This window comes from Indicator indicator, chromosome 24 (genome assembly GCF_027791375.1).
Source record: "Indicator indicator isolate 239-I01 chromosome 24, UM_Iind_1.1, whole genome shotgun sequence".
Classification (NCBI taxonomy): domain Eukaryota; kingdom Metazoa; phylum Chordata; class Aves; order Piciformes; family Indicatoridae; genus Indicator; species Indicator indicator.
In genome coordinates this window covers 14,759,509-14,898,426 of record NC_072033.1, presented here as the reverse complement: position 1 = coordinate 14,898,426, position 138,918 = coordinate 14,759,509, and the positions used below count along the sequence as shown (strand labels likewise).

At 55.3% G+C, this 138,918-nt stretch overlaps 4 protein-coding genes across 4 annotated transcripts in view; 2 read left to right on the top strand and 2 right to left on the bottom strand.

Annotated features, from left to right (window-relative positions):
- SLC12A5 (solute carrier family 12 member 5) overlaps positions 1 to 1,789 on the top strand; it is a 20,158-nt gene extending 18,369 nt beyond the window's left edge. The window contains exons 22-26 of the mRNA XM_054392078.1: positions 8 to 130; positions 210 to 397; positions 663 to 677; positions 1,198 to 1,331; positions 1,698 to 1,789. Of these exons, the coding sequence (XP_054248053.1) occupies positions 8 to 130; positions 210 to 397; positions 663 to 677; positions 1,198 to 1,331; positions 1,698 to 1,789 (552 nt within the window). The remainder of the gene's footprint in view (positions 1 to 7; positions 131 to 209; positions 398 to 662; positions 678 to 1,197; positions 1,332 to 1,697) is intronic.
- A 5,764-nt stretch (positions 1,790 to 7,553) lies between these two features.
- On the bottom strand, positions 7,554 to 20,247 carry NCOA5 (nuclear receptor coactivator 5). The gene is made up of 10 exons (XM_054391754.1): positions 20,177 to 20,247; positions 19,550 to 19,657; positions 15,782 to 15,848; positions 12,336 to 12,695; positions 11,991 to 12,124; positions 11,774 to 11,900; positions 10,735 to 10,934; positions 8,773 to 9,096; positions 8,105 to 8,394; positions 7,554 to 8,065 (listed from the first exon to the last, which is right to left on the bottom strand). Exons 1-10 carry the CDS (start codon positions 20,226 to 20,228, stop codon positions 7,739 to 7,741), a joined length of 1,989 nt encoding a protein of 662 aa, XP_054247729.1. The 5' UTR covers positions 20,229 to 20,247; the 3' UTR covers positions 7,554 to 7,738.
- A 4,784-nt stretch (positions 20,248 to 25,031) lies between these two features.
- CD40 (CD40 molecule) lies at positions 25,032 to 29,526 on the top strand. The gene is made up of 9 exons (XM_054392027.1): positions 25,032 to 25,079; positions 25,999 to 26,080; positions 26,675 to 26,800; positions 26,907 to 27,050; positions 27,293 to 27,392; positions 28,308 to 28,369; positions 28,596 to 28,694; positions 29,038 to 29,063; positions 29,362 to 29,526. The coding sequence occupies exons 1-9, from the start codon at positions 25,032 to 25,034 to the stop codon at positions 29,524 to 29,526; spliced, it is 852 nt and encodes a 283-aa protein (XP_054248002.1).
- Positions 29,527 to 63,958: 34,432 nt separating this feature from the next.
- Positions 63,959 to 107,194, bottom strand: CDH22 (cadherin 22). The gene is made up of 11 exons (XM_054391959.1): positions 106,970 to 107,194; positions 102,722 to 103,016; positions 95,313 to 95,432; positions 87,908 to 88,075; positions 86,835 to 87,022; positions 85,815 to 86,068; positions 78,407 to 78,543; positions 70,576 to 70,697; positions 70,142 to 70,259; positions 66,302 to 66,553; positions 63,959 to 64,497 (listed from the first exon to the last, which is right to left on the bottom strand). The coding sequence occupies exons 1-11, from the start codon at positions 107,192 to 107,194 to the stop codon at positions 63,959 to 63,961; spliced, it is 2,418 nt and encodes an 805-aa protein (XP_054247934.1).
- Positions 107,195 to 138,918: the final 31,724 nt, after the last annotated feature.

The window sequence follows — 138,918 nt, the reverse complement described above, 5'->3', positions numbered from 1 at the left end:
CATACAGATCCAGAGCATCACGGATGAGTCCCGCGGCTCCATCCGGCGCAAGAACCCGGCCAACACACGCCTGCGCCTGAATGTCCCTGAGGAGCAGGTGGGAGATGGCGAAGAGAAGCCGGAGGAGGAGGTGAGGAGCTGCACCAGGATCGGTCTGGGTGTGTGGCTGGCCCTGGCCCTTGCCCACTGCCTCCCTCTCCTCTCTGCAGGTCCAGCTGATCCACGACAAAAATGCCACCACCTTCTCCAGCAGCTCCCAGTCTCCTGGTGATGAGGTGGAGACAGCCCCTGAGAAGGTCCATCTCACCTGGACCAAGGAGAAGTCTGTTGCAGAGAAGAACAAGAGCAAGAGCCCTGTCAGCCCTGAGGGCATCAAGGACTTCTTCAACATGAAGCCGTATGGCCCTGCCTACTGCCACCCTTTCCCACCCATGCCCCATATCCCTGGCCACCCCTGCCTGCCCCAGCAGCACCAGCTCTGTCCCTGCTCCAAGGAGGAGTCTGGGTGTCCTGAGCTCAGCCCTGTGGAGGGGTGGGCGGGGTGGGAGTGGGGTGTGTCCCTGTGGCAGTATGTGCTGTGGGGGCTTGGGGTGTACAATCTGGCACTCACCTTTTCCCTCTCTCTCTCTCTCTTCCTCCCGGCCTCGCTGTGCTCCTGGCAGGGAATGGGAGAACCTGTAAGTCTGGGTTTGGCTGAGTTGGGGGTCCTGGCCGGGGAGTGGGTCACTGCTCATGGAGTGGCACAGCCAGGGCCAGTGGGGCTGCCCTCATGCATGAGGGTGGCTCAGTGGCTGCTGGCATTGGTGTGAGACAACTGACTGCGGGGGGGGGCATGTGGGGGTCATGGCTGCCAGCCCCTGTGCAGACTCGGTGCTGTGTAGTACCCATGCAGTGTGCCCTATGAGGTTGCTGGCAGCTTCCTGCAAACCTGGGCTTGGGCATACGTTGTGGTGGCACTGCTGGCTGTTCCTGCGCCCTCCCACACAGCTTGGCCCCAAGCAGCTGCAGTTTGACACTGCCTGTGGGCATAGTACAGGGCCCCACAGCTCATGGCCACCAGTGCAGACTCGTAGCACCAGCAGGTGTGCCCAGCAAAGCTTTCTGCACCTCAAGCTCATGCCACAGTCCCTCTGTTATGGTGTGGGGCCAGAGGCTGACAGTGCCCAGCCCTGTGCCCACACCTGCAATCACTCCCAGGAACCAGTCCAACGTGAGGAGGATGCACACGGCTGTGAAGCTCAATGAAGTGATTGTGAAGAAGTCCCAGGATGCCAAGCTGGTCCTGCTGAACATGCCAGGGCCTCCCCGCAACAGGAAAGGGGATGAGAACTGTATCCTTCCTGCAGGGCGACTGCCTTGGCGCTGGCACCAAGACACTTTGCTGCAGGGAGAGCTGCGGGGGCCGTGACTCCCACCACAGCTGGTGGATCTTGTGAGCGAGTGCCAAGGGGGAGAGGTCTAGCACCAGACCCCAGACTACCCCGCACCCCTCCTGCCCCTGGTGGGGTCTGACAGCTGTCATTGGCAGTAGTCTGCCTGTCAGGCAGAGCTGACACACATGGGGGTCACTAGAGACACTAGCTCTGGGGTGAGGTTTTTGGTTGGCTTGACTCCCCAGACATGGGGCTGGGCAGGGATGGTACCAGGGCTGTTCCCACACTCCGCTGTGGCGTTGGCCCTCCTTGACGGCCGTGCAGACATGGAGTTCCTGGAGGTGCTGACAGAGCACCTGGACCGAGTGCTCCTGGTGCGTGGTGGGGGCCGGGAGGTCATCACCATCTACTCCTGAAACTCGGCGTGCGAGAGAGGTTTGTGTGCACGCTGAGCGCCCCCACCCCTTGCACCGTGGCTGGAGGGAGGAGGGAATTGCCGGGCGGCAGCCGGTGCGCAGAAACTTCACCTGGCTTCGGCCGTGCCCCTGACCTCTCCATGCGAACTGCAGCACCAGATCTTCCGGGAGCATCCAGCACCAGAGCAGCTGTTCCTCATTGCAACATCACAGCACTGCTGTCCTTGTTTGTACATAAATACAGACAGAGTACCGCGGACTGCGCGCCAGCGCCGCCACCGCCGCCCGGCCCCAGCACCGCCGCCCGCGGGCCCTGGCCAGGCAGGATGTGGCTGTGCTGAGATGGGCACTGGGTCCTGCCGTGCCGCTGCCCCTGCACGGAGCTTGGCTGGACGTGCCCGTGCCCTGTGCCCGCCCACTGCCCGTGCCCTGCCTCCCCGCTGAGGCACAGGGAGAAGACAGAGGCCACCAGCACGACTTTCCTCGCCGGATGCTCCTCTCCCCACCTCTGGCAGTGCCCAGGGCTGCCACCCATGGCGCTGACCCCTGACTGCCCCTCCCCACGATGGACCTGGACATCCACACCATGCTGCTGACTCACTGCTGCCTGTCTCTGGAGGCCACAGGCCAAGCTGGCGGAGATGCAGAGTGCTGGTTTGGAGGGGGCAGAGGGTGGGGTGCAGCCACAGCGGAGATCCCGCGACAGCACGAGACCTGGCCTGGGGTGGGTGGGTGCTCCTTGTCCCTCTTCCCACTGACTCCAGGCTTGCTTTTTCCCTGGTGCTCTCCTGGTGCTTGTGCCATGGTTGTGGCCTGGAGCTGCAGTGCCAAGCAGAGGCCCCACTGTGGCCACATTGCGGCCAGTTGGAGTTGCCTGGGGGTCGCCGACCCTCTGAGGCATTGGTGCCTGCTCTTGGCCTGGGCACAGATGAGTTGTATGTCCCTCAGCGCCCCCTTCCCAAATCTGCAGTCAGGGACTGGGGGCCCTCAGGCCCCCAGCACTGGACAGCCAGGCTGGTCTCAGCACCCATGTGTGCATCTGGGTCCCCCCATGCCCTGCTGTGTTCCCTGCTGCTCCCCAGGGCTTCGCTGCTGACCTGGCCCCAGCTCTGTAGAAAAGTTTGGATTCGTGCATAATTTTTGAACATATGCAAAGTGTTTGCCTGGTCTGATAGGGCCAGACCCCACAGTGAGGAGTAACTGTAGGGGTCCTGCTGCTCCCCAGCCCCATGGCATCCCCTCACCCAGGCCTAGGCACTGGCCACACAGCCAATGTGTACTCATGGCAGCCCCATGTGTAGGTAGCAGGGCACACAGGACAGCTCCAACACCTCCTACCTTTGGCAGCAGCTGCAGGGTCACCCCACCCCACCTCATTGTTGCCTCCCTCCCCCCCCCCAGCATCTCTCACGCCAGAGAAACTGAGGAGCTTTTAACAAATGTGAACGGTTCCAGGAACCACGCAGGAGCGGTGCCGAGGGCAGCCAGGGCGCCCCCCGCCCCAGCCCCGGCCCTTGTACATAGTGTACATAATACAGTCTGTGTATTTTTAAAGTGATCATATTTATGTTAATAGAACCAGATGAAGTCTATAGATAGAGATCTATATCTATTCTGAGAGATGCAGGGCTCTGCTAGCACCAGGCTGGGGGACGGAGAGCAGTCACCGGCTGCTCCTGCGCAAGCGGGCACCTATCCACTGCCCACCAAAACGCTGCAGCCTTCCCCAGCCACCAGCACCCCTGGGAAAGGGCCAGGTCACAGGTTCATTCTCTTCTCAATTTAGCTTCTTAGGAGTTTTCAGGGAAAAGAAGTCACAGACTTTTCTGAACTTGTTTCACAGCAGATTTGAGCTTCCACTCAAGAGTGCAGCCTGCTAAGAGTTGCCCTCTCCTGGCAGCACTGGCTGCTTGGTGCCAGCCTGGCTGAAGCGGCAGTGCTTTGCCCCCAGCCAGAACTGAGCCCCTGCACTGAAGCACTCCCCTCTGTCCCCCAAATGCACCCACACCTCAGTGGGCACCACATGACCTGCAGCCTCCCCAGCTGGCACAGAGGGAGTGGTTGCTGCTGCAGTGTCCCCACGGGCAGCCCTGGCTCGTGCCAGTATCCAGCTCCTGCTCATCCCTCCTGACAGCCAAGCATGGCTCCCAAGAGCAGGGAAGTCTGTCTGTACTGGATGATTCCAGGTCCTGCTCCCTCCACTCCTCCAAGGCCAGGCCAAAGCTATGTGGGGCTGCTTGGATACAAAGCAGTGAGGTTTTGATGTTAGTTGTCTTTTGGTTTTGTTTTTTTTTTTTCTTTAAGATACTACTTGGACACATGCCCAGACCAAAACCAAGGCCCAGCTGCACATCTGTGCCTGCTCACACCTTGCTCCTACATTTCCATCCCTCCCAAAGTGCCTCCCTTCTCTCCAGCAGCAGCCCCAGCCCCAGCCAGACTTTCTGCTGTGATAGCTCAGCTATGTGTGTGGCTGCACCGATCTGTGCCACAGGCTCTGCTCTGGAAGCAAGTTCCAGGAGCACGGCGAGCTTGGCCTTTGCAGGGGTACACAGGTACAGGGAAGCAGGAGTGGCACTGCAGGGCAGTGGGGACACAGCCAGCCAGGGCACGCTTCTGTGCTGAGGGTTTTGCATCACTGCCTCCCCAGCATCCCCAGGGCATCCCGTTCCCCCTCAGCACCACTTTGACCCCTTCCCCAGTAAATCCCAGTCCCAGCTGCCCCGGGGAGCAGACGGGAACCCATCCCATCACTGCTGCCAAAAACAGGCGTCCCCTTTCCTCATCCTCCAGCAGGAGCAGGGGCACAGCTCTGGGCAGAGTCAGGGCTGCCTGCAGTCCCTGCCAGGTGGTTCAGCTGTGGCAGAAAGGTGCCAGCTCCAGAGTGAGCTCTCAGGCAGGGGGGCAGAGGGCCAGTTTTAGCAGACAGCACTGCATGTTAGTTTACAAACCCAGCCCTGCACGTTTGGCCTCTGCGAGTGTTCGGTTTCCCCTGGAGCACCCTTCTGCCGTTCCACCCTGGTGAAAGACAGCGTCCTCCTCCAGTAGACATGCAAGCTCCTCCCTGGCACATGCGCAGACAAGTTTTTTTGTTTTTGTTCCAGACAGGAAGGTCTTGACCCCCAGGTGGGTTTTGCAGGTAGTGCTGGTTGCCAGGGTGGTCGGCTGGCAGCCTGGCCTGCAGCAGGGCGGGGAGCACACAGACCCATGGCCGGACACTGCGTTGGCATCTCTGCTGTGGGAGCACCGAGCTGCCCACTCCCCACCAGCGCAGGTGCAGCATCTCAGGGCACTGTGGCCACCAGCAGCACAGGCCACAAGCCACCGGCCAGCACTCGCAGGAGGTGCCCAGCCCAGCCTGGTCCCCCTTGCAGGCCTGCGGCCGGATGGCAGGACAGATGAAGGTACTGCACAAAAATAGGAGTTGCACTAGAAGAGTCAAGACCCTCCTCTGTGTAGCAGGACTAAAAACCAGCAGAAAGACCAAAGGGTCTGCTGGTGCCACCACTTTTGTGCTCCATGTGCAATATTTGTTCTGAATGTTCCCACAGTCACCTCAGTCAATACTCTTGGAACCACCGTAGCTAGATGTTCTACGTACATTCAAGTGACTTTTATTCCAGTGCAATATTTCAATAGACAATGTAGTGACCTAGTAACGCTTTGTGTTTTAAAGAATCTGTGTGCAGAGCAATGCAATTAAGTTGAAAAACCTTGTAAATAAAAAAACAGGTTGTAAACCAAAAAAAAAAAAAAAAAAAAAAAAAAAAAAAAAAAAAAGAGGAAAACAAACAAACAAACAAACCAACCAACCACCTCCAGTATTAGGCTTGCATTTAATTTTCGTGGGTGTTTGAGTATCGTGTGTTAGGCCGCCCCAGTGCAGACCCGTGTTCTCTGTGCAGGTATCAATGGAGGAGTGGCTCCTCGGCTGTTGAATGCTCCCTGTTAATGCTTTACTGCTTTACCTGTATCCATTTTTCTAGACTCCTGTCTGCACAAAATGCAATAAATGATTTTATTACACCCTTCACTGCCGGCACGGGAGTTTTCGCTCGCTTCTAGGGGAATCCAGAACTGTTCTGCAACTTGGCTGCTGCCATTTCCCTAATTAAGGGGCAAGCCCTGGCAGGGAGCAGCAGTTTGGCAGAGTAACAGCTTCTCCCAAGGGCCACAGTTCAAGCTCATGCAAATTTCTGATCCCCCAGTAAAGACACTTCCCTTGGCTGCAGGGTTGTAAAGACACAGAAAGGGCTATAAGAGAAAAGAACCAAGGAGAGGGAAGATGGCAGACAGACTTGCATCCAGCACCAGGTTGTGCAGTAATGCCCCCATGAGAGCCAGGCCCAGCAACACACCCCCAAGCATCACCTAAACTTCACGCAGCAGCCACTGCACCACCAGAGCAGCTGCTCTGAACACACTCTCCAACCTTGCCTCTCCCCTTCTCCCACCAGCCCCACATCTCTCACACCTCCCCAGCATGTCCCCCACATCAGGCACACTGGCTGCCCAAGACCACCCAAAAGTACCAGAGGTGCCTCAAATCCAAAGTGTAACCTACAGGCTGTGAAGCACTCACAGCAGGTTACAGCCAGCACGGGGCCCCTGGTGGAACGGCGAAGCCAGCAGTGCCCGAGCTGCCACAGGTCAAAAATACACCAAAACCATTTTCCTGCCTTTTTATTAGAAAGTAATGTCCTCCTGTTAAACAGCACACAGAGGAAAAAAAAAAAATCAAACCGCTACAACACAAACCACCGGGGACAGGGAAGATCTCTGCTCTGAGCACGCTGCTCTCCTGCTGCCCATCAGTCCTGAGGGGAGCCCATGGACTCTGGTGTTGCTGTGACAGGGAGCAGAGCTCAGAGCTGCTCCAAGTGCTGGTATCAAAGAGTTTCTGGCTAAAAACAGTGAGGAATCACTGCCTGATTTCCCACTCAGCTGCCTGCTGTGGCTACCAAAATGTTGAAAAAAATATATACAAAATGGTGGTATTGCATTTTGGCACTGCCCCTGTACTTCAGAGACACAACCCCAACCGATAGCAAGGGGAGGGGCAGACGCTCACGGTGGGCACCTGGCTGCTGATGCTCCAAGGGAGTGGCAGCTCAGGAGCTGCTGGGCCCCAGTAACCAACCGTTCCACAGAGAGGTGGTGAGAAAGGAAATGAATGGGCTAAACTGAACTGAGTTATCTTAACACTGACTGCCCTGGGATAGGAAAACCGAGAGACCATCCGACATCTTGGGCCTGGCTGGAAGCTCTTTGAGTTTCAGCTCTGCCACAGTGCTTGGACCAAAGCTGCTGGTTTCCATCAGCTGGGTGAGGTGCAGAGGGGTTCTCTGCCTCACCCTGCCGGGACCTACATAAGGATCCAAGGCACGGTCCTGGGTTATCAAGAAGTGGTCAGGCATGAGCTCAGCTGCTAGCACTACCACTGCACCTTCCACATGCCATTGGAAAAAGACATAAAGAAACCCAAAGGAAAGCAGTGCCCATTCCAGGGTGGGTCTCCACGAAGGCCCCCTCAGTGGACCACTGTGCAGCCCTGACTTCCTCAAAACCTGACACCTTGCTAAGACCAGAGTACACTGTGACCTGAGGATGGCTACAGCTGCTGGGGGTGAGGAAATGCAGGGGGACTGTCACTGCAGCAGCTGCTGGCACTGTACAAAACAGCCCAAGAGCCAAAGCAGCTGCTAGCACATCATGCTGCTGAGAACAAAGCGCGCTCCTCTGAGCACCACTCAGCAGCCTGAGGAGAGGCAGCCTGAGGAGAGGCAGGGCAGCACTGGTAGCACTCAGCAGCACCAGGGGCACCCTCACCAAAGAGGAGAGGACATGCAAATCCAGGGGTATCTGTCCTGTGCCAGGGCTGGGAAACTTTTCAAACAGCTCTAAGTGTGGAATGGCCAAGGGGAGGGGAAAGGGCCTGGCTGCTCAGATTTAGTAATGCCGCTGGAAGGAGCCCATGGGTTGCTGGGCTGAAGGCCCTGCTCGCCCCTGGGCCACGGTCTGGCTCACAAGGTGGGAGAGCGCAGGACCACTCTGGATGAGGGTGTCCAAGGCTTTCTGTACACTGGGGTTGTCGAAATTGATACCAGAAGATACTGGCCTCTGAGCAGGTATGTTGCCAGGTGCTGGCAGGCGATTTTGGTGCTGACCATAGAGCGGCTGAGGTGGTGGGGGAGCTCCAGGCCGTGGACCTGCATTTCTTGAAGGGCCCTGGAGAGCAGGAAGCTGCGTGCTCGGAGTCTGCAACCTCTGCTGAGCCTGGTTTAAATTTCCAGCACCCATCTGTGGTGGCCGGGCCTGAGGGCCAGCCACGCCAGCAAAGTTCTGGTTGGGAGTGGCACCTGCCGTGCCTGCAGAGGCTGCAGGGCTGCTGTTGGCCACCGCAGCTGCTGCCGCTGCCGCTCCGCTGTTGAAGAGACTGAGGATTTTTGCTTGAAGCTCCTGCTGGGGAGTAGAAGAGGACACTGGCACAGATGGAGCAGAGGCCAGAGGCTGCGAACCCTGATGAGCCTGAGAGCTTGGAAGGCTGGACTGACCACCCAGAGATGATCCTGAAGGTGCCCCTAAAGACTGTCTTGACATGGGTGCTGGGAGAGAAAGGAAAGGGGATTAAATCTTTGCAAGTGCCCTTGAAGGGGCATCTGAAGAAATACAGTGAAACTGCTACCCAAGGCACGAGAACAGATGGATACCCACCCCTTGACCAGGAGAGCTGCACAGCTCTGAGAAACCCAAACACCTTGGCAGAACTGTTGCCCCTTCTGCAGCACCCAAACCAGTCAGGGCAGACCTGTGGTACCCTGAATGAATTCAGTGTAATGCAGAACAGTCCCAAATTGTCTCAAGTCTCCAGGGACGTGTCCATCCCAACTAAGGGAGGAGCTGTATGAGGAAGCCAGCACTGCTCTGTGCTCCCAGGGCTGCTTTCCTGCACCATCTTGGAGCACCACCGACCACTCGCTCACCCTGCAGAGGCTCCGAGCTGCCCCTCAGCAGCCGCTCCTTGCGCTCCCGCAGGTAGTTGATGACTTTGTCAGTCTCCTCGGCTGTGAGGTAGCGGTTATCCGCCAGCAGGTTCAGCAGCGTCTGGATGCCCGGTGGGTGCCCTCCTCTGACCCCCTCCTCCAAGGGGGGAGGGCGCTCCCGCTCCTGCAGCACAGCCTCGTCTGCCATCTTGGCAGCCTGCCGGGCGATCTCCTCCCGCTCCTTCTCCCGAGACTCTGTCTTGTAGCGCTCGTAGTTCCTCGCCACCAGCACCATGGCATCGGCCTGGGGCATGTTGCGGTGCTCTGCGGGAGAAGAGGATGTGCTCAGCACCATACCCTGCCTCACACACCCAGCACCCAGCAGTGCTCTGGGCCTTCCTGGGCACACAACACCAGTTCAGTGTCCTAGGTGAGCAGCAGGCTCAAGAATAGCACTTAGCAATGCCAACCTTCTCTACCACAGACAAGGTCTTTCCAAAGGTCTCCTACCAGCCCAAGAAACATCTTTCCTGCCTCGCATCCAATTAATAGTGAAAGCAGCTCCCTCTGCCTCTCACACTCTGCATGCTCCAAGAGGAGACAGTTCCAGCCACTCTACTGCTAAACCCTTGGATAGATCCAGGAGTGGGGAGGGGACAGATCCAAAACAGAGACAGGCACTGGCTCAGTATCACATTGCTGCTTATGGTGACTACGCTGGCACAACACACAGCAGTGGAGCTCTTCTATGATACAACAAATAATGGTCAATTCCAATGTTTGGGTGTTTTTTGCAGCTGCCTTTTAAAGTTTCTGAGGTAATTACTTCCACCACACAAAGCAGGAGATCAACAGAGCCTCTACCTCCCAAAAAACGCCAAAAACTCTGGGCCCTGCTCAATGCAGCACACCAAACCTGACACCCTCTTCTTCCTAGCAGGGATCTGAGGGTTATTTCAACACTTGTGGAAGAGTTCCCTGAAACTCAGGTGCACTTCAAGTGATCACATTTGATCTCCAGGAAGCCAGGGATGAGCTAATGATTTGGGTTACCAGATGTGACACACCACCAGGACCATGGGTGCCAAACCAAAGGAGTCAAGTGTGACACCAAGGGCAGTGGAAAGCCCAGGAGAAGAGCTGAGTGTATTTCGGCAGGAAGGGAGTGACCCTCCTATCACATCTGCAGCTGATGTTCGAAGAACCTGGCTTCAGTCAGTGAGCACACAAACCCCAGAGACTGCATTTGGAAGCTTGAGAACATGGTAAGGGAGAAAACCTCTGTAAGCTCAGCCTGCAGAACCACACCTTCTTGAACAGGCCCAGAGCAGAGCACCACAGCTGCCTTCTGAGATCAGCCTGATGCCTTCTCATCCCCACATGCTCACAGCCACCAAGTCACAGTCCGAGAGGGAGAATGGTGTGGCATCAGTGGAGCTAAGAAGGTGCAGCACAAACACCCAATCACTCTATAGCTGTTGTCTTATAACTCGTTCCCAGTTTCATGATCAGATCTCTGCCCCAGCCCCATGCACTGCCCTCAGTTTGTTTTTTTCAAATCATGTCTGGTTTCAGAATCCCTTCTGTAATTTGTCTCACTCCAAACACGCTCTCTGAGAACCACAAGTGATAGCTGAGGTAGGACTGAATCCACCATGGCAATGCAGTCATTTCTAGAGCTTGGGGTTCACAGCTGCCCTCACATGCAAAGGTTTGATAATGCCAGGTGCTAAGAACACCCCTTCAGCAGAAATGAGACAGTCCCTTTAGCAAGGGACAAATAAAGTACCACAGAGGCTTGCAAATAATTGTATTCCCATTTGTGATGTGGTGTCATTAGTAACTGCTGCTGCCACAACCAGGATGAACTCTGCCCTGTGTGATGCTACTTGAAAAGGCAATGTGCTTCAGCAGCACTTTGAGCAGCTCAGCATGACCACAAGCCCACCAAGACCTCAGTACCTTGTGGGGTGCCAAACATGATGTTAACTGTGCAAGAGCGGTGAACTTGATGCTGCTGGGTGATGACAATAGCAAAAGGAGATCCTCCTCTGCTCACATCGTCCAGAGCTTGTGTCAGGGACATCTCTGTATTGAGGAAGATGAGGTCCACCACCATGCCCAGGTCCCGCACCTTGCGCCCCACCGACTCTGCATACTCCCTGCCATGGAGCAAGGTCAAGTTAGTCACACTCAGAAAGAACAACCCTGGCACATCCAACCCCCTGTCACCTCAGACTGGCTCTTCTGATGGCTGCCAAAATTCCCATTGTTCATCAGGACAGTACTGGAGCAGCCTCATCAGAGCACCAGGAAGCCCCTGTCCTGGATCAGCTCTTTCAGTTTCACTGAAATAAATCACTAGTCAGGCCTGAGCTGAGCTGAGAGGCAGTGCCTGTGCCAAGGGTCTGACACCATCAGAAATTTGTTTACTTACAAATGTGTTTGAACTGACCTCATTAAGTGAGGTCATTTACACCTGCAGAGATCTGGGGGGCACACAGCAGAGCAGCCAGCCTGCAGCAGAGCAGCTTACACCAGCACAGCACCTGCAGATCCACTGTTCCTGCACCCCCCATCCTGCAGATCTCCATTCCCAGCACGAGTCACAGCTCACACGCTGTGCTGGGAGCTCTCAAGTCTTTAAGCTCACCACACTCAGGACTGAACTACCCTGCTGGCTGCATGAGCATCCTGAGGCTCTGAGCCTGCAAGCAGCCACACGGTCTGCAGAAGACTCAGCTCAATGTATTTGGATGCAAACATTGCAAAGAGGAGAAAGTACAGACAGAGATGATAAGAAGGCAACAAATGTAAATCCCAAGATCCGTTTCTCCATCTCATCACTGTACATTCCCACAACAGCACAAGGGGCTGTAGCTTTGCCTCTAAAGCCACCTTCCTCAAGAGCAGCCTGTAAGACAGCCCTGAGGCAGGACCAACTTTAATTCCATTTCCTTCTATCATGCCGTAACAAAATGTGTCACAAAGCTGCTCTTACTTTGTCTGTTTATTCACCACTATCACAGAACAGTCCACAGGCCTCTCCGCATCGAAGCGCCTCTTGATTTCCTCGTAGTACTGCCGGTAGAGCTCCTCCCGGCGCCGCTCCTCCCGCTTCAGACGGTCTGAGAACAAGTCAGAGAGACAGATCAGATCATGCTCTTTGGGCCTGCTCAGAGAACCACGCAACACAGTGACCTTGGCACTATGGGCACCTCCAAGGGGCATCTCACCTTCCGAGCCCCCCGGTGCCCTGTCGAAGGGCTCCTTGTAGCGCTCATAGCAGGACTCGTCCTTGCGCCTGTAGTAGTCATCCAGACGAAGGTAGCGGTCGTAAGATTCCTCTCGCCTGCGCATTCAGAGAAGCAGCAAAAGGTGTCCATGCTCCAGGCATTCATTCTGGCTGAGGCCTCACATGGATATTGCTAGAACCCACCCATTCACCACAGCGCACAAAGCAGGCACCCAGCCGTCCCCAGCCAGGGCAACTTCCTCATCTGAAACGCCCAACCCCACTCACACCATACAACCATCAGCCAGCGCCACCCTGCAGAGGTTACCTGTACAGAGGGTCCCGAGGGTCTCTCATATCCCATGGATCCCTCATGTCCCGTGGGTCCCTCACATCTCGTGGGTTCCTCATGTCCCGCGGGTCCCTGTATCGATCATAGAAGGGCTCACGAGGGTCCCGAATGTCTCTCATGTCACGAGGGTCTCGCAGGTCTCGCGGGTCCCTGACATCCCGTGGGTCTCGCAGGTCCCGGGGGTCTCTGTGGTCACGCATGTCTCTAGCTCGCATGTCTCGAGGGTCTCTGATGTCGCGCCCGTTCCGGCCGTCCCGGCCGTCCCTGTGCGGGCTGCCCCGCAGAGGGGAGCGGTCGCGCCTGGCATCTCGGCCATCCCCATAGGCAAACGGCTCCCTGAGAAGAACGCCAGGGAACCCCATTAGACCACTAAGGACACAGCCTAGCTCACCCCATCAGCTCTTACCTGAGGTGCCAAAGTGACCCTTCTCTCAGCAGCTGAATCCTCCCTCCTAGCCCACAACAGCAAGAATTACCCCCCCAAAAAAAAAAAGAAAAGTGTTTGTTGAAGCAACCTGGAGAAGCTTCTCAACCCTACCATTTGTCTATGTCAGACAAGACCCAGACAGCTCCTTGATGGAGCATCACTGAAAGTGCTGAGTGCCTGTGGAAGAGAACAGGCAGCTCAGAAACCACCATTTCAAGGCCTCCAGCCTCCAACGTCAGCCACTGCTCATCTGTCAAACGTGCTTTTTGTAAGCTCTTTGAGAGAATTCAGGGTGCTGGAGCCCAGTACCCACAGACATGCAACAGCAAGGAGCATTCAAGAGATCCAGTAAATTCACTGGTCAGTGACAGCAGGACACCTGACGTGGTGTGTTACCAGTGTGGCATTAAAAAGGAGCTCACTGTGATGAAGGACAGCGTAGGCTCCACATTGAGGCTGAGTTTTTGCTGCAGTCCGAACACAGTGAATCCAGTGTCCTGGATGTGAAGGGACAGTTTCCATAGAAATCCAGGTTGATGTTTAGGATGTTGAGGGTACCAAGCCCAGCCAGAACTGTGTCCTCCATAGCAACAGGCTTCACCATCAGCCCTGAGAGACCCAGATCCTTCAAGTTTTGTACCACGCTGTCCTCAGTGGCAAGGAAGAATAACATTCCAGTCTTCGCCTCTTCCCCAAACAGGGAGCTTTTCTCCAGGCCATTTTTCTTTTCTTTTTCTTTTTTTTTTTTTAGTTCCCCAGAAGGAAACACAGCTCCACTGGAGCCTGAGCTAAACAGAAAAGAAACTTGCAAAGAAGCTCCTGAGCTCCACATGTTTGGAGGTTTCCTGCCTGTCAGAAAAACCTGGCTTTTGGAATCTTTTTATTTCCACAACTTGCCAGACTCTGGAAGGCCTCTGTTGGTCCAGTCTGAGTTGTGAAGGACAAGCAGAACACAAGTCTGCTGTCACTACAGCTCAGGTAGCAGCTGCCCTGAGAGAGCTCTGGGAGCTCCAGGAGCAGTGAGCCAGCTGTGCCCAGCTCAGTGTTGGCAGAGCAGGCAGCAGATGTGCAGAGCCCATGTGTGGATGCTGCTGCTGGACACCGCAAGAGCCCTGGCACGCTCTGCTTTCGTATGAGACACCAAACACATCTTGGGACAAATCAAGAGCTGCCAGCAGAGGCAGATACAGCCTCCTCCTGGAAAAGAAGCTATGCACACAAGTGTGAACTACCTGGGCCTCCTGGGCACACAAATCTGCTTTGAGATCTGCATGGAAACCACCCCCCAGACAAACATCACTGCCCCCTTCCCCAGCCTGCAGTGAGTGATGGCAGAAGTTTGGGGGGAAAAGTCTGATTTTTAATAATGAACACTGAGGAACTGATCCTCAGAACGATCTGGGGTGAAGAAGGCACAGCTGCAATGGCAGCAGAGAGGTGCTGGGTCTCATGGAGGTGGCAGCACAAAGGCACAGCTGCTCCTGCTTCCATACTCCAGCTGCTGCTACTGCAGCATCAGCACCACTGCCCGTGGCTGCTGGGCACTCAGTACTGCAAGGCCAGCACTGCTGCCTGCAGTTCAGCATGGGACCTGCACCCAGCCTCGGGCGCCCACAGCGTCCATCCAGTCCATCATGGCTCGATGCCCACAGCCCCACTGCCACCTGTGTCCAGTCTGCAGTATCAGCTGGAACCCAGTGCCTGCTGCAGAAGTAGCCAGGGCAGCAGTCCAGCCCACAGGCCCTCCAGGGCTCCTCTGGCCCATGACCGGGGCATCTCCAGGATGACACAGGTCCCAATGCCTGTGGCATCAGTGCCTGCTCCTGGTCCCTCCACAACATGGTCCAAGAACCAGCGCTCACGGCATGAGTGCCAGCCTCTCATCCACAATGCTGTCTGGCACCTGTGGTGGCAACAGAGGCCACGCTGTGCCACCAGTGCCTGCTGGATTCCTGGAGTCCTGATGCCAGCACACCTGACCCTGCCCAGGCTCAAGGCTTGTATTGTGTGAAGCAGGACCCCTGCAGGTCTCTGCAAAGGCATTTGGCCCCAGGTAGGGTAAGTGCAGCATACACAAATGCCCCAGATGATGCCAAAAAACTGCAGCTACTCTTCTCTGGATTTCTGGTGGCAGATTTCATGCTAGTTGCACTTTTTCCTCATTTGTGGTAATTTAACAGGTGACGTCAGTACAGCACTCCAGACGCAGGAGAGCTTAATTACCTTTAGGTCCAACTAGACACTCCTTTGAGTGGAAAGCTTTAGAGAATAGGCATAGAAGTTGCACACCTGAGATCAAGTTAACCACAGCAGGTCCTTGTGTGCTCCCCAGTAACACCATGGAGGAAACAAGTTGTTTTGCTGTGACAGGACAGTCTGTGTCTTCTCCACTTGCACGTCCTCTGTGTGTGATGTGATGCACAGGAGCTGCTCCTGCTGAGCCTGCTGAGGTGCAGGGAGCCAGGAAAAGCTGGCAGCACACATCAGTGACTGCAGAAAGGGCACTGGCCCCAAGACCCAACCATGCAGCATATATGCAGATAGGATGGTGCAGCAGAAAGGTGGCTCAACCTTGTGCCCCTTCCCAGTCTCATTTCAGCACTGGAAGCTTTTGACATAAGGTGAGGTCCAGAGGTGCTCTGCGGTGTGGTGCAGGATAGGCTGCAGCCCCATGGTGCTCTCAGCTGCTCCAGTGCCTGAGGCAGAAGCAAGCACTAAGTGTCTTCTTCCTCACAAGTCTCTCTCAACCTGTGCTGCAAAACACAACCTTAGCTGTAGGAACAGCAGCAGGCACGAGGCTCTCCCCGTGCCTCCCGAGGCGCCAGAAGGGCTCTCAGAAGTTAAGGACCATATCCCAAGGGTCTCGCTCGAGCATCTCCGCTGGGCTGGGGAAGTGGCAGTGGGGAGGAGACACAGACACTTAGCACAGGCTGCTGAGCTCACGCCCCAACAGCCTGACCTTCCTACTACAACTCACTGCTTCCAGGTACTTTACCTTCGTGCCGGGCTGGACCTTGATGAAGCCTTACTCATATTTCTTCTTTCCACTGCTTGCTTAATATCTGTAAAGAATAATCAACCCATCTGTTCAATGCTATGGAACAAAAAACAGAGCGTCAGCACAATTCACATGAAAGCAACAAGCTCAACAACATCCAGATGGTGCAAGAAAATCCATTCAGCAGAGAGACATTGTCACTTTGACCATTTTTTTTATTAAGTTTAGGTAGTACAATATAATGAAATTCTCAGGGATTTCTGACTTCAAACTAGGGTGGCCAGCTTGGGTGAAGTTTTAACCCTTTACATTCAGGCTTACATCCAGACTCTTTATTCCATAAGAGAACCTCTTTCTTCTGCAGTCTATGAGCAAGCAGAAAGCGACTCATGGACTCTAGGAGAAAAAGCAGAGTCTGAAAACCTCCAAGAAACGAAGCTGATGGCCAGCACAGCCTTATGTTCACAGCCAGTCCTGCTCAGTGGAGCATGCTGCTACTCTCATGGAAAATAGCCCCACAGATCCCAAGTGGCACATGCAACTGCCTTCCAGGGACTGCCGCAGTGTTAGCTTCTACAGCCTCCACCAGGCAGGAGGCACACGCTCCTCAGGAAGTCAAGGTGGTGCACTTAGAACGCCACTGATAACAGGATGCAAACTGGTACAACAGATCAGAAATCTGGAAATTGGTTGGCTTCTGAGCACCTCCATGAGAAACACCGTGAAGTGAAACACAGAGAAGAAAGAGAGCAGAAGAAACAGTCTTGTCCTCAACCAGAAAAAGTGAAGCTGCCCAGAACTGGCAGGGACCCACCCTGCTCTACTGTGTAGACAGAGCCTCTGATGGAAGAGGAGATAATATACTGGAGGGGGGTAAGAACGAACAGAAATGACTTTGGGTCTTTGACTCTGAGAGCCTTTGAAGGAAACGAAGAAAACAAACCTTGGTCCTCCTCCCTGAGAATCTACTGACAGTTAAGATCTCATTAGTTGTTTGCATTAATGACTTCCCAAGCTCTTGCAAGAGAATAAACGCGCCAGAATGTCCTTAGGCAAGACTCACTTTTAACATCTTCTGTCACTTCCCAAACTAGCCTTCATTAATTTCAAGATTAAAATTAGAATTAAGGGATTAATTTTGATTTTTGCTCTTTTTTTGGGGGCAGAGGAGAGAAGCAAGTGTGATCTGAACATCCCCTACACACGCAGCGGCGCAGCACTGACGGGAGCATAGAGCAGCCCCTGCAGGGTCCACTGGCACAAGCCCAGCTGGAAGAACATTTATTCCCTACACAGTTTTACTCATTAAAGACATGGAAACACTTCTCTGTGTGTGTGTGAAAGATCAGAGCAATGCAACATGGAGTTAAATCTCCCAGAGCCCTGCACCTTCACATTGTTAGCAATTATATTTAACACTCACACTGAGTAATGAAGCAGTTGCTCTCCTCACATTTATTTTTTCAGCTGAGATTTTTTTTTCCCCTTAAAGTCAAGTGTTATCTTTAAGCAAGACACTATCTGCTTTCTTTGGTTTAAGAGTATTTTTATTTTCTCTTTTAAGATGCCATTGCAGAAACCTATTATGATTTTTTACACTCAGCATGATACATTTCTTTCAAATAAAAAAAAAAAAGTATTTCAATCTGAACAAAGTATTTTAGTAGAAGAAAAACACCTTTAACAGGGATCCTTCACTTGTGCAAAATGAACAGATTTAATAACATTTTATTTAATGCCAACAGCATTTACAGGTGAAGTAATTGACCACTGATAAAACTGAAGAAAAAGTCTTCTGTCCTGTGGGATTCTGAGCTGACAGAGGCACTGCAGCCAGAGTGGAACCTTCTGAACAAGCAGAGGTGACAGGAACCCCTATCTCCAGTGCAGCAGTGGCACTGAGCTACAGCTTATCTTTCACCAAAGCACCCAATTCCAATTTAAGTCTTCAGAGCAGAGACACAACCAAAGCTTCAATAAATTATTCCAGAAGAAAATTCCTCTGCTGTTAGAGAAACTACTTCCATTTAAGGGCTCGTCATAGCTACGCCTACAAGATTAACACTCCCTTCCCTGCAGCTCTGACACAAATCACATCCATGCTCTACCCTGAGGCTTCTGCTGGGGCTTGCTCCTGAGCTCTTTAAGCCTTCTTCAGGTTGTCCTAAGGCTTCTGCAATCCAGCATTACCCATTCTGAGCCAGGCACACCAGCACTGCACACAGTATTCCAGCAGCAACCCCCACAGGCACCAAATCTCCCTCATACAGGTCAGTGGTGGCAGCCCCCAGGGTGACAAATGCTCCCTCAGGTGCAGAGCTGGCCTTTGGCTTTGCTGACAGCTCAGCTCTGCTGCACCCCACGCAGGGAGAGCTCCAGGTCATTCTACCAGCAGAGACCAAATCATCAGTACCTCCCTCTTTTAAGAGCAAATCACTCATAAAAGCAGTGTACAGCCAGGAATCAGTTCTTCCAGAGCCCTACTCAAAGCACTGGGCAATCCCACCCATGTTACACTGGGATTCACCTGGAAGGGGTTTAACTCTTTGTTTTAATTGTTCTAGTTTCTAAATCAAATCAAACATCTTACGCAAATCTTCCACACCAACATTGCCACCTGCAGCCTCAAAGCTGGAGGTAAGTTTTACAGGATTGATTTTGATTTGCACTAATGAATCCCCTCCTCGCTAAGGGTCAGGTGAAAGACTCCCTCTGTTACCAGGGGCTGAAACAGGCTCATTCCCTTCCCACTGCACATCCCCAGTGCTCTGCTAACCCTGGAAACTCCCTGGTTTTCCAAGCCTTGTGGAAATCCAACACTAATAGCCTGGTCAGGCTCCATTTCACTGAGCCTTGCAGATGATGGATTTAATTCTTGAGAGATCTAGTTTTGGTAGTTGCTGCTTTGTTTTGCTGCCAAAATGGAAACCATATTAAACACACCTTTTGCCTCTTCAGAAGCAGACAGCACACGTTAACTGAGGACTAAGTGTCCTTTCCAGTTCAAGATGTGGTAATTTCCAGACAGTTACTCCTTGCCTTCTAAACCAGTATGGTTGTTCTTATTTAAGCTTCAAGACCTGAAAAATACTGGCCATGATTTCTCCTGGTACCCCTTTGCCCTTCTTGTCTATTTGTCTTCATTTCCATTGTCAGACTTGGATCTGTTCCTGAACACACACTCTCCCACAAGTTACTTATGGTTCTTTTCCTTCCTTCCTAAGTCAAACTGGTTTTCTTCTTACTTTTTTTGCCTGCATTATGAGATTACTCTCAGATTTCTAACCATTCATTTCTGTTCAAGTTTACTCCCAGCACAAGTAGCAGGATTTTCCCTCTAAAGCAGCTGATACTTGCAGCTCTACTCTTGATTTCAGATATGGTAAGATCTCTTAACGAACAGGTTGCTGAGTGCTGGGACCAGTCCCTCTAAACGTGCTGGGATCAAACCCAGCAATGGTTTAGGAATTTTAAATGTGCGTGATGTTTGTGGCCATGCTCCAGGACTGACACATGGAAGAGTTTCTTACGTGGGGTAGTTTCATCCACTGACACACACAACCCTCAGCTCAGAGGGAGGCCTGGGCAGCAGCTGGACCACATAGCACTTGAAGCAGGTTAACACCTACACAGTGAGGTGTTAGAGCTGTAGACCAGCACCAGGCACGTTTCACACACTGATCTCTCCAGAGAGCTCTAAAGAAGCAGCTCTCTGCACCGGAAGGCATGCTGGGGGAGGAGGAGAGCACAGAGCAGTTTCCTTACCTAATCTATACCCTTTATAAAGGCGGCCCTTCTCCCCTTCCAGAGCGGCCTGGACGTCCTCCAGGCGGTCATACTGCACGAACCCATAGCCATGGTACATGCTGAGGGCTGTAAAAGGCAACAGCAGGGCAAGACTGGTTACAAGCAGGCACAGCATGGACCCACGCACCAGCCACCACAAAGCCCATCAGGACAGCACAGAGAGGAACCCTGCCCAGAAACAGCTTTCCTGGGAAACAAAATCAAATCCATCAGGATGGAAATGTAGAACTTTGAGACTCTGGGATACACTTTACAGATCAATTCCCTTCTGAGAAGGAAGTGATCAAAATAAAGCCCATGAAGTGACCAAGATTGAATAGGGAAACTATGAAGTCACTTGAAACATATATATAACGTATAACATCCCAGTACAGCCCTAAAAGCAAAGTCATAGTTGATGTGTGTGTTATGGTTCAGCTTTGCTGAAGGAATCACTTTTTCAGTGAAAATTATCGTTAAAAGGTCATTTTTTAGGAACAACATTAGTCATTCCTCTCATCGTCATCAGACGGCATTTGACAAGCACAACAGTAGCATTTTTCACTGGATTCCCAGCCACAAAGAGGCACAAGATAAAATACTAACCCCTGATCTTGCCATATTTTGAAAAGATCTCTTCCATTTCTTCACGAGTCATGTTGTCTGTGGGCAAATTGCCGACAAAAAGTCTTCTCTCTAAGTCCTGAGGGTTGGTGCTGTTAGTGAAGTCGCTCTGTTTGATGCTATTGCTCTTGCGTCCTCGAGCCATTTTGCTTTCACTCCAAATCCAGCTCTTCGCAAAAAAGAGAAATGGCCAAGCTTATCATTGCAATCCACCACAGCAACATCACACTGGAACAAGTGCAAACTTACAGCTTTGTGGACTGGAGGCCAACTGGATCTGCTTCAGGCAAGCTTCACTCCAGAGGAACCTCAGCCCAGGGGCAGGGAGGGCTGGCAAAACGCAAGCGCAACACTCGCTGGGGCTTGGGGTAACGCTGGCAGGCAGCAAACCCAGGGACTTGGCAGGAAAGTTTTAGTAGTTTAACACCAAACTAAGATACCAATAAAACTGATTTTCCACTAAAACATCTTAAAGTTAAGTTTTTCAATGCATCCATTATTGTCTCCAGTCCTCTGGTGAGCAGAGTTGGGATTGATGCAGCATTTAACAAGCAGAAAGGAAACACCACAGCATCGCACAAGACCCAAAGGCTCCACAACAGGCTTGGAACAGGGCATCAGGAGATGCTGGCTGCATGCACTGCGGTGACCACACCTGGTGCACTTCCCTCAGTATGAAACAGCAGCTTGCCACACCAAAAAACACTGTTTCTTACTCCTATCTCCACTAAACCGTGTATCCCTCTTCCTGTTGAGTTGTCAGCTCCCACAGAAGACGGGTCCACAGCTGGGAATTTAACCCCACAGCCTCCCACTCCCAATGCTGTACTGAGGCCTCGCCTCTCCCAGCACGGTAAAAGACTTCTGTGCCAACCCCCTGCTGCAGACAGAGCCAGGGCAGCAGCAGCACCCCCTGTACAAACTCACTCCAAGAATGACATCAAAGCATCCAACAAACATCCAACACAACACACTGCAACCAGCTATGAAACCCCAAAGTTCACACAGGGTTTTACCTGCTGCTGTGAAAGTCACATCTTAGAGAAATGAAAACCAGCAAAACTTCTGAGATTAACTTGAGAGTTGGAAAATTCTTTAATAAAGTTGTCATACTCCTAAACATTCAGCTAGAGGAATATGGGAGGGAGGTTTCTGTTTGCACCAGGCAAGAAAGCTGATGAAATGGAGTGGAATCAAAACAAACTGTTACTGTTAGTCATGAGAAGTGACAACCAACTGCCAGTGACAGTGACCTGTACTCATTCACAGTAGTCTCCAAACAAGCAAGTCAAATGTAAAACTCTTTATGTAAAACCATTTTATACCTTTGGACAACACTCAGTTGGCATGTAAAACAAGATCTACTCCAGATCTGAGACGTAAAACTTGGGGGGATCACTTCACACTAGCATTGTTTTCTCCTCCTGTTCAGATCCCCTGCGTGGGTGGGAGGCAGAGAACCCCACCCAGTCTGACAGACTTTTAAAAACAAACCAGGCTGCCAAAACAGGCAAGAAAGAAAAAAACAACAGTCCATTCAAAATCAAGCAAAAAAGGCACCATTTCTTCTACCATATTAGCCTGTAAGTTTGTCCACACACGGTTTTACCTTTCCCATCAGAAGTCCCAAACCTCATCCTGTTCTTCTGCACGGAAACACTAGATTTTTCTTCTGTTCTATTGCTGCTCAAATTCTCATCACTGGAGGGGAAAGAAGCTATCTCCAGCCAGCTCCCAGCACTGCTCTGGCAGCATGACCCGTATGTGGCCTTGGAACATACCCTGTACACACAGCAACAACCCCACAACTGAATAAAAGCAGCAAGAAATTCCCTTTGCTTTTTCGTATAGGTGGGAACAGTGGGGGCAGTTGGGGGCAAGGGTGCAAAGAGCTTTCCACAGGGAGAAAAATCAGGAAATAATTTTTCTACTTGCAGATCACTTTCAAAACAAAGCAGTAAATCCCAAACACTTGGACAGGTTGAGTTACCACAGCATTTACTGCCTCTTACCATTTCTCATTTGGTAGATTACACAGTTAAGGGCCATTTAGCAATCACAAGACCAGATCAAATGACTGCTGTCCCAGCTTTAAGCAAGCTGCGCCAGGTTAATGGAGGCCAACCATGCGCTGGGCTTCAAGGTGCCAGTCCTCAGGCAGAAACTGATTGCCAGCCTAAATAGATACAGGACAGTTGGCTCATGTTCCAGTAAATCCTCTGGAAGTTAATTAAAACCACCTTCCCTTAAACCCCCTGTGTTTAAAACGAAATGTTAGATATTAATAGCATTATCACTTCAGATAATGTGAAAGATGAGGGAGGATACTACAACAGGGCACACAAGCCCGCCAGATGCTGCTGAGCAAGGCAGACAGCAATGCCAGCCACCACTGGAAGTAACACTGCTGAGGAGCAGCAGCTTCCCACCCTGCATCGGTTCCCAGCACCCCACACCTGTGCCACGCTCCCAAAAGTCAGAGAATTTACTGGAACGGGTGGCCGTTCTCGGGGAGCAGCATCAGCACCCGCTCGCCAATTCACCGCAACCAGCAGAGCGGGCAGAAGCAGAGCTGCCACAAGGGAAACGTGAAAGCGGAAAACGCCGGCGCCCTTCTTTCCCGGGACACTGCTGCTGCGGGAGAACGGCAGCCAGGCCTCACAGAGCGCGGCTGCCCGGGGCCTGCTCACCTGCTCGGCAGCATCCTCGAGCATCACTGAGGAAAAACCTACCCGCCTGACGCCTCACCAGCGGCTGCCGTTCGCACACTAGGCCGCAAGCGCTTCCGGGGGCTGTCGCGAAAACGACATCACCCGCTGCACACCCTGACTGGGCATCTGGCATTTTCCAGCCCCTTTAACCCTACCGACTGGCCGGTCCCCGGCCGCCACGAAGACACAAGAGGAGTTCCAGCGAGCCCACGCTCCATACTACCACATCCCGGCCGCGCGGGGCGGGGGGGCTGAGGCGCGGCCCGCTCGCAGGCCGCGGGGCACACCCGGCCCGGGGACTGACCCCACGGTATTCGCCTCGGTCCACCCTTCACTCTAGCGCGCCGGTAACGCCGCGGGGCCGCCGCAGACTCACCGCCGCACCGGATCCGCTCTGCCTCAGGCCGCCGCCCGCCAGGACAAAGGCGCCAACCACCGCTGCCGCACAGCACTACCGTAAAGCAGGGGGGAAAGCACCGCTGGGGCTACGACACCTGCACGCTTTGCGGCGCACGCTCTGACGTAAGCACCGGCCACCATGCTGGTCGAGGCGCACGGCACTGGACGACTTGCCCGGCTCCCAGTATGTTCTATGAGCCGCCGCCGCAAGGCACGCTGGGACTCGTAGTGCCACTGGAGGCTTCGGGGCGAAGCCGCTGGGTGGCGCCACAGACCTCACGCGAGGCGAGGCGGGGCAGGGCAGGGACGAGACGGGACCGGGGTCCTGTCGCGCCCTCGCCCGGCGCAGGGGTCAGGCTGCGTAGCGGTGGCGTTGCTGGGGCCCAGCTGCATTGGGCTGGGGCCCAGACCACTGTTCTTGGCTGTCCCAGCACGGGTCTGCCCCACTGTGCGGGTACTGGGACCGTGGCTGCTCGGGCCGGGGATTCCTGCCTGGGCGAGGAGCGGGGAGCACACAGCGCTTGCAAATGCAGCTTGTGCACGGCCGGTGCCCGGGGATGTGGGGACTTCCCAAGCAGGGCCCGCAGGGGCTTGGCCTAGAAATCCCCTTCCCGGCCTCAGCTCCCAGTCTCTGTCCTCGAGACTCCCCCGGGACCCTCTGTGCTCACTTTTGGGAAGTGCCACGGCCCGGGGAATCCAGAGCATGTGGTGCCTGCCCCGGGGATGCTTTGCTGTCCTCCTTTCTGAGCAGCAGTGGCCTGGCGAAGGCCACAGCCAGCAGCAGAAAGCCAGCAGCCTCTGAACCGCGCCTGAGGCTGTAGTGTGATGCTGTTGCCACGGCCATCATCGTGTGAAGAAACTGGGTGGCAGCACGCAGTGTGCCTGGGGCACTGAGGGATGCTGAGACAGCAGTGCTCCTGCCCAGCTGCGTGCTGTGATGGGGAGGGGAGTCCAGGGAAGGTCTTTGGAGCAGAGAAGCCTGGAACTTCCCTGGGGATTGAGCAGGGTCTTCCCTGACGGAACTGAGGCAGGGCAGTGGCTTTGAGGACTTCAGTTGTACCCTCAGCTCTTCTCATGTTCCCGTTTCAGGGCTGACGTATTTGTGGGGACACCGAGGCCAGGCCCTCTGGGCAGTGGCAGGGGACTCTCCAGGGCCATGGCTCTGGGTTACCGTTGGGGAAATGAAGTGAAACCTCTGAACTTCTGTCACAGGACTGAGCTGGCAAAGTTGGAACCTTCCCTGTCCTCACTATGGCCTGCAGCTGGCGACTGCCCCTGCCTGTACCTTGTCAAATGGGGATGGCACAGGCAGGACTGTGGCTCTATGGGGCTTGCAGGGAGCAGGCAGGAGCCACCTTCCCATCTCCAGCAGGACACTCATCCAGTGCCACCATACTGGGACCCCTAGCTCCAGCTGCTCCCCTAAGACCCCTGTGCCAGGCAGGGCTCGGGTGGCCCAGCACGGATGGCCCCATGGGACAGCAGCAGGAGGGCCCGGGGCAGGTACCCTTCCCGCGACCCCGGGCTGAGCCAGGCAGGCTGGGCTAGGGGCTCGCCGGTTTGGCCGGGAGCGTTACCCTTGCTCTCTACCCCGGGCCGAATTCTGGAGGGGCTCCCCGGGCGGGGAAGCCCCCGTGGGCCCGCGGCGGGCGGCCCAACGCCCCCTTCCTGGGCGGGAACTGGCCGAGGCGTTATAGGGCGGGCGGCTGCAGCGCCGGGACAGCGTCATGAACCGGCTCCGGCTGCTAGGGCTGCTGGGCGCGGTGCTGCTGGGGGTGAGTGCGACCGGGACGGGGTCTGGCGAATGGACGCAGGCTGGGATACGGGCAGCTCCCTTACTGCGGGCAGGGACCCGGGCCGTAGCCGTCGGGCTTGCCGGGAAGGGGCACGGTCCGCCCGTTATTGCCCATCCCTTCGGCGCGGCTCGTCCCTGGGTGGGAGTTATAGCCAGGGTCGGACCTGTGGCGGCGGCGGGGGGAGCTGAGCCAACACCGAGCCAGCCGGGTCCAATCGACCCGGAACCCTCCACCCGCGGGGAGGAGGCGGCGGCTAGGCAGGCGGGTCTCGGCCCGGGCCGGGCCCGCTTTCGGTTTTCTTCCAAGGAAGCGGAGTCCGCAGCCCTGGTCTGTGCCGGGACGGGGACGGGTCTGGGTCTCCGCAGCCAAGGACGGGGAGCGGTGAGGCCCCGGGGGTCCACTGTGCTGGGCACAGCCTGGGCCCGCAGCCAGGTTGTCCCCATCCCGGGGCGCAGGGACAGACGCGCTCGCGCCCCTTTCACTTCCCGTTCTGCTCATGTTAGACGTGTGACAGCGGGCCGCTTCCCCTCTGCCAGCTCCGGTGTCCCCATGTCAGACCTGGCAATGGCCCCTAGCCCCATCGCCGCCTCACTGAGCCAGGGTGGGTCGACTGCTCCCCCTGTCCGGGACCGCAGCCGTGCTGGCAGGGACACGGAGCAATGTGCGGTCACCATCTGGTAGGAAACGTGGAGCCACCGTGCCCGAGTCACTGCCACCCCACTTCAAAGAGAGCACCGGTGGCAGCAGGCAGCGCAGGCGTCTCAGCTGCGGTCTGTGGTTAGTGCAGGGCTGGGAAGAGTGGTGTGAGGGAACCCCCGCCTCGGGATGTGAGTTAGCACCCGGGTTGGCACACATGTGCTGGGGAGCAGCCTGAATCCACAGGTCTTCTTTCTTGCAGTGCTGTGAGACTGGTGATGCTGTAAGATGCTTTACAAAGCAGTATGAACACAAGGGCAGGTGCTGCAACCGCTGTCAGCCAGGTATGGAGACCCTTCCCTTCTCTTGGGGTTCCATGGGCTGGTTGTGCCAGGATCTGCTGCCTAGCCACAGTGGAGCATGCCCAGCTCAAGCCCTTTCTCCCCATTGCCAGCAGTGCTGACAGCTTTACCTCCCTGTATCACTTTGGTGCTAGAGGAACTGGGACCTTGTTGGTGCTCTGGGAGAACCCCCTGGACCTCCCTGAATCTACCGCAGCTTTCTTGGGATTGTCTGTGCTCCTGCAGCTGCAGGACCCAATGGTGCAGGGAGAGTGCTGCCACTGGCACTACCAAATGGTGATGGTACTTGCCAGCCTCTACTCTCACTGCAAGTTCATTTTCTAGTCCTTGGAGTGTTGGAGGCAGTGAACGGCCCCTGGTTCTCATGCCCTTGCACCAGCAGCCCCCTTCACCCACCTCTGTACAGCCACCAGGCAAGCTGGCCCTGTCCTCCAGAGTGGCATCAGGATACTGGATGGCATGCCACAGCCGTCCTGGCATCTACAGCTGCCAGTGGCCCTGTCCTGCTGGCACAGCTGCTGCTGGAGAGGGGTAAAGCCCTCTTGCCCCCTCCCTCTTCATCAGCCTCTGTTGCAGGGGAAAAGCTGATCTCCGAATGTGATGGCACAGAAGAGTCTGTCTGCACCCACTGTGAGAGTGGGCATTACCAGCAGAGCTGGACCAAGGAGAGACACTGTGCTCCCCACGACATCTGTGAAGGCAGTAAGTGTTCCCTGTTCCAGCCAGCCTTAGCCTTGGGGCGCTGAAGGGCTTAGTGCTTCTACAGGCTCACCCAATGTCTCACCTTGCCCACCCTCCTTTTGCCCAGATGCTGGCCTCGTTGTGAAGACAGAAGGAAATGCAACACACAACACGGTGTGCCAGTGCCGAGCTGGCATGCACTGCTCTGACTCCAGCTGCCAGACCTGTCTGGAGAACCAGCCCTGCCAGCGCGGCTTCGGCTTTGTGGCAGGTGGGTCTGGCCAGCTCCTCCCTCTCAGCAGGACTGGTGCCCTGGCAGCACTGATCACGGATCCTCCCGGGAAAGGGGGTTTCCACCAGCAAGATGCCCCTGGCAGGGCTTTGGGAGATCTGTGCTGTCCCTCTGCCTGGCATCATTGCCACAAGAAGTGCTGCTTGCCTGCCGTCCTCACCCGTGGTGAGGGACATCCCACAGGCTGTACTGATTCTCCTGTAACCTCTGCTCCACTTCAGCCAAGGCCGTGGCCCGGATGTCGTCTCCCTGTGAGCCCTGTGCAGAAGGCACCTTCTCCAACATCTCTTCTAAAACTGAGCCATGCCATCCTTGGACAAGGTATTGTCTGAATGCTGGCCACATCCTTTCCCCTGAGCATGTCCTCTGCTGCCTGGGCCTTGGGGACCAGGCAGCTGGGCTGGTCTCCAAGGGACACAGTGTCAGGCTGGTGTAGGGCAGGAGTGAGAAGAGCAGAGCTCTGAAGAGCGTGGTGAGGTTCAGAGTGATATGGCTGAGCTTGAAGCAGAATCCAGGAGCTCTGACCATCTCTCAGTGTGTGTGCAGAATGCTGTCCCCTCCAGGGATGTCTATGCTGCCATCCGCATTGGGGAGCAAGGGATTAGGGCCTATAGGCAACCACCATGCCCTGTCCAGACGTGCCTCCCAGCACGCTGCTTGGCTCAAGGCACCATTCCTCTCTGTGGGGAGTCTGGTTTTGAGGATGCCACCAGCTGGCAGGTTGTCCCTGTCTTTAGAAAGCTGCTCAAGGGTTAATTGCACTCCCTGGTAGAAATGTGAGCCTTATTTCCAGGTTGAATTAGTCTTGCTTCAGCTGCCAGCCATTGGATTTCACTTTGCTTTCATCTTTGCCCAGAAATTACCTCCCCATGGAGCCACTTGTAGCCTGTCACTGAGTCATCTCTGAGCTGTTCTGTAGTAACTGCTGCACCTGAATCCCAGGGTCTCCCTGACTGGGCAGGTCTCAAATATGTGCTCCTTTCTGTCCTTTGTCCCCCTCTTCAGCAGATTCAGCAGCTCCAGACCAGGACTCTGGGATGGGACCATTCCCTATCCCTGTCATGCAGCAGAGGGGTCAATGCTGGGGCCACTTGCCCCTCCAGAGCCCAGCAGGCTCAGCGCAGGACATTTTCTCACACAGTTCTGGTGGCCACCCAGCTCCAAGTGTTCCTCCTCAGAGACTTTCTGTGTGCCCAGGCTGCTGTGTTGGTTACATGGTCTTGTTCTTCCCTGCAGCTGCGAGGAGAAGGGGCTGGTGGTGAAGGTGAAAGGGACTAACACCTCAGATGCGATCTGTGGTAAGCATCTAGTGCCTTGTGCCGGGCGGGTGCAGAGCAGGGATCTCATGCTGCTCTGGGTGCTGCAGTACTGGGAGGAGATAGCCCATGGGTGCTTTGGGGAGTGAAAAGTCTGAACACACCATTGCTCCTCTCTGTCCCTGTGAGGGATCCCCACGGGACTAGGCCTGGTGGAACGGAGGCAGCTTGGGGCACTTGGTGCCTGCTGACCCCCTCTCCTCCACAGAGTCGGGCAGACGCTCCTCACTGTCGGTGCTGATCCCCATCACGGCTGCTGTCGTCACCTGCCTTGTGGGTATCTGCATCTACTGCCTGGTCCACACAGGTAAGGAAGGAGCCAGAACCTGGGAAGTCACACCTTGGCCAGAGTGGCACAGGAGGTGAGGAGCCAGGCAAAGGAGGCCAGCAGCTGCTGCGAAAAGAGCAGGGCAGCCCTTCTGGGAACACCACTGGCCATGCCCCCAGAGCCTGTTGCCCAGCTGGGGCAGTGAGGTGTCTCCTGCAGGTCCAGCCAGGCTTCCCTGCTGCAGACACCAACCCCAGTGTCAGCTGCAGGATCTCCAGTATAGCAGCACCAAGCCCCAGCTCTGAGCCCTGAATGCTTGCAGCAGTGCAGGGCAGGAGTGCTCCCCACTGACTGTTGCCTTCTCTGTCCCTTTTCCATGCAGATCCCAGGCGACAGGTGCAGAAGCAGGTGAGTCTGCCCAGAGCTCTCCTCCAGCAGTGGCTTGGGGTCCCTTCTGGGCACAGCCAGGGAGGTACAAGCATCAGGGAGCAACAGAGCAGGGCAGGAGGGGTGGGGGCTATCCTAGGGCTGCCCATCTGGGACAGGAGAAGGACTGGGCCAACCCTGAGATGCTGCTGCCAAATGCTGAGACAGGAGGGATGAGCACAGGATGAGGCCTTGCTCTGCATGAGAGCACAGCAAGGGAAGGTACGGGTGCAGGGGTTGGAGACATAGCTGCTTGCCCCTGACCCCTGCCCCTGTGCAGATAGAGGCTGGGAACATGGAGAACCTGGAGCGCAAGCAGGCTGTGGAGATGGCAGAGGAGGAGGAGGAAGACAGCTTACCTGGGCAGGAGACCCTGCTCAGACACCAGCCTGTGGCCCAGGAGGATGGCAAGGAGAGCCGCATGGCAGAGCAGGAGAGGCTGTGAGGACGCTGGATGCTGCCTGCACAGGAGCGCAGCTGGGACCAGCAGTGCTGTCTCCTCTGTCCCCTCTCTGGCTGAGGAGCAAACCTGGCCTGGCGGAAGAGACACAGCAGCAGACATGGCACAACCACCCCTGTGGCAATACCACAGCAGTGCCTGGCCTGGCAGGCCACCCAGGGCAGCCACGGCACAGCAAAGTCTAGCTGTCCAGAGGGGGATGCCGGGCAGAGCCCGGTGCCAGCGTCTGCCCAAGCTGCTATGGCAGAGCCCAGCAGCCTGCCTGCTGGTGATGCCAGGACTGAAGTGTGAGACCACCATGGTAGGATACAGCTTAGCCACTTCATGTAGCAGCCAGGGGTTCCGCCCAGGCTAGAGCTGGGCACAGCGGGTGCTGGCATTGTGGCACCCCGGGCACCCGGAGTTGGCCCTTTGTTGACGGGCTCTGTGGGGGACAAATAAAGGCAGGCCTGGCCGTCCCCGTCGCTCTCGTGTCTCGGCCGGGAGATGGTGCTGCGGGGCTTCGCCGCGGCGGGGCTGGGCTCGGCTCGGCTGGGCTCGGTTCTTCTCCCCCGCACCGCTGACAAAGCCGTTATTAAACTTTATTATCCTCCCCACGTGTACGAACCGCGCAGCCTGCAGCCCCCGGCAGTCCCTCCTCCGAGTCTCCCGGCTGCGCTGGTGCCACCGGTGGAGGGAGGGAGGAACGCTTGCAGCTCCGATCCTCCCGGGACAGAGAAGGGAAGGGGAGAGCTACCATCAGCTGTGGTTCATCGCTGCCCACATTGCCCCTCAGCCTCTAGGAAACCCTGAGCCCGGGCATGCTCCCCCCCTCTATCTGCAGGCAGCAGTCAGAGGCTCCAGGTATTGTGGCAGCTCTGACCCACTAGCCCTGGGTTGTGAGCACAGGGGCTCCACTCCAGACTGGCACATCCCCAGTGCTCATGCCCTGGGCTCAGCCTGCTGGGCCATCATGGGGCTTCTCACTGTAGGACAGGGCTGTGGGTTGGGGGTGGGCAACAGCAGGGCTGCCATGTGCCCTGGCTCCTGCAGTGGCACTGAGCCCAGAGCAGGCCCCATGAGCAGCTGCAGCCCATGACCCATCACCAACTGAGAGCACACAGCATAGCAGAGGAAAGGCCATAAATCCCAGAGCCAGGAGCAGCCAGAACTTGAGGCTACTTCTACTGTAAAGGCAGTGGCACATTATTCAAGGTTCCTCTTAAAACCTAATGTTAGGTTTAACAAAGAAGATAAAGCACATCACCAACTCTCCCTGCCAGGCAGTGCCAACAGGATGGTTCCAGGGCTGGGCAGCATCCCCTCAGCACCAGCCCAGTGAACACCCTGCCCTGGGAACTGATGTGACTCCGATTCCTGCTGGCCCTGCCCTGGGTGATATCATGGGAGCCACGGAGCCTTTGGCCTCCAAAGGGCCCCCAGAGGATTCTCCCCACAGCAGCAGGCAGGCCCCTCCAGCTCCCTGCCACCCCCAGTGCTGACCTGTCCCTGCCAGCACGCAGCATTGGGTGCCTGCTGCTGTGTGTCAGACCTGTGCCATCTCATTAGTGCCTCCGTCCCCCAAAGTGAGAAGGGAGAGCTTGTGAGACCTAATTGAATGTAACTAATTATTCACTCTGCAAATGCTCTGTTTAAATGGGATGGTGAGGGACAGAATTACTCATTCTGAAAAGGGGAGAGAGAGAAGACAGAGAAAACAAATAGAGGTGGGTGCTGGAGCTGCAGCTCCCTCACTCCCTGGAATACCAATTACTGGATGAAGTGATTGTGTAAATCTTTACCCAGGGAATGGACACTACCAGTCACTTACTCCTGTCCTCTGGTTACAATGGTGCAATGAAAAATCCTCCTGCGCTCCAGTCCAGTCCAGGGCTCCCCAGCTGCAGTCTTGGATGCTTGTCTCAGTGTTCTTCTGAGGGCTGAGGTCCTGCTGAGGAGGCTGAGTGCTTGGCAGGGATGTACTCCGCTCCTGCAGCCCTGAGGTCCTGCCCAAACAGAAGCTGGGCAATGCCATGCAGCACCCTAGGAACCAGGGAGACTTGGGTTGGTCAAGGATTGTGAAGAGCAAGCAGGTCAGCCAGGGCCCAGTGCAGTGGCACTCCAGGCCTTCTGCCTGCAGCTTTCCTGCCCTCCCCTTCAGTGGGCTCATCCCTCCAGCCTGTGGCTCTCACAGTGCTTGGACATCTCTCCAACAGCTCACCAAACAGGGAGAACATGGTGCTTCCCAGCCTCTTCCCACAGTGGAGTCAGTTTCTTACCCTGATCTCTGCTCCACAGGCTGGGAATGCACACTCGTTAGCAACAATTGCCATTGCTTGTCCCTGCCATGGGGTTTAATCCAAGACCCCTCACATATCATCCTCCAAACACCCATTTCTGTCCTCAAGAGCACTCTGGGGTGAGATGGGGTCCTGGCCATGTGGAGCCTGGAAAGCCCCCAGTTCCTTTCCTGAAGGTGGAGAGAACCTGCACCCTGGGGTCCTGCAGAATCTGCTGCAGACCCATCCATTCCCATGCTCCCTGCAAGCAGCACTGGTACCCCCTCACTGTGAGGCACTCAGCACCCCAGGGACTGGGTTACTAGGACAAAGATCACCCAGTCCCCAGGTCATGCTGCAGCCAGGAACAGAGGCAGCAGCTCCAGAGGAAGGGCTGCACTCCTTTGCAGGCACCATGACCCTGCAGCGCTGCAGGGGCTGCAGCTCCCCTGCTCCAGAAACAGCAGTAGGGTCACTGTGGCAGAAAACTAACAGCAAGGAGGGGGCAAAAACCCTCCAGCCTGTCCTGCCTTGTACTGGGTGGGGATGTGATTGCTGTCAGCAGCGAGTTTCCATGCAGTGGAGATGTGTGTGGGTGTGAGGAGGGAGAAATAACATCATCATCATCATCACTGCAAATGCAGCTGAGCAGCTCCATTCGGTACTTATTGGCTTGCTTCTGTTTATCTATAAATAATTGCAGGAACACAATAGACTTTTACAACTGCCAAAGAGTTTGTCTCCCTCCAGCAACTCTACTGCCACAGTGCTGCCACCTTATCTGCTCCTAGAAAGATGAGGGTGGGAAAAATATTTACTGTCAGGGATATTTGTCATCTGCAAATTACCTCTGCCTGCAAGCCACAGTGGGCACAGGACTGACAGCGCTGATCCGTGCTGCAGACACGTGAGCCAGGGGCTTCTCCCCACTGCCCCAGACCCACCAGAGCATCCTCCTGCCTGCACAACGGGCAGCACCGTGCTGGCAAGCCCACCATGTGTGCCAAGCCCTGCCATGGCCTGCAGTGGCAGCCCAAGGGATGAGGGAAGCAGCAGAGGATACTGAGCTAAGTGCCCAGGCAGTGGCCTGACACCGAGGAGCACTGTGACAGGACAGGTGGTGATTTATGCTCAGAGCTGGCAATGCTGGCAACACCTCTTAGGCACAGCCCCACACCCCTTTCTGCTCAGATGGGGCAGTGTGTCTCCCCCCAGCACAGCAGCCCCTGGCACCCACCAGCTCGAGAGCCCCAAGCCTTACTGCTCTCCCACAAAAGACAAATGCTCCTCGAGCTGTTGCTGTTCTCCCAGCACTCACCATCCCCCCAGCTCTGCTCTACCAGCACAGCCTCCCTGGGCACTGGGACTCCTCATATGCTGCAGCCCAGGGGCACTTGCACAGCACTCAGCAATGCAGCATCCAGGAGCCAGTCTAACTGATGCAACACCAATTACTGGAGTATCACTAAATGCAGAGTGAATGCATCTGTATGTATGAACCTCCAGACCCTGACCATGAAATTGCAACTCGGAAGAAGCCAGAGCAGGAGCAACAGCTCTTGGCTAAGCCCTCACCACTGCCACACTGGCCAGCCCCAATGGAACGTCCTCAACAGTTGCCTGAAGAGGTGGCACTGCATGGGACACATGAAGCATCCAGCTTGTGCCAGGGCCTGCAGCTGCCTGCTGATGGGGCTGCAGCCATGGTGGGTCCCACACAGCCATGCCAGTCCAGGCAGTGTTGACCTGGTAAGAGCTGGCAGGGCTGCCACAGCCACTGCCACAGCTGGCACAGGAAGCTGTGGGCTCTGTAGGGCAGTGGAGGAGCTGCTTCTGGGCTAAGCACAACCCACTGCAGACTGCAAAGCTCTTGCCTTGGAGCTGGACTGGTGCAATTTGAAATTGCACTGTGAAGCAAAGCTCTGCCTGGGCACGCGGAGCTGGGCTTGGAAAATTGCTTTCTACAATCAATTAAAGGGAAGCGATGGCTGGTGGCTGTTGAGGGGGGTGGTGGTCGTGGAGTGGTGCACAGAGTGGCTCTTTGAGCTGATGCCAGGTGCCTGCTGTGCAACCCAGAGGAGCAGCCTCAGCACAGGGAGACCATCGGTCTGGGGAGAGCCTGCACCTACCAAAAAGGCTGTGGGCTGCTGCCCTTCACCGTGTGCTCAGGGTGGGGGGAAGATGGCCCCTTTGGGGCTGCCACTGCAGCCATACCAATTACCTGGGTGAGGGGCTCTTACCCTCCTGCTGCTGGGTGTCCACTCCCTTTTGATGGCCACCTTTGGCTGTGGTCACTGCTGGGACCCCCAGCCTGGGATGCACCAGTGCCAGCAGAGCTGAGTCTCACCACCCCTCTGCCACTCCTCCTTGGCCCACCTCAGGGCTTTGCAGGGCAAGGTCCCACCAGGCTCCCTTTCACACAGGACATTGGCACTGTGCTGGCTGGCAGCAGCTCAAGCTGTAGCTCTCCCTGGGATGACCCACTGCCCCTTCCCAACCTGCCCCCAGCATCACCAGCCCCTGGCAGAGCTGGCAGCATGCCGTGGTCCCAGCACTGCTCTGGGCAGTGAAGCAGAGAGACCTCACCTGAACTTGGGGAGGCAGTGAAGCGCAGCCAACATGGCAAAGCTCTGGCACCGTCTTCCATCACATTTGGGCAGCGAGCATGGCAAGCACAGCTTGAGTGCTAGGCTGCTTGGACTGCCAAGGGCTTGCCCTGGTTCTGGTTTGCTCAATGTTTTCATTAAGGACCTGGATGATGGAATAGAGAAAGCTCTTATTAAATTTGCAGATGACACAGAGCTGGGAGGGACTACAAGTGTCTTGGAGGACAGGATTAGAATTCAAAACTATCTTGACAAATTGGAGAAATGGACTGGAAAAAATAGGATGAAATTCAACAGGGACAAGTACAAGCAGAATGCTGAGGCTGTGCAAACACAGGCTGGGGATGGCAAGGCTGGTGGCACAGAGCCCAGCCAGGCATGAGACCACACAGGCACTTGGCAGGACCAGGGCAGGTAGGTGGCATGCTGCCCACTCAGCCCAGTGTCCTTTGGACCCTCACCCCTGCCATCCCTGCACATATGGGGAACAGGGTGAAACGAACTGACCAGACTCTTGCCTTTGCCAGCTCAGAGCCATGCCAGCTGCTGCCCTGTGGTGCCCCAGGGAGATGCCCCTAAGCCAGCCCCAAAAGCTGAGGGGTCTTTCCCACTGCAGCCGAGCGTCAGGCAGTGGCAGAGCCCGGTGCCAGTACACAGACTGCCCACCAGCACTGGGAGCTTCACTCCAAAGGTGCTTCCTGCTGCCTTCCCTTCGCTTCAGCAATTAGAGCCCCAGCCAGCACCCTCCCAGCCTGTGCAAACACTGAGAGTCATTTAAATAAATTAAGGAGACATAATAAATCAAAGGGAAAGGAGGGACTGTGCCGAAGGGGTAGGGGAGTCACTCGTATTTAATTACAGTGACAAGCCTCTTGCCATGACAGCACGGCGAGTTCCACATGTGGCGAGTGCAGATGTGCCAGAGCAGGCGCAGCTCCGCAGCAGGGCCGGCAGCACCGCCCCAAGCCTATGCCCAGCACAGCACCAGCTCCACCCGGTTGGAAAACGATGGGCACTGGCTACTCCTGACGCCCAGCAGCAGCTGGCTGTGTGGACAGGCCACACCTTGGCAGCACGATGTGGCTGCTGGCCACTGGCGATGCCTGCTCCATGGGAGAGCTGCTGGGGAAATCCCCAAAAAGCCCTCCCCAGCCTATGCCCCCGTACACAGGCCCTGCCAGCCACCCGGAGCCGCAGCTCAGTGGTGCCAGCAGCATCCCTCCAGCACCACGCAAGATTTACAGTCTATCCCCTGCTGTTTAAAGGCTCTCGCTCACGGCTGCGGCGAGGACTCCAGAAAGAGCTTTGTGTAGAGGCAGCAAATTTATGAGACTAGCTCCAAATCCCCAGTCACATCAGGGGCCAATTCGTCTTCCCAGGGCTAAGGATGAAATTAAATTATTGTAAAATAAATCTGTAAAAATGATGGAAAGAGCATCGGTGGGGAGCGAGGGCGGGGCCGGGCACACCGGCGGCTCTGACGAATGGGGCGCGCCCGCTGATAAAGCGCCGGGGCCCCAGCAGCTCGGGGATTTTTGCTGTAATCTCACTAAAGAGATGTTGTTTACAGGGGGAAAAAGGGTGTTTTGGGGAGGAAATTATATTTCAAGGTTAAAGGAAAAAAAAAAAATAAGTGGAGCGAGTCTCGCAGGGAAGCCTCTCACAGGCAAGGCAGCTGCAGGTGGGAGCATGGATACCAGAGAGCAGTCAGGTCGGGACATGGCAGGGAGGGAGGCAGCACCTTGCACACGCGTGTGCAAAGGCCAAGGACAGTTATGTACTGGTCGGTTTGGCCTTAGCCAAACAGCTGATGCTGGGCTGCCTGCTCCTGTCCTGCCAGCTCAGATACAGAGCAGGAGCAGGCAGTGGATGTAAGGAGGGACAGGGACAGGATGAGGCGTGCTGGCCCCATGGGACACACAGCTAGGCACAGCCTTGGCAGTGATTGCCTGGGTTCACAATGGGGGAGGACAGTGAGACCTGTGGATCCAGCACAGCTGGAGGACCTGGGCATCCCTGCAGGTGCCACCAGCCTACCCTGATGGAGAAGCTGCTGCCACATATGTGGCAGACACCAGAGCAGACTGTTCCCCCACCCTGGCACTGCCAAGGGTTGCCAAGCCCCATAGCAGAGAGTGCTTGGCCCAGCTTGATGCCAGCAAATGCTGCTTCCCATGACAAGCCCTGCAAGGAGGGCCCCAAGCAACCATCAGCTCCCAATTCAATGCTTGGAGCCAAGGAGCACAGCCAAGCAAGGGCACTGCACAGCAATTTGCAGTTCCCAGTTTCAGTCTCATCCTACAAGAAAGATACTGGAGAGATTTAATTTCTTCTTTTTTTTTTTTTTTTCTGGGATGATTGGAAAAAAATGATTTCATTCTAGACTGTGCTGGCTGGCCACTTAACAATGGACCATTAGCAGGGCTCAGCACAGGGAAGGGATTTATTTAGGACCCAGTTGCAAAGACAACCCAGCACCAGGTGCTTAATAGTTTTTCAGAGGTATCAGAGCAGTGCAGGGCTCAAAAAATGCAGGTGTAGGGAGTTCAGAGACTTTATTCTTCAATTCTGTGAAATATCACAATACCAGCAGAGATTTCTCAGTTCTGCCCTAAGCACAAAAGCAATGTGGAGAAAGCAGCAGCTTTTCAAGGCTAAGATCCCAGCCAGCTCCCAGACCCAGCACATGCCAGTTGCCCCAGTGCTGCCACACCAGCTCCCTCTGGCACAGCTCAGCCTGGCATGAGGTGTAACCCCATCCTTGCCCCCACTCAGGGCTGCTCACATGGCCCATTAAACCCAGGGTCTCCACTCTGCCACCCCAGCAAAAGCACTGTGAGCATGACACAGGGAGGGAAATACTCCCCAGTCCTAGGAACTGCTTTCAGGCAGGGCTGGCAATGGCAAGAGCCTCTCTCACACATCCCCAGCTGCTTGTGCCATTGCCCCAGGGCACCAGTGGGCTCTACCTGAGCCTTCCCAAGCTTTGATACCCTGCCCACATGCTGTCACTTACCAGGAGCCTCCTTGCTTCTACAACTGCTGCTGCACAGGCCAGCAGGAAGGCAGGCTCCCTTCTACTCCTCTTATCACCTGGCAGGGGGGTGGGGAGCACTGCCCTAAACCAGCCCCACGTGCAATTCATGGCTTGGGTCACACCTGCTCAAGGCACAAGCGAGCTCCCGCCCTTTAACCCTGCTTCTCACCTGCCCCCGTAATGCATCCCAGGAAGTCCCACGTCCAGCCTGCAGCTCCCATGCCGAATGCCTCCTGGCCTCCCCCCGCTCCCGTGGCTGGTGAAGCAGAGTGGGGTGTAGACATTTTGGCAGCCCCAGAAGTCAGGGCAGTCTCTGTCCCGCAGCCTCGCCCGGGCAGGGCTGTGCCGCAGCTTGGGCAGGGTCCGGCGGCAGCAGCCGCCAGGGTCAGGGGCTGGCGGCCGTCCCGCGCAGGCTGCTGTGTGCCGAGGTGGAAGTAAAGAGTTAGTGAGCAAGCAGACGTTCAATAATTCATGGCCACTGAACTGTAACAGGAACAACGACAAATAATAATAGAGGAAAATGGGGAAAAACCTGAAATCGTTAGGACAATGGTTCAAGCATGAAGGCAGCCTGCCAGGGGAGCGGGGCCGCAGTCACGCCATGCACAGGTGGAGGGGGCAGTGCCAACTGCACTGCGATGCCATGCCCCCAGCCTGGCACCCTGGCCCAAGAGTCCCCGTTGGGGCTGTCCCCCCATACGGGCTGTGCCAGGCATGTGCCCAGCCCAGGGGATGCAGGGCAGTGCCATGTGCCAGCCCTTGGTGCCCTCCAAGCTTGTTCATGACTCCAAGAGGCAGGGAGGGCAGATCTGCTCTCCTTAATTATAATTACTGATGCTTACCATGTGAGTTTGCAAACATGGTTTAATTAGAGCAGCCAAGCTCCCTCCTCATGCTGCACCCTCCCCGGGGTCAAGGACAGAGCACAGCACAGGAAGAAGGATCTGGGGGATGCTGGGCAGCGTTTGGCTGCTGGACCCACACAAGTGTTTCCTCTTCACCCACAGCCATGACCTGGGGGGGCTGGTATGGCTCAGCTCGGTTTGGCTTGGCTTGGTTTGGCTCTGCAGACATCTCCCCATGCCTCTGCACAGACCCTCTCCCACAGTCCCAGCACCACCAGGGCTTAATTCTGCTCCTGGGGATGGGGAGCACAACTGTGTGCACTGACTCAGCCAGAGGCCAGCAGACGTCGAGCTGGGAAATTTAATCTACAGCTACAAGAAAGGGCTGTGGAGTCCCTAGATGCATGAGCCTGCTTCTACTGTCAAGAAGAAAAATAGGAAAGGGGCATAGGGAATTAGACAAAAGCCATGAAGCAGAGGAGGAGGGTGAGGGAGAGCAGGCAATGGCTGACAGCAGCCCTGGCATGGGCACAGCTGGTGCTGCAACAGGGCAGGACAGGGCAGGGCAGGGCAGAGCCCCATGGTGGAAAGGCTGCACCTCTCTCCAGATGGATCTTCCAGTAGCCTCTATCTGCAACACTTTGGGCTTATCTGAGGTGGGTCAGACTGGTGCTTTGGTTTGTCCTTGCAGCCATATCATTCCTGTGCTCAAAGCTTTGCAGATCTGGGATCAGGACTGTGGGAGTCACCAGTGAGTGCCATGAGGGGATGGGGCTGAGCAAGAGCAACACCCTGGCAGGCTGCGTTCCTGAGTGCAGCCAAGCCAACCACTGCCCATGTTAACCCATGACTGGCCAGGTGATCTGGAGGGATGAACTCTGGCAGCCTAAGTGGGAACATCCTCAGCTCAAGGACAGTTGGCCACTCAGGCCAGGCAGTGGCAGGTATAGCATCCACAGAGGCTGAGCTGGAGGTCTGGGGTCATGAGTGGGGAGCAGTGACCTGGCCAGAGCTGCCTGCAGTCCCAGGCACTGCACTAGGGACCTGGATGACTAATTGCCATTGTCACCAGACCTAATGAGGAGGCTGGCCACAGCCAGATGGAAACAGGAGGTGTTAATTCTTCCTGGCAGGAGCAGTGCCCAGTCCAGAGGAGCTCCTGTACCCAGCCTGCCCAGAGCAGCTCCTTGCCCCAGCTTCCTGCGAAGGCCCTGCTGGCCCTGGCACCGTGCCCCACGCGTGGCTATGCCCCATCAGCAAGATGAACCCACCTGGGTGCTGCCCACGAGCAGAGCTCCCTCCGTGGAGCACAGTGCTCCAGGGGCATGGTGAGGCTCATTGCAGGGAGCGGCTGGGACTGGTGCCGGGGTCCTGCTCGCTCCGGGGCTGTGCACGGTGCTCCCCGCGGGGCCGCGCAGCAGGGAGGGGGAGCCGGGCTCCGCGTCGCGGTGACAGGTTTACAAATCACCTCTGCTGTGTGCAGAGCCAGCTCTGCTGCCCGGCATCCATTCCCGCACTAATTACTGCCTCCCCGAGGAGCCCATCTCGCTGTAACTGACAAAAGGCAATTAAAAAGCAGTTGTGAATAAAGGGGGACATCTCCGGAGGGCCTGGCAGGAGAGATTGAGGTGCTTTGCTCCCTGACGTCTTGGCCGTGTTCCAGCAGTGCAGCTGGGCAGTGATGCTTGAGTCGGCTCTGCACCCTCCTGCACTGCTGCCAGCTCAGCCCTGGGCACGGGCACTCTTCTCAGCACCCACCTCAGCCCTCTGCTCGCTCATGTCTCCTCCTGCCCTGCCAGTTTGCAGGGCTGGCTGCTCACCCCATGCCTGGCCGCTAGACAGACCCGGAGATCTGTGTGGCCATGTGCTTGCTCTCTGACCACCTTCCCACAGGCAGGAGAAGCAGGTCCTTGGACCCACGTGGGGCCAAAGCCAGCACCTGGCAGAGAGCCCATCCTGGAGTTGGGAGAGCCCCAGTCTTCCCTGGCCAGGAGCTGTAGGGGACAGAGAGAACACAGAGAGAGGAGGGCAGAGCCGCACTGGTAGCATCACTGTGCCTGTCATGGGAAAGCCACAGCCCCAGTGCTGAGCTGCCACCACACATGGCCTTGCAGGAGACAAAGGGCAATCAGTGGCGAGTGGCACGGAGCTGGGCGTGAAGAGCAGCTGATTGAGGAAGAGAGGCATCAGAAGCCTCTTGTACACAGCAATCTCCTGATTGTGAGAGCAGCAGGTGCAGGTGCTGCCAGCTCACCTGTGGAGATGCAGCCACGGGACTGCAGAGCTGGAGGGCAAGAGGGGACACGAGACAGCGTGTGCCCTGCAGCCTTCACTGTGTGTGCCTTGTCTGGCAGTGCCCTGCATTCTGCAGGCATTTCCCTCCTGCTCCAGCCTCGAAGGGACAGACCACATGGGAACATGTGCCAGGCAATCCCGTGGGGAGGAGTGTGCAGGGGCACCAGGCCACAGCCTTCAGCTCTCTGGGCAGCAAAGCCTGTCAGTAGGACAAGCTTTGCCTGCCTTGAGCTGTGCCAGCTGCCGATGCTGCTGTGCAGAGCACAGAGCTTTCCAGGGAGAGGTGAAACTGCCCCAGGCAGACCTGCAGCCCTGCAAGCCCCATCATGAGAGGCTCAGGCAGCCTTGGCCCCTCTGCTCACCCTCTCTGCTAGCAGCGGTGCCAGCTGCAGAAGTGCATGGCAGACCCATGGCTGCCATGGGGTGTGTGGATCTGGCAGGGCCACCCCATGCTCCAGAGGTGGCAGATGGCAGGATGTGCTGATGCTGGGATGTTCTTCACCATCTGTTGGGTCTAATTGACTTCCTGCAGAAGTTCTTTAAAAAAAAAAAAAAAAAAAAAAGCCAGTTGCAAGAAGAAAATTGTTAATTAGACGACCTTTTGATTAGATAGACAAATATTTACCAATTATGATTGACCCTGGCCACTCTGGTTTTTTGTCTGCAAACTCCATGCTCAGCAGATATCTCAGCAATTGCATCTGTGCCAAAGATTCCCCTGTGCAATCCCCCCGGGGTCTCCCTGCAAGGGGAGGGGAGCTGGCCAGTAGAGGAGGGACCCCTGTGCTGCCAAGTGGAGGGAGAGCTAATGGCAGTGGTGACCTGCCCTGCTGTGCCCCAGGCATGGCTACCCTTACCCTGCTGGGGCACACAGGTAGGCTCCTGCTTCACCATGCACCACGAGGGTGTGCCCCCAGGTGAAAAGCTGTCTGTGCTTTGCAGGGAGCCTTAGGGCTGCCTACCAGCCCCAGTGGTTGGTGCTCAGACCATGGCCAGCCATCTGTGGCCCTCTCTTACTCCTGGGCAGTGGTGCCAAGCACTGTGCCAGCCTCCCAGGACCCTGCTGCTACACCTAGCCCCACTCCCAGCCCACTGGAGTGGCAAATCTCCCTCCTCTCTGCACCCCACCAGTCCCTCATTGGCCAAGAGGTTGCAGGATGGGGAGCCTGTGCCTGTCCTTGCAAATGTCCATCTCATACCCACTGGTCCCAGGCACATCATGGTCCATTTCCCATGGAGCTGCACTAGGGCAGGACCAGAGCGACCATGGCCTGCAGCAGGGGGAGGGAGATCCCTCTGCAGAGGGGACCTGCAGTCACACTGTGCCAAGGGCTGTGCTGTGAGGGAGTCACTAGGAGCAGCAGCAGGCAGCCGCTCCTGGGGAGGGGGACATCGGTTTTAATGTGGTAAGAAATTGATGGATGATTCTGAGTGAGCGAATGCTCGGTGTAAATTACCCATGTTAGGCTCCAATCCGTGGCTAATTCATTAGACACATGGTTCTACACAAAAATAAAAAGCTTTCTGCATGCATTGTTCACCAAACGCTCTGAAGAAAAGCTGTGAGGAGGCGAGGCAGGCTCCTGACCCTCTTCTGCTTAAATCCTAATTCCCAGCCTCTCTGCTCCCACCACAAGGAGTGGGAATGGCTCCAGTCCCACCACACAGCCTGCCAGGGATGTGCTGCCAGCGTGTGCCCATCCCCAGAGCTGCCTGGCTGTAGGGCTCAGCACCTCTCGGAGGCCAGGGGGCCACAGCATGGCACGGCATGGCACAGAATAGCACAGCATAGCTCAGCACAGCATGGCAGAGCACAGCTCAGCATGATGAGCACCAAACAGCAGCTCTGGTGGGAGAACAAACCCTGGGCATCAGGCCTGGCAGGATGGCAGGATGGCTGTGAAGGGCCATTCCCATAAACTAGCACCATTTGGAGTCTTATTAATGGAGTGAGGAAGTTAATTGTGATTAAAGTAACGATGGCCTAGACAGATAATTCTGCACTGAAGGGATCTTCAAAAAGTGAATAAAAAAGGGAAAAGTGAGAGTAAGTGGTCTGAAAACAGATCAGTGAGAATCCATTTCTGCAGCAGCAGTGGGATCTGAGGGGGGCACAGATCTCAGGGGGCACACATCTGCATCCCCAGCACTGGAGACTGCATAGCTCTTCAAAAATGGCATGCAGGTGACAGGGGGCCTGCCTGCTTCATTACCATGGCTACTCGGCTCTGCTTTCACAGAAGGCCAAATCCTGAGCAGAGAGCAAGAGCACGGAGTATCCCATCCCCCTGAGCTAGCAGCACCCTCACTGCAGGCAGCCACAGTCCCAGAAGGCAGTGCTTGGCATGTGGCACAAACCAAGGGGGTGTGAGTGCCCCTGTGCTGCACATAGCCACAGGAGTTTCCACACCTGAGCCGTGGGTGCCAGGACCAGGCCAAGCTCTTGGCAATGGGACTGGCAGGAACCCCTTCCCCAAGGAGCTTAAAGCCCCTGGCTGTGCAGAGCTGAGCTCCTTTCCCTGCCAACAGCAGCAGGGAGAGCCCAGCCAGGACCCCACCAGGCACTGCCCAGCTCTGCAAAGCGTGCAGGAGCAGAGAGCTTCCCAGGCCAGGGACCATCCTGCCCTCTGCCAGCTGCCTTGCCATGCCTACCTGCAGCAGGGGAGCTCCTGGGCATCCATCCTGTACCCATCTTATATCCATCCTTCCCTTGAGGCTTGGCTGCTGATGGCAGCAGATCCCAGGCCCTGTAAAGGCAGCAAACCAGCCATGGCTGCTCCTCCCCTCAGTGATTAGCTCAGGAGGCAGTGGGGCAGGGGTCTGCACGTCAGGACTGCTGGAGGCCACAGCTTTGGTACAGAGATGGCACACAAGCACCCGAGCTGCGTGAGGCAGGAGGAGAGCCCACGGCTCAGCACAGCCCCTGCCCCAAACAGCTTTCACCTCCTCCTGCATCTCAAGGGCTCCCCGGGGTCCATCCCTGCCCAGTGCTTCCTTGCCTCCCTGGGTGCCCCTTGGGCGTCCTGTTCCCCAGTGTTCTCCCACCCTTGCTGTGCGTTTCTCTTCACCCCTTCTAAATGTTCTCTCATGCTGTGAAAGATCCATCAGAAACCTTCCACTCCAGAGGGATGTATATTATCTAAATTTGATAAGACAACTTAATTTCTCTCCGTGTCTGTTACTGGCGATAAAGCCGGGAGACTTTTATGACCCGGAGTCCTCTGTAAGATTGTCAGGAACTTATTATACAAGGTATAACTGGATTTCTCTCCACAGATGGCTCGCAGCCATGAGCTGTAACGCAATTCTGCAGCACATTTGGTAGAATAAATGCAAAGAGCTTGTTACAGCGAGTTAGATAAGAGAGATGGGAACACGGCTCTCGCAGGCTAATTCCGCAGCCGATCCGCCTTTTCCCTGCCTCTGAAGGACGACTTGGAGAAGTGCATTTCACGCTGTGGAAGGAGCCAAGCCCTTCCCAGAGATAGCCGGGAGCGGCTCGGCAGCCGGCGCAGTGCCCTCGGCAGGACAGGAGCGGCTGTGCCGCGGCGGCGCTGCCGCCCTGGATCTTCGCCCACGCCGCGGCCGTTTCGCAGCGGAGCGGCAGGGTGGGTGCCCTCCTGCGGGCAGTGAGAGCCGGCGGGTCCCTCTCCGAGGCCCTCTGGGCAGCCTCATCCCTTATAGTTATCACACAGCCCCGTTCAGGCTCTGACCAGATAAAGACTGGTGATTTTTTATTCAGTGGTTTTTTATTTCAGCATCCTGTGGGCAGGGTGCCACGCAGCACACTCATTTATCTCAATTTGCTCCCTCCCACCTCCTGTCCCTAATTTTTCATCAGAGCCCCGGAGGTGAAAGCCTTATCGGTATGGCTCTCCTGCACATGAAAAGTGATCAAGGCCTCTCCTTGTAGGGGTCCTGATGGAGCTCCTTGGTGGAGGAGCAGTAGCTGCATGGACTGGAGATGTGATCGGTTCCTCTGCAGCTGCACATGGCCCTGGCCCAAGCCAGACCCCACACTGCTGTGCCCAAGGCTCACACATGGGGCTGCAAAGGCTCCTCAAGGACCATCCCCCAAAAATGAAATACTGCCCTGAGCTCAGAATGTGTTAGAGCAAACGTGAACTGCTGTAAAGGATCAGTTGGTGACAGCACCTTCTAGGTAGGCACTGTGGGCAGCCATGTGGGCAAGCAGCGCTGGTTGCTGGCCATCAGAACCTGCCAGGCACAGCAGGGTTAGGAGCATGGCTCAGAGCAGAGGCTGCAGCACAACGTGGCCATGTTAGCACTGGGTGAAAGATGTCGTTACGTGCATCAGGCTTTGAAAGAGAACATGTTTAAAATTCAGTGGAAAGAAAGATTAAACAAAAAAATAAGTTTCTTATCTAAAGGAGCCATAGAGCCAGTGAGGAAATTATGAATGTCTCGTTGTCCAAGGTTAAAGAGTGAGAGCTGAGGCATGAAAAGGCAGGAGATAAGATGAAATGTTTTCTGTTCAAATGAATGGGCTCCACTCTGCTCCCTAATAAACGGTCAGTGTCAGCATGACAAATTAATTCTGCATTGAGCTCCATTCAGCATGTGCAGGGGGGCTGGTGGAGCAGCAGAGCCCAGCCACAGCCTCCATCACCAGATCTGTGCCATGGGACCATGCCAGGATGCCTGTTGCTCCAGGAGTGTATCCTGCTGACTGGCACAGGAGAGACTCCTGTGTCCCCACAGCTGCCCCTGGTTAGAGCCACAGCCTGATACTTCAGCCCCTCTCTGTTGGTGAAGGAGAGGAGGGGATATTTTGGAACCCAGGGCCTAGTGGGAGCTGCAGCCATCCCTGGGCACCTCCATGGCCCAGGCTTTGAATGCTCCTCTGCTCACAGGGAGGGCAGGACCATGGCAGCACCCCAAGGACAAGGGGACAGGGATGATGCATCCTGGGCTGGCAGCTGCAGCAGAGCTGTGCCAGCATAGGGAGCTGCTGGCAGAGCAGCCAGGTGACCCCGTGGAAGAGATCGGGCCTTTCAAAAGAGACAGTGACAAATGGAGCTCTCTTCCAGCTCGAGGCACAGAGGAAGGGGGCAGGGAGGCACTTCCAGGAGCTGCACGGTGAATGTCACCCAGACAGTGCTGCTATGGGTGAGAGGGCACCTGGGAGAGGACAAGGTAGAACAGAAGGGTGTGGACAGAGTGAGACCAGTGGGTGCAGGACATGGATGGGGAATGCGAGGTGCTGACAGTGGAGGGGGGTTTGCTGAAGCTGTCCTCACTCTGGGAGAGCACAGGCAGAGAACCCCAGCAGCAGCACTTGGTGGAGCCAGGTGGCAAAACTCTCTTTGGAGGCTGGTTCTCCCACAATGGCACCTGGTTGTGCGTCACAGCAGGGGTGGGAGCTCTGGCTGTGCCATCCTGTTCCTCTTGCTCAGCACCACAGGTGCCATGGGAGCCCAGGGAACTGCAACAGCCAGGCTGTAGGGCTTGCTTACGGAAGGGTTAAACAACCTTCCCCATCTCATGCTCAAAACACTGACACTGGAGCTGAAATGGAAACAGCATCTCAGCAGCTGAGACTAATGCAAGAAAATGAGTATAGAAATGATGTTTGTTAAAGCAAAATAGCTAATATCACCCTCAAAGGAGTTTTCCTTTTGACTTAAAAAAAAAACACTCTAATATCTTTATTTCCATACCTTTTTTTAAGCTAATTTGTGGGAAATTAAAATGGTGATCCCACAAAGGCTGCAGTTTAATTGAATCTTGCATCAGCCCTTGGTGAGCAGTCTCTCTTGGATTCCTTGATTAGTTCCCTCCATTAAATCATTTGTGCATCATTTAGCTGAGCTGTTGTCATCTGGCAGGCCTGGGACCCGGGGACCTGGGCAGCTCAGTCTTTACCTGAGCAGGTGCAGAGGGACCTGCCATGCTCTGCAGAACTGCCCATGGGACTTGCCCTGCACTTCGCTGGCCTGGGCAGGCAGTGCCAAGGGAGCCTGCCTGCTGGCACTGGGCACAGCCAGGGCTCAGCACATCCCCAGGCATTGGTCACAGTGCTGCGTGACTGGCACCTGGCACAGGGAGTGGTTGGAGGGGTAGCAGGATGGAGGATAGCAGGAGCAGCAGCACTCAGGCATCTCAGAGCAGGTGCTGGCCAGGCTGTGGGGAACACAGGGTGCAGCAAGAACAACAGTGGCTCATCCTGGAAGTCCCTCTGCTCTGCCAGCCTGGCAGTGTCCTGTGCAAGGTGCTGCGGGGACCAGGTCCTCAGGATGGAATACAGATGAAGGATGCAGCTGCAGCCCTGGGAGCTGTGTGAAGTTCACTTTCTGCCCCTCCCTGCTGAACATCCCCTCTCTCTAAGCACAGATAAATCGAACCTACCCGGGACAGCTCCTAACCTGGTGGGAAGAGTCTCAGAGCCTCCCTGTCCCGTGGCACAACACCCTGAGACAGACAGAGCCACTAAACCTCTCTAAACTAAATGGTGAACCACAACCCAGCCCTGCCAGCTGCCTGACTCTGCCCTGCTGCACCCCAGAGATATGTGCACTTGCGGAGCCAACCCTCCCTCCTGGGTCTCCCCAGCCACCCTGGCACTGCTCCCTGTCCCAGCCATGGCACACAGGTTTTCTGATGGCTATCATGCCCTGTAGATTTAAACAGATTTATATAAAGTCCTTTTCACCCCATTAGATTACTCTGGATTAACCTTGATCTCAGTAATAGATGCTATAAATGTAAGTCCTGCTCAGGGGGATTTCATCCATATGTTCTTGGAAGGCAGAAAGTAGATAAATTCTTAGAGAAGGTCTTACCAAGCGATTAGAAAGATTTAACCTCTTCAGAGCCAGCCAGAGCAGAATGCCCCTCTGTGGGGTGAGTGTTCAGCCCTCCTGCCTCGGGCAGTGCCACCTGCACAGTCCCACTGCCCCCCAGGGAACACAGCAACTGATGGGATGCTGGCATGACACAGCTTGGAGCCACCCTGTCATCATGCTCACCCTGCCCAAAACTCTAGAGGCAGCCCTGCCTTGATCCTCTCCTGAGGGATGCTGGCACATGAGCAGAGCTGGCAGGCAGAGCTTTGTTGGGCAGGCAAGGCAAGGCTCTGTCCAGACACCCTGCAGCAGAGCCCTGACTGTGCACCTGAGTCCCCAGCGATTCCCCCTGCACCTGAGCGAGTCTCCAGGGTTTTCCCCCTGCACCTGAGTGAGTCCCCAGCATCTCCCCCTGCATCCCACAGGGCTGCGGGTGCCCTGCTGTGGGTGGCTGCCACCAGCAGCTGAGCCCTGCCTGTGAGTCTTGCATGACCTCCTCAGAGCCAGGAGCTGCCTGGTGCTGCTGCTGCAGTCCTTTCAGTGTCTGATAGCCGAGGAACAGTTAATTCAAGGAGGGATGAAGGCAGGACAGGAAAATTCAAGCAGCAGCGAGAGGAGAGGAAGGAGGGAGCCAGCACATCGCTGTGCGCAGCACGCCCACACCCGCAGGTGTGGCCCGAAGGAGCAGCAGCAACCAAAATTAATTCCCCATCCCCTTGTGCTGCTGATATTAAATTGCTCTAAGTGCAGGCTGGAGCCAGAGCCAAGCTCAGCTCTTTCAGGAGACTTCGGCCAGCAAATTGCCTTCTGCTTCCTAATCAGAGAAGCACCTAATGGAGGAAGAAGAGTTTGGCAGTGGGCTGGGCTGCAGAGGGCTGGATGCTGCTGCGAATCATGCAGACCATGCAGAAGACAGGCACAAGCTGTTGACAGCAAGCACCAGTAATGAAGAGGAGTCAGCTCTGCATTGCCACACAGCATTGCAGGCAGCCAGGGTGCATCTGGAGTCATCCTGGCTTCTGGGGAGTCACTGGTTTTGGCTGCAGTGCTGCTGCAGAGTGCTCTCAGAGCTGGAGCTGGTGAGAGGGGCTGGTACTGCTGGCTTTGGCTTGACTTCAGCATTAATCACTGACTACCTGTCATGCTCCTGGCAGGGATGGGGCAGCATTAGGAAGGGGTGGCAATTTTGCCTCTGGCAGCTGAGCTGGGTCTGGCAGGCATGGCAGTGCACTGCCCATCCCACCCCTTGTGGCCAGCACTGCCACAGGGTGCAGACTTGCTTGTGTCCCACGCCTGCCCTGCTAGCAAGTGCAGTCCTGCCTGGACGGGGTCACTCATTGCACACTGACAGTGTCCCCATGAACCACACCTGCCTGCAGCAGGGGGGACAGGGAGAGTGGCTGTCCCCCAGCTCCTCTCCCCCAGCTGGGAACCTCTGCTCATGTGGCAGACGCCAGCACCAGAGGAGGACTCACACTGGTAGCAAAGTTTGATGAAAATGCAGACAGCCGGCAGTGCCCTGCAGTCAGGGCCTCCGCCTGATGAACTGCAGCATGAGGATAGCTGAGCCAATCAAGCTGGCATGAGCAAGAGCTCTGTGCTAGGCAGCAGGCACACGGGATGCAGGGTGGGGAATACGCTGCCTGCCCTCAAAGGCCAGCATGTTCCTTAGTGCATTGACCTCCCTCCCCTGCCAGCATCCACAGCACAGCCTAATCACACAGCTCCCCAGGGAGGGTTAGCCCCACATCCCTCACATCAGCCAGGGCCCATGCTCTGTCCTCACTCTTCTCCTGCAGCAGGAGATGTTCCCCACGCTGGTTTTGTGTCTGTCTGTGAGGCTGCATCCTGCCCCACACCCTGGGGCACAAAGCACTCTTTGCACCGCAGTGTGTGCTGTGGCTGGTGACTGCTCCCCATTACCCAGCAGTGGGATCAGGGCTGCTGGCAGCAGCACTGAGAGGAGAATGTCTCCTGACAGGCTGCTCCTCACCATGCCCCGAGCAGCCCTGCTTGATGACTGCACAGCATCATGGCAGCTCCAGGTCCTGCCTTAATGCTGCTGCCACTGTGGATTTGCAGAACAACTGTGCACACTCTGACAGGCTGCAGGTCCCCTGTCTGGAGGCACTTCTCTCCAGAGGGCAGCTCTCTGATCAGGCTGCTCCATGTGCCCAGCCAAGCCCATGCCTGGCTCGGCCCATGCCCCTGGCACCACTGACTTCCCTGGGACCTCCACCACAATGCTGCTCAACTGGACCTTTGCTCAGGACATGACTGCTGTGGCCAGCACCAAAAATCTGGGGCATGCCAGCTCCTGCACGGTGCCAGTGAGAGCCCCCAGAGCCCTGCCATACATCCCCTGTCCCACCAGAACTCACAATGGCATGGTGGGCATGGGCATGGGCAGTGCAGATGCTGCAGCTCGCAGCCAGGGGCAGACCAGGCACAGTGTCGGCCTTGTGCCTGCACAGCCACCAGGTCACCAGCAACAGGGAGCACAGAGAGCCCAGGCCAAGTGTGGTGTGGTCCCAGGCCACGCTGTCCTCAGCCACTGCCTCGAGGTGCCAGGGTTTGTCCTGCCGTGCTCCCTCTCCCGGGGGGCCAGGAGGTCTTACAGAGACACACAGAAATTCTGCCTGCTGCCATGAGCTGTCACCTCTGATTCTGCTGAATATTTAAAAACTGCCTGAATCTGAAGTGACAAATCCATCATTGACCATCTGCCACTCTGCACAGTCACCCTGCAGCAGTCCCTGACATTTCCAGCTCTGCCCTGACATGAGCCAGTAACTCAGAGATGAAAGGCATCAGCCTGAGCAGGCTGACAGGCTCTGCCCCCCTTCCTCCCAGCCCCAGGACACCACATCCCAGGCAGACAGGACAGCCGGGGTACAGGGGCCCCTTCTGCCCCTCCCTGGAACAGGCTTGGTGACTCTGCCAACTCCTGCCAAGCACCTGGCTCCAGCCCCACTGTTGGCACAATCTTCAGGACAGTACCTTTGGGACACCCCACTGAGGGCACAGCCATGACCAAAGCTGGCTGGGAGGCATACCCCAGGCATCCCTCAGAGGGGTGCTGTCCCCATGGACAAGCTCTGTGGGCAGCACTGTGTCCTCCTGCAGTGGTGCCACGGGTTCCCTCAGCAAAGCCAGCATGTGGGACTCTAGATCCTTGGAATCCTCTGCCTCCTCAGGGCTGCACAGGAGCCTTGCCAGATCCCTGCGGTGGGAGGAAGCAGCAGAGCTGCCACACTCTGCACAAGGACCCAGGTGGTTGCCTATTTGCTCAGGAAGGACACCCCCCCAAGAAGGTCCCCCCTGTCACCTGGGATGTGTGTTCTGTTCACTCCAGGTGGATCAGCACTGGCATCCTGCACACTCACAGTTTCCTGGGATGGTAGCTGGGAACAGGATGCTCGAGCCAGGGTCATACCAAGGGATTTAATTGCCACTTGTCCCCTTGGCAGCAAAACACTCAACACTCCTCTGCTTGGCTACAGCAGCTCCTGCAAGGAACCCACACTCAGCCCTGTCCCCCTCTGGCACCACAGGACTGGGCACATGGGGTCCCCTCACTGCAAGGTGCACACCCCCAGCCTGATCCCCACACTGGCTGCAGGACGAGGGCTACCACTGCCAGCTTTCCAGCAAGGCTACCACACCCTGGCAGCATGGCCTGGGGCTCTGTGACAAGGCCACCAGTGGCACTGCTCATCCCAGACCCTGAGCCAGCAGCCAGTGCTGTGGCCAAGACCCAGAGCCCTGGCAGGGCTAACAACACCCACCAGGGCTGCTCCTGGCAGCCCTCCCACAGAGCAACCGTGGCACAGCAAGCCCGTGGGGCTCCTCACTACCTCTGCTGTGCCCACAGTGGCCTGTTGGGGTGGGGGAGCAGGGCTGGGTGCCAGAAGACCCCAGGGAGGATGCTGGAGACTGTGGCCCCGCATCTCCACCTTGGCTCGGCCCTGGGCACAGGCAGCAGGGCTGCAGGAGATCTCCTGCCTGTCATTTGCTCTGTGCTTGTAGCTGGCTCGGAGCTGCAATTTACAATCAGCCTGCTGCTTGAGCTAATTGTGCTCTAATTGCTGGGCTGTGCTCCCTACTGTCTCACCAGAGAGCAGTGGCTCTTAGCTCCTCTTGCCAAGCCGGCACATCCCGCCCTCAGCCCCGAGCTCACTCCCAACGCAGCCGTGTCACAGGCAGAGGCAGTTCTCCTGCCACTCCCTCTGCCAGCAAACACCATTTCCCGTGCCTGGAAGCTGCTGGTCCCTCTAAAGCCCTCAGTGGAGGAGGTTGCCGGAAGGCACAGGGTGGACAAGCCCCGGCACAGCACGGGATGTGCGCGGGCAGGCGCAGGGCATGGCTCCAAGAGACGCCTCTGCCGCCTGGGAAGGCAGCTGGGCAGCGTTTCGTTGTGGTTAGAGAAGAGCTGTGCCAAGGGAGGAGCGGAGCAGACCACGCCCGCGCCCGGGGGATCGGCAGGATGGGCTCTAGGGACTCCACTGCCCGGCTGCGAGGTGGAGAGCAACGGGGGAGCGTCACCAGCTGTGATTAAAGGACACAGTGACTGGCGGTGCCCGGCTGGTTCCCAGCAGCTCCCCACCACTCCCCCGTGCTGATACCGCACAACTCGCACGTCCCACATGCTAATTAAAAATCCTACCGTGAACAGCTCCGGGACATCGCGACCCGGCAGGGCAGGCGCAGGGCACATCGGGCACCGAAGGGACAAGCGCAAGGGGAAGCTGGTCCCCGGGGAGCACGGAGGCTGCAGGCAGTCCCGGCCCCGGCAGCAGGTGGGAGCTGGCCCCTGGGCTCGATGGCCCCCGGCTCGGTTCTCTCAAGCCCGGTGGCCGTCACCGTGCCCTGCGTTCGCCCCTGGGGCTGGTGCGGGGTCGCGACGGGCAGCGTCAGCAGCTCTGCGGGCAGCGCCGGGCTCGGGCGTGTTGGAGGGGAGCAATCAGCACTAATCATGTCGCTCACTAATTGCTGGGCCTCCCGCCGGGCGGTGACGGCTGGAGGGCGGCGAGCGGGGGGCTCCGGCTGTGCCCCTCACAGGTGCCCAGGCTGCTGCCTAACAGCATCTGCAAAGAACGGCAGTGACAACAAAGACCCTGCCACTCTTCCGAGTAAAAAATGGGTTTAAAAAGCAATTTTTCTGGGAAAATTCTTCTTCCACATCCCAAGAGTTTTTCTCCAAGTGCTCCCCACGAAGCATTGCCACATGGTGCTGGCATGGGCAGCGTCCTCCCTGCCCACTATGCCCACTGGCTGCCTGGCTGGGCAGGTGGGCTGGGCGCTGCAGGGTGGCTGCCCACACCAAGGGGCATCGTGCCACATTAAGGGGCATTGCACCACACCAAGGGTCACCACACCACACTGAGGGGCATTGCTGCCCTGACAGAGGGCCCTGCCTGCACGCTCAGCATAAGCTTGTTCCATCACACACACCTCCACCTGACAGGCTGGGCCTTCTGGAAATTCCCACCATAATCACACCAAGAGCTATCAAGCTATCTAATTTAATTTCTTTGTGAAAATAAATAGCTAAAGTGGCCCTAGGTACATGCATAAACACTTCAGCTTTTTGTTGGGCCTGTGATTACTTCTCCCAGCTTGTGTAGTTGTAATGCACACTTAGTAAGTGCATATTTATTGCACATCTCACCCCGGTGGAACACTGAGGAGTTTTTGCTGAGTGAGCAGGATAACAGCTTAGTCTGTAGTGGGGAAAAAAAAAAAAAGAAGGAATTAAAAAAAAAATGTTGGGTAATTAATGATTGGAGTTTGAGCAGCCATAACTTTCTATTAAGTGAGTATGCAAATAGGGTGTAAGTGGCTGTGTCAGTGTTCAATGGCTTCTCTTAAACATGGATGGCTGAGCTCTCTCTTCTCCTTTGTGCCTGTGTGCACAGGGAGGTGATGGTGAGCACCCAGCAGCGTTGCTGTGTGTCTGTGCAGGTGCTCAGGAGCACTCAGGGGGCACTCATGGCCTCCCCTGCCCCACCCAGGCCTGCACAAAACTCACCTCCTGCTCCCATCCATTGTCTTCCTGCTGCTTGCTTTGCCTTGTCTATGCATTTGCTGCATGCTTCATTAACCCTGATAAATGATTGGTGCTACACGGGGCTGGGGAGACTAGGCTGGGAGAGGCAGCCCCAGGGATGCTGCCAGCACTGAGCCAACAGCTCCCACTCCTGCTGGCACCCCTCAGGCTGCCCATCCACCAGCCATGCCCAGCAGCACTACCAGGTCCCTGCTACAGCCCAAAGGACAAGGTTTTGCTGTGTACCTGTAAGTGTGTGTGGGGGCACAGGCAGCAGCCCTGACTGTCCTGGAGCTCCACCTGTCCTGCAACACCTGCAGCATCCCTGTGGAGTTGGGGGTTTCCCATGCAGAGCTGTTCCAGCACCAGCAGCAGAGCCACACAAGCCAGGACAGAGGTGCAGGTGACAAAAAGTTACTGAGCTGGGGCCAAACCAAGCAGGACAGCCACTCTTCTCATTTCCAGAGACCTCCTGGCATGGTGGGGAAGATGGAGGTGCTGATGTGGGCCACACAAGTGAGGAGGGTCCCAGGAGTGTGGCTATCCCGGGGCTGTGGGGCAGAAGGGGCTGTGCTGGAACTGCAGGTGGCCCAGCCACAGGGTCTGGTCAGGGCTCTTGGGGTGATGCTGTGACACCGTGGGGGCTGCCCACAAGCAACAGAAGGATGCCTAACCCCCCAGAATGAGTCCTGCTGCTTGCTAGTCAGAGAGGACAGCTCAGCAGAGCAGTTTTTGACCCACCAAGCTGGAGCTTGCTCTCTGAAGACCAGACCCCAAGTCCCCATCACCATGGAGCAGCAGAGCAAGGAAAGGCACCATCAAAGCAAGGACAGGCGGGCTGCAGGAGTGACAGGGCCATGGCAAAGCACAGAGCAAGGCTGTCAAACAGCAAACTGATCTTCCCATTAGCCCTCATTAGCATGTGGCTGATGAGTTTAAATTAAGAAGCCATCACAATGGTGCCAGCTGTGTTACCACTGCGCTCAGGAAGAGCCCACAGCTGCTGTTTGAGGTACCTCCATGATCCATCAGGGCATCTGCATGCTGCTGTGCCTCTGCACCCGTGGGCATGGCTGCACACAGTCTCAGCATGTGCCACTGCTGCACTCGTGTGACACCATGCAGGTATGTGTGGGTACGGGGGGCAGGACATTAATGCTCAGCCCTGAGTCCCTGTGCTGCCAGCCTGGCCCAGGGCATGGTGCTTCCAGCCTGCTGCCAGGGCAGAAGGAGGTTTCTTCATCACCCGAACACCTTGCTATGGCTCCGTGCTTGCCTTTGTGCTGGGCAAGGAGGGTGTGCCCTATGCACATCTCTGCATGTGGCTGTGGCACAGCTGTGCCTTATGTATGCCCCCCCTGCACCCCAGTGACACAGCTGGGAGGAGCCTGGCTGCAGGCTGGTACAGCCAAGGGGCAACAGGGCATGGGCTGCTGGGGGAGATGGCATCACACCAGGATTTCTGCTGCCAGCACTGTGAAGCTGGTGCTGCTGCTAGCACCACAAGAGGTGGTATCAGCTCTCAGTATTTATACTGCATGTCCCCAGTGTGATGCTTGCTACTAACTCCCACTGACACGGGGGAGCTGGTGGCTGTCATGAGAAGGGAGGAAAGAAGCAACTTGCTTGTGGGCATGGAGGAAGCCAGAACCTGTGTGACAGGAGGTGTGGGGGGGCTGATGGTGAAGCTCATGCCTCTCACCAGAGACAGGGCTCTGCTTCAGAGGCTGAGAAGCCTCCTGGGGTCCCACACTGATGCCCCATGCTGCTGCCTTGCCTGCAAGCTCAGATCAAGAATGGCACTTGACCTTTGTGCCAGGACATGCAGGAGGGCTGAGGCTGTCTGTACCATAATGGGATGGGTGGCAGGCTATTGCTGAGACCACCAGACCCCTCTGCTTGGGTGCCAGGCACTGCCCACCCACCCCTGGCAGTGGCAGTGCCTGGGGCAGAAGCCAGGCACCACTTGCTGCACCACCCTCTATTTGGCTGCCCTTAAGGACAAGGTCTGAGACCTGACCAGTCTGTGCTCACCTCACTGCATGGAGCATACCAGAGGCCTGGGAAAATTCTGCATCACCTGGGGGACAGAGCAGGGAAAGGAGTGCGGGGACAGAGCACCAGGAACCCCTTAATTTCAAAGATGATAAATGGGAGAAGCAAAGGTCATTTTCCTGGGCCACTTCACTGGAGGAGCAGAAGGCTGCAGCACAGAACCTGGTGCAGACCTGCTGCCTCAATTATTTATAGGTACCATGGGTGGAACATGTTTTGAGGACATTTGTGACGGAGCTCAGAAGTGCAGATCTGCAGCAAGCCAAGAGGAATGTGTCAGAGGCTTTATGGGTGGTAAAAGCAGCACATCAATCACAGGGGCACACACACACACCTCAGCCCCTGCTCTCTGCTCCCCTGTCCTGCAGGGAGCCTGCCTGCAGCCCCCGTGATGGGCTGATGGGCAAACCCACAGTCACACAGTCATAAGTCACCAGGCTTTTTATGGGTACATCACAAGGAAGAAGCTTTCCCCCCGGGATTAGAATGACATCCTGGAAAATTATCCTCTGGTTTTACAGCAGATGACAGAAAAGCTATGGGCTCCAGAAGGCAGTGTCTGTCCTGTCAGGCAGCCATGTGCAAGAGGCTAAGCAGAACCTCAGCACCCCATGTGGGGCAGCCTTGGGGAAGCTCTTTCCTGCTGTAGACCTCCGCCTGTCCCAACCACCCATTTGCCTTTTTGTCGACCCCTCCTCAGCTGTCCTCAGCCCTAGGGTGGGGCAGAATGGGAGGATGTGGTGATAAGGGACATGGTTTAGGATCAGACTTGGTGGAGTTGGATAATGGTTGGACTGGATGATCTTAAAGGTCTTTTCCAACCAAAACAGTTCTAAGATTCTATGATTCTCTGTCTGAGCTGGCTGGGCAAGGATGGGGCAAACCTTGCAGATGCAAATCTAAGCAGGAGACAAGGGGGTAGGACCTGGGGCTCTGGCCTGTGGCTGGGCTACCTCAGCTCTGCACATGGGAGCCCATCCTGGACCATAGTGACTTCAGGGTGATGGCAGAGGGTCATTGTGCAGAGACAGTGCTTGGTCTGTGTAGAGGCAGTGCTGGGTCTGTGCAGAGGCAGTGCTGGGTCTGTGCAGAGGCAGTGCTGGGTCTGTGAAGCCCTGGCAGGGGAGCACTGCTGCCTCTGGCTCTCTCAGCAATGCTTACTGCTGGCTGGAAGGGGAAGCCTCTGCCTCACCTTGTAATCCTACAGCCACCTTTCTGCACCTGGTGTGCTGGGGGTCCACAGGCCAGGGGCCCGGCAGCCAGAGCTGGAAGCAGCAGAGGCTCTCAGTCAACTCACCTGGACATGACATGCTCCAGCACCTCTGGCAGCTTCCTGGAGAGGAACCCAGGACACTGAGATGTGCTGCTGCTGCACCTCTAGCTGGCTGCTCTGGGATTTCAAGCTAATTGGTTCTAGTGTCTGTTTGCATTTCTGCTGGCAGAACATCATTCTCTTCAGAAAAATAGTCTTTTGCAATGGTGTGAATTACAGATGAAAAGCAAGCAACCACATATCGATCAGAGCCCAGGAAAAGCACCACGGCCATTTAGAGTAGATTAATTTTTTTTTCCTGGAAAATGGGTTCAGAGTTATTTAAAGAGCTCAATTAGTTCATCTCAGGTCGTTTACCATTGTTTCTATGGAATAGCCTCCCTCAATGCATAGCTGGGAACATCCTCTCTCCACTATGGGAATCACTGAGCCCTTCCTGGGAGATGTGCCAGGGCAGCAGCCCTCGGCATGGCAGAGCACAGGGTGCTGGGCACAGGGTGCTGGTCCCTGCTGGCAAAGCAGATGCACAGCAGAGCTGCCCAGGTATGCATAGGGGATGTCCCCTCAGCTAGTGGAAGGAGCACTGAGCTCCAGGTGCAGCAAGGGAAGTGGGGAGCAGTGTGGCTGGAGGCAGCCCCTGCAGCAGGCCAGGGCTGGGCAGCAGCTCTTGGGAGCTGAACTTCTGAAGTGAGCTGTGGAAGGGCTGAGGCCTCACAGAGCTGAGTGGAAGGGCTCTGGAGAAGGCTGCAAACACAGGGGGCAGCTTTCTACTGCCTGACAGCCAGCTCAGAGACAGGGCCAGGTGGCACCCACTGATCATCACACCTGCATGCCCTCACCCTGCTCCTGCTCCCCATCACACAGCATGCAGACAGAGCAGCCTCACTCCCTAAAATATTTTAAGGCTTTTTCTGCCCCCCACCCCCCCTTTTTTTTTTTCCCCTTTGGGAAGAAAGTATTGAAGTCAAATGGCTCCTGTGGTGGAATACTTTGCAAATGTCACCACAATCTGTGCTGCTCTGTGGCTAAACGTGATAATCTTAACGCCTGGCTTCCTAATGGCAGCAGCACTGAAGTCTGATGGATTGACAGCCAGCCCAGAGTGACACACAGCCAGAGCTGATAAGGGCTCTCTCCAGGGAAATCACAGCTTTTAAAAGATGTTGGCAGCTACTAGCAAGTACCTTTTTTTTTCCTTCCCCCCTCCCTTTAAAAGGATTACAAGCATTGATTGCACTTCCTGTTTTCTTTTTATCACGTTCCTGCACCGAGTCTGCGAGCTGAGCCTTTCAGACAATTACCGTGCAATAATGAAGGCGTGGTGGGGTGGCTCTAATGAGTGTTTTCAATGCCTAATTTGCGTGCAGCGTGGAGGGATTTCAACAGCTACCTGGTTCCTGGCTAAAGGTGAGCGACTTCTGACCCGGGAGGAAGCTGCTGGGGCTGACTCAGCTTGGGGGGATCGTGTCTGCTAGCAGAGCGTGCTGCCTCCAGCAGAAGAGGGATTAAAACTTCCCCAATTACTGTGATTAAAACTCTGGCTGAGGGGATGCATTCTGCTCAGACAGGGCTGCTGTCTGCTCCCCCAGGCAACAGCTCACCTGAGCAGCTCCTCTGCATGGAGGAGATGAAAACTGCATGGAGGAGATGAAAATTGCATGTCCAGCAACCTGCAGTGCAGCTGAACAAGGCAGTTAACAACCACCGAGCCACCAACACTCACTGCCACTGGCAATAGATGAGGGATGGCCAAGGGCACCTGCCTGGCATCCTAACCACCAATGCCTGGCTAAAGCACCAGCAGCAGAGGTGGGTGGGCAGCATGCTGCACAACCCAGGAGAGGTGACTGCTGAGGCACTCAGCTCCCACTCCCATGTCTGCCCTTCCTTGCTGTGACATCAAAAGGTGAGGGCAGTGGTGTGGGCAGGCTGAGCGAGGCCCTTTGCAGAGCTGGGGCTGTGCCATCACTGCACAGGGCCCCCTTGTTTGGCTTTGCTTTGCTGTGTCAGCCACACATCCCAGCTCCTTCAGGCTCTGCCCACCCATGTTAGATCCAGCTTTGAAAAGCTCCCTAAGAATCTGAAGAACAGTCATTATTAAATTCTAACTCATCCAGAAAAGGATGACAAGGCCAGGGGAAAGTCCAGCCTGGGATGTGAGCAGCAGGCACACAGAGTGCCCACCTCCACACACTGCCCTGGCATGCTCAGCCAGACAGCAGGGAGCTCCTCTGCCCAGGAGCAACTTTCCAAGGCCAAGTCATATTCAAAGATTTTGTTTCTCCCTAACTTCTCTGGCATGTGGCAACACATAACCATGACAGCTGCCTAGGAACTCATCCCTGTCCCCACCAGTGAGTGGGAGGAGCACCTGTTGCTGCAGACCACAGACCTAGGTCACCTCCAGGATGCTGGAAACACTCCCAGGATGGGCCAGGAGGCAGTGGAGACAGCACAAACCAAAAGCACTGTGGCACAGCAAGAAACCCCTGACAAGAGAGAGCTGCTCTCTGCACTGGGCACAGGGAGCAGAGACACACACTGAGACTGTGCTGAGCAGAGTGAGCCTGACACCAACCCTAAAGGAAGCTCAAGGGCTTGGTAAATGAAAGGACACAGGGAATGGTGTATTAGCTATGGCAGGAGTCAGCTTTCTGGTGACAGAGCAGCTTCCTTGGAGGACACAAGGGGAAAGTGGGCACCCTCCTGAGCGGCACGAGCAGACGGCAGAGGCTTACACAGCCTCTCTTGCACTCCCTTACCAGAGATGTATTTTTCTCCTGGGGGTGCAGATATCACTGCCCTTTTTTTCATTGCCCCTTAATGATCCTGGTGGATCACATCCATCTTTTGTAAATAACTCCCTGGAGGAGGCTTGGACACCTTGCCTTCTGGAGCTCACGGTGGCTCAGAGTGAAAGCAGCAAAGGTGACCGCTACCGGGGGTGGAGCTGCAGCATCCAGCTGCTGCCACAGCACAGGGGCACGACCTGGCAGCACTTGTTCAGAAAGCACAGTGGCAAATGCCACCATGCTCCATTGGCAGAGAGCTGTGGGCTGCATCCCATGGGGCAAGGGTCCTGCATCGGCCTCAGAGGGGTGGTGAGGGGAAGGCTGGGGAGCACTGCAGGAGCTGGGCACCTGAGGGGCAGCTGCTGTTCAGCACAAACAACAGACAGTGCAGCACCACTGGAGCTGCCACTCTACTCCTGCCAAACTAGCTGCAGCACACTTCCTTTGGGCCAAGAAACACCTGAAGCTGCTGCCATCAGCACCCAGGGCACAGCACGGCCAGGTTCCAACCACTGCCATCACTCCCAAGCATGCAGCAGCCACCTTCCCACACACCCGCTTTGCTCTGCCCAGCCACTGCCCTGATCCCCCCTGATAAATGTTGTGTGCTCCACACCTCCAGGACTGCCTTTGATAAAAGAAAGCTCACCTAGAAGAAGCATCTTCACCCACCAGCAGAGCCCCTGGGTTTGCCCAGCTCAGCCACTGGGTTCAAGACACACTTGCCACTGGACACTAGCCTGCAGAGCAGGATGGGCTTCTGCAGAAGCAAGAAGGAGTTCAGTTGGCTCTTGCCCTCTCCTGCAAGAAGCCAGAAGCTGCTGTGCAACTGCTGAAGAGAGGGAAGCTGCTATTGAAAAATGTCCTCAAAAGGGGCTGTGTTGAGGGGGCTTGGATCTCTTAGAACATCTTCAGAGATGCTTCTGCAATCAGAGCTCCCAACAATCCTTCCCTTTTGTCATTAAAGGTCTGATTCTGGCTGGCAATTTGTTGCTTTGAGCTCTCTTTATTCCTTCACAACACCCAGAAGCAAATCCTTATGTGTGGCCCAGGCTCATCAAACTCAATGGTAGGCACTTGTTAGCTCTGGCAGAAGCACACTAACTGCAGGCACTTCCTCTCTCAACATGAACTTCCTAGGATGATTCAGCCACCTGATCCCCAGGCTCAAGATAACTGGGCTGCTTGTTTGGGTGCCTGAAGTTTGGGTACCAGCAGGATTCAAAGGCAACAACACTCTGTGCTGGCTGACAGATGAGAATTCTTGTTTCTAAGATCCTGAGCTGAAAACCCAGTGTGGAAACACACAGCAACCACCAGCAGCCCTCTGCAAACAGCAGCTGGCCAATGTGCCCAGAGCTGCTGGAGCACACAGCTGCTGACACTTGCGTGGGCACCGTGAACCACGGGGCTGCCCCTGACTTCAAGGGCACAAGGCTAAAGATGCACTTTTGAAAGAGCAGTAAAGAAGGTTGTTGGCTGAGAAAGGAAGGAAGGATGGCTCCCTCCCAGGACAAGCTGCTGCTGCTCTCCCACAGGGATAATGCTGCTGGGACCATGCCAAGGAGCCTGTGCTGGGCTGCAGCAGCTTGGATCCTGGGCCCTGATGCAGGGATGGCTCTAGCTGGGAGCAGCCGTGGCATGCAGACACCATGGCCAGCCTGGGCATGCACCCAGCACCTTGTGCCACTCACAGCACAGCCCTTCTCCTCCTGAAAAGATGGAGAAAGCCAAGGGCACTTTTGTCCATTTCCCTCAAATTCAGACATAAAAATTGACCCTTCTCTTGGAGAAGCTCTTTGTGATGAGCATTTCAATGAAAAGAGGAAGCAGCATCCTGCCAGCAGGAAACATGGCAGCTGCTGGCTCCTGGCAAGGCACTCGCTGTGCCAGGCTGTGCCACGGGCTGTCCTGCCAGCAGAGCAGCCAGCCTGGTCCCTAAGGGAAGGTGAGGATGGGACCATGCTAATGGTGCCACTTGAGGAAACAAACCAAGACAAAGTGAGCAAGCAAGACTCAGGTCAGACGACAAGGAAATAATTTATTCCCAGGTCCCAGAAAGACCTTGCAAAAATAACCAGGGTGAGGAAATCAACCTCCTAATTTCATCTGGATAGAGAAAGAAAACCAAAGTGACTCCATCAGACGCGGTGGTAGCTGCCAGCTCCTGCCGGGCGCGGCGGCTGCAGTGCAGGCGGCCCCGCGGGGGCGGCCGGCCCGGCCCCGCACTCCTCCCATGCTTAGGTGTGGGACAGAAAGGAGCCGCAAGCATGCGGGCATGCCGGGGGGGCTGGCTGGGGAGGGGGGACCCGCTGGGGGGCTGCTAAACACGGACCCTGTCAGGCCCCATCGCCTACGGACGGGGCCCTGCTATTGCACAACACTTTTGCTAGAGAAAGGGCCAGCTCCGGAGGGACTCAGGCACAGCTCTTCAGCCCGGAGGGAAAACACAAACACGTTCCTGAGGAAAGAGAGGGCTTCTCCATTCTCCTGCTCCAGGGCATCGCCTGCACCAGGTGCCATGGCCACAGCCGGCACTCAAGGGTCAGTGCAAAGCAGCCCCTGGGCCCGGCTGCCTCCCCAACGTCATCACAGTGAACCAGCAGCACGCTGGGCGAGGGTGCCAGCAGGAGGCACCTGCCACCTCCTTGGGTGGGACTGGAGAGATCCTGAGAAGCGAGCAGCTCCTGGTCGTGGTGTGAAAGCCAAGCTGCAGCTCCTGTGTGGGTAGACAGGTGGCAGTGGGTGGGAGCAGCCAAGGGCAGGAGCAGCGGTGGAGGTGCATCCTGCAGCCAAGGGACCAAGGCCAGCAGCCAGGAAGCAAAACACAGTAAAAGGTGACGAGGCATGGACATTTACAGTTGCATCTCTGAGGAGAGAAAACACTGTGGCTAAACAAAAAGGACAAACCCACTGACAAGCCCAGACTGTGTCAGGCCTTGGGAGACCTTACCAGTTCCCCATCAATGATACAGTCATGAGTTTTTGCAACATGAACAGATTAGGAACTGCAGTGCTGCTCAGCACCCCTTGGGACCTCAGGGGAGTCAGCAGTGGAAAAGGTGGCAGGCACTGGGCACTTTTCTCCAGCACCATCTGCAATCCTGATGGCCTCCTCCTGACCTGCCTCTCAAACCCAGAGATTTCATTCAATAGTGGCTCTGCTGCAGGAGCTCCTCCCAGGTCAGGATGGGGGACACCCCATATCCCCAGAGTGTCACAGACCTGCTGCCCAGCCTGCAGCAACCAGCTTGGTACCAGCAGCACCAGCAGGATCTGGCCTCAGGCGTGTGTCCTGGGGATGGTTTTCTATTGCCAGTGGTGATGCTTTACTGTCAGCTGGGTGTAAGCAGGAATTATCCCCCCAAACCAGGGGACTGGAGTTCCCTCACACCCTACAGCATGGCCCTCTCGCTGGGTTGCAGCTCTCCCCACCATGAAATGATGGCCAGAGTGCACTGACCTCTGCACTGTGCAGCCTACCCCTGCAGACCCTGGCCCAGCTGGCCCCAAAGGGGTGACAAAGCCAGCCCAGGGTGTGCCACTCCCCAGCACCATGGCTCAGGCCGTAGCACCATGCTTCAGCAGTGGGCAGGATGTCCCCATCTGTCTCCAGGGGTGTGGGGCACATTAGGACCTTGCAGACAATGGCTGCTTGGTGGGAAGGAGAGAGCTCCATCACATCACCAGCCTCTCTGAAAGGTCTAAGCACTGAGCAGTGAAGCAGCTGCAGCTCAGAGGGGGAGTATGTTTTGAGGTGGGCTGCAGGGCAGTGGTCACCGTGTGGCAGGATGTGACTGTGGAGCCTGCACCTAAACACACTCCCTCTGATGCTGTGCCAGCTGCCGGGCACTGCCCAGGAGCCCATGTGCAGAGAGACAGAGGACTCCAAAACCCCAGCAAATGTTAAGGGGGAAAAGCTGAAGAGACATTAAAAGCTGTTCCCACTGCAAGGAAAGCTCCTACAGAAATCAAAGCACTTCAGATGCTCTGTTTTGAGTGACAAAAACAATTTAGACAACAAAAGGCTCCCAGTTTACTCTTCCTCTCCTGAACCAGGCTCACTGAGCAGATCTATTTAAATGATAATTTGCAGGGGCAGAAACCCCCTCCAAGCTATCTGGAGTTAGATTTTCTTTCTTAAATTAATGGGTAGTGCTTTAATGGAGACTGCTGTTAAGGAGATGAGGATGGCTGCAACAGCTCCTTTGGGCGCTCCAGCCTCGTTGTGCAGGTCAGAGGTCCCCAGGACGGGAGGCGGTGGCCAAGGAGCAAATCATTGCCCTGTGCTCCTTGGTCCTGTGCCGTGGCCCAGCACCTGCAGAGCCCAGCTGGTGGCACAGGCTGTCCCCTCATGGTGTGGAGCCCTGGTGCAGGAGGCAGCAGAGGCTGGCAGGATGTCTAGGACTCCTCGCTGTCCTCCTCGCCCCTGCGCCCAGCGTACAGTGCAGCCAGCTGCCGGAAGCGTGGCCCCCAGCCCCCCAGGTAGGAGAAGTCCTGCTCTGAGCCGCTGGACCACGTGTTGATGGAGCTCAGGGAGGGCACAGGGGAGTCTGAGCCCTCGAAGGCATAGGTCTGGAACGAGTCGTAGGGCGGCACAGAGAGGTCCTCATCTGCCTGCTGCACCTTCCTGCAGATATAGTCTCTGAACACAGAGAAGTCCAGGTCTGGGCTCTGCACCCACTGTGGGAGAGAATGGAGCTGAGAGGCTGGGTTTCTGCTCAGGACCCCTTCTCCTGGGCCCCCGCCTCCATCACCGCCTTTGATCTCACTGAAGTCATAGAGACTGCGCAGGGCTGACATGTCATAGGCCTCCGTGTCCTGCTCGCCGCCCCCTTCATCGTTGTATTTGATGACATTGTCCCTCATGTCCTCGTCATCCTCGGCTGTCAGATGGCTTTTGTGGTGTCGCTTCAGGGTGAGAATCAGAAGGACCAGCACTGGGAAAGGAAGAGACGGCACAGGAGCTCAAGGCAGCTGCGCTCCCACAGGATGAGGACAGCCCTTGCCAAGACCTGGCACCCTTGGGCATGGATAGCCCCACACCAGCTGCTTCCCACCAGCCAGGCTTAGCGAATAGCAGCTGGGCTGTGTCACTGGCTTGGAGAGAGCTTTGCCTGGGCTCCAGTGCAGACCAGGAGCTTCCTTTCCCATGCAATGCGACTGCTGAGACAGGAGGGACAGATGGATGAAGGCACAGCTGGACAGACAAACGGATGGATTCTGCAGAAGATGAGTAGGAAAAGGGCAGTGCATGAATCAGAGCAGCAGCCAAGGATTGGGAGGGTGAATGTGGAGCAGATGGCAGCGAGCCACAGCTGTGTCCTGGATCATCAGCCATTCATCCCATCACCTTTAAAGCACCCATCTGCACTTCAGTCCTTTGGGCAATTAGGCAGAAATCTGTTTGCGCTGCGCTGGAAAATGAAACCAGTGCAAAGTGCACCCTTTGAGCTGGAAAATGAAACCAGTGCAAAGTGGGAAAAGGGTTTCTCAATGCAGATGCAGCAAGTGATAGGGATCAGAAGTGTGCCAAGGAGAGGAGACGTCACTGAACACCATGCTGGCACCACAGATGTCCAGGCAGCCTCAGGAGCCAGTGCCCATGCCAGAGGGCTTGCAGCAGCAGCATCCATCCACTGCCCTCTGCTAAGCCTAAGGGCATTGCAGCACCTCTCTCTGTGCCCTGTCCCTTGCACACACTGAGCCATGCTTGCCCTGCACCTTTACACCTTGCCCAGCAGCCCAGCACAAGCTTGTGCCTGTGTGGCAGTGGCAGCTAGCAGCATTCCCAAGGTGCAGATCCTGAGCTGGGCAGTGTTCTGGTTTGTGTGCACCCCAGCACCACCCCCTGCCCACATGCTCCAGTACTGACCCTCCCAGAACTCCAAGGCAAGAGCTGAACTGTGTGCCTCAAATGTGCCACCCTTGCCCACCATGCTAGGACACACATGTACCCCATCTGCTGCAAGATGCCTGCTGTGGGCACAGCATGGCAGCTGGCAAGGAGCTTTCAGCTCCAGCCTGTCAAGGTGAGAAGCAAGCTGGCAGCTCTCTGGGCTCTGCTGGGCAGCAGTTCAGTGCCTGCACACAGGGAGCCCTGCCCTGGAGCCAGTGTGCAGGAGCTGGGTGAACGTGGAGGCTTCCAAGAAGGATCTGGACATATTGGAATGCATCCAGAGAAGGACCATGAGGATGATCAGAGGGCTGGAGCTCCTCTCCTATGAGCACAGACTGAGAGAGTTGGGACTATTCAGTCTGGAGAAGAGAAGGCTCCAAGGAGATCTTCTTGTGGCCTTTCAGTATCTGAAGGGGGCTACAAGAAATCTGGAGAGGGACTTTGTAGGGTGTCAGGTAATGATAGGACCAGGGAGAACGACAAAACTAGAAATGGGGAGATTCAGATTGGATGTTAGGAAGTTCTTCCCCATGAGGGTGGTGAGACACTGGCACAGGTTGCCCAGGGAGGTGGTGGAAGCCTTATCCCTGGAGGTGTTTAAGGCCATCTGGATGTGGCTGTGAGCAACCTGCTCTAGTGTGAGATGTCCCTGCCCATGGCAGAGGGGTTGGATTTGGATGATCCTTGAGGTCCCTTCCAACCCTGATAATTCTATGATTCTGTGATTCCCTGATGGTGCCACACTGCAGTGTGCCCGCAGCAGCCACTGGCGCTCATTTGAGTGATGCTGGCTGGAACGGGGACGGGACGGGACAGGAGGAGGCTGGGGCCGGGCGGGCACTCACCGACCAGGATGAGGACGCACACCAGCAGCGCAATGAGGGCGCCGGGGCTGAGCGTGGCCGACACGATGTAGGCGGTGCTGTTGCAGGACTGGATGGCTCCGTCGCTGTCGCAGCCGCAGACGCGGATGGTCAGGGTCCCCGTGCTGCTGAGGGCTGGGGGGCCGCTGTCCACCACCAAAATGGGGAGCAGGTACACGTCCTGCTCCTGCCGGTTGAACCCCATTCTCTGCGTGTGCACCGCTGCGGTGTTGTCTGCAGGGAGGAAGCAAGCCCGCGGCAAAGTCACCCCTCCAGCGCGGACAGCAGGGCTCACCGTGAGCTCCCCCACGCTCCTCCGCCGTTGTTTGTGCACCAGCTCCAGCCACTACCCAAAAAAGGGACAGAGCCCCCCTCCTCTCTATTACCAGGAGCAGGAGCCAGTTCCTGGCTACCCTGCGCCCAGGCTTTCAGCAGAGTGCTGGGAGCGGCCAGCTCCTCCCCAGCACATGCCCCTTCACTGGGCATCTCGGTGCCAACCCAGCACCTCACCAGCCAGTGCACCCTGGGCATGGTAAACTTGGCAAATGAGCAACAGCACACGGGTGTCTGAGCCCTGATGACCAACAATGCAATAGAAGCAGTCAGAAAAGGCCTTCCAGAAGAGGTGGCATAGAGCAGGAATCAGAATAAGAGATCACTTGCTGGCATGGGGACCAGAGCAGACAGGCTGGCATTGAATGCAGGTGGCATTGAACCTGCAAGAGCAGTTACTGGCTCTAAATCTGAGAGCCGTGGGTGAGGGGTCCTGCCTCAGCCAGAGGGCCAAGTACTCCCAGAATCCTTTCTAACTGCTAAAGGAGGAGGCAGAGCTCCTTCCAAGCCTCCCAGCTGAGCTAGCTGGCTCCTCCCCCATCTGCTCAAACCAAACCCTACCGTTTCAGGGGCTCAACCAGCCCATTCTGATCCCATTACAACCACCACTTCAGGGGTCCCGCCAGAGCCCTGCTGCCAGAGATGAACCCAATCCCAACATTTTGCTTTTGATTGCTATGATTTTCAGATCTTCTACCACACATTGCATGCTCTTAATGAGACCTGCAGAGAGTTCAGACATCTGCTCACCTAGCCCTTGAGCTCTGGAGTTAGTAGCTCCATGTGTCACTCCATGTTATCCAGCACCCCTTTCAGGTTGCTGGGCCTGGATGCTTTCTGCCATCTATTCCAACATAATTAGCATTTTTTAGGAGAACAGGACTTCAGGCTTTAATTGCCTTCGATCCTTCTGTGATCAATTTTCTCAGGCCAGAAAGACCCAAGCAAAAGGTGAGTTTGGAGGCAGATGATGGGAAATGCCTTTGGAATGCCACCAATTGGATCTGGGTGACATCAGCTTTTCCCTTTCTCTCTCTGCCTATAGGCAGAGATGCTGGCTAGGTTTATTCCTTGTCTGATGAAGGAGGAAGTGCTTGAGCACTCCCTTAGGCAGAACAAAAGTCAAGTTCCCTGCTGCCAGCCCTGCTGGGGCTGGATCCTCTTGCCCTGCCTGATGGACTCTGCAGGAGCAGGTCCCTGCCAGGCTGAGGACTGTCACCTGCCCCAGGTGGCTTTCTGCTGCCTTGCAGGAGTTGAGGGAAGTAAGTGCAAAGTGAAAGAGAGAAGGATTTAAGCGAGAGCCCTGTGAATCCATCTGTGCTGACATCCATCAGTGTCACTCCTTGGCTGCAAAAGCAATATTTATAAATCACGTTTCAAAACTGGCTACAAATTTGTACAGAGAAACAGATGGGCTGGTGGCAGCAGTTTGTCACCACTGATATTTATACGGAGGAGTAGAGACAAGAGCAAGAGGAGTGGAACGCTTGAGAGGGATGCAAGGGGGAGGACAAACTGGGGTGCAGTAAGGGAACCCACAGGCACAGGGAGTGAGGGTGAGTGCACAAGGGGTGATCGACAGGCTGGAGAAAGCAGGAGGAAAGCCAGGACAGGGAGCTGGCACCACCACACACGTTAGAAAGGAGGGGTGGCACCATCTGCAGAGGCAGCCTCCTCCCCTGGCCGTGCAGCACTTGGCAATTGGGAGGGTCTGCAAACGCCCTCGGAACAACCCTGCAGCAACAGATTTGTTTTCCCGAGAGCAGCAGGCGGGAGGTGATGCCAGCTTGTACTCATTTTATGCAGTGTTGCACCACATGCAAAGTTTGTGGGATCATTTAGCTTGAAGGACTACCCTGTGCAACAAGAGCCTTGTCCCACTCAAGGGAGCAGCAGCTTGAGAGGAGACAGCAGCACACGGGTCTGTGTCCTGCACTGCCAGCTCTATGGTTGCTGCTGGTGAACCCCAGCTGCACAAATGGGGGGGTGTGATCCCTGCCCATGCTGCTCATCACGACCCAGCCATGCTGTACCCCCAGCTCGGAGCAGGGAGTGCAGCCTCAGGCCCCTTGGAGCTCCTAAAGGGGTCCAGAAGGATGGATGCTGGGGTGTAACTCAGCAGGATTCCTAAGATCCTTCAGAGAAGGCAAAGGGAGTTAAGCGCTGGGTGTGGGGCCAAATCTTGCAGAGGATTAAAGCTTGCTTACATGATAAGAAGCAAAGGCCTTGTGAGCAGCTGCCCTATCAGTGGAGGGGGAGGGTCCCAGGTCAAGGCCAGCTGCACATTTTTTAGGGCATGAAGCAACATCAGCCCTTCAGCAATTCCTATCTGAAGCTTTTTGCTACAAGTTGCATTCTAACTACCCCTAACAATGCTGAACCAAACTGAGCAAGCAGGACCTCACAGCAGCAGAGGACTCCTCTGAGAAGCTCAGAACAAACTAAATCAGAACTTCTAAGAAACGAAACTGCAAAACCAGAAAAGACATGGCTTAAAAAAAAAAAACCACAAAAACAAATCAGCATTTTAGTGTGGTCTGCTGGCTTCTATCTGGGCTGGCCCCTTTGACAAGTAGGTGCACACGTGGCTAGAGAAGGTCCCAGTAGCTGCCAAGAGTACCTGCTCCAGTGCTCCAGTTACTGCTGCAACCAGCACTTACATTCACCCAAAACACCAGGCAAAAATAGGAACTATAAAACTACCTTTCAGAATTGCTCTCTTCTACACAAACACAGCATGCCCTCCCCCCCCACCAGTCGGCAAAGCCAAAGAGCAGCCAGGGCTCAGCCAGCACCTCTGTGGCAGCCCTGGGTCACAGCAGCTGGTGGGGATGGAGCCATCCAGAGCCCAAAGCTGCCAGGAACTCCAGAGCTTCCCAGAGGAACAGACAGATCCTGCCTAGCTGTGCTTGCAGAGGACAGGATGAGCCTCAGGGGATGCAGAGGCATCACACTCCTGAGCCACCACTTAGCAGGGAATCCGGCTGCATTCTGGATAACCCACAATGGCCAAAGGCTGCACAGGACTTCTGAGCTGCTCTGTTTGTCAGGGCCGTGGGGCTGCCCACCCACACAGCAGCCCTGGGATGACCCAATGCTCCAGGATTTACCTTACCTTGGAGAGGGATAAATCATAATGCTCAAAAGAGAAGCAAGTTCATCTCTAAATCCATGTCATCTCCTTGCCTGCAGGCAGGTTGGAGATTTCACATCAAAAAAGAAACTGAGAGCCCTGAAAACAACGAACATCAAGCAGACAGCATGAGAGGAGCTTTGACTCTGCCTGCAGCAGAGAGGAAAGCTGGCAGAGCCTCCTTGAGGAAACCCAGTTGCTGTCTGACCAGCCCAACCGTTTCAGTTTGGCAAGGGGCCTCATGGAGGGCCCAAAGTGTCCCAAGCTCCATCCAGCCCAGGTGGACCGTGAGCCAACAGCCCCATGGCTGCTCCAGCTGGAGGCTGCAGGACTGGGAAGGGCACAGCAGGACTTACCCTGAATATCCAGCAGAGAAAAGTGGTGGTTGTTGGTAGCTTCAGGTGCCAGTGTGAAGTAGAAACGATGGCCACCCTGAGGCTCATCGCGGTCCACAACGCTTATTGTCTGGATCAGCTAGGAAGAAAAAGCAGAGGTGAGGATCAGTGCTGGCTCCACAGCCCCTCTCATGGGCCCCACTCACAGGGTCCAGCCCAGCACAGCATCACCAGCTTCTGCCACAGTGAGGGATGAGCTCTTGCCCCTGTAGGTGAGCTTAGCTGTAGGACACCAACAAAGTGGTTCCCAACGTGACAGCAGCTGCTTGGGACAGATGTTCAGGCAGAAGGGGAACGACAGGCAGGCTGACACTGATCCAGAGTCCTGGTTGCAGTATGATGCCACTGCAGGTGCTGATGGGGAGCTGGGAGAAGGGCTGGGGGACTCCTGCTACCTGGCCTGGCTTGGCATCCTCACACACAGCAGCTTCGTAGGGGGTGGCGAGCTCAGGAGGATTGTCATTGACGTCCAGGATCCGGATACGGAGGGAGGCTCTCGACACCTGTGAGTGATTATCTGAAACAAAAAAAGCAGCAGAGCTGCAGCAGGAAATGCCATCTGCTGCTAGCAGGGAACAAACCCTCCCCATCTCTGTCTGTCCAGAGGCCAATTGCTGGTGCTGCCAGAGCAGAAGATGGCACAGTACCACACCTCTGCCCACCCGCACACGGACCAGCCCTGTGGGCTCACAGAGCATGGCTTAGCCTCGCCACACTGGTGTGCCAGTAAAGAAACCCAACCACTGGGCTGTGTCCTAAGGACTCCTGAAATGCTGCCATTGGCCTGACCTACCCCTGGAAAAGCTGAGCAGCCCCAGGCAAGTCTCTGTGACAAGGTTCAGTCACCACTGCAGCCAGGCAGCACCCAGAGGGGACCATCAGACTTGGATGTGCAAACATCACTCTCTGACATGGACCCTTAGACCCCAGGGGTCAGCAGCCGTGGCTGAGAGGTGAGTGAGCACAGGCCTGATGTGGAGCAGCTGGGATTGGCCAAGAGTGGTGGTGATGAAGCCTGTCACACACAGCTCCATGGCTCCCAGGTGAGCATGGCTGAACCCTTGCTGTTGAGGCGTGGGGCTCCTGCCCTGGACCTGGGCCATGCACACTGGTTTTGCCATCAGCAGTTTGAATGTGAAGTTGGCACCATCTGCCAGCTGGCACAGGGAGCCTAGGGCAGCCTCTTTACCCCTATGCTCTGCAGCCTGTGCCTCATGCAGGCAGGGGTCCCCAGGGGCCACAGCCATTCCCCTCCCTTGGGCTGGGGCCAGGTCTGCACCTGCTGCACAGCTCTGGACTCTCTTTGCCAGTGGGGCAGGAACCACATTTACAGCCCCTGCCCTGCAGTGCTGCTCTACCCCATGCTGGCACCAGGAAGGCACCCTGAGCCCTCTCTGTAATGTTATAAATGACTCTGGAGGACCTCATAATGTCTGAAGCACCTCATGTGCTTCCAGAAACCAGAGCTCCCTCATGCTCCAATCTCCTTGGTTTTGCCCAGAGGCTGAAGCTGTGACAGATCCCATGCCTCTGTCTCCTCACCCAGGCAGGAGTTCTGCTGCCTATTTGTCTCTAGAATTACTGCTGTCCCCCACAGATCTGGTGGGGGAAGAACTCAGGGGAGAGGAGATTTAGCACTGCTCCATAATTAGCCAGGAACCTAAGCCCCCTCCCCAGAGCTGCCTTCACCCTGTTCTCGTGTTATCACTCCCTCCCACCCAGACTGGCTGCTCTGGTGATTAGGTGGTTGGTTTGGGGGAAGGAGGCAGAAGTCGTGACTGAAAGCCTGGAACCTGCATTATTTTGGAAGGTACAGTTGGGGCAGTGCAAGAAATGAGACTGCTCCTGGGGAGAGAGAAAGGGGAAGCAGTGGGGTGGGAAGGGAGCCCAAGGCGGACAGAGGAGACTGTCTGCTGCCCACCAGGACCACAAATGTGCAGAAGGTAAAAGGGTTCAGTTCCTGCAAGAAGGACAACAGCACCTTATCATAACCATCCCTGCTGCTCAGCTCGGAAACAAACTGGCATTGCCCTGGAGGCACTGCCAAAGAAAAAGATGAGGAAAGGTAGGAAAAGAAGGAAAGAAGAAGAGCCTGGGAGGAGGAAGAGCCCAGGACCTGATCTCTTCCTGACTGTGACCTGGAGGAGCAGTTCCTCTCCTGATGCTTGAGCAGGCTGTGAGGAAGAGCTCATCCCAGTGCTGCCACACTCCACCCAGGACCTCTCGGCACAGTGTGTGCCACAGAGGCTCTGCGTGATCAGGTCAGGACACCTGGGTGAAAAACATCAGAAATGGTTGGATGCATTTGAAAAAAGTTATCTCCAAAACACCTCTGAAATGCTTTCTGTAACTGTGTGGCATACACTGAGTCTAGGGTGGGCAAAAGTGTGATGAAGATTGTTTTGATGAAAGCCTTGCTAATGCAGACTCCACATCTGCAGCTCCAAAAGCTCTGACCTTTGCTTCCTCTGTGTGCACAGAAATGCACACAGGAGTGCTCAGCAGGAAGTGCAGCAGCCTGCGTGGACGAGGGCTGTAGGAGGGCGCAGGAAAAGCCCTTGCAGGGCTCTGCCAAGCATCACTCAGCTCACTGCTGGGGCAGAGGGGGTGCCTGTGGGTAGGCAGAGTGCAGCTGGAGAGGAAAAGTCATCTTCCATTGCGGCATCTCTCCTCGGCATTCCAGCTCAGCTGACTGACATGCAAATTAGTTTAATTATTTCTTCTTCTAAAATAAATTATATTTTGCAGTGGCTGCAATATGTTGTGTCAGGCAAAATTACATTCAATATTTTTAAACTAATTGATGTCAGCCTGGAGAAAACCTGACTGACAGCAGCGAGGGAACCAGGCTGGGACCTAAACGCTCTCCTAAATTAAAATTAAACACGCCGTTTTCCTGCATTTCCTTCAGGAGTTGGGATGCTATTAATCTGGAAAAACTGAGGAAGGAGACGTGGCACAGACACAGAACAAGGAGGGAGATGCTGGAAGTACAGAGGTGCCATACCAGAGGCCCGGGGCTGACGGCTGGCAGCTGCCCCTGCCAATGTGGGCACCACTGGAGCCTGCTGGGAATGGGCAGCCAGAGATGTGCCCACCACTGCCATGCTGTCACAGAACCACAGAATCAACCAGGTTGGAAAAGACCTCAGAGATCAGCAAGTCCAACCTAATACCTAACACCTCCTGACAACTAAACCATGGCTCCAAGTGCCACATCCAAGATTTTTTGGAACACCTCCAGGGATGGTGACTCCATCACCTCCCTGGGCAGCACATTCCATGGCCAATTACTCTTCCTGTGAAGAATTTTCTCCTCACCTCCAGCCTAAACTTCCCCTGGTGCAGCTTGAGACTGTGTCCTCTTGTTCTGGTGCTGGTTGCCTGGGAGAAGAGACCAAACCCCCACCTGGCTACAACCTCCCTTCAGGTAGTTGTAGACAGCAATGAGGTCTCCCCTGAGCCTCCTCTTCTCCAGGCTAAACAGTCCCAGCTCCCTCAGCCTCTCCTCACAGGGCTGTGCTCCAGACCTCTCCCCAACCTCGTTGCCCTTCTCTGGACATGTTCAAGTATCTCAAGATCCTTCTTAAACTGAGGAGCCCAGAACTGGACATCAACAGGGCAGCTCAGGATGGGCAGCAAGCATGGGCTGGATGCCCAGTGCTGAGGTGCTTCTCAGTGGGCAGTGTGGCGATGGGGTGGCCAGTGCAGAGATTGGCAGTGCCCTGCCTTTGAAGCGAGGGAAAACCATGGTCCTGCTGCATGGCAGCTCTGAGGCCAAGCCTCAGATGCTCTGGCTGAATCTTCAGCCACATCCTAAAGTATTTTTTTGTTAATTAAATGAACCATGCAAGCAATCTGAACAGGACAATATTCTCGTCTTACACCTTCAGATACAAAACACCAACAGCTTGCCCTCTCCCTGGGTTCCAGGCAGCTGAGTGCCTGCAAGACCAACACCAAGCAGCTCTGGGCAGCTGCTCTGAATACTGGATGCTTTGCAGCAGTGGTTGACAGTGATGGGAACGGATTACCACGCTGCTTGGCCATCCCTGCCACAGCTGAAAAGGAGGAGATCCATGGTACTGCTGCACTGGAATCCAGCCCTTTCCCTGGCAGACCTTGACAATAAAGCACTTTGCACCTTTATATCCAAACCTCTGCTGGGAGGCTCCAAATCCAGCCCCTGCAGAAGCACACACCCCACTGGCACTCCTGCCTGCACATGAACCCCATGCAGGACAGGAAGGTGCCTGTCTGGGCCTGAAGCACAGTTTGAGGAAAGCCCAGAGGACTGTGAGCTGCTGGTGGTGGCTGCAGCACCTGGAGGTGGCTCTCAGCTCCTGGAGGCTGTTGGTGCACTCGCCCCCACTCACTTCTGCATCAAGGCTCAATTGGTATAATTCTCAATTCAACATATTCACATTGGTAGGGAAGCAGGAAGAAGAGGCAGGGGTGGAATTTACTCCTCCCTCTCTCAGCAAATGGGGAGAACAAGATGCCAAAGATGGGGCAGGATGAGGCACCCTGTCCTGCAGTGCCTGTGCCACAGCTGTGAAGCACAGGCTGCTGCCAAGCTGTCAGCATGGCCACCTGGCTGCACTGATGGCAAGGACGGAGCAGGGCCATGCCAGGGGTTCAGCTCGTTGGACATCAGAGCCTGGGAGCTGGAGCTGTGGCTCCCAGCTGAGGGGAAGCAAAGTGGAAGCAGCAGTTAAGGAATATATAAATGGCTCTCACCTCTCCTGAGTCCTGCCCAAACTCGGCAGCATGAGAGTCATTAAATCGCATCCAAACACAATGCTCTGATTACAGCCAGCCTCCAGCAGGAAGATTTATCATCTCAATTACCAGCAGTGGACACAGCAGTCAAGGCCTCATCATTTAACATGAGCAAAGAGGGAAACAGGAAGGGAATCACTAATATTAGCCCAAGGAAGGTAAACAGCTTGCGAGGGAGATGAAGATTTATCTCTGGGAACGCTTGGCCTGCTCCCAGGGCAGACCTGCTGAACAACCCCCATGCTTCCCACTGCCCTCCATGCTGCAAGACCAAACTCTGCTGATCAGCAGAGTTGATCAACAGCTGGCCAAGCTGGCTCCCCCTGGGCACTGCCCGTTCTTAGGGGTCCTGCCCCTTGCTCCCCCTGGCAGCAGCCAACAGCCCAGCCAGCCCCAGGGGCAGCCAGGCAGTGCTGCAGCTTCCCTCACCACTCCTCAGCCCTGCCTGCACTCCTTGGCTCTCTGCAGGAGGGGTGCATGCCCCCAGACACAGCCTCTGCCACAGCAGCACTGGGTCTGAGGGGGCTCCCAAAGGTCGGGGGGAGAGAGGGGGAGGGATCAGCTCTTGTACTGAGCTGCTCAAGTCTAACAGAGAGGCTGCCTGTGAGAACAGTGCTGGCAGGGCCAAGCTGCCCTTCAGCTGCTGCTGCCTAGACCCTTCCTGGGCAGTCCCGCCAGCAGGCAGGGCCAACAGCTTGAGGAGGTTGCTAGAAACAAGTCCTTGGTCCAAGGTGCTCCAGGCCCCCTGCCCAGGTGCTGTGGGAAGGGAAAGGGCACAGCTACCCACCAGCTCTGAGGAGCCAGGGTAGCAGGCATGAGCCTGGGCAGTTAGGATGCCTTGTGAGCTCAATCCATTCCCTCTGCTGCTGAAAGGGAAAGAATATTTTGCCACTTGCCTCCACCCGAGCTGGCAACGTCATGCCTGGCTGTGCAGCAGACTGCAGCAGCCAGCTGCAACCTGCATGCCTGCAGTGAACACCACAGGGCCCTGCCAGCTGCCCCTGGCCCCACACACCTGTGTGCCACCCCATGCCTCAAGCTCCCACTGCCACAGCTGGTGCCAGCCTGCCAGCTGCTGCAGGGCCCCACACCAAAAGCCCTCTGTCCCTGGGAAGGTTCTACCTTTACAAGTGCCCTTCCCACCAGAGGATTCGGACACGGATTGCTCTTTAACTTCAATATCAGTCATTAATATTTCATGATTACAAAACGCTGAGGATAATGTGACTGGGAGGAACGTCTGGGCAGTTAAAATGGATGAGTCAGAGCTCAGTGACAGGAGAAGGCAGAGCACTGAAGGCTCCTGGGCTGCTGAAGCGATGCAGCCTGACAGGCTCCCTGCTGGAGGGGAGCTGCAGCATTTACTGACTTGCTCTGAGATCCCTGCTGCTGCGTGCAGCTGCTGTCTGTCTGATTATTGTCACCTCTCCTTCCCTCTGGAGGCTGACTTGTGCTGCTGTGCCCTGATCCCCCCTCCCCTGGCTCTGAGCCTTCCTGTAGACCCCTTGGGTATGCTGCAAATTTGCAATGAGCTACCCCCTCTCTGGTGTGGCTGGCATGCTGGCATGCCTGGGCACCACTGCCTGATGCCAGGCAGGGCTGAAAACAGCACCGCAGCCAGACAGTGCAGGGGTCACCAGTACAGGCAGGCACAAAGCACCAGTGCAGGGGGATCCTGGGACATGCTGCAGAGCCAGAGACATCCCCCTGGGTAGTGGGGTCTGGCCAGGGGCACTGCTCCTCCTCTCCTGGGGTACTGAGGCCTGCACCCTGGCAGCCCAACCCCACTGGAGCAGACAGCTGCCACTGCAGCAGGAGCCAATCTCTGACTCCAAAGCCAGGCCCTGACCCAGGTCCTAGAGTGTGAACAGCATTATCCTGCTCAAGAATGAGCGAGGAAATGAGAACCAGAACTCCTGAGGGGTGTCTGTGACCAAATCCTGGGGAAGGGTCCTGTTCACAGGCTTTGGTACACACCTGCAGGTGTCAGAAGGTGCTCTGAGCCAAAGCAGCTCCAGTACCAGCTGCCATGGGGTGGCAGAGCACAGCAGGTCCCAGGTCTCCCTGGTGACTTTTGCATCCAAAATTGTGAAGAATACAGCAATGCCTTTCTGCTTCCTAGCAGGGTGCCTGGGACTGAAGCTCCCTTTATATCCTCAGGCTCAGAAAAAGAAGAGCACTCCCTGGGGCCCACGGGGCCAGATCCACTGCTGTGCACGGGGACCTGCAGAGCCCCTGAGCCAAGGCTCCGAACAAACACGAAGGAGGGCAGCAGGATGCCCAGGGCAGCTTCCTACCCACAGCAGAACACCTGCAGAGGAGCAAAGCCTCCTCTTTGCTGCTACTGTTTTCATTCCTCAAGAGGAGTTTATTCAGAGATCCTTTGAGCAGCAGGACCCGGGTTTGCTCTTTTCTTTCATAAGTAAAGAAGAAAAGATAAACAGAACTTCTGCTGGAAGCATCCACACCAGGCTCTGTCGCCGCCACTGTGCCGAGGGAGGATAAACTAACAGACCCTGCGGAGCCACTGAAGCTGCTTACCCTCCCTGGGGCTCTCCCAGCTGGGTGTGAGCAGATGTGGCAGCTACTGTAAATACAGCTCAAGAACAGCACAGCCGGGAGGGAAGGAAGGGACCATCTGCAGGGCTCTGTGCGAGGGTCAGAAAGGAGCTGACTTCAGAAGAGGACAAAAGAATTTCCACCTCCTCCTCTGCCTGAGGCTTTTCCTGAAAGGCTGCAGGGCAAGGTCAGGCACTGCAGCTGGAGCTGAAGCAGCCTGGTGGTACCGACACTGGCAGCACCACTGCTCCCCATCCCTAGCACAGGGACACTCTGCCCCCGCGGGCTCTTCCCACTGCTGCAGTGCTGGGAGCTCTCCTCTGCTCTTTGCCGTGCCTGCAGCCACACCAGAGGCAGGGAGACCAAGGAGGAAGGGCATGGGAGGCATCCCAAGCTGCAAATCCAGAATGCAAATCCCAGCCACCACAAGTCCCCAGCAGAAGTGAGTGCTGGCAGCCACTTGTGCCACAGGGCTCCAGCTGATGGGGCAACTGCCCACAGCAGATGGCTGCAGCAGTGGGGTGCAGCTGATTTGAGCACAAAGCCCCCGGGCCCCCCAGAACTGCTCAGCAGGTGCCAACGTGGTGCCAGCTTTGCTGGGCTGGCTGGCAGAGCTGGTGGGTAGATAACAAATTTGATTAGTGTTCATCAAACACACTTGGACCACACTCCCTTGGCAGTGTTGGAGTCAGGAAGGGTATTTTTAGGTTGCCTGGAGAGATGCCAGACTCAGTGCTGCTGCAAGTTTCTCTTTCCTTTCAGTGTTCCTTGGCATTTGATTTTGGTCACCTCTGTGGTGAATGTACCCAGAGCTCCCCCTTTTCCCTCTGTGCCCCAGTCCAGCCCAGCACAGCCTGCCTGCTCCTCTCAGCACCCTCTCCTCACCTGCTTCCATGGCCAGGACAGTGATGTTGTGCCACCCTGCCGTCTCCCGGTCCAGGACCTTCCCTGTGACGATGGCACCTGTGTTGGCATCGATGTCGAAGATCCTCTCTGCGTCTGTGCTGCGGTCGATGGCGTACCTGAGAGCAGGCCAAAGGGAAAGCTGTCAGCTGGAGGCACCAAGCCCAACCTGGCCATCAGCCCCAGGAGCAGAGGGAACTGTTCCTGTGTCACCATTCTTCCTCCTCTGCTGCAGCGTGGTACACGAAGGCCCAACCTCTGCCAGGTGCAAGACCAGAGCTGAAGAAAAACTGAACTGTGGCTTTCAGTGCAAAAAGTAGAACTGGACATCGACTGTGGGCAAGGGGAAAAGCCTCCTCTGATGGGAACCTGATGCCCTGGAAGCAGAGAGGTGTGGAGTGGCCAGCATCCTCCCAATCAGCACAGCATTCCCAGCAGCCCTGAGATTTGCCCTAGTTTTGGCTTCTCAGTTTCACAGGAGAAAGCTCAACAGCTCCTCCAGCTCTGACTGGCATCAGCTGCTCAGCAGAGACCCTTCACAGAAAGCTTTCATTCTTCTCCATCAGATGCTTCAGCATTGCTCCAAACACTCTCTCCCTGGATGCCACAAGTCCACCCACTCCCTGTGCCAGCTCTGGAGGCCATGACTCCCAGCTCTTCCCAAAAGAAGAGGCAGGCACTCAAGGCTCAGCCCCATGCCTTAGCCATGGCACCAGGAGCCCACACAGTCAGTCCCAGGGGCATGTCCTGCATTTCCAGCCATTACCCATGTTACACAGGGAACAAAGCAAGCTAACATCAAATCAGGCCATAATTAGATGTGTGCTCCACAGGGATGGGGCTGGAAGGAAAGCCCAGTCCAGCTGAGGTAAAGGGTTAGGAATCCAGGAGGTCTGCAAATCACAAACAATCCAGCATGATGTTATTGCTACAGCAGCTTTCACACACACCACATCCCCAAGTGCTCCACAGAATTAAATAATACAAGGCAGCAAAGAGTACAAAGGATAAATTACCAAAAGGATGGCTGTGAATAAATTAAAAGCCCTCAGTCACATGTCCAGCAACACAAGGAAGACAAATACAGGGACAAAGCAAGCTGGAGAGCTGAGGAGACAGGACAGTGCTGAGAGGCCATGCCAGACAGAGAAGCAGAGCAGCACAGGCTGTTGGCTGGAAGCATATTCAGGATGGTGGAGGTGCTCCAAACACTGCAGGGCTCCTTCCCTGACTGCTCGTCTCACCTGGCACAGTCCAGCTGTGGTCTGCTGGTCCAGCACCCCACAAGGCTCGCAGCTGAAGAACAGCAGCTTGCCTTCTGCATGCAAGGGCTCTACAGAGGCATGGATGGCCTCCTGCCTTTGTGTCCCATGCCCTGAGGGGAACCAGCTGCAAAGGAGAGTCCCCCTGAGGGTACCTCTCCACACAGCTGGGCAGCTCTGGCTCTAGTGGAGGCACAAACAAAGGCAGTTCTGTGCTGTTTAAAGCATTAAACGGTACCAGGTTATGTTCTCTAGCTCTCTCCCTTTCAGGCAGGCAGGGGAGTGAGAGATAAAACACAACAGCACACACTTGGAATTAAGGAAAAGTGTTCCAAACCCCTCTAAACTTCACCTGCACGCTTGCACAGTGCAGCATGTTCTGCACCTGCAGGGCTGGCTTCCTGCCCCCTCCCTGCATCTGCAGGTGATGGACACCTGCCACACAAAGCCAGGTACAAGCCTAGGCACCTCTGAACCAACTGCCAGGGACTTCCAGCCATCCTGGCATTTTCTGCCCCAACGCCCAGCTGGAAACAGCCTCTCCAGGCTTGTAGCCAACTCCAGGAGGGACAGTGACACTGTCTTGGCACACACTGCAGTCTCTCATCCACTCTGTGCTCACTCACTGCAAAGGGAAAGCAGAGGTCTGGCTGTGCTGACTTGGACACATCAGTCCAAGGTACTGCTAGAAGGAAGGACAGAAACTGGGATAACATCTCTCTCCAGGAGCATAATTGCTGCATTTGCATAACTGATTGCACTGTTCTGCCACATCACCTGGCCTTCAGCACATCCTGTCTTCTCTTCCACTTTTTGCCAGTGCTGGAGCTCAGGATGGTGCTTCACTCTCCACAAGCCTTCCCTGCTTCTCAGGTGAGAACATCCCTGGTTTGCTCACACTCTGGTCACTGCTGCATAAACAGAGATGTCTGCCAGAAGGAGCTGTGCAGAAAGCCCAGTTGGAAATGGGAGACTTCCCTCAGCCTGGAAACATCTGCCACTGGCTGCCTGCATGGCCAGAGGGCAGGAGGCTGGTGGGGCAGTGCTCTGTCTCATGCTGCTGGTAGCCTTTTCTTATGCTTCTAATTGTTCTGCTGCTAAAACTCTCCTCTGTCACTTCCAGATTGTCTGCTGAGGACTGACTGCCCATACCCTAAGGCAGGGTACAAACCAAACCAGAAATCTGGTCCCTTTGTCACCACCACTACAGAGAACTTCTCCACACTGCATCAAGGGAAGGGGACAGAGCTCTGAGTGCTGCCTGCACTTCCCACAAGAGCAGGGCTGAGCCTGTTTCTAGGTGCTGTGACTGTGCAGGTGGCCAGTCCAGACTCTCCATCTGCACCAAGTGCTGTGGAGGCCCTGGAGCACCAGGCTGGCATTGGATCTGAGGACAGAGGGAGCACAGGGATGTCCATCCATGCCTGCAAAGCCACAACCCCCTCAGAGCTCTGATCAACCTGCTCTACAAAACACCAATCTCCCCTTCCAAGAGGCCATGGCTATCCCTGTGCCACAGCAGCCAGATCCACTCAGCAGCTCTCCACTGTGCTCAGTGTGCAGCATTTTGTGCAGTATGACCTTTACCAGCTGAGGTCTCTGCTGTTCATCACAAGCCTCTCCACCCCTAGAAGTCCAGCCCTGGTGAGACCACACCTGGAATCCTGTGTCCAGTTTGGGGCTCCCCAGTTCAAGAGAGACAGAGATCTGCTGTAAAGAATCCAACAGAGAGCCATGAGGGTGATTAGGGGATTGAGCATTTCCCCTATGAAGAGAGACTGAGAGCCCTGGGGCTGTTTAGTCTTGAGAGGACTGAGAGGGGATCTGATCAATGCCCGTAAACATCTGAGGGGTGGGTGTCAAGGGAGGGGGGCAATCTCTTTCTGGTGGTGCACAATAATAAGACAAGGAACAACAGGTACAAGCTTGAACATAGAAGTTTTCACCTCAACATGAGGAGAAACTTCTTCACAGTGAGGGTGACAGAGCACTGGAACAGGCTCCCCAGAGAGGTTGTGGAGTTTCCTTCTCTGGACACATTCAAAACCTGTCTGGATGCACTACCCTGGGTGCTCCCTGCTTTGGCAGCAGGGTTGGACCTGATGATCTCTGGAGGTCCCTTCCAACCTCTAAGGTCCTGTGATACTGTGATATTCAGCCCTCCCACAGAGTCAGGCAGTGCTTCTCACCTGGGGAGAAGCAACAACTAACCCCTGGGTGCTCCAGGGACTGGCTGTGTGCTCAGTTCCCCCTGCAGCTGGCTGGTGCCTGCTCTCTGAACTGCAGTCCCCAGCTCTGCTTGGCATGCAGACCTTGTCAGCCCTTCTCCTCTCCTCCTGCTGGCACTGCCTGTTGGTTTGGATGTTACAAGTGACTGTTTAATCTCGACAGCATTCTTGGTGCTCATCTTTCTCCTGAGTGCATTTCTCAAGCAGTTTTGCTTCCCTTCACCCCCACCCTGAATGCAAGGAGGAGCACATTTTCTGCCATGTGTTTTGTTAATAGGGAGCTTTTCAAACACTCTGTGAAAAGGTTTTTGTTGTGCTTGGGTTTTTTCCCCTCCTCTCTCTTTTGTGTGGAAGCAGGTTGTAGTTCTTGCTGTGCTGTTGGAGTCTATAAATGCCCATGTCCAACACATGTCCATGGATTTGGTGAATGCCAAACAAGAATATCTCTGAGAACCTTAAATCCCAAGCAATGTCTTCCCAGTGCAGATAAAGGCTAGGATGCACGCAATCAGAGCACAGGCTCCCACTGCAGAGAGAAAAACAAAAGGCTCCCATACAAACAGCCTCACACACACAGACAGTCTATCACTGTACTACCTCACACAATGGCTCAGCTGAGAAAAACCACACTACACCCAGGATGTGTACAGCTAAAGCCAAAAAGCCAACTGGAAATCAAAGTCTTTCTGAAAAAAAGAGAGTGATTCCAGGTTTTGTTCAGCAGCAAACAAGGATGGAATGGAATAAAAAGCTCTGGTCCTTTGGAAAGCCATTTCCTGCCTGGACAGGGGGTTTCTGTGCTCCCCTTGAGGACACAGGCAGCCCCTTAGCATCACTCTGGAGGGAGTCTGTCCCTCTGAGGCAGCTACAGCAAGGGCTGCTCACCGGGCACCCCAGTGCCAGCTTTCCTCCCACCTGGGCAAACCCTGCCAGGGGCTCTACAGCCACACACAGCCAGGAGAGGGGCAGAGAGCCATGCCTCAGGGATGCCTGATGAGAACTGGGGAGTCAGCCCCCCACAAGCCTCACATCCTTGTAACTAGTCACTTTGTGACCCAGCCTGGCTCATCTGGAAGGAATTCATTCTCACCCCAAGCGACCACAACCTTGTGGGACAAGCAAGTGGAGCACAGGAGGGCAGGGGAGTGCCAAGCTGAAAGGTGCCTCCAGCAGCTGCTTCAGGTTGGGTGGTGTAGCCCCGTGTGCTGGCCTGGGGGTGGAAACAAAGAGCCAAGGGCACCTCCTTTCCCATTTGGCTAAAAATACTTCCCAAACCTTGTTATTGGCAGCCCGGTGTCAGCAGGACCTGGAAACGCTGACAGAACTGATTTTTGCTCTGCTGTCCCTGGCAATCCTTGTTCCTTCCTGCCTCAAGGGGAGAATGCATCTCATCACAACAGAAGGCTGTGGCTCTCCCCTACTTACAGGGCACAGCCAACAGACAGAGCAGAGTCCAGGAGGCAGCAGCCACTGCAGCAGCACAGCCACATCTTCGCTTCCACCTCCAGCAGACAAGGATCAGTAAGTTAAAGGGATCCACTGAACTGCTGCAGCTTGAAAGGGTTCACATCAACTTCAAGGAGCTGAGGATCAAATGCTGGTCGTGCTGTCAAGCCCAGATGCTCTCTAATGTATCAAAGGTGAGGTACAAGTGCTGGCTTCTTGTGGCTGCATTTTGGAGCAGTGCACTTGAGATGCAAGGCGACTTACTGCTGGCTCCTGCTGATGGGCGAGTGTCACATCCTGGCAGGGTGCTGCAGCAGGCTTGGATTAATGTTTGTGCACCACTTTGAAGCTGTGAGCAGCCTACGTGGCAGAGTATTTTATTAAATTACCTGGCTAGCCAGAGGACAGGAAAGCAGGAAAAATCCAGCAGCACCTTCCTCCTGCGTCAGTGCCACATTGGCATGACCAATTCGACCTTAGCCTCCACTTGGTACATGCTGCGACAGCCAGGAAGGGTCACCCACCCTCCCTGGGCAAGCACCAAAGGGGCATCAGACAGGGACTGAGCTGCCACTCCTCACAGCAGCAGACTCTGCTAGAACAGAGGGGACTGAAGAGGTGAATGGAGAGAGATCAAACACCACAGGGGAGCATGAGGGACATAGGATGAGCTCCCTGCCCAGGGGTAGCTGGAGGGAAGACACAGATTTGAATGCATCAAGCCTGATAAGGGAGAACACACTGCAATTCCCAAGCTGCAGCAGGGAGTTCTGTTGGCCGAGCCCTCGGGCCTGAGCACGAGGCATTGCCTTGTCTGGCACTCAGCTTGCTAGAAGAGAGACACTTGCACAGCAAAGGTTGGGTTCTAACCCTCTTGCTCCTGCAGAGTACTTGAATCTACTTCTCTCTGCTCCAAGTCCCTTCTGCACAGCAGTAGAAAGCCTGACTCCACTGCTTGCTTTTGTTCTGTCTGCAAACAATGCAACAGGCTCCAGAGGGAAGCAGCTCAAAGAACAAGAGAAAAAAAAAAATGAGGATGAGAATAGTTCTGTCCCCAAGGCACCTTTCCTACAATTACAGATCAGAAAATAAAATCTGTGTTCCATAGCACTGCTAGGAACAGCCAAGTGCCAGAGCAACCACACCACGTGTCCAAAGCCTGCACACGTCCCAGGAGCTCCAGCCAACAGCCACGTGCTTAGGGCAGGCCACAAAGAGAAACTGGACCCAGCCTAAATGAAGAGGGCAGCCCCAGGACAAGGTGAGCAGAGGGACTTTGAGAACAGTGTCCAACAGATAGCACTGATGAGTGCCAATGGTGCAAGGCTCCAATGGGGAGTTCCTGGCGTGCCAAGGCTGATTTAATTCACATTCACCCCGAAGACAACCTTCAGTACCCAGCTTTGTGACACAACACTCCCTGCTAGCTGCCAGGCATCTGCAGATGGCAGCTTTCCATGTGTAAAATTCCCTCTGAGCTTTTTAAACATCTCAATCTTCATTTCCACAAAGATTGGGAGATAACCCTTGCTCCACCTTGAACCAGTGCCCTTCCCATGACAGCTGCACAGCACTGGAGCTCAGCACCCCAAGCAGCCACACTGGGACATTACCAAACGGGTCTGAGCTCTCCCTGGCCATGTCCTCCTCCATCCACATCCCTGTCCCTGCTGTGCCCCACTTTAAAGCTGCCTGGGCTATGCTGGCTCCCTGCAGGGCTCTGGGATGCAAAGCCACCTCCACTGCCTTGCAGCCCTGCCATCACCTGGCACCAGAACACACATTTCAAGGAAATTTTCCACACATGGAGGATTTTTCTGAACATCAGCTTTCCAGCTCAGCTGCTCCTGACTCCGGCCAGTTGGCAGAGCCAGAAGGCTGCTTTGTTGCCTTAGGAAATAACAATTTAACAAGGTAAAATCTCTTTAGCCACAAATTAATTGGAAATGGGAAATGTCCTGTGCAGATAAGCTGCTAGGCCTGGATTAAGTCCCCTGCCCAAATATAAACTGCTCTGATCTTTGATCCCTGTGTGCTCATGCACGCACACAGCCAAGCTGTGCCTCTGCACCCCCAAGCCTCACCTCAGCTCTCACCCTTCATTGCTGCCCTCCTATCAGTGCTGGTTGCTCACCTGGCCTGTGTCAGGCACTGCTGCAGACACCTTGTTGGCAGCAACAAGGATGTGCAAGCATCACCCTGCCACCTTCCCTGCCATTGCCCTGCCACTCAGGAACCCATGGCCTGCAGTGACATCCCTGTCACCCATGAGCTGGCCACTGTGTGAGATGCCTGTGGTGTGCACAGGTCGCCACTCACCCACCAGGCACCTGTCCCACAGGCTACCACCTTCGACACCTCCACCTTCACTGCTCCTCCTCCTCTGCCCCAGCCACGCACCCCCCAGCCAGGCCTGTGCCTTGCCCACTGCTGGAAGCAAGGTGTGAGGCTCACCGGACAGGGTGGTTTGCTGTGTCTGGGTCCAGGGCTGTGACCACCCCCACCACAGAGCCAACGTGGGCGTCCTCCTGGACCTCCATCAGGTTGGAGGGGGGGCGGAACTCGGGGGGCTCGTCGACGTCCAGCACTGAGACTCGCACAATGGTCTGGTCCCGGAAGGTGCCCAGGTCCACGAACCGTGGGTCCACAAACTTGTTGAGGGCCTCCACCACGACAGTGTGCACTTTCTTTGACTCATAGTCGAGAGGCTGGGACAAGAGGAGAAGGTTAATCATACCCAGCCCCAGGAATCCCTTGCTGCTCCTTCCTTCCTTCCCTGGAGACATCAGGGACACCACAGCCACCTGCTCCCCCCCACCCTACAGTGCTTCTGCAGGAGGCTGGGAACTCTGCTCTGCCCTCCCACCAGCAACACCCACACCAAGGTGGGCAGGAGTAAGAAGCAGGCTCCATCCCACTCTCCCCAGGGCCCCCGGTAGGGTGTCCAGGGTGTGGGCAGGCAGGACTCAGTGGGAAGGCAGCACTCTGTGTGCTAGAATGAGCAGGCTCTGAGCATTCATCACCCTCTGCTCTCACTGCTCCAGAGGAGGAGAGCTGAATGCAGCAGCCTCGGGGAGCCATCACTCTTTCCTGCCTGCATCAAGTGTTTGCTTGATTGTTTTTGCCACCAAAAGCAGATTCTGTCAAGTGCTGCTGGTCAGGTAAGGAATTAGGTGAGCATATTTCTCCCCTAACAGGTGCCATCAATAATGGCTGTAAGCACTCCACTCCACAGTCCTGAGCAGAGTGCTGTTGCTCCTGCTCCTTCTCAGCCTTTTCCCCCGGACACAGCTCTGTGTTTTGCCATCCAGGCAGCAGAGGCAGGCCTGCACCTGCAGCAGGCACAGCAATGCAACTGCTGCTGCTAGAGCAGTGCTCAGAGCAGTGTTGATTTCAACTGGAATGCAGCAGCAGAAGTCCCTAGAACAAAGGGCCCTCGGAGGGCTGTGCCCTCCCTGCCCAGCCATCTCTCACCTTCTGTACCGTGATGACAGCCTCTTGGGTGTTGCTGTCCGTGGTGACCCTGAACATCTCCATGCCCTCCTCATCCTTCACCTGGTAGGTCATGTCTGTGTTCTCCCCCACATCAGAGTCCTCTGCCTTCACCCTCCCGATGGCAGTGCCCACGGGGGCAGTTTCCACAACGCTGAACTGATACATCTCTGCAGGAGGAAAAGGTGCCAGGGTCAGGGCTTCTGCCTTTGAACCCCCTCCATCCTTGCACAGCCTTCACAGGTCCCCCTGGGGACAGCCTCAGGCTGTGAGGGCTGCCCTAACCCTACCATTGTCTGTGGTGCAGAGTGCAGCAATGTTTCAAGGTGCCAGGGGAATCAAAGGCTGATTTCTGCTTGGCTGTAGCCCTGCAGAACCCTCAGACCCTTTGCAGACTTCACCATTTCCAGTTTCTAGGAGATGCAGCTGAAGAGCTGAGCCTCCTCCAGCTGCAGCTCCTTTCCTGCTTTGCCAGCCCCTGCAGCTGGCCTCTGCACTGCAGCAACTGCACAGCCTCACTCTGCAGGAGGAGCCACCTCCTCCCCACTCCCGGGGAGGGTCCCAGACCAGACACAACTCGAGCCACAGGTCACTAGCAGTGATTGGAGCTGTCCTGTGACAAAGCTTTGGTCTCTGAGGTGGGCAGTGTCACCATGCCTCATACTGGGGCAGTGTAACAGGCTCTGATGTAGCAGCCAGGAGGTACCAGCAGCTGAGTCCCTGTCCAAACTCCTAGGACACAGCAGCAGGACAGACAAAGCTGCTCCCCCCAGCACTGCTCAGAGAGGGCTCAGGAAAGCACCAGCCCTGCAATCGCCCTGGGCTGGCACCTGCAGCGTGGCGTGCGGTCACACTGCCAGGCAGGGATGCATCTCCACCCAGGTAAGGGGCTGTGTGCTGTGGTACCTTGGCACTGCCAGCCTGCAGGTGGCACGAGCAGCCAGGCTGGGTTACCCTGCAGACTGTGCTGAGGGCTGAGCATTGCTCCCACCACTCGCAAGGGGCCAGGGCCAGGCCAAAGGGCAGTGCTCACCCTCACTGCTGGCATGACTTACTCTGAGGGAAGCGTGGTGGGTTGTCATTGACATCAGTGACCACGATGGTGACAGTGGTGGAGCCAGAGAGGCCCCCCAGCTGCCCGGCCATGTCGGTGGCACGGATCACCACCTCGTACCGGTCCTGCGTCTCGCGGTCCAGGTCAGCCACGGCCGTCCGGATCACACCTGGAAACCAGGAGCACAGGCAGGTCACACAGATCTGCAGGGCCAAATGGGCTGAGGCTGGAAGCAGCTGCTGGAGATTGCCTCCTCCAAGCCCTGGCTCTGTACAGGATCAGCTAAGAGCTCCCAGCCTCTCTGCATGTGGCAGATGCTCCTCACCAGCCCTCATGGCCCATCCCTGAGCTCACCCTAGCATGCTCCTGTCTCTCACAGTTGGCAGCCCAGAGCCAGACAGCACTCAGGTCATCTCACCAGTGCTGAGTAGAAGGGACAGGTCACCTCCCTCAGCTCTTTCTAACCCAGCCCAAAGTGCTGTTGGCTGCCCTTGCCATAGGAGCATGCTGCTGGCACCAACCAACATCTGCTGGGTCCCAGTGTGAGAGGGAGAGAAGCCTTTTGCAGCTGACCAAGGAGTGCAAAGGGAACCACCTGAAGAGAACCAGTCCAGGAGGTCCTGAAAACACCCTTGAAGCCCAGGAATGACCACAGGCTGATCCTAGCAAGTCTGTGCAGCTGGTTCCCAGGCATGCTGTGCCTGGAGATCCCTGACTGCTGCTCCCACTGAGGGCTGCCAGCAGCTCTCAGGGTTAAACTCCAGCTCTCTTCTTCTCTCCAGGGAGGCCAGGAGCTGGGTGAAGGGTTGGTGAGGGCCAGAGGCACAGGAGTGAAAGCTCTCATGCAGAGGCTGCACTGGGGCCAGCCTCAAGGTTTTCAGAGAAAGGCTCTGAAACATCCCAGGCTGAGTCACGAAACCCCTTTGGCACAGCTCTGCAGCAGCCCCACTTATCCTCATCAGCTCAGGCAGGAGCCAGGCTGGCCACAGCATTCCTGCAGAGCATAGCTGCTCCAGCCCAAGCTCCATGTCACAGGTGCCTGGAGGGCCCTCCTGTCCCATCTGGAGAATGAGGGGAGGACAATGTATCTCCACAAGCTCCCTCATTTGCAAGTGTCCCTGTAAGTTAAGGAACCCAGAGGTGATGCACATGGCTCTGTGTCACGACCTGAGCACCTGGACACCATAGAAAGCTCAACAGGACCTCTGTGTGCATTGATGAAATGAAGTCTCTTAAAAACAAGTGTTTATAGGTCTCCAGCAGCCACCTAAGCTTGGTGGGAACGACCAGGAGTGCAAAATAAAGGAATGCAAGGCAAAAGACAGAGCAGTAAACCCCAGAGCACTGCTGGCAGCAGAAGCAACGACTTCCACCACACCAGGGTTTCATTCACATGGAAACAGAGAAGAAAGAAATGACTCTGCCCTGAGGTGGCACCAGGGGTGTATAGGAGAGCAAACATGGATACAAGGACATCAGTGGCACATTCCCAATCCCACCATGCCAGCAACACCCCAGAACAGTTAAGAATCAGCTCAAAATCCCCTCTAGCTCAGTTTAACATTCCCACAGACTCAGACATTATGTTTTTGTAATTGCTCTCTCTTCCAGGCTTTTCTGTTAACTATTAACTGGCTTTACCTCCTCCTCCTCCTGTGAGCTGCCAAATCCAGCTTTCTTTTCTCTTACCACTTGCCCTGGCTGTGTGGTTGGGGTCTCTAGTGAGCGGGGCTTGACCTAGAGGGAACAAGGAGCTCCCCCCTTGCTAAGCCAACAGCAGAGAACCATCCAGTTGCCCTCAGCAGCTTGCAAGACATTTGCAGGCATGGAACAAAGCAAGCAGGGCAGAGCACCGCAGCCATCCAGGCACCTGGCTCCAGGCAGATGATTCTGGGAAGCCTTCAGCACAACCTGAGTGCAGGGAGGGGTGAGCTAGGAACCAGCAGGCTGCAAGGAGACAAGATGTGGCTTCAGGGACACAGCCCAATGCTTCCAGGCATTAGCCCTCCACGGCCAGCAGGTTGCCACAGTTTCCCTGTTCTGTCTGCAATGACTTGATGCATCTCCTGGCAAAGGCTGTGAGTGGATAGCTCATGCCAAGGAGCCACTGGTGCTGTGGCCCAAAGGCAGTCAGAAATGCCACTGAGCTGGAGGATGAAATTCTCCCCCCTTACAGCTTTGCATGACGTTATGAGTTCAGCAGGAGCTGGCAAGGCTGTTCTGGAGGCTCCGAAGACGTTCATCCCTCCTTGTTTTCTAAAACTAGCAATTATGCCTACAATTACCACTGTTAGGATTTATTACAAAGACATAACAACTGTTTCAGATCCTTGCAGCACCTCAGTTCTCACAGGCAGGCACAGTTCCACCCAGCTTCCCTTGTCCCTCTGTCATTTCAGTTCTTCAGTTATCCGGGCTCCCACTGCCTGCAGCCCCAATGACTGGAGAGGAGGTCCTGTCTCACCCACCAGCTCTGCAGCACTTCCAGCACCCCTTGGTTAACTCTCCGCCCTCCTGACCCTCGATTTCCAGGGGCCATGCTCCTGGTGAGTGTGCAGCTGAGATGTAGCATGAAGCACTGCAGAGTTTCTGCTGGGGAGCATCCCAGCCCCTGCAGGGGAAGGCAGGATGGGGTCCAGGGTCTGCACCAGCGCCCTTGCTCATCCTGGGTCTGCTCAGAGGAAGCCATTTGGCCAGGAGCCCCCACCCCCTCATCTGAGGGGCCAGAAGGGGGTGACCAAGGTGCCTCCAGGCACAGGAGAACTGGAACCTCCCATGTGAGAGCAGATCTGGCCCTGCACAGCACCCAGGGCTGCACTGGGCTGGCCTCAGCTGGTCGCGCAGATGGCCCTCTCCTGCCACTCCACTGTGAATACCAACTGTTATTTCTGGGCATGCAGTAGCTCAGTGAAGTTTAAGCAATTCTGTTAATTAACAGGGTCTGAAGCGTTTTATAATGAAAGTGATTCATGTCAGCACAATAGTGATGAATTGGGATGAGAGGGAAGGAGCTCCTGCATTCACTGAGGCAGTAATGACTTCACGGAGCTGCTTGCAATGATACAGCTCACAATACACCAGGCAGGATGGGGAGGGAGTGCTCAGGCGCTTCCCAGAACACCTCCAAGGTCACTCGTCCCAGCAAGGAGCAAGTCCAGGCCACTTGGCACGTGCAGAGCAGCCAAATGGCCCCAGATGGCTCTGGTGCTTCCAAAGGCATGAGGAAGGCAGACCCCCTGTCTGTGGCAGGTGTGCAGACTGAGCAGAAGCACCTCCTGCCAAGGTGCTGCTTGTCCAGCCCACCCTGGACGAGTGAGGTCTGGTGCAGGTGAGCTGCCCCACGCCCCAGGAGCCCCAGCAGGAGTGTCACTGAGCAAGCTGCTCCCCCTGAGTTTGGTGGGCTGCTCCAGGCTGCTCCCCCTCAGTTTGATGGGCTGCTCCAGGCTGCTCCAGGCTGCTCCCCCTCAGTTTGATGGGCTGCTCCAGGCTGCTCCCACAAGGGTCACGCTGGTTTTGGCTTTTAGGCTGAGCTACCACTGCCCCTTTGCTAGAGGTCTTGCAAAATCAGGGTCTCCAAACATACTCCAACACCAATTCCTTGCACATGTCACTACCATTGCTGCCTCAAACACTCACCAGCAGCAAGTTCCATCTCCTCGAGCCAGGACAGCCTTTGGTCCCAAACCCAGAGACTTTGTAAAAGCAGCAGCAGGTGATGGTGGCAGACCTGTTCTCAGGATGCAGAGACAGAAGAGGCAGAGACCTCCAGTGCTGTATGCAGAACATGGCAGAGTCCTTGCTGTCATCTCCCAAGACTCACCTTCTTTCCAGCCAGAACAACTGCCAAACTTTATCCTTCCCAGACACTGCTAACCAAGCAAGAAAAACCAGCTCAGGCTCATCTCCCCAGCTCTTGTCAGCATCTGTTAGAGCTGAATGATGCAGACACACAGTGGCACACCTGCTGGTACCAGGCACATGGAGCTTTTCAGCAGGAGCCAGACTAATTACCAGGCAAGGGGACACTTAGAGCAGCACATAAATACCATCCAACCTGCTCAAACAGCAGACACTCTTTGGGTCATGAAAACAAAGCAGGACAAAGCACTCAGCAGGTAAGTGCCTTCCAGGAATCCCATCACCACAGGCTCTGATATCCACATCCTCAGAGACCCTCTAGACAAGGCACCTCCCAGCTGGAGTCAAGAGTGCTCCGTGCCACGAAGTGCAAAGCCAGGAAGTTGTGGAGCAGTACACATGGCTGTAGCTCAGGAGGTCCCAAACCAGCTGAGGTTTGTGCACCAGGCTCTGGAAAGGGCTTGCAATCATTCAGCTCTGCTGACAAGAGCCAGCACCTTCAAAAGGTGTCACTTCTCTGCAGACTCCTCACCTGACTGCTTAGAGTCCTCATCCCTGTGCACAGCTCTGGTGAACGAGCTGCTGGGATGGGGCACAGAGCTCCATACACCCACAAGGGCACACAACCACACTCCCCCAAAATCTGTGAGCAACATTTCTAACAAACTGGCAAGAGCAGCAGAGGAGCACCTTCTGCCTCCCACCACCCCCCCAACCCACAAGCTCATCCAATGCAGCAAGTTCCCAGCAACAGCTGCTCCCCCACTCTGCCCTTGCTACCCCCAGAGTAGGGCTGTGGGCAGCTTCTAAACAGGGCAAGGCTGGCAGGTAAGGATGGAATGACTGCACACAGACAACCAGCACCTTCATCCCAGCAGGCCAACATTTCTTGTCCTGCCCTCCCTGGCACAGATACCTCTAAGCCCTCACCAACTGTCTCCAAATCAAGAGACAGGCTCTAGATCTCAGGAGCTGGTTTAGATAACCGTAAATGCCAGACTGCTTTTCAATCACCCTCCTGAGCTGCTCATCTCCCTCAAAAAAGAGGTCTGAGACACTATGGGAATTCAAGGCTCACTGAATGTGGCAGGACTTGGCAGAGCATGGCACCCAGACAGCTTGGGTCTGCCTTTAGAAGGTCCATCAAATCCCAAATCCCAGCTGAATACCACAGCCAGTGACATCTGAGAACAGGAGACAAACAAGGCCACCCCCACATGGTCCACAGCCTGTCCTCAGGTGTGCAAACCACACTTGTACCTGCAACACCTACACTGTGAGGGACAGGCAAGGCAAAGGGAGCTGGTTGAGAACCCCCAGGTTACATGGAGTGCAGGGGAGCACAGCCACAGGGGGACCTGCAAAGGTGGAAGAGGAGGTCAAAACCAAAAAGGGGAAACAAATTGCTCCTCATTACCATAGATTATAAGAAATGTAACATGCCAGGGTTTTATGGTTCTTTTTATGGCCATTAATAACAACGGTGGCTCCCAGAGTTATGCTGCTGCTATGGATAATTAAATCTTATGCTCAGGGCAGGAGCAGGGCCACCCAGAGCAATCAGAGCAGGATTTCCACGTGGAGCACTAAAAACCTGCTCAAGAGCAGAGTGGGAGCAGGATGGGATTTGCTTGGGTGGATGTGCTGGCTCCTAGCCAGTACCAAAGAGACAAGATGAAACAAGGTCCCCTTGGCACCATCAGTCCTACACACCTCTGTCCTCAGCAGTGAGACCACATGGGTTGGCACTGCCACAGGGCATGGGGCCCACAGGACAGACTGACCTGCATCTAAAGTGGCTGAGGGACAGAGTTGCACACTCCTGGAGCCCAGGTGAGGAAGCTGCCAAGAGCTGTTCACAGATCAGACATCCTCACCAGAGTCAGCACCAATACCAGTGACAGATATTCTGGAAGGTGACATGCTCAGGAGGGGAGAGGGGCCGAGGGCTCTTTGCAGACTGTCAGCAGTTTGCTTTTATCATGAGCAAGCAGAACAGTAAATCATCCTCCCACCCCTGCCCCAGTGTTTGAGGCAGCCAGCCTGAGAATTAAGACACCAAAAGCCAAGGAATCCAGGAGCCTGGATTCCTAGAGTGACATTAATTCTCACCACAGTCCCACAAGGCATATTTTAGTTTATGCCTTAATACAGAGCATTAGTGCTGTTGTGGGAGGCTGAGCCTCTGCACGTCCTGGCTTGTGCATTTTGCTTCCCAGTGCTCCCTCTCCATCCGAGCAGCCAGGCTCCTGCTCACACAGAACTGCCTCAGATCAAAAGCAGCTCACAGGCACCTGAATTCCCAGTGTTTGTGCCATTGCTCATCCATGTCCCTGCCCCCGGGAGAACAAAGCAAACCTGGCAGAGAAGCAAGACCAGGTGCAGCAGCTTGTGGGCCAGGAGTGGTGGCAGCCCCAAGCTGCTTCTTGCACACCCTCCCCACTGCTCCAGCCTCTGTCCAGACAGCAGCATTTCCCACCAGACACCCCTGCTCTCAGGAGCTACTGAATCTGAGCTTTCCCCCTAGGGCAGCCAGGGCTGGGCACACAGCCAGGGCACACAGCCGGGGCTAGCTTGGCCACACACCCCAGAGCAGTTTTCAGGAGGTGCAGGGTTTCATGCAGAGGCTCAGGCACCTTCCTTACACTCTCCTTACACCAGAGCAGATTCCACTGCCTGACACAAAGGCAGCGCTAGGAAGCGCCAACCAGCACCACGGGTCAGCCTGGCACACCTGGCACCGCAGTCCCGCCGATGGTCACAGCCTGGGTCACTGCGGTTCAGAGGCAGAGGAGAGGACTTTGTCACGCAGCTTTCCAGCAGGAGCTGCAGCTCCCCAGCCCGCTCCTCCTTGGGCGGTTTTTCATTAAACCTGGGTGCTTTACTGCATGCTTTGTGCCTTAAATACCCCTGATTAGCATTTGAGTGCTCTCCCTCCTCGGAAAGCCTGCAAGGCTCCCATTAAGGGTAATGAGAGTCACACTCCTGGGAGGTGAGGAGAATATATACCCCCAGCATCTCCTGGTTATGGGCTGCTCTAACCAGTATGTCAGAGCATCATCTGCCGGGGATTTATTGCAGAGGCCTTTTACAACAGACTCCATTATAAGTTATTAAGGAATGGGGCAGCTTCTACTGTTCTTTCATTAAACATTAATAGAACATTTATAAACCAATCCTTAATTTAATGCGTTACCTTTAATCACAGCCCTGGCAATACAACAGTGCAGCCCTGAAACTTTTCACGCTGAGATTTGAGGTGCCCTGTGCAGAGAGCACAGAGGGGCTCTGGCCAGTGCCAGCTGAAGCAGGACATGCTGGGCTGGCAGCTGCCAGGCTTGCTCCATGCCTGCTTGGAATCAGGCAGCAGCCTGCAGGGCTGTCGAGCTTCCTCTCTACACCCAGAAACACCAACCCATGGCACATCCACGGCCAGTGCGGGAGCACAGACCTGCTGGCACCCAGCCACACACCAAGCAGGCACAGGGCACAGGGCACATGGCACAGGCTGCTCTCCCCATGTCCTGGCCCTGCTGGGTGTTGCTCACCTGTTTTGCTGTCCACGGTGAAGTGCTGCTCCCCCTCCAGCACACTGTAGACTACCCGGGCACTGCTCCCGTAGGTGGGGTCGTCAGCATCAGATGCCATCACCTGCATCACCGAGGTGCCTGCAGCAGGGACAAGGGGGAGAGCAAAAAGTCATGGAGGAGGTGAGAAAAGAAATAGAAACCTCAGGGCCAGGGACTGGAGGAACATGAAAGCAGAGGCCAGTGCTCATCACTTGCACATGGTGGTGAACAGGAAAACAGCTGGGTGCAAATGCAGCACTGCCTGCCCACAAAAGCCTGAGAGCCAGGACCCCAAATGCCCTTTTTGTCCTGCAGAGCACCAGCAGGGACAGGACCTTGGGCTGTCTTGGGGCTGCTGTCTAGCCTGGACACCTGCTCCAGATCACAGGTCTGAACAACTGAGGCCTTTTCTTCCAGCAGACCTCTCTGGACCACCTAAGGAGGAGACTTTAGCACTGTAGCTGCCCCTTTCCTGCCAACAATGAGCAACCTGGTAACCCCCAGCCTGTAGAGGGACCTCCCAGGCAGGGTCTGATCCACACTGCAGCACCACATCCCTGCACCAGACCTGCACTGGGGTCACAGCCATGGGAGAGGAAAGGCTTTCACTTGCCCAGAGCCAGACACAGCACCACATCCTCATGCTCTACACGTAGCAAGGCAGGAGGACTATAAATAGGATAAAAGTCCATCAAATGTCTGCAATTAAGTTATTGATTTTCAACAGTGCCTCATTAAACTGGGTGCTTCACTCCAACTGTCCCTGTGATGGCTTTAATTTGACATCATGTTCAATTTGACAAAAGCAGGACCCAGGACATGAGAATGCAGCTGGGAGCAAAGGGGCTGAGATCTAGAGACAACAGAGGGAAGAAGGAGGAGAAATCTAATCCTACCCACAGACATCTCTGAGAAAGGACACCTGAGAGGATAATTCTGCCTCTAGCACCAGGCCCTGAGCCTCCCTGCCCTGGAGGTCAAGCACTGGCACCAGTCCCCTCTCTGGTGGGATGAAGTGCAGGATGGGGTGAAGAGCCCTGAGCTGCTCATAGGAAAGATCACACCAAGTGGGAAACTCTTCTGCAAAACACTGCCAGGGTGAAGAGCTGACAAAACTGGCTGGTGATGTGTGATGGACAAGATCCCCAGCAGTGGTACCACATTCTGGATCAGAAGTCCCTCTGTTCTGCAGTGCATCCACCCATACAGTGCAAAGGATCTCACAGGCTGGCCTTGGCTAGACCCACATCATGAAAATCCCAGAGCCAGGCTTACTGCTAGATGTCAGCACCCAACTCTAGACCCATCACATTCCCAAACACCAGAGGTACACACAAATTAGAAACAGCCTTTGTTCCCATGTCACAGTAGGGAGAAATGGAGCTGGAACCATCCAAATGGAGGATGAGGAGCTCCAGACCCTGGTGCCTTTCTCTTCCCTTGTCAGGAGACTACAAGCCCATAGCTTGCAGGCAAGCCAGGCAGCCAGAATGCTTCTGCACCAGACTGGCCTGGACTCAGGCAGGAGATGAGGCAGTGGAGATAGCAATGCTGCAGTGAGCAGCTGGCATGCACAGGCTCCCCCAGTCCAGTTCAATTCTCCTCTGCTGAAAGGTTGTTCCCTGCAGAAAGCGAGCAGTTACCATGGTTGCTTTTCATTCTCCCTGGCTGCAGCTCTGCTGATAACAGGAGAATCCCCCTCATTGCTCTTCAGCAACAAGCTAGTTTGAGTCAACTTATTTATGCTTTCTGTCCCCAGTGAAGCTGTGGTGCATCCCTGCCAGGCAGAGCCACACCAGCTCCCTGCCTTCCAAACAACTGCCTAAGAAATGCAAGTACTGTGTTTCCCTGGAAGGGTCTGTCCCACCTCCTCCTCCCCCTGCTGCCATCACACAGCTCTTCCACCATGTAAGAGCTAAGGCAGATCACCCCCACATCAGCACCTGCACTGCACAGCCCCTTGGGCACCCTGGGATGTTCCCTTGGGAAGCCTCTGATCAAAAAGCTGAGAAGGGATCAGCTAAGGTAAGCTCACACATCGAGGTCTCCAAGCATCCCTCTCCCAGCTGCAGCAGGGAAGCTCTGCTGGATGCTGAAGGTAGGGCTCCTTTTGTGCCCATGCTGGCAGCAACCAGCTGAGAGCCCATGTCCAGTGCCAGAGTGGCACCCACTCCTGCACCCATCAGGCAGAACTTGTTGAGCTTGCACAAACATCCCATGCTCCAGGAACCACCTGCTCTTGCCCAGGCACCTCAGAGGTGATGGGAGCCCAGCAGAGTTACCTGCCTGCATGGCCCCGTGTGCAGTACAGCCTCTGTCAGGACTGCATACAGACAGAGCAGGCATCCTACAGACAGAGCAGCCATCCCCAGGACATCCCCACAACCACAAGCGAGCTGGCAGGACCTGGCACTGACCCAGGGGCAGGCTCTAGGCCTGCAAGAGGCAAACAGGCAGCAGCAAAAGCCAAGACCTGCTAAATCTGACAGCTCCTCCTCACAGCAGCCTTCACCTCTCCACCTGCTGGAGCCTCCAGCCACTTTCCAGACCAGCTCTGGGGGCTGCCAGCTCAGCCTGAGCCCAGAGAACAACTCTTCAGTCTTAGAGCACCTTCCTGTGCAGAGCTGGCTTGCTCCAGGACAGCACATGGTCTTTTCAGCCCTGCAGAATGTAAAGGACCCTGAGGAGTGCTTTGTCATGCAAAGCCACACACCCTGGACTGATGCCAGAGTGCAGCACTCCCATCACAGGGACCTGGTTGCCAGGAGGGCAGCTGAGATTTTATAAACAACCTGATTTACAGCTTTTGTCTTGCCCTGACACATGCAGTGGCTGATGCACCCCAGAAACAAGCAGGCAGGATACCAGGGGAGAAAATAAACTAGAGGAGCTCAAAAATTACTGGAGCAGAATTGAGCTTCTTTTGCAATCTCAGGAACATCCTGACTTGGTAGAAAGCCAAATCCAACCCAGATGAGACTCACTGCAGAGCCCTCACACCCCACAGGACCAGCCTGAGAGAGGTGACCTGGCTAGGGTGGAATCATTCAAAAACACAACTGTGGAAACATCCTCCAAGCCTGTGGCCCCAAGGAGGTAAATGTGGTGTCCTGGGGAGCAAACCAAAGCATGAAGGGGGCACAGGTTCCCTGAGGGGCTAAGCACATGCAGACTGGACTAGAGGGCATTGCAGGTGCTCGGGTGTGCAGGGCAGAGGGCTTGGAGGCTGCACCATGACCAAGAGTGCAGTGGGGAAGGGCTGGTCTCACTGAGGACCAGCAGGCAGGGTCCCAGCAAGTGTTTTGAGTGCTTCCTACCAAGGAAAAGAGCCCACTGCCTGCAAGTGTTCTGGCTGCAAGCTAAAGCATTTTTCTCTGCTTCCAGCCAGGAGATTAAACAATTTCTCTTCACAATAATCACTTCTGCTTTCAGCCAGCTTTGTGCTAGAGCCAGGGCTTGACCCCACGTTTCTGTCTGTGCAGCCAAATCGTCTCTAATCTGGACTTGGTGCTACACAGAGAAATAAGGAGAGCAAAAGGCACCAGGGGAAGAGTGATGTTCTGATGAGAGGATGCATGTTTCCCAGCATGTCCCTCACCCCAGGCTCTTGCAGGCTCCCCAAACAGCCCAGAAGCGAGCTCAGGGCTGCAACACCCACTCTGTGCAAGCAACAAGATTGTCTTGCAGGAGACACTGTGCTGGATTTGTGCTCATGCCTGTGTGCAGCAGACTGGTGTTAAGCAGACCCCAGGGACTCCAGCAAGGGACCAGATGCTAATTTTAGCATTTGTTACAAGCTGAAGCTCCTGCAGTTCCCAAGCTCCAAGCACAAACCTCTGCCCCTTACAGATCCCAGATTCTGGCCTTACCTTCCCAACCATCTTGTACCTGACAGTTTTGATCCATCAGATTGGAACAGCAACCCACTTCCCCTTGCAGAGGTTTACATCCAGTCTGGATGAGGCCATGCAAGACAGACCCAGAAGTTCACTAAACTCACAGAAACCTCCCACAGCTGAAGAAATCCCCAAGCTGAAACTGGTTGCTGGTTGGGGGAGTATGAAGAGGAGCATCATCTGCTGTTCCTCCTCCTCCATAAACATCCACTTAGGCTACTGTCAAGACAAGGCCCTGGGACAAGTGGCCTTTAGCCCACCCTCAGTCTTCCAGTTTCAAGCAGCACATTGCTGTCACCACCAAAATGCTGCCCCAGCCCCAGCACAGAGCAAGGGGCAGGTGTGTTGCAATCCCAGCTACTCTGTGAGCTTGTGCAGTTCTCTCTCATTTGTTATTCCCTCTTAGACACTGAGAAATCAAATGACTTTGCCTCCCAATTAGTACTCCTTCATTATGCAAATAACGTCCTTTGATCTGTTCCTGCTGTCACAGAGAGGATCTGACCATATTTGTTTTATTCCTCTTTATGCCCCAGGAAGGTGCCCACTTCTGGGAGCTGGGATTGTGCTTTTGGTAGGGAATGCAGAGCTGCAGCTAACAGCTGCTGTGAGAGGAAAAACCACCCACCCAGACAGCCCCAGGCAAGGCCTGGGAAGGCAGGAGCCTGAGAGGGGGAAGAAGGAAGTTGCCTTTCACTTCCCCATCTGGGGCACAGAGCAAAGGCTGTCAAAGCAGCAGAGACAGGGAATGAGCAGCTCCATGCCAGCCCCTTCCCTGTATCCCATGGAGCCAAGACCAGGCATATTCACCAGCAGGTCCCCAGGCACTGACCTTGGTCTTGATGTATTAATGAGCAGTCCAAGCTCTCCTCAAGCTGCTCAGCCTTCCTACCTCTGCATGGCCAGCACAGAGGAGCATCTCCATCCACACTCAGGAAGGCAGCAAGCCATGTTCTCCACTCACTCTCACAAGAACACCTTCCAGGTCTAGGGGAGATGACCTGTTCAGCTCAGAGACAGCAAACAGTGCTACCAGCCACAAAAAAAGCCATGACCACAGCTGCACTTGGCCTTCATCCCACAGAAGGGGCACTCCCACACAAAGAGGGCCTGGCAGGGTATTTCCCACAAGAAAGTCACCTCCCTGACCCAGGCTGCATCCCATGTCCTGCACCCTCAGCCCTTCCTATAGCGGCTGGGGCTGAACTTCACATCACAGGTCCATGCCCAGCCCCAGCTCCCTCTGTGCCCACACCAGGACCACAGTGGAAGAGCAGGGCAGCTGCTGAGCCCCAGAGGGTTGAGAGGAAAGCTACTTGTCAGGCTTTCTTCTTTACACTTTTCACAGAGTGTGTCAATCCTTTCCCCTGTGCTGCCTGCTCCTGAACAAAGCCCTGGGAAGCCAAGGGAGAACAGAGGGAGCTGGGGACTTGCAACAGCCACACATGGGTACCCTGTGAGGACCCATGTGGCAGCACCACCTGAGGATGCAGTGTGACCCTCTCCCTCTGCTGTCAGCTGAGCCATCTGCAGGGTGAGGCTGCCACAGAGCAGCCCATAGGCTCCCTGCGGCGGCCAGGCTGCAGCTAGCTCCGAGGCTGCCACAGGCAGGCAGACACCAGCCTGGTAAGAGAGCAGCAGGCTCTTGGCTCCAGTCCCCCTCCTGGGCGTGCAGCTCGGGAGCACAGCCCACGCCCTTCACAGCACTGCTCTTTAAAGTTCCGAGTATTTTAATTTGCAGGAATCGTCTCTTTTCATGTTGTGAAACCATGTTTCTTTCTCCCTCTGATCTCCAATTCGCATAGAAACTGTCTCCTTTGATATCCCTTGTTCCCATCAGCCTGATCAGGCAGCTCCGTAATTGTCAGTGCTTTTCAAAGAAACTGGGATCCTTGTCTGACACTCAGAGTCGAGAATTCCTTCCTTTGTAAATGTTGTTCAAGCAAAATACATTAATTTAATTTCCCTCTTCCCTTCGGGAACAGGATGCCTCCTACTCTGCTGCCCATGTGCCATCTTTCATTCCTGCAGGAGCTCAGGGCTGCAGTTCAAAGGGTCACTCTGACTCAGGAAAGGATGGCACAGGTACGTGGAAGAGGAGGGAGAGCTTGGAGTACCTCGGCACAGCCTGTTCTGCATTCCACAACAGACACCAAGGCAGCAGCAGCTCCTCTGGTGTGGGCAGCTCTGGCATGTCTGTAGCTGCTGGAGGCCATGCAGCCTCACAATATGCTGCACATCAACCACAGAGAGGCAGAGCTCTGTCCTGAGGCAGCACAGACGTGAGCACCATCCCCTGAGCTCGGCTCACAGGATGCCTCTCCAGGCAGACTCCACTGCAGGAGCACCTCTGGACCCAGTGGCTCGGTTCTCCTGATCTGCTGACTCCCCCCTCCCAGTGCTGCTCAGCCCTGCTCCCCAGGGGCTTCCCTCCTCAGAGCTCACTGCCTTCCTGGCACTGTCACTCTCCCCCTTGCTGACTCAGTGCTGGGGACCTGCCTTATCTCTGATGCCAGCCAGTCTTTTGCAGGCTGTCTTCTACCTGCAGCCTTTTGGAGAGCAGTGACTGATGGCTCCCTGCCTGCAGCACATGCTGGCACAGGCAGCCTGCTGCACGCTCTGGCCAGGCAATGGGGAGAGCCTGGTGTGGGGGGAAGCAGTGTGACTCTGGGCAGTGCCACAGGGCAGTCACTCTCCCTGAGCTGTGCTCAGCAGCGTGGGCACCCAACCGTCAGCCAGCAACAATACTGAGCCCACGTACCACCTCCCTGTACCCCTCCTGATGCTCAGGGGAGCACAAAACTCACTGCCCTGGCCCAGCATCTTGGGGGATGGACTCACAGCTGTGGCACTTGTCCCTGCCTAGCCCTCAGTGAGGCTGGACACCAGTGACTTAAAGGATGTCTGGTAGCAAGGGGATGGGCAGGCTGACAGTAAGTGGGCAAATTGACACTTGTGTCACAGGAGCTATGAATTCCCCAATCTCAGCCAACAATGCCTGAGAGCCAGTGAGAGGGGCTCAGCAGCACAGCGTGGGGTTGCATGAGGGGATGCCTGGGCAGCCACAGGGCTCTGGAGCAGCAAAGGACCCCAGAGGCAGCCAGAGAAGGAGGACCACCACCACCTGATCGTGGTGCCTGATCTGAGCACCAGCAGCCACGAGCCCCTCCACAATGCAAGGGCTTAGTCATCCCCTCCCCACCCCCCCAGCATTTGTGAGCGAGGGGGCTGTGCAGAGCCAGGGTAAAGGTACAGCAGGCAGCTGGCACCACCAGGAGCTGTCTCCAGGGCACGGCTTAGGGCTGAGGCTGAGCGCTCAGCACGGGCTGGCAATCAGCGCCGGGGATTTGTTCACTTGTTTTCCTTAAGCCACCTTATTTCCTTTTCCCTTTAGGCTCCCTAGCTATGTTCTCAGCTGGAATCCCTGGGATTTGCTTGCAGGGTGCGGCAGACTCAGGGTTTTCCAGCCCGGCGCCTCCCGCCCAGACCTACCGACGGGGGAGAGCTCGGCCACGCTGCCGATGTAGGGCCCCTCGAGGAAGCGCGGCTCGCTGTCGTTGATGTCCTGCACCTTGATGATGAACTCGGACTCGGGCTCCAGTAGCTGGTCTGTCTGCCGGTCGCGGGCCTGCGCCCGCAGCGTGTAAAAGGTTTTCTGTTCCCGGTCCAGGCGCTCGGTGGCGTGGATGTCCCCTGTGATCTCATCGATGAGGAAGATGGTCCCGGCGCCCTCCCCGGAGATCGTGTACTTGATGGAGCCGTCCCCCTCATCCGAGTCCGAGTGGATCTGCCAGGGAAAGAGGGAGAGGGTGGGAGCAGGCTGGGGCCACGCTTGTGCCCCCACGTCTGGGACCGCCTGGGTGTGGGAGCCCCTGCACGAGGTGCCCATGGTCCCTGCACAGTGCCCATCTAGTCTCTCTGCTGCTGCTGGCACAGGGTGGCACAGAACACTGCCAAACGATACTTGTGCAAGGTGGAAGACCTAATAAACCAGAACTTCATCCCTGCCTGGGCAACCATATGCTCAACAGATCACAAATGCCACCAGTACCTCCCCTCCCCCACCCCCCCCCCATCACATACCAAGGGACAAACCTCACTGCTGTGAAGTTAGACAGTGGTGGAAAGGGAAGGACAACTCAACAGCACTCCAGAAAAAGCACACCACCACTCCAGGACCCTGGCAGTGTGGCATCACCCCCCTCCAAGCTGCATAGCAGACCAGGGTGCAGCTCCCCACCAGCACCTGTCCACCCATTTTCTGAGCAGTCAATACCAAAGAGTCCCTCTGCCTGTGAGCTCCCACACTACCTGCACAGCTGTTTTGGGTTTACATGACCAGGTAATTGGGGGTGGTCAGCCCATCACATCATATCCAGGGCCCCCACCTGAGCAAAGTCTGCAGGAGAAGGTGGCCAGTCAGGCCCTGTGTTCAGGATGAATAACAGATGCTGTGGAAGATGCCTCTGCAGCCAATCTTCTCTTGATTTTCTAATTAAGACAATGTTTGAAATCAGGAAAAGAAAGGGTAAACAGCAGGTCCCCATGGACCAGGAGCTGACTGGAATCCAGGTCAGATGTCCAGAGATAATTTTATTGGTGGCATTAAACTGAGTTATGATGCTTCTACAATCCAGCCACTTATGGGAGATCTATTAGCAGTAACTGGACAGGCAAAATGCATCTTGACAGAGAGCAGCATGGGCATTAATTGGGACAATCCACAACAGGACAGGCCCCCAGAAAGGTTTCATCAGCTGCTTTCATTAGCTTCCTGCAATTTCTGCTTAGAATCAGCAAAGTCATGTGTGTGTGTATGTCAAAAAAAAAAAAAAAAGGGAAAAAACCCTCATCCATTAATGGGCTAATGAAATATGAAAATGTTTATGGGCCATTCAATCTTCCAAACTGCACTTCTATAGTCCACCTTGCAGACATACAGCTCTACCAGCAAGAATTTATACCAGAGCTGCCTCTTTTTTTATGATGGCTTCATTATATTTGTCTTGTTGGATACAGTTTATATCTTTATTTCATGGGTGAGGGGCCCACATATTAGGCAATTCAATGCATTTTACACAGCATTCACAGATTACTGCCCAAGTGGAAACATCTCCCAAGGCTTGCCTGAGGAGGAGACCTTCACTCAGCCAGCAAACAGGGCCATGAGCCCAGCAGTGCTTGGTTGGCTTCACCACTGAGCTGCTGGGGCAGCACCCCTTGGAAAATGCCTGCAGGAGCATCCTGCCCTGGTGATGCTGTCCCAGCCCTCCCTGCTGGCTGCTGCAGAGCTCACTGCCCCTTCCACTTCCTGATCCTCTCCCTAAGGTTCCCTGCTTCTGCTTTAGACATCATCCTTTTCAGCATGAAGAGGTGCAGCTGGTTTGCACAGTGCAGGTAACAGAAACTTGAGTTTTTCTGCTGAACACCTGGCTCATGATTAATAATTAGGCCAGAGATAAACCAGCAAGCACCTCTTCTCAGCGTCACGCTGCGCTCTCAGAACATCCTCTTCACAGCTTTGCTCGTTGCTGATGGCTTGGAGCAGACACCAGCATCCCTGCAACTGGAATGCTAGGAAGAAAAATGGAGCCTGGGCTCAAGGGGCTGTAGAGCCTGATTTACAAGGGAAGATTAGAAGAGCTAAATCTGTGCTGCTTGGCTAAACAACAACTCATGGGGGAGGGCTGGATGACAAACTGCAGACACTGGAGGGGAGATGCCACGGGCTCAGAACACATCCCAGGGATGCTCTCTCCTGCCTGGCCTCTTCCTGACAGCACAGTGGGCAGGTCCATGGAGCACCATGCTCCCACACAGGCACGAGGACCCACTGTCACCACGGGGCACAGCAGGTGAGCAAAGATGGGCAGGCCTGCCATGGCACAGACCCATGCCAACCCCAGAGCCTCACTGTGCCTCCCCCAGCTCCCCTAATCTGCAGAGGAGCGGAGGGGCCCCATGGCTCAGCTCCTCCAGCCAAGGACAAGGGTGTCCCCAGCAGCCAGAGCCACCCAGAAGATGGACAAAAAGCTGATCTGTTTGGTTAAGCAGGAAAAGCCTTTCCTTGTCCTAAAAGGCTACAACCAGCAATTTTACAAAGCCAATAATTACTTACCAACAATTAAATCGAAATTAAATGTGAGCAGAAGTGCACATTCCTTATTAAAAGTGATTAAACAAAGCACAGACACAGACACACACACATACAAAAATCACTCTGGGCCTGGAAAAGAAAGAAAAGCAAATAAAAACTAGCCCACAATAGAGGCACACTATGTTTGCTCCAACTCACAAAGCTAGACTTCATCAATTTTCTTTACATATTAGCAACTTAATTAAATCTGCTTTTTCCCTTTAATCCTCTGCTCTATCTAAAATAGATCTGTCCACATGCAGAAGTTTGTTACTAGTGCTGACCCCATAATTCTATTTAAAAAAGCCCAAAGAAATCCACATCAAACTGACAGCAGCCTCAGGGGAAATTACAGTTCAGAAGAAGGATTAACTGGAGAACCCAGATTTCATGGAAGCTCTCCCAGCCCTCTTGGAAGGCTCACGGAGGTGTGCAGGAGGCATCAGTGGAGGGCCAGGGATGGCAGGGAACTGCGGCTGCCCGGGCAGGAAGGCTCACGGAACCCCTGGCTGTGCCTGAGGGGGCTGACACCCTGCTCTGGGAAGCCAGGGGTCACCCCAGCCCTGGCTGCTTCAGGCAGATACCTCAGGGCACCCCCAGCTTCTCCCAGCCTCAGGGAAAAGCCCAGCCCTGGGGTGCCTGTAGCCCTCAGAGGCGATGTTCATGGGATGGCTTTCAGTGCAGGCTGGCTGGAGGAGGGTGAGTGGTGCAGTGAATGATGTGGAAAGGGGCTGTAAAATGGGTTAGTTGTAGGTTCCTGGGTTCGTTTTGGAGATGAGACAGTTGCTAGGCTACCCCTGGAGTTTGACAGGGCCTGATGCTTCCAGTGGCTTCCCAGGGGAGCTGTGAATTAGCTGTAACTGCACTGAGCGCAGTGGCGGAGAAGTGCAGCTTCGAGTGTCTGCTGAAACGGACACAAATCACTACTGAAATCCCAGCTGGACCCTAGCCAAGAAGCCCATTTTCAAGCCTTCTCCAGACTCATGACCAGACAGGCAAGGCCATCAGACAGCCCTGCTGCAGGAGCTCTTGGACATTTTCTTTTGAGGAGAGCCCATGTCCCACCAGTGCAGCTCTTGCTGGCTTGCAGAACACTCCTCTGGCTGGTCCCAACAGCAAGCCCTGCCTTCAGCACTGCACAAATAACACAGCTGCCCAACACCTGGGAACCACAGGGCAGCTTCTCCACAGCTCCCAGAAAAGGACAAAGCCCAACAACCCCAGGGTAAAATGCTTGTTCAACCTCAGAAGACCAGGAGTGGGGCCTGATCTGCTCCAGTGCAGCAGATCCTCCAAGGGATGGGGCAGAGCCTTCCCCACCTCCTCCACAACACCCAGAGCTGCACCCCTGCTTGCACCCACCCCAAACACCACGGGAACCAAGAGCACAGACAGGAGTTATGATGTGCACCTGCCCTGCAGTCCCTGGGAGCACATTAATGTTCCCACCCCCAGCAGGGCTCCTGCCATCCCAGTCTCTACCCAGGTCCTCAGGAGCAATCTTCATGCAAGTTCTCTATCCCTCCCCAGCCTCGACCATGCTGCCAGTGTGCCCTGCTGTGCTGCTGGCTGGCTCAGCCCCACAGGGCACAGGGTGGCCTTACCTTCCCCACATAGAGTGGCTCCGTGCCTGTGTACTCCTCAACCACAAAGAACTGATTCCAGACCCAGCCACGCTTCACTCTCCCACCGGCCAGCAGTGCAGGGTCCCCTGGCTGCCCTAGGCCAGGGCCCTCCACTGCAGTGTGCATGGCCCAGGTGCCCAGCTCCTGAATGGCGCAGAGCAGCAGCAGCATGGTCCATGAGAAGCCCTGCAGACCCTTTGCCATCGTTCTCTAGGAGGCTGCATGAGCAGTAGCTGTTGGACAGGCAACTAGCATCCGTTAGGAGAAAGAGGGGGAAAGTCCACAGCAGTAACAGCAGAGTGGGGCTCAGCAGGCAGTGCAGAGCAACTCCATCCCTGCTGCATGCTGGCCTCTGCAGTCCCAGTGGGCTGGAGTCACATCTGTGCCAACAGGCATCCTGGGCCACCTGCTCTCAGCACAGGACTGGTCGGTGCTGCTGCCTCATAGGCTGCTCCTGGGTCTCCAGAGAAGAGTCTGGCAGCTGGCATTTGACCCAGGGAGCAGGGTCTCACCAGGGAGCAGGGTCTCACCAGGGAGCAGGGTCACACAGAGCCTGCTGTCCACCCTGGCAGCAGCTTCACAGTGGGGCACAGGCACCCACTGCTGTCACCCACAGCTGTCACTTGCAGGGAGCAAAGAGAAACTTCCACCGATGGTTTCAGAGGAGTTAGGAGGATGAGCTGCTGTGGCCAGTGTCTGCCTGTCCTGTGGTGGCCCTGGGCTTCGGTGTGAGAGGTCTGGCAGCTCAGGCTCCTGTGCCACGCGTGCGGTTCACGAGCACATTTGTAACTCCCATCTGCAGGGGGATGAGATCTCGGCTCCTGGCGAAGGGTCCTGTGCCCAGCTGATGCTGGTCACTTCCATCCTGTGCTGGCTCACGCAGGGAGGAGCAGGGCAGCTGGCAGCATCTCCAGGAGCCTGGAAAAGGTGAGGGTGTCAGTGCCGGGGTGGCAGCAGGGCTCTGTGCCCCTCTGTGTCACTCATGCAGCCTCGGTCAGTACCTCCCACCCTGCCCGGCCCCAGGTGCCTCACCCAACCCCACAGGTCCTGCTAGAGCAGGCACCCTAGAAAGGAGGGCAGCAAGCTGCAGAGCTCTCATCACAATGGACATTTGCTCCAGCAGGAACTCTGGGACCAAGACCCTTCACTGCTGAGGTGCAAGCTCATCTCACTGCCTTGGCTCCATGCACTGGTGGGAGATGTGCAGGTAGCATCCCCAGCACTGTACAGCTGCTGCTGCTGACTGCGCAGGGCCAGGCCACACCAGTCCTGCCTGTGCCAGCACCTGACAGGCAGAGGTGCTGGCTGTCCAGCTTCTGCTGCTAGCCTTCCCAGCTGAAATTTTCCTGGCATCTCAATTTTACAGCCATGGGCTAGGAGAAAAGCATTTGTTCAAGGACTCACCACCCAGGTGACTTTAAATGAATAAGAAAAGGCTTTGGAGAAAGCTTCAAGCCACCCACAAGGCACTAAGGGTAAAGAGATGAGACCTGTGGCCAAGGGTAGGTTGCACTCAGGGAGCACCTGAGAAGAGAAGGCCTGGTCAGGAGATGGGGATGCAGCATCCACATCTTCCTGCACCAACACTGTGAGCTTCCACCAGAGCTCTTCCAGCACCCACAGCCAGAACTACTCATGAACTATGCACATCTTCATCTGTTTGCAGAATTAATCTCCTGTCATCTGTTCTAACTAGGAGGTGGAAGGAGGATGATCCTGGACTAGAAATTCATCTGCTCCCCACAAAAGGGGAACTGGACTGTGCCCCACACAGCCTCCTGTGTGCTGCTGAACAGCCTCAGCTGCTCAGAGCAGGGGCAGCTCAGGAGCACTTCCCTAGTGTGCCCAGACCAAGAGGGCAGTTTCCCAAAGCACTCAGCCAGCTGCACTGCCACTTCTGCCCCTGCCAGTCTGCACAAGCACTGACCAAAGCAATGTGGGGCACCAGTGCCAGGCCTGGTTCCACACTGCCTGGCCATGTTTCCAAAGCAGGAGTCATGCCACCTGCACAACCTCTTCACACACAGGGGCTGCTACTCCCTGCCATGCACAGCTGAGCACTCACACACTGCTGCCCTCTTGTCCCTCAATTGCATGTGGAGGTTTCCCCTCCACATCCACGTGCCACATTCCACAGACAGACACACAGACAAACACACAGACAGACATCAGCTGTCAGGTGTGCAAGCCTTGTGCCCTTCATGCTCTGCAGGCTCTCTGCTGTGTTTGTGTGGCAGCAGTCACGGTGCCCCAGCACTGGCACCTTCCCAGCCCTCTGCCCTGCCAGGCTCTTTGGTCAGACATCTGTGCACCAGCCACCTAAGGCTGCTGTTGGCAGTGGTGTGACTCTCTTCCCCAGGCAGAAGCCATTGCTGCCATGGCTTTGCCACTCTTGCCAGCCTGGTGAGAACCCCCAGCTATCATCAAACACCAACATACCTGACACCAGAGGTTAAATGTACCTAGGGGAGCAGGGTGGCTGCAGATGGGGGATGGAATGAGAGGCTCCTTCCCACTACTACACATCTCACAGGGTAAAGCAACTTCATCGATCAAGGTCCTCACTTTGGAGCAAGAGAATTGAGGCTGCCTCACCTGCAGCAAACTCCAGAGCAAGACACCCACAGTGACAAGAACAGGACACCTACAAACCTGCCATGAACACTTTTTTAAGAGTGAAAGCCTGGGTTGAAATTGGAGCTAGAGACTAATTGCTCTCATTCTTCCACCTCCTTCACAGCTGCTCATTGCTGCAGACCTTGTTCTGAGTGCTGAGGAAGCCTCTTTTGACCCAAGGTACCTTCAGCAGGAAGTTAGTGCCCACTTCTAATGTGGGCTGTGCACAGCTTGCTTGTCCTGTAACACCAGCAAACACTGCCAAAGCTGCAGGTGTGAGATGGGCTGCAGCTCCCCCAGCACCTGCCTTGCTTTTCACTGCTCTCTTGTCCTCCCCACCGCAGTGTCAGTGATCTCATGCTGCCTTGGTCTTAGTCTCAGTCTCAAAATGATGCTGTGCTGCCACAGGATGAGATGTCCTTGGTCTCATACATCCTTTGAAGAGGGGCCACATGCCTGCCACTGTGAGGACTGAGAGGTTTCCAGGGACAAAATTGCCAGGAGGATTAAAATGGGTAGGGAAGAGGAGTGAGCAGCAGCAGTTTCTGCCTGCCTGGTGTTTTATTTACCCAGAGAACTGAGTCTGAGCTGACCTTGAATTCTGGACAGCAAGCTGAGGGAAGTTGCTTTGAACTCTTCTGGCTCAGCTGAACACCCACTTGTTATTCTCTGTGGGAATTTGGGGAGATTTTCAGGAGAGGTGGAAAGCTGCAGGCAGAAAAAAAAAAAAAAGGTGTGAACACCTTCAATCTTCCACTTCATCACACAAGGCTGGATGATAAATCAGGCACCTGCCAAACCTTTGCTTACAAGAACCCAATTCCCTCCACACTTGTCCCAGCATAAGAATTCTGGTTTGGATTTTTAGCCTCCTTTTTGACTCCTATCCAGATGCCCTCTGGTCTGGGCTTTCAGCTCTGCTTCTGCTTGCCCTGTTTTGGGCTCTCTGGTGCTTGCTTCTTTCCTTTCTTGTCGCTTCTGTTGGTTTCTGGGGCCCAAAGCAGTGGCAGCAGGAGGCAAGGAGGAGTGATGTTGCTTCCTGTATGTCCTTGGGCTATGCCACAGGGATCAGCTGTGGTAGTGGTGGTGGCTTGTGGGGGTTCTCTGCCCTGCTGTATGCAGCTTTTCTGGCTCCCAGTGAGACAGTGGGAGATAGATGCAAGGCTGTTGGTATTGCAGCTTCTGCCTTTCAGGTGCAGCTATCTATCCAGATCCTAAAATCAAAGATCTGCTCTGAGTAATGGAGCTTTCCCTCCACAGCCTCAGGCACTTGGTCCACCCCAGCAGCTGTGACAGAGATGCTGTGATGGCTGCAGATGACTTCCCCATAGCCAGCACCACTCACCCTTGGTCTGGGGGCAAAGGGTCTCTGTTGCTCTCTCCTGGAGGTGCCAAGTTCATGACAAGGATGTGCAGGAAGCGTGGTGGCTGGATCAGTGTCCCTTGCTGCAGGCAGGCATTGGAGGAGCAGGAATGTCATCCTGTCCTCTTGCCCAGCATGAGACAGTCTCCTTCCTGTGCTGGATTTTAACTTCAGCTGGGTGTTAATGCCAGCTTGGCACTCCCTTGCAGCTGCTGTTTGCCCAGCCCCCTGGCTCAGGCTAGTTCTTCAGAAGTTTCTTACAATAACCTTCCCCAAGATAATCTCCTGTCATTTATGGATTTGGCTTCCTACCTGGGGTCCTTTGTCATTTCCTGCCAGTAATTTCTGGATGAATTTTCATTCCTTTTCAGTTTTTATATCAGATTTGGGTTTGTGGCACTGGGGCTTCTCTTTTTCGTTTTCTTGGGTTTATTGTGTCTCGTTTTTTGTCTCCCCTCAGCTGCTGAGAACTCTGATTCTTTTGCCCTCTCTTAGTGATGCTGGCTCACAAGCCTTTGAGATCCAAGGTGCTTCCTTTTCGTGCTGAAGCAGTTGGTGGGTCCTAGCACAGGCAGTGCTTAGAGTGCAGCTTCCATATGCAAAGGCAAGAGTAGCTGTGCCTTAGAGCTGAGTGCTTTGGATTGCTTTTTGGCACTTCAGGCAGGCAGGGTCACAGCAAGGAGTGACTCACCTGGGATCTCTTAATCACCCCTTGGCAGCAGCCTTCTCTCTCCCACTGGGTCAGAGATGGCAGCACTCCTGATGCATGGGGCAGGGTGGGGTGGCAGCAGCAGTCTGCACTGCAGGGGTTTGCTGTGTGTCTGTGTGTCCAGCTGTGCCAGTGCTTGCTGGGTGTGCTCTGAGCTGCTGCTTACCCAGGCTGGAGCACTGCATGGAATCACCAGAGAGAGGGGTGAAGAGGCCAATGCCTGCTGGTGCTGGGTTGTTGGCCAGGTGTCAGAGGCTTCTGCCTCTGGAGCTGCCAGGTTTGTGAGGCTAGGGAGTCCTCCCCTCTGGGAAGCAGGAGGGAAACATCTGCTGCTGCTGCTCGTTTGAAGCAGTGCTGAGCGTTCTATGCATAACTGCAGCAAGCAGGATCCCGAGGGGAGCAATGAGAATGTACAAGGAGCAAGGGAGACTGGCATGGGGCTAGGCAGGGCTGCTGTGTAATGGATGTGCCACACAGGCACTCGGGGTCCCTTTGCTGAATGGCAGGAAGGTACAAGGGCTTGGAAGGTGAAAAGGGAAATCCTAAGTTACACAGCAGAGCAGTGGCTGCTGTCTCTGAGGCCAAGCAGTCCCTAGGCTCTGGCCATGGACAGCAATCCTCCCTGGGGCTGTGCTTCCTCCTTTCCATCTGACTGGTCTCCTTGGCACTTAGAGGCCTTTGCATGCTCAGCTGGGACAGTGGTTTGTGCTAGAGGCTGATTGCCCTGCTTGGTTAGAGCCTCCTGAGAGCTGTGGTCAGTTGGTTCCATGTCTAGGGATGCTGCAGCTGTGCTGTGCAGCTTGCTCTGGCCACCAGCTGCCCCCAGCCTGCAGCCGCGCCGGGCACAGAGCAGCTCCTTCTCGACTCGGAGGTGGCTTCTCCCATGCCCAGACAGAGGGAATCTTGTATGTATGTATTCAGCTGCCTGTCCTCCTGCCTCCTCTGTTTTTAAAAGCAAATTAAAAGTATTGTATTCACGTAGACAAGGCATGAAAATTCCATATTTGGAAAAGAATCGCTGCAGAGCGAGACCGTTATGGCTGTGAAACCTCTTCCCTAAGGCAGCCTTTGAGATTTTCTTTGCAATTAAAATTTCTTTGAAACTTGGACTAAAGAAGATTTGGAGGAGAAAAAAAAGTCTCCTGAACTTTGAACATACTTAATACATTTTTTTCCCCCTCCTTCCCCAAAATACGTTTGTGTGAGAGCTTTACCTAATTCTGTTCCTCCCAGTGTGTCTGATGGCAGAAAACAACTGAGCAGGAGAAGTCAGAAGGTTGTGGCTGGCTCCTTCTCTAACAGTTGCTGCACTCTTCCCTTAGAATTTCTCAAGGCAGCATCAAAGGCCACGATAATTAAACTTAGAGCAACTCAAAAAGAAGGGAGAAAATGGATGTTTAGTCAGACAGTCCTGAGCACTGTGCAGGTAGATATTCCTCTGGAAAAAAATAAAACAAATTGACCTGGACTCTGTGAAAGGTCGTCCGAGAAGAAAACAGAAGAAGAAGCCCCTGGCTGGGAGAGCAATTTCAGGGAAACAGAGGAAACCCAGAGATTTACTTCCAGGACAAGCATGCCTGAACTTTTACTAAGTATAATGAGCCTTCTGCCCAGTTGTCAGCTGGGACTGGGGTGACATTAGTGAGAGATCTTGATTGCTATCATCCTCTGCCTGCCCTCTGTGCTTTGTGGCAGAGCTGAAGACTTGCTGAAAGGCAGATTGCTATCAAACGTTGCTTTGCACAGGCCAGAGCTGCTCTTGGGAGATTTCATCCAGTAACTGTGGTTACACAAGACTGTCACTGCATAAGTAAATAATAAAAGCAATTTAAATATCCTCTTTCAAAAACCTCTGCAGATTTGAATCCCCTGGCCCCCTCTCTCCAGCATTTGTACCTGCAGAGCTGCTGTGTGCCTTCCAGAGCAGCCTCTCTAAGCCATCTCTCACTTGACTGGCAAGATGTGCTGAGATTCTGCAGAGGACAGGGGATCAGTGAGTGCCTTCTGCAGAGTCTACCTCAGCAGAGGGCTGCTGTGGGGTTCCAGAGCTTGCAGTGCCCAACACCTGTCTAGCTTCCAGTTGCTTTCTGTGGCACCATAGTTTTCTGACATTGCCCATCCTGATTTTCCCTGAACATTTGGCCTTTAAAAGCCACATCACTGCTGGGCTCTGCTGGGCAGTAAGAACTTGCAGCACCTGTGGTCATGAGCTGCCCTGGTGTGAGTGCACATCCCACACCTGTGCTCTTAGCAATGCAATATTAATGTGTTCCACTTGTCCATGGTGGCTGCAGTGGGCAGAGGGAATTGGGGCAGCAGCCAGGCTGTGGGGTTGGTCCCTACTTTAAATCTGCAGAGTGTTCCCTGTAGGGCTGGGTGCCCTGATTCTTCCATTGTCCAGCCCAAAGGGGGGATAGTAAAGTGCCTCTAGGGTGCTAGGAAGGATCTGTGGGATGCTAAGGGGACACAGGTGGGTGCTTGGCCATGGTGCCTTGGTCCAGGCTGCAGAAGCATTGTCAGAGGCAGTGTGGGATGTGGGATGCACTCGCCCTGTGGCTTAGTCTGGAGTTTCTTGTCTGGCAAGGCTGCCTCCTCCCTCATCTCTGGATTTCAAGAAGTTCATAAAAGATAAAACAAGTATCCTTGCCTCATCTTGTTTTACAATATCCAGTAGAGAAAGTGAGCTCCAGAGAGCCTGAGTTCATGTCTTAGCCCTAGGCCTGGAGATTATGAAGCATCTCCAGGCTTTGCTGGAGCCTTGCTGGCATGGTCCCCACGCAGCCGCTGCTGGGAGTGTGCTCCAGCCAGCCTGCTCCTTCTCCCAGGAAGGGGAGGATGAAGTGGATCTGAATTCTGTTTGACAGAGGCAGATATGGTTACACACCATGTGCTGCCCTCTGGGCAGTGCCAGAGAAGCATTGCTGCTAAGGAATTGCAGGCTTTTTGCTGCCCCATCTCCCAGTGAGGCTGCCCACGTGCTTGGCTGAGGCAGGTGTGCTCCGCGTGGGTGCAGGCTCTGAGCTGGCACCGTGGTGCCCAGAGCTGCTGCGTGGTGCCCAGAGCTGCTGCACGGTGCCCAGAGCTGCTGCTGTGCTTGCACATGGCCTCAGCTGTTCCTTGTTGCTGACACAGCTGGCACATGCATGGTGCTGGACCTGCTGCTCACCCTCTGAGCTCCCAGGTGAAGACATGCTGGGGTCAGGAGGTGCTGAGCAAAGAATGGAAGGGCCTGATTGGTACAGGGGGTCTGCCCCACTGTTTGAAGGGGGTTTCTAGACAGACTTAGACGATTGGGGAAGGAGCTGGTGTGAAGCTGTGCTGTTCTTGCTGCTCAAACAGCAAAGCACGTGTGGTTGCCCTCTGGGGAGCCCAGCTGAAGCTTTTGTCCATCACACTCCTGTCCTGGGTTGTGTCCAAAGGTGCTGTAGTCCTGCCTGCTGGAAGCAGGCTGCTGATAAAGCTGTGTCTGTGCTCTCCATCTACTCCAACTCTTGCATCTCCCCGTGCTCCTCTCTCTGCTCTCCCTGTGTAGTTGCTACCCTTGGTGCTGAAGCTGACAGAACAGTGTTGGACCAATGCAACCTCCTTAGGACTTCAGTGAGACACCTGCTGCAGACCAAGCAGGCAGACCTTGGGATGCAGGCAGGCCACAGCTCTCCCCCAGCCCCTTTTGTCATTCCATGCTCTGCTTTTGGGAAGCCAGTGGACAGTACTGCACGAGGAGCAACTATCCAGGTTGGGGTCCTGCACCCAAATGCTGGAAGCAGCTGTAACCAGTCTCTGCTGTGCTGCTCTCTGCTCCTTCCTTGGCTTTGTTGGGTTGTGTGGCTCCCAGTTTGAACTCATTTGCAGGTAGCTAACTGAGCACTGAGGGCATGCCCAGGACCATGGCATCAGGACTGACCCACCTGAGCAGAGAGCTTCCTGCTGCAACCTCCATTTCCTCATGCTCTTTGGGGTGTGGGTGTGCCCTGGAAGGGCAGGAGAGGGCCCAAGATTTAGGGAATTCCTGTCCTTTCTGTGGCTCTGCCTTCCCAAGGGTGGCACAAGCAGTGCCCTTACTCCTCAGCAATTTCTGGAGCATCCTTACTGTGATTTTGAACAGCTGGTGCACTCCTGCTGTTCATGCAGGCAGCCTTGCAGCTTTGCCAGGAAGTGCCAAGGAGCCCAGGCAGGACCTCCAGGCCTGCCTTAGCTCAGGCAGCAGGCTGGGGGATAGGAAAGGAGGACTCTCATAGAACCAGAGAATTGTTTTGGTCAGAAAAGACCTTTAAGATTGAGTTCAGCCATCAGTCATCTTCTGCTCTGCTGCATCCTTCGTGGCTCTGCATTTTCTGCTAATTGTGAGGGCTTGTCTCAGAGGAGCAGCACTGCTGTGGCCATCCTTCCAGTACTGCTGTGGCCATCCTTCCTTCCAGCACTGCTGTGGCCATCCTTCCTTCCAGCACTGCTGTGGCCATCCTTCCTTCCACCACTGCTGTGGCCATCCTTCCTTCCAGTACTGCTGTGGCCATCCTTCCTTCCAGTACTGCTGTGGCCATCCTTCCTTCCACCACTGCTGTGGCCATCCTTCCTTCCAGCACTGCTGTGGCCATCCTTCCTTCCAGTACTGCTGTGGCCATCCTTCCTTCCAGCACTGCTGTGGCCATCCTTCCTTCCACCACTGCTGTGGCCATCCTTCTTTCCAGCACTGCTGTGGCCATCCTTCCTTCCACCACTGCTGTGGCCATCCTTCTTTCCAGCACTGCTGTGGCCATCCTTCCTTCCAGTACTGCTGTGGCCATCCTTCCTTCCAGTACTGCTGTGGCCATCCTTCCTTCCACCACTGCTGTGGCCATCCTTCTTTCCAGCACTGCTGTGGCCATCCTTCCTTCCAGTACTGCTGTGGCCATCCTTCCTTCCACCACTGCTGTGGCCACCTTCTTCCACTGCTGTGGCCATCCTTCCTTCCAGCACTGCTGTGGCCATCCTTCCTTCCAGTACTGCTGTGGCCATCCTTCCTTCCACCACTGCTGTGGCCATCCTTCCTTCCAGCACTGCTGTGGCCATCCTTCCTTCCACCACTGCTGTGGCCATCCTTCCTTCCAGTACTGCTGTGGCCATCCTTCTTTCCAGCACTGCTGCAGGCACAGGGACCACTGCCTGAGCTGCCAGGGCACTCACCTGGCCTCTGGTTGGGATGACCCCTCCCTGGGCTCTGGGCCTGCAGCTGTAGGGGGCAATAGGTGCAGGACTGGGATGGGTTGGGCAATGCTCTTTGTGTGCTGTTGCCTGCCTGTGTCTTCCCCCCCTCCCCCTGCCAGCCTTCCCCTGCACCAGGCTGCGTTTGTAAAATGAAATAAATATTGACATGGGCAGGATGCTGTTCAATTTGTCCTGCTCACTGGGCTGTGGGCAGCTCTGACAGAGTAGGGTGTAAAGCAGAAGCTCAGGATGTAATTTCTGCTGTCAACATGATGTACAGGGTGGCTGTGCCACAGGCACCCATCAGCTGCATGGGCACTGCTGGCGAGGGCCAGGAGCTGTGCTGCCAGCTGGGGAGCAGGAGGACAGCAGCAGGGGGGAGGCCACTGCCATGGGCCCAGGCACTGTGAGGCTGGGGCTCCACTGCCCTGCACCCCAGGAGCCTGGGTGCTGCCATGAGGGTGCCCCTGCAGTGCCAGCTGCCTGCCTGCCTGCAGGCTCCCACAGCAGCAGCTCCCACAAGTCAGTTATGGCTTCACTGCTCACATCTGGCAGAGGCAAGAGGCCCTTCCAGCTGGTGGGGAAAGGGCTGCAATAACACAGGGAAATAAAAGTGGAGGTGCTCTTAGTTCCTGTGCACAGGACTTTCTGTGGTTCTTTGCAGCCCTTGGGCAACACTGAAACCTGCTGCTGCAAGGCCACAAGCAGGACTTGGAGCTCTTGGGTGTGCTGCCCCTGCAAGAGGTCTGTGATGTGACAGCCAGCCAGGTGTGCACACAGAGAAGGGACACCACACTGAGCCTAGCTGTGGCCTGAAGCTGTGATGGAAGAGAAGCTGACTGAGAATTTATGGGTGGAGAAGAAGAATCCAGTTGTGGCACAGATGTGGCTCTGGGTGCTGAGGGTTGGAGCTTGCAACAGGTTGTGCAGATGAGCTTTGCAGTCTGGAATCAGAGTGTCTCAGAGGTGCATTGAGGCCAGTTGGGTCACACCACCTCCATTGCTACCCCTGTGAAGAGCATGCAAAGAGCTCACCTGAGTGTGGCTGAACTTCAGGCACCAGACAGCCACCAGCAAACCACATTAGCTCAGACTTCAGCTCAGCAGCCAGATGAGAAATGTGTTAAAGAGCAGCATAACGACTGAGACTCTAAACACAAGGTTGTGGTTCCCACAGCAACGGCAGCCCAGCCCATGCTGCTCAGTGGGACTCTCCTCTCCTGGCTGTAGCTGCTCTGTGGAGTGCTCAGATGCAGCAGTGCTGAGTGAGTTGCCTTGGGAACTGTGGCCCAGCTTGTCCAGCAGCCAGGCAGCTGTGCTGCTCCACTCGCCCGCTGTGGCTTCTTTTGCCCTCCCTTCCTCCTCCCTGCCTTGCTTTAGTGTGTGCATTTCAGCTGCTGCTTTTACTGGCTTGCTGATAGTGTTTATGATTTAGCAACTCCCATTTATGTGCTGGAACTCTGGCAAGGCCGAGGGCCAAGGCACAGTGCCCGCTTCTGAATGCATGGCAATGCCATCCCTGTGCATGAGCAAGGCTGGCTCCAGCCTGTGGCTCAGGCAGTTGGGTGGTGGAGGTGGGATGCAGAGGATGAGGAGGGCTCCTGCTGCCCTCACAGAGCTGGTGTTGGTGCTGTCTGCCCTCTGTGTGCCCTGAGCTCTGCGTGCTGCCCTCCTGTCAGCTTGGTCGGGGCCCCTGGATGCCAGGTTGCTCATAGTGCCTGGATTGGCACTGCTGGGCTGGCTTTCCTTCAGCCCCTCTGCATGCTCAGGAGGTTGCCATTGGTTGCAGAGCTGCTCTCTGACAGTGGCAGTGCTGCCTTGTCAGGCTTCTGGCAGGGCTCTACAAACCAATGTGGAGTAGCCTGGATGGCAAGGAGAGGGCATCAGGGAGACTTCAGCAGCTGGTGCCTGCCTCTCCCCATGGCTCTGCTTAAAGAGCAGCCCTTGAGAACATGTGCAAGTGGAGTGTTTAAGTTCTTTCTGGCAGTTGCATTTACCAGGTCCAACCCATCTGTACTCAGACTTTGGACACAGCTGGAGGCATTGACTGCAAAAATGCTACAGAGTGGCAGAGGCAGAGAAGCTGGAGAGGGAGTTCTTCCCTCACAGCCTGCCCTAGATGCTGGCCAAGCTCTTGTTCTGGCAGACCTTGTGCTGTTCAGGTTATTGACATCTCTTGCTGCCTGGGGGGGGTTTACTCAAAAATAGCCACAAATTTCCCAGGTGTGAGGAACTGGAGAGCTGCTGGTGGCAGCAGTGGTGCAGTAGACCTCATTACAGACATCCTCTGGATGGCTATGCACCAGGAGTTTGTGTCCAACCCATCAGCCAGGTCAGTGCTGTCCCAGTGCACAGGGTCCCACCAAGCAGTCCCCACTGGGCCTGCCAGGGCAAAGAGCCCTGTGGAGAGAGGCTGCATGGAAGTTGGCCTCCCCCCAGGGCAGAGCAGCTCCTTCTCTCCCCCCTTGCCACAGCCCTGCTCCTCCTGGCACACAGATGCAGGCAGAGGTGCCCCTGCTGCACAAGCTAAAACCAAGCAATGGATAGAAGAGGGCAGAACATCCTTCCCCAGAGGGACCCCTCCAGGAACAGGGCTGAGTGAGGATGGGAACCCCTGGAGACAGGGGTGGGGAGGCTGTGTCCCCCTGGAGCCTTGTGTGGCAGAACAGTTGCAGGTGGCTGCACCAGAGACAAAACTTCCCTGGAATGTGAAAGCAGAGGCTTTTAGCATCCTGTCTGCTAGAATCAAATTTTTATACCCTTCCATGCCCAGTAAATTCTGTTCACAAAGAACAAGAATAAAGGGAATAAAAGCCTTAATAAATGCTGGAGGAGCAGGGAGCTCACCCCAATTCCCAGCCCAGCACAGCTCCTGGATAATCCAGGAAGCAGTTTATTTTTCTCTCCAGTATCATTTTCCCAGCTTGATCTCCACTGTCACAGTGTGATGGTTTCACCCCATTAGCCTTGCTTAAAAAAGTGATCCCAGGACTGGGGCTGTTATTGGCCACATAAATCAGTTGGCTTTGAATAGGGAGCACCTTTAAATAAACAGCTGATGGCAGTGAAGTCCTGGGATCATTATTAATAGCTTTTCATTTCTGTGGCTGCTGTGCTGTGACATTCTTCCCCAGCACAAAGCTTCTGCTTCCTAGCCCCAGCACATCTGATCCCAGGAGTCCCCCAGGCAGGATGAACCTTGCTGTTAATTGCACAGCCCCTTCCACTCAGGGAATGCTGATGATAACCAGCAGCAGGAGGAGAGCCTGCACGGCAGCACTGGTGGGACACCAGCCCCACTGCTTCCCTCTGCTCAGAGCTAGGAACCACAAAATGGTAGGGGCTGGAAGGGACCTCCAGAGGTCATCCAGTCCAACCCCCCTGCCAGAGCAGGATCACCCAGAGCAGGTCACACAGGAAAGCATCCAGGTGGCTTTTGGAAGTCTCCAGAGAAGGACACTCCACAACCTCTCTGAACTCCTGCTGCTACCCCCCAGCTTTCCTGTAACACAGAACTGTCAGGGTTGGAAGGGCCCTCAAGAATCATCCAGTTCCAACCCCCCTGCCATGGGCAGGGGCACCCCACACTAGATCAGGTTGCTCAGAGCCACATCCAGCCTGGACTTAAAACCTCCAGGGATGAGGCTTCCACCACCTCCCTGAGCAACCTCTTCCAGTGCCTCACCACCCTCATGGGGAAGAACTTCTTAATGTCCAATCTAAATCTTCCCTCCCCTAGCCTGGATCCATTTCCAATCCATCCCCCCAAGTCCTGTCACTCCCTGACACCCTAAAAAGTCCCTCCCCAGCTTTCTTGTAGCCCCCTTCAGATACTGGAAGGCCACAAGAAGGTCACTTCAGAACCTTCTCTTCTCCAAACGGAACAACCCCAACTCTCTCAGCCTGCCCTCACAGGAGAGGTGCTCCAGCCCCCTGTAGTGCTCAGGAGCAATGACAGCACACAGGAGGTACAGCAAACATATCCCAGTGGCCTGCAGCTCCAGTGACCTTTGCTGTGTGTGAATCAGAAGGGCAGCAGACAGCAGTAAACTCCAAAGCAGCTGATGGCTTTTGGGGTTACTGCCTGCTGCTTGCTCTTTCCCAAATCCAGTACTCAGCAAGGGGATTCAGGGCACAAGCACCCACAGGGGCAGAACAAAAGTTCACCTATGAGAGAGCCAAAGTCCAAGCAAGCATCAGAAAACTCTGGAGTGTGGCTGAACAAAGTAGAAAGAGACCACTGCAGACAGGATGTGCATTTCTTGGAGGACTTTAAGAAGAAAAAACAATTAGAGTGTTAAATCTGTCATCTGGTTTCAGTCTTTCCCTAGCTGGGGTCTGAGTCACTGGTGGATCAGGACAGCAGAGCCATGTCCTTATGAGAGATCAACAACAACACCTGAGGTGTCTGGACCTGCTTCTGTAAGCCAGAAGCAACCTTCCCTCTGCAAGAAACTCCAACCACTTTGTCAGGCAGTAAAAAATAAAATAAAATATATATTTATTCCTCCTCCAGCAGCTCTAGCATTGCATTTGCAGTCTGTGGACCAGCATCCAACAGCCACACAGGACCTGTAAGCAAAGAAAAGTAGTGGGCACCACGCATGCAGATCAGGACAGCCTCAGTGTGCCACCAGAATTGCTGCTTTCCCATCACCAGGCTCCAGCATCCCACTGAAGCATCAGCTCTCAGCAGAGGCCAAGTGTGCAAACTGCAGCTGAAAAGGAGAACATCTCTGAGAGCTCAAAGCATGTGAGAGCAGCAGACTGGAACAGAATCCACAAGCAGCTTCACTTTCATGTCACTCCCAAACCAATGGCACAACGAGGAAGGGACAGCCTGGGAACAACCACTCTGCTCAGCACAAGTGATAGAGGGAGATTAATTGGCCAGTTCTTTAAACCAGGCATAAAAGTTCAGGGCTTTGGTGTAAAACTCCATCAAACAAGGGCAGTATCTGCAGTTCTTGACCTTCCAGGATGGACACAGGACCCAGCGTGGGGTTTTGTACAGGTCACATTTCACAACCAAGCCCTTTGCCTCTGTGTCCTGGCAATGGAGAGACTGTGAGAATCTTCTCTCTGCAGCACAGCAGCCTTGAAGGGGTTTTCCTGATGTATCTGCACAAAACAGGGACCTTGGGGCCTTCTGTGTAGGTTCTAATGTTATTATCAAAAGGAATAAAGAGGACCACAGCTAAGTGAGAGGCAGCAAAGCAGCCCAGGGAACAAAAGGAGGAAGAGAGAGATATTACAGTAGCAACAGGGAAGAGAGGAGGGCAAATGGACAAAGTGGATGGGAAAGAACAGAGCCAAGGAGTGAGATGCAGACACGTGAGGAGGGCTGTGCTGGCACACGTGAGTGTGGCTGCACACAGGAGGGGGCACAGGAGCCCACGCAGGCAGGTGCCAACGTTTGCAGCTCTGAGTCCTGCATGTTTGCAGCCTTCAGCAAGGGGCCTCCTCCCCTAGAATGCCCCAGTGCCTCTGCAGGACTCCTGTGACCTAATTCTCTCCAGCCACTCAGTCCCAGTGACAGGGAAAGAGCTTCTCAACCAAAAGAATGGAAAGATGCTGGCACTGAGTACCCTCCAGCTGAGCTCCAACCCTTTCCTCAAAACATTTCCATGCTTGTGGTGGGCAGACCTGGCAGCAGCCTCAGGCAGAGTTTGGGCATCCAAAGGCAAGCAGCATCACAGAATCACAGAATTATTGAGGCTGGAAAAGACCTCTGAGATCATCAAGTCCAGCCTATGATCTAACACCATGACATCAGCTAAACCATGCCACCAAGTGCCACAGCCAATCTTTTCTTAAAGACCTCCAGTGATGGTGACTCCACCACCTCCCTGGGGAGTGCCATTCCAGTCCAAAAGCCCCACCCCCAGACCCTGGACTCAGGGCTGTGCACATCTCTTGGCACTCATCTCTCCCATCAGACCTCCCAGTGAACTGAGAGCAGAACTCACACTTGAGCTGCACCCTGTGACTGCAGAGCAAGCCACCAGAGCTGTCCCGAGCAGGGCTGGCAGGTTCAGGACTGAGCCAGACACAAGCACTGCACCTGTGCAGCCCTCAGCACCCCTCAGCTTGGGGCAGATTCCCTCATCCTGGTGCACAGAGGCAGAGACAACTCTCACACAACCACCTGAACTTATCAAACACTTCACACCCTGGCTAGGAAGGAAGAAAGAAAAACTCCCCTTGCTCTTTCTAAATATACTTGGGAGTCTCCAGGTAGCCCAGTGCTGGACCAGATATAAAAAGAAGAGAGGGATGAGTCTCAGTTCCAGCCTTTTATCACTCACAAGGGAAAGGCACGTGCTGCCTTGGGGAAGGCAGAACCAGGCATTGTGTCCTAGCTCTGCTTAAGCCCAGCTCAGCTATGGTTTAAGGAAAAATCCTTCCAGCCTGGTTCTTTGTGATCCTTCCCTCACATTTTTATTTCACAGCAGCTTTTCATAACCAGGATGGGGCTTGGTACAAGCAACACAGATTCAGCTGCATGATTTTCTGGTCCTGGGACAGCATAAGGTTTGCAAAAGGCCTCCCCAGAATCACAGAATCATAGATTCAGTCAGAGCTGGAAGGGACCACAAAGATCATCTAGTTCCAGCACCTCACACCTCACACTAGATCAGGCTGGCCAGAGCCTCATCCAGCCTGGCTGCAAACACCTCCAGGGATGGAGCCTCAACCACCTCCCTGGACAACCCATTCCAGGCTCTCACCACTCTCATGGTGAAGAACTTCTTCCTTACATTCAGCCTGAATCTCCCCACTTCCAGCTTTGTTCAATTCCCCCTGGTCCTGTCACTACCTGAGATCCTTAAAAGTCCCTCTCCAGCTTTCTTGTAAGCTCCCTTCAGATACTGGAAAGCAGCAAACCTGGCTGGAGCCTGTGCTCGGGAGCTGAAGCAGCAGCCACAATCCCAGAATGGTCACAGGTTAGATCCTGTCCTGCCAGCTCCACCACTGACTGAGGCTAATTTACATCAGCTGAGCTGCAGCTCACTTGGTGCCTGCAGCCCAGCTCCAGGAGGCTGGAGGCTTCCAGCACCCATTTGTCTCTCCAGCTTCTCACAGCACAAACATGCCTGGCAGTGTCACAGGCAGTGGCAAGCCCCTGCCCAGCCCAGCTTGAGTGTGCCTGTGCCAGCAGAGCCACAGCAGTGAGCCCACATCTTCCCCTGCATGGCACAGGTCTAATGAGGGCTTGTTTGCAGAGGGCACCAAGCACCCCGAAGGGGCATTCAGTAAAAGGTGCTTCATGCTCCCTGTACTGGGTCTGGATGGAATCAATAATTGGCTTCCTAGCAGCTCCCATGGTGCTGAGGTTTAGGTCTGTGACCAAAACAATGCTGAAAACACACCAATGGTTTTAGCTCTTGCTGGAGAGTGTTTACAGTGTCCCTGCCTTCTCTGCTTCTGCTTATGTGCCCCAGTAAATAGGTTGAGGGTACAAAAGGGGCTGGGAAGGGCCACAGCCAGGGAGATGGCATGGAATATCTCTGGTTAGTTTGGGTCATCCAGCATCATGCTCTGCAATAAAAAGGGAGAGGAGGGAGCTCAGGGGAGTTTACAGCCACCTCTTGCTCAGGAGCAGGCTGGGCATCAGTCTCCCCATGGAAACTGCTGAGTGCCTTTGAGTCCTTTGTTTTGTTGCCTTTCTCTCTTCTTCCACTTCTTCACTTACTAAACCATTTTTATCTCAGCTCACAAATTTTCTTGCTTTTATTCTTCCTTTCCTCTTCCCCTGCTCCACTTGGGAGTGAGGGAGTGTGCAGGTGGCTGTGTGGTGTGTAGCTGCTCACTGGGCTGAACCCAGAGCAGCCCTAAAACTCAGCACCCCTGCAGCCTCGTTCACTGACAGAGCAGAGGAGGCCTGACCCTGTTCTGAGCACAGTAACCAGAAGGCAGCAGCAGCAATGGCACAGTGAGAAGCTGCCACTCTCCTTGCACAACAGTTTGAGCCTCTCAGTCCCACGATGTGTGCTCACATCCTGTCCTGGAGCAGCCCAGCACCATCAGCTCATCCAGTTGCCATCACCTCCCAGTGAAGGACACAAACTCCTATCCCTTCGCAGCTCTAATTCACCAAAGTACATCAGCCCTCAAGGTGCAAAACCAGTTCAAGCCTGAGCTGATAGTCCCAGCCACCCTTCCCAGCCTGACATGGGTCTCCCATTACACAAGAATGTGAGCAGTTTGGTTTTTTTCTTACAAAATCCATAAAAGCTCACCTGTGGTTGCCACTCCAGCTGGGGAGGGTTCAGTGCTTGCATTTCTCTTCATGCCTCAACAGCTTTGTGGTACCAAGGAAGGGAGCAGCAGCATCTGCCAGCACGCCAGTCAGTGCTCTAGGCAGGGCTAATGATGTCAGACTTCACAATGCCAGCTCCAGCTCCAAGCTCTTATCAGCCTTAGCTAATCCACTGCCAGGTCCTGGGCAAGGCACAGCAAGGCCATGCCTACCTCTGCAGGGTCAGCCACAGCCCCTGGGCACTCATCCCATAGTCTGTGGAGGCTCCCAGTTACAGCCCCAATCCATTGCATGCCCACATACCAGGCTGGCTAAGGTGCTGGCATCAGCCTCTGCCACACCTGCCCTGGGGGTTGTTCATGTCTTGCATGGCTACCAAAGCTGGGCCAGATCAAACCCACCTGAGAGATGAACTTGGGTAGCCACGCAGAGAGGAGAGGTTTGGCAAGGATGTGGTCACTCCCCAGCCCCAATGAGAGCAGCTGAGCCATCGCCCAGTGGAGCATCCTGGTTCTAATCTCATCTCTCACAGCACCTTCCAAATTAATTTGTTAATTGGCTGTGTACAGGAACCGAGGCTGCATGGCTCCCTCTGCCGGCATGCGGCCCGAGGAAGAACTCCCTGCTCTTCCTCCCCTCCAAAGCCAGGGCACAGCCAGACCTCCGCTGCCAGCCTGCGGCTGCTTTGAGTGCCAGCGGGCAGAGCGGACCTCGCACCTCGGCAGCAGGCACTGCCACAGCCAGTCCAAGGCTCCTGCAGTGCAGTGCCCTGGGGATGCCCAGCGGAGGCCAGCTCTGCCTCTGGGCAGCAGCCCCGGAGCAGCAGCACCAGGCCACCGGGAACAGCCCAGCAGGGCTGCGGGGACGGGCGCAGGGCGGACTCGGAAAGTTGAAACGGGGCTCAAATTTCTTAAGGACTCTGCTGATGCTCAGCTATTCCTGCCTGCCTGCCTGCCATCAAAAGCTTCAGCTGTATTTCGTAAGTGGGAAGGCAGCCAAGCTCAGGAAGCTGGCAGAGTCCAGCTCCTGAAGGAATCCCTCACCTGTACAGCCTCAACCTTCTAGACTCCAGTGACAAACGCTTCCCTCTCCCACTCATGCATGACAGTCACCAGCAGCCACCTGCCTTGTCAAGGGCCAGAACAAGAGGGGAGAAACCACGTTCTCAGACTGGTAAAAATGCAATTAATTGTGAAAATTCAGAAGGATCCAAGGTCAGCTGGAGTCTGGTGGCAGGGGGAAAAACACATGATGTCCTGTGCCAGGTTAATAAGCTCCTTTGCTCTCCTGCAGTACCTGCCCAACTCTAAATGCTCCTCTCCAAAGAAGGTGGCAGGGTGCTGGTTGTGGAGAGGAGGAGGTGCTCTGAGCTTAAGAGCCACTTTTAATGACAAGGATTACTGGGAGAAACAGCATTTTGGGGATTTGGGATTCCAGGAAGCAACTGCAGTAGGAGCAGAGGGAGATAATCCCAGCGTGACAGAGATGCAAGGAAGCAGGAGTGGAGAAGGGAATGCAGCATCCACAGGCACGCACAGAAGCTGCTGTCTTGCACAGAGGGTCCCAGGCAGGGAGAGCAGCCACCCCACAGCAGAAAGAGGCTGCCAGAGTGAGGGCCTGGTCCAGGGCTCCCTTCTGTCCTGGGATGGCCAGACCATGAGTGTTTCCAAGCCTCTAGAGCAGCCAAACCTTCATCTGTCCTTCCTGACCAGCCCATGTGGGGACTCAGACCCAAAGGAGCAATCTGCCCCTCAGCCTGCAATTAGGAAGCTCCTCAGCCAGCTTGCAGCTCCCAAGTGACTTATGAATGAAGAGCCAACAAGGGGAATCCAGGCTCTGCTAGGGAAGGCAGCAGGCTGACGCTGAGAGGAACAGACATAGGACAAGGCCTTGGGGTAAAGGATGCATGCCCTGGGTACCCAACTCCAGTGCCTCTTAGGTGGGCACAGGGCCTCAGACCCTCTGCAAGCTGGGGTCTGCTTGCACACAACTCCTGTGTGCCAATCTATAGGGAAGGGCAGCAGTGGTGAAATAAAAGGATTAGAGACAGATGGGTGCCACCCACAGAAGCTGTGCTGAGTTCCCAGTGCTTGGGACAAGGCTTCCTGAGCTGCTCTTACAGCCTGTGGCTGCAGCCCATGGGAAAGGCTCCAAGCTGCAAGGCACTGGGTACAGCTCACCTGCAAGAAGGAGCTCTCTCCTGCCAGACCAGTGCCAGGACCATGCCACACACTCCTGCTCTAACTCAGTTTTGCAATCAAAACCTCAGGGAGATGCTAGCTGTGGTTGAATCCTGTTCCTGCTCCTGCAGCTGCTGTTTCCCAGTGCCCCCATCCTTGCTCTGCCTTTCCTCATCCACGAGCACACCACTGCCTGCCCACACTCACACACAGGCTTCTGCTGAAGGGAGGCTGAAGCTTCTGAGGCTCCATTTATTGCCCAAGATGTTACTATGGTGACTCCCTTCACATTCCATCATTGGCTGCAGAAAGCTTCTGGCCATCAACTCCTTCAGGTGAGTTGAGGGTTTCAAGTCACCTGCAGCTGTTAAGGACACAATCTATGGTTAATTAGGAAGAGATTAGCAAAATCCCATCTGAAGTGGCAATGTCAGCAAGGGAAGAGGGATGATCCCATGTCTGCTTTCCCTTGGTGTTCTCTGGAGTACTGAGGCAGGAAGGAGTAACACAGAGGGGTGGGGGATATCTGCAAGAGGGTATTAAACAAAGAGTTCTGCTTCCATGATTCCCTGGAAGGAATTCCCAATCAGCAAGGCTCACACAACTGCTGTAGCCAGAGCAGAGGACCTCTTCACCTCATGCAGTGGCTGACCCTGACACATTGCTTCCCAAACCAGAGGCAGGATGCTCTCAGCTCTGCTTGGTAAGCACCTGGCTGGGTGCTTCTACAGGGCAGCCTTGGATCCATGGCTGCTGCTGCCAAACACCAGGCCAAGCATCACCTCCATTGCACCCACAGCTTCCACTATCAGCTAGTCAGGGCCAGATTCAGCACAGGCAACAGCACTGCTCAGGATGTGAGACAGGCAAGGCTGCTCTCTGCTTGTGCAACAGTTTGACAGTAGTGTTAATAGGCACTTTGCCAGGAGCCTGCCCTGCAGTGTGAGCTAAGCACAGCTCTGTCACAGGGAAGTGTCACACTGAGTCAAAACTCAATGTGCCCTCTTGGGTCTGCTTTTCCAGGCTCCTTGATGGCACTGCCAGAGGCAGAGTGAGGGGCAAGGAGGTGAGTAAAAACAGGGCAGGATGATGGGGCACAGCACACATGGAGAAGGCAAGTGCAGATTTCCCAGAGTCAAGAGGAGGAAGGCAGGACCAGGAATCCAGAGAAGTGCTGCCATTTGCTGGAAAAATGTTATCACCTTGCAGTGTTATCACCTTCACTTGTGTTTAGTGAGCTGTCCTGAGATGGAGCACCCAGCAGAAAGGAGACACTTGCTGAAGAGCAGCTTGCTTCCCAGCACTGCTGGGAGGTGAAGCAGCAGTGAATGATCCAGTCCAGACCCATCCTGGCTGCCTATCCTTTTCCCAAGGGCACAACTGCCCCAGCTCTCAAGAACAGGGGTTTCTGCTTAGCAGGCTCTTTCACCTTTTGCCCACAGGGACCTTACAGGACCTCTGAGAAGAGCTGCCTGGAACCGCCACTGTCCCCAGCTGGTCCAAGTGTGCCCACTCACTGCCACAGCAGGGCACTGGCAGAGGCTGAGTCAACGTCACGAGGAGGTGGCAGAGCAGGCACTCTGACACCCAGGGCTTGAACATAAAAGCCATGCCCAGCTCAATGAGGCTCACGCAGCTCCAGATCAACCCAGCTGTGAACATCTCATGCTCCCACCTCATAGTATTGTGGTGTGTCCCCCTTCTCCTGTGCACCAGGCAATGCTAACAGCAAAGGGAGCTCTGCAGCTGCAGTGGGCTTCACACCTGGCTGCCAGCTACCACATGCCAGTGCCCACAGTGTCCCACAGGCCCTCAAAAGGAAAAAGAGCAGGTGCTGTAATGCTGGTAAGGAGCCAGAGACATCCATTTGTTTGCAGGGAGAACTCAAACCACACTGCAGGAAATTCAGAGGAACAGCACCACCAAGACCCACAGCTTCTGTATGAAAAGAAAGAACCTCCACTACCTGCAGGCACCCTGGCCAGCCTTGTGGGACTAGGGAAGGCAGAGACTGCTGAAGAACACATCCACATCTGCTCCCCACACGCTGTACTGCAGAACCTCCTTTAAAGTGCCACCCAACAGCCCTTCCCCAACAGGGTAACACAGGGCTGTCTCCTCCCAGCTGCAGTATGAAAGACCATAAGAAGAAAGAAGAATGAAGGAGGCGCAGACCCAGACTAAAGTCTGGACTGCTCTCTGAAACCAGGGTTCTCTCAAAGAATAAGACTGAAAATCACTGTGATGTGCTGTGTTCTTTTTATGGACTTTGCAAATGATAAAAAGTGATGATTAAATGAAATTGTCAGCTGGGAGGGTGGTTCTCTGTAGTGACTACCTGCAGGAACAGACAGCTGCCCCCTCCACAGCTCTCTGAAGCAGAAACCAACCCACAAAGTGGATGCAGCTGCAGATACAGATGTCCCATGGGTCTGAGCAGGTGGTGAGCACCCAACCCATGCTAGGTGAACAGGTGAGTCCCAGTACAAATGAAATGAGCTCCCCACATACCAGGTCTGCACAGAAATAGGGAAGGCAGCTAGGAAGCAATTTGCTGCCTAAACCCAGCCACCAAGACCTGGCTTTTCTGTTGGGGTGAAGCAGGGACTGTGCTTCACAAGCACCACAGCTCACAGGGACATGCAGCCATAAGCCCTGCAAGTGCTATCACAGCCAAACCAAAGGGGCAGAGCTCTGCACCCTCAGCTGCACCCCAGGGCACAGCACACAGCACAGCCATCACAAGGACAAGGGAAACCGGGGAGAGCCCTGCTAGCTGGAGAGCAAGTGGCTGGCAGGTGCCAAGTGTGCAGGGCAGGAGGGTTTGAGGGCTACAAAAGCTTCAGGCAAAGCTGGTTATAACCTTTCCCATTAGCCACCAGTCTCTGTGAAGAAATGCTGTGGAAATAAACTGGTGGTAGAGACAAAAGAGGTCCAAGGACCAGCAAAGTGTTCACTGCCACCTCAGGCAAGGGACCTGCTCAGGACTCACAGCCACCTCAACTGGACAAGCAAAGCAGCTCACCCCAAAGGAGCTGTGCCTGTGCCAAGGATCTCTATGGACTTGTCTGCAGGAGAAGTCATTGCTTGTAAACCCAAACAGAGTTGCATAACCACATGGTTAAAAGACAACGACACAAATTCATCCACGGCTGTGCTCCAGTGTGCAAACACTGTTCAGGGACACGGTGCCAAAAGAACACAAACAGCACCACACCACTGCTCCTTCAATCTTTACTTTTCTTTAGTTTTCAAACATGGGACAACTTTCAAATAATTATTTTTATGGGATGACACTCTAAAGGTTACTAACAAGGTCAGAGCAAATCCTACCTCAAGTCCACTTCTGCTTTAAAGCCTCCACCAGCAATCTAATCTAACACAATGGAGCCCATGAGTAGCAAAAAGGGTTTCAAACAAACCAACCTTCCCCCCCACAATATTTCCAACCAGAGTTTACTGCTGTGGGCCAGTGAATTAGGAGCATGACAGTAAAATTTGCTAGGGAAAAAAGTCAGCTCAGCAATTGCTTTCCAAGTGCAAACCCCCCCACCAAAAGCTGACCAGCCACGACAAGCAGCAAATTACAGCCCTCCCTTACAATCTCTACACAACAAGCAAGGAACTATGGATTTTTATTTATTTATTTTTTTAATGGTATTGCATTTTAAATCATGAAAATATCAAATTATATGATAAAGAGCTAGGAAATAAAAAATAGGAATGGAGGTGTTATTTTTAACCTAGCGACAGCCTTTTCATTTATTTGTTCCTGGAGACCTGCTAGCTTCTTTTGAACAAGGAAAAAAAAAAAGAGTTTTAAACCTGACCTTGTTTCAGTGGCCACTTCTCTGTCCTAGGTATGAAATCACCATATCAGATTAGGAAGTGTCACTGCACCAGCAAGCAAAGGGCAGATTTTACTATTTTATTAATATTTTTTTTTTTTAGGCTGCCTCTTTTTAGCCACGAAGCAGCACACACTTTTTCTGCCACAAGCCCACCAATTTCAACATTGTGCTATTCAGCAACCAGCAGCTCCTGCAGGGACTTGCTCTGACCCCCACCTCACTGGAGCAGAGATGTACGTGACACAAAAAGCAGCACAGAATCTGGGGCAGTTTATTCAGGTTTCAGTGAGTCTAACTTGTGCTACACTCAGGGAACTGCCTACGTTTGCAAGGGTCTCACCAGTAAGCAGCAGAACCAGGCTTTGGCCTTAAATACAAACACAGTATCAGCGCAGGAAAACCTTTCAGATCCTCCTTTCCATTTCCCCCTCCTATCTGATACCACAAACCAGAGAAACAATGTCTTTTCAGCATTTGAGAACTGATGCCCCATGATCATCATCTCCAACCCTTGTAATTGTTTGCTGCAAATACTCCTTACCCAGTGCTCATGAAAGAGGTGGAGAACATCCACCAGTCTCACAGGGCAAAACCTGGCAAAGCCCAGGCTCTGTCTGAGCTGGGGCACAGGACCTACAAATACAGAGATGGCAGACTTCAGCCATTCTCTGAACATCAGATACCCTGAAGAGATAGTAACAGGTCCCAGAGAAACAGTCAGCATCTGAGATTGCCCTGTTGGCATGCCAGGCTGTGGTGTTGACCATCATTTCAACACATGGTGTTTCAGCAGCAGAGTAGCAGTGTAGCAGCAGGGACAAAGAGGACATCTCCCTCTTTATCCCCTCATGCCATGCCTGGAGAACCAGAGCTCAGGTGGAGACATCCTTCTTAGCTGTCTCAGGTCCAAAGGCTTCCCTGAGATGCACTGCACTGTCTTAAGGAGTTATGTTTGAACTCCTGGAGCCTGGCTCTCCTGGCTGCTGTCTGCACCATATCCCTGCAGCTGGTCTTATCCATGCGTGCAATGAGTTTATAAGCACCTGAATCTGTGATGTGGCACAGATCTGCCCAGACTGTTCCAACTGTTAGAAATCACAGGGAAAAGAGACCAGAGACAACTGCTGCATCCCTCTCCTTGCCCTGCCAGCACCACGAGCCACCACAGAGCCCAGCTGCCACAGGACACTGAGTGAGATGGACTTGGTGTGGCATCCCTGGTCCTGGGTAAGCTGTAGCTGGGCATGCAGAAGGAGCAGCCGTGGTGGCAGCAATGCTCCGAGGCCACTCACAGCCGTTTGGGAACCATGTTTTAAAAGAGGAAAGTGCTAGTTCTGGCATAGTTATTTTTAGTTTGCTGTTATAGGAATGTGTCTTTGTGTACAGAGATGTTACCCTGCCTGCTAGCAGGGCTCACACAGGACTCCACAGGCATCTCGGCTGCGCTTTCCCCCAGGTCCCTGAGCAAAGCCCCTGTGGGAACTTACGTGAAGGGCTCTGGCCTCAGAACGGGGAGATAGCTCCTGGGTAGGAAGAAGCCCAAAGAAGATGTTTCAAGACGCCACCAGTTTAAACGGCCGTTTAAGCAGACGAGCTTTAATGGCATGGATACTGAAACCCTGCCGGCGGGAGCCGCGGGTGCCACACGCTCTGCCAGCGATGCCCAAAGGGGCACAAAATGTTCGGCCACACCTGTCCCCCAGCACTGAAGGGACTCAACGCTCCCGCCCCGGTGCGAACTCCGGGACATCCCGGAGCGCCGGGGCTGTGCGGCCAGACGTAGCGGCAGTCCTGGCCGCAGCCGGCGGTGCCGGGGCAGGGCCGGATCCTCACTGCCCCGCGGGGACCACCGGCCGCGGCCCCGACGAGCGGCGGCAAAGTTTGCGGCGCGGCGAGGAACGGAGAAGTTGGGCTCCCCCGCGGTACCCGCTCCGCCAAGCCCCCCGAACCTCGCCGAGTCCCCCCGAGCTCCGCCGAACCCCCCGAGCCCCGCCGCCTGCGCCGGTTCTTACCTGGGGCGGCGGCCGCGGCGCCCCCGCAGCGAGGGGCTATCGGTCTCCCGCGGCATCCTGCGCGGCAGCGGCACGGAGCGGCGCCTCAGCTGCCCGGCGCGGAGCGGATGGAATGCTCGGTGCCCCGGCAGCCCGGCACGGAGCGGATCGCAAGCTCGGTGCCCCGGCAGCCCGGAGCGGAGAGGATCGCAGCCTCGGTGCCCCGGCAGCCCGGCACGGCGCGGATCGCAGTCCGGCGGCGAGCGGAGCCGGCTGCTGGCACCAGGCGGGCACGGCGCGGGCGGGGCGCGGTGCGTGTCTGGGGGTGCATGTGCGGCCGGAGCCGCCTTCCTCCCCCTCGCTTCCTTCGCTCCCTGCCTTCCCTCCTTCTCCGCCAGCCCAGCCTAGCCTCTGCTGGAGACTCTGAGAATGCAGCGCCGGGTCCCCGCCCGGGACCGGCACTGGGCAGCTGGCCCCGGGGATCTCCCTTGAAGACCGGCCGCAGGGACCGGCCCTAGGGACCCCGCTTCAGGGACCAGCTGATTCCGTGCCGCGGGGAGCGGCTCCAGAGCCTGCCCACCCCTGCCCTCGGCAGCCGCCCGGCCTCGGCCCTGGGCTGCCGAGGACCCCGGGAGGGGCTCGCCGCAGCGCGGTCCTTTTCTACAGCCCCTGGTCCTTGTACCGGGCCTGCCCCGGGGGCCGTAGGGGAGGCAGGAAGCGAGCGGCGGCACCGGGGGCAGACCGAACCTCCCCAGAGCCCCGCCGTGCCCGGGGCTGAGAACGCACAAACTGTGCATGGCAGCGCGGTGCTGAGCCGGTGCCAGGACACCCAGGAAACCCTTCCCTAGCACCGGATCCCCAAGGCCCAGTGGCCGTTTGGCAGGAGCTCCGGTACGGGCTCTGGGCGTCACCGGGGCTGGAGCTGGGGAGTGGCAGATGTCCTCCTGATGTCCACCTGGGTGGCCATGGCAGCTGGCATCCTCAGCACCCGCCTCAGGTGTCTCCTCCAGAGCCCTGCCTGAAGCATGGCAGGCACCATCCTGGCTCAACAGCACTTGAGGGGCACAGGGGCAGGAGCAGCACAGCCTCCTCTTGCAGCAGGGTCCACAGCAGAGAGCCAGGTTTACAGACCACGCTGGCCATGATCAGGATAGATGCAAGGTGGAAACAGGGAAGAAACTCAATACTAGTAAGGCTGCAATATCATTTTGGTACAGATAAATCTGATCATGCAAGTCAGTGTTTAGCCACATCTCAGGCAAACAGCCCCCACTGGGACACTTTCCATTCTCCACTGTCCAAACTCTCACATCTTACCTGGAGAGAATGCTCTCCTGCTTCCACAGCAATCTCTGGCACTGAGCCTTGGAGTTTGGCCCTGGACAGAACACAGGGGAACACCAGAGAAGGGAATGTTTGGTTTCTCCATGTGTGCAGCACCTTGCACAAGGGAAACAAATCCTCTGCTTGGCCAATATGAACAGTAGTAACACAGCAGCAGGTTACCCACAAACCACCCAGGTCTGGTGCTTCCTGCAAAGGCAGGTGGCCTGCAGGTCAAAGAGAGGTGGATGGAAAGCAAAGGAAAGTGGTTTACAACCACAGCAGGAACCCAGGAGGGACAACTCCTCCTTTCCCGCACCAAGAGATTAGCAGGGCACAGATCCAGCAGCAGGCTCAGGCAGATGTCTTCCTCACCTCTGCAAAGGCTGGCACAAGGCTTCCCATGCATACTACTGCATAACTCCCACCCTCAAAGGTCAGTGGGACTCTGAAGAAGGCCTGGGAAATGCTCTACACCAGCCCCTTCTGACATGGAAGCATCAAGAAATATCCCAAATCCCAGCATGAGGGCAGGAAACCTTCCAGCTGCAAGCACTGCTGCCAGAGCAGATCCCACTTGTTCCTGATGCTCTTGTAGGGCAGAGCAAAGCCTGGAGCACAGCTGCTCCACTGCTAATGCTATCTGCAAACAGAGACCTTGCTCAGTGCCAGTCTAGCCCCTGGACAGCTGCTAGGCTCTTGTGCCAATGTTGACACAGGCATTGGGAACATCCAGCTCCTTTCCCTGGGACAGCCAAGAGGCTGCTTCTCACAATGCAGGTGAAGCTGAGCCCACTTGGCAGAAAGCACCCAATAAGCTGGTATGATGGTGGAGATGGTTCCAGCACTTGTCTGTAGTTTGGTGCCCTTTTCTGTTCTTGCTAAGACCCCCTTACCCTGAGGCCAGGGAAGGTTTGTCTCTCCTGCCATCCTCTCCTCCCTGATGTCACAGCTGCTCCATGACTAATGACGTTCCTACTCATTGTAGAGGAAGGGGGTTGAGCTAGATGACCTTTAAAGGTCCCTTCCAGTGCAAACCATTCTCTGATTCTCTGATACTCTGCCCTCTTGCTGATGCCCTGCAGGGTGGTGGCAAGGCCCCAGCCAGGTCTGCCCCAGCCCAGGTCCCAAACAAGCCCCAGGGAGGACTGTAGCAAAGTGAGCTGTGACAGTCCTCCTGTGAGACCAAACTCAGCAATGCCCCAGAGCATGCCCAGGCCACGCAGCAGCACAGGTCAGGAGCTGCCCCATGCTCTGTGGGGAGGGAATGATGGAAGATGCAGAGCAGGAGAACAAGGACCACCAGTGCTGTGGTTGCTCCCTTTGTGAGCGTGGTTACCCCACACACAAACACTGAACACAGCTCTGCCCCACAGCCTCTCCCAGAAGCTGCCATGCCACTTTGCTGTCATGTCTTGTATTCCAGTGACAGGATGGATGGGTTACCCTTTGGCTTGGCTGCCATACCTTTTATCTCCATGGCAATTTAGTCCTCATCTGGCTTCACCATTCCTCCTACTCCCAGCATTGCTGCATCCCAGCATTCAAATAGCTCTTTTGTATTTCTCAGTTGTCCTCTACCTGCACCACTCTTCCCTGGCTCTGACAGACTCTCCCCATCTCACCGAGCTTCAGACCCCTTTGCTTTGTTCTCTCCCTATCTCTCCCTTTCTTTCTGCTAGTGGCTTGTTCCTTTTCTTGTTGTGATTTGTCTCCTCTGCTCTGTTCCTTCTACTCTTCTATTCTCCTTATCTCTTTTTGCTCCTTCCTCTTCCTTTTCCCAGCCTTTGCACCCCCCCTCACGCCGCCCCCCCCCCCCCCCCCCCCCCGCTTCCTCCTCTGTGCCTTTGTCTGTAAGGAGTCGAAAGTTAAAAGCTTTTCCAACTTGATCCTGAGCAGCTTTCCCTGGTGCTTTCATCTCCACAACATGCCTGTAAAACTGCTCAGGCTGAGGAGCAATCACATGAGCAGCTAGAGGAAAACCAGAAAGAAAGAGGACTCCCCAGACAGGATGGAAATTTGCCTTCTCCAGGAAATCTCCCTGGTTCACTAGCACTGAGGCTCTCTCTCCCCAGCTCCTGTAGGCACAACATGATCCTTGTTTACCAAGCTACCCCTTCCTGGCCTCAGCCTCCTCCTTGGTGAGGTCAGTGCTGGGAGGGGTAGATACAGGGGGGCCTGAGAGCTCCCCACCACCTCTTGCCAAAAAATAGCCATGGCCAACCTGCTCTCCTCCCCTCTCGCCAGCAGGTAGGGCCAGGGTTGTCACTCCTGCTGTATCACCAACCAGCAGCCATGGGGCAGAGCTGATCACATCAGGAAAGATGCTCTGCCTCTTGTCCACTCCTGCTCCCCCATCATGCAAAGATAGCAGAAACCTGGCAAACTCTCACAGCTGGTGTCATCAACCCCTCTCAGCTGCCAACAAGAGTTCTTTCTGCCATGTGTTCTGTGCAGGGCCCAGCCTTGCTTGGGGTGGAGCAGCTGCAGACAATAATTTCAGTAAAATTCAGGAAAGATGCCTCTGAGCCACTGTTTTCTTGGTGCCCTGTGCAGCTGGTGCTCTGCAGGGCTCAGGTGTGAGCATGGAAGTGTGGCCAATCTCACCTGTGACCCATGGCAGGGACTTCCAGAGTTAGCAGCACAGCCCTGTCCTGTGCCAGCTGGAGCAAGCCAAAGCTGTCTGCTTCCTGGGAATTTGTTGCTGAGACGCCCATGAATCCTGGCTATTTTCACAACTTCACAGGAGATTAATCTCACTAAATCCTCCTACTTCTTCCCTACTGGAGGAACAGATTCAGCACAGGACAAGCTCTGTGACTCACCTCTCTGCTGGCAGAGCCAGCTCCCATTAATCTAACTCCCTGTCTAATGTCCACGTTTGGCTGGCAGGCAGTCCATCTGCAGTCCAGGTCCCTGTCCAGGATCCAGCTCCCCTGTCAGTCAGAGCCTACCTAACCCTGGGCATCCTGCAAGGATTGTCCCTGACAGGACAGGGGCAGTCTGCAGCCCATTGCCCAGGTTGAAAGCAGGGGACAGCATCTGGGCTGGATGGGTACAGTGGCAGTGCCCAGCAGACCTGTTTTCATTCTCTGTCCTCACCCCGACTCATCTGAGCAGAGCAAAGGTTCATGTAGCTCAGTCCCATCAGTCTCACTCTTCATGGGGTGCAGGATTCAGTCTGCTGGCCTCCAAGTTCATCTTGAAAGGACTTGAGCACTAGCTGTTTGGATTGACAGAGAGGGCTTTGCTCCCAGAGCTGCAGCTCTGGATACTGTGAAGGCTGCATGGAAGTAGCCTCTGCAGCCCCTGGAAGCCCCAGCAGTGTGATTCCTGCTGCATAGGATCAGGAGCTGAAGGCAGCAATTCTGTGCTCATACAGGTCCTGCAGAGCTGGGTACTCCTTAACACATCAGAGAACGTGCCCAGGTGAAACCAGAGCTGACAAAACATGCTTGGGAGGGGCACAGGCCAGTGCTGCCCTCAGTTTGGTAGGCACACAAGGGCCACCCCCCCCCCCCCAGTCTATTGCCCAGAGCCATTTCTCACCTTGCCACTCCACTTACAGCTGCCAGCCAAACAGCACTGCCACGCTGGGGCTCTTTGGTGCTGCTTTGAGTCTTTGCTGAGGGCATTCCCTCCATCCCACATCACAGTATCACAGAGGTTGGAAGAGACCTCAAGACATCATCAGGGCCAACCCCCCTGCCAGAGCAGGGTCACTTAGGGTACATCTTCAGGCACTGCCTGTCAGCAGAGCCTGGCAGCTCCCCCCATCTTTATTCTCCCCAAGTACTGTGTCATTTGCAGACTCCACGGTGTCAGCCTTCTGATTAGATTCCAATGCCTTTATGAATAATTTGTTGTGCAATTATAAAGCAAATATTTAATTGAACTTCATGTAAAATTGCTTCTGCCTGTGAGCACTGAACCACCAGTTTGGGACAGGGTGTGGTGTGACCACACCAGGCCCCAGCAGCCCTGTGAAGAGGCTAGCAGCGAATTGCCAGACCTCCTCCCCAGCAGCCTGAGGCCTCCATGCAGGCAGATGGCTCTCATCTGGGCCTATGGAGGGTACAGAGCCATGGGATGGCTCTGCACTGGCCCCAGACACTGCCACAGATCCACTAGCTGCAATATTGCAACACAGCTTCCTTCCCCTGGGAGCATGCCCTTGGGCACTAGCAGAACCTGTCCTCCTCCTCAGCTGAGCAGCAGAATGAAGCAGCTGGAGCATTCCCACCTTGTGAGCAGTGCTGTGCTGAAAGAGCCCAGTAGGAAGAGCATCACTGCAAAAAGCATCTTCACCACAAGCTGTTTGCAGTCAAGTTTCAGCAGCAGGATAAGGACCCTGGCTTTGCTTCTTTCCAGTCCTTTTCCTTCCAGCACAAGCCTGGAGTATGCAGATAGGAAACTTGCATAGCAGCTGACTCTTCAAGGGAAGGAGG

What these genes read in the sequence shown, in the direction of transcription:
- NCOA5 (XM_054391754.1), bottom strand. Translation starts at nt 20,228, where the DNA reads ATGACTCGTGAAGAAATGGAAGAGATCTTTTCAAAATATGGCAAGATC. An exon ending in GTGGTGAATAAACAGACAAA is followed by an intron (nt 10,935 to 11,773) that starts GTAAGAGCAGCT and finishes GCTCCATGGCAG; the next exon opens with GGAGTATGCAGAGTCGGTGG. An exon ending in CATGTTTGGCACCCCACAAG is followed by an intron (nt 9,097 to 10,734) that starts GTACTGAGGTCT and finishes CTTCTCCCGCAG; the next exon opens with AGCACCGCAACATGCCCCAG.
- CD40 (XM_054392027.1), top strand. Translation starts at nt 25,032, where the DNA reads ATGAACCGGCTCCGGCTGCTAGGGCTGCTGGGCGCGGTGCTGCTGGGG. An exon ending in CTGCAACCGCTGTCAGCCAG is followed by an intron (nt 26,081 to 26,674) that starts GTATGGAGACCC and finishes CCTCTGTTGCAG; the next exon opens with GGGAAAAGCTGATCTCCGAA. An exon ending in CACCTCAGATGCGATCTGTG is followed by an intron (nt 28,370 to 28,595) that starts GTAAGCATCTAG and finishes TCTCCTCCACAG; the next exon opens with AGTCGGGCAGACGCTCCTCA.
- CDH22 (XM_054391959.1), bottom strand. Translation starts at nt 107,194, where the DNA reads ATGGCAAAGGGTCTGCAGGGCTTCTCATGGACCATGCTGCTGCTGCTC. An exon ending in AGCCACTCTATGTGGGGAAG is followed by an intron (nt 103,017 to 106,969) that starts GTAAGGCCACCC and finishes TTTCCCTGGCAG; the next exon opens with ATCCACTCGGACTCGGATGA. An exon ending in TTCTCTGCTGGATATTCAGG is followed by an intron (nt 66,554 to 70,141) that starts GTAAGTCCTGCT and finishes TCCTCCCTGCAG; the next exon opens with ACAACACCGCAGCGGTGCAC.